The 125,176-nt window shown below is 38.4% G+C and overlaps 3 protein-coding genes across 4 annotated transcripts; all 3 read left to right on the top strand.

Moving 5' to 3' along the window:
- Positions 1-13,960: 13,960 nt before the first annotated feature.
- LOC121728017 (homeobox protein orthopedia-like) lies at positions 13,961-54,087 on the top strand. The gene is made up of 8 exons (XM_042116109.1): positions 13,961-14,342; positions 21,192-21,305; positions 21,784-21,892; positions 24,177-24,294; positions 51,419-51,584; positions 52,484-52,633; positions 52,866-52,964; positions 53,432-54,087. Exons 1-8 carry the CDS (start codon positions 14,309-14,311, stop codon positions 53,584-53,586), a joined length of 945 nt encoding a protein of 314 aa, XP_041972043.1. The 5' UTR covers positions 13,961-14,308; the 3' UTR covers positions 53,587-54,087.
- A 9,641-nt stretch (positions 54,088-63,728) lies between these two features.
- Positions 63,729-80,040, top strand: LOC121728019. The gene is made up of 18 exons (XM_042116112.1): positions 63,729-63,826; positions 64,301-64,417; positions 67,862-67,989; positions 68,300-68,472; positions 69,981-70,103; positions 70,177-70,248; positions 70,714-70,827; positions 71,374-71,529; positions 72,440-72,625; positions 72,806-72,890; positions 73,681-73,778; positions 74,160-74,277; positions 74,732-74,792; positions 75,030-75,193; positions 75,474-75,632; positions 75,905-76,002; positions 78,649-78,758; positions 79,269-80,040. The coding sequence occupies exons 1-18, from the start codon at positions 63,729-63,731 to the stop codon at positions 79,405-79,407; spliced, it is 2,199 nt and encodes a 732-aa protein (XP_041972046.1). The 3' UTR covers positions 79,408-80,040.
- Positions 80,041-80,042: 2 nt separating this feature from the next.
- LOC121728018 (kynurenine/alpha-aminoadipate aminotransferase, mitochondrial) lies at positions 80,043-89,749 on the top strand. 2 transcript variants are annotated; one of them, XM_042116111.1, is made up of 8 exons: positions 80,043-80,595; positions 81,127-81,334; positions 82,576-82,744; positions 85,492-85,678; positions 86,847-87,107; positions 87,781-87,960; positions 88,812-89,009; positions 89,391-89,749. In XM_042116111.1, the coding sequence occupies exons 2-8, from the start codon at positions 81,142-81,144 to the stop codon at positions 89,595-89,597; spliced, it is 1,395 nt and encodes a 464-aa protein (XP_041972045.1). In that variant the 5' UTR covers positions 80,043-80,595; positions 81,127-81,141; the 3' UTR covers positions 89,598-89,749. The 2 variants fall into 2 exon arrangements, with proteins under 2 accessions (XP_041972045.1, XP_041972044.1); XM_042116110.1 differs by having other exon boundaries at positions 80,043-81,334.
- The last annotated feature ends 35,427 nt before the right edge of the window (positions 89,750-125,176 follow it).

The following is a 125,176-nucleotide window of genomic DNA, read 5'->3' as shown; positions in this document are numbered from 1 at the left end:
AATAATGTATTTGAAGTATTTAATTGAATAAGGATTATTACGAGTACCGTATTGGTTGAAATCGCTTCGAAAATTAGCCACTATATTTTGAAGTTAAAAGTAAATGACAAAAAAATATGTTATTGTGGGATATATCCATAAGAGATATACTTATACGTGAGAGAGCTATGCTTCGGCACGAATGTGCCGGCTCGACTGGAGAAATACCACATTCTCACAGAAAACCGGCGTGAAACAGCGCTTACGCTGTGTTTCGCCGAGTGAGTTTACCGGAGGCCCAATCCCCTACCCTATTCCCTTACCAACCCTCCCCTATTCCCTTCCCTTCCCATCCCTGCCCTCCCCTATTACCCTATTCCCTCTTAAAAGGCCGGTAACGCACCTGCAGCTCTTCTGATGCTGCGAGTGTCCATGGGCGACGGAAGTTGCTTTCCATCAGGTGACCCGTTTGCTCGTTTGCCCCCTTATTTCATAAAAAAAATATATACCATCGCGGAGTTTAGACCTTTTCAATGTGTACAAATGCGCACCCCTGCATTGGTACTTGTACTATTATCTATTCTGTGGCATTGGTAGCGCCCACTTCGAAACGGGCGTAAATCGCAATATTTTAATTTCGCCATAACTTCTAAACCAAACGTCCAATTTTAATCATTTACAGAGCAAATATAATCTACATAAACTGTACTTAGTGATGAAATATTTATTTTGATAAGGATTATTAGCATGAGTAAAATAAATGCGTTTAAATGTAGTCTTAAGTTTAAAAAAATGGATTTTGTGCCTCACTTGACATAGATAGGTATAGTGTGTCGCGGACATTTTTGTAGATATTTATAAGATCTACATTTACTTACAACATTGTATAGTTCTATCTTTTATAGTTTAGGCAGCGTACGCAAAATAAGTAAATTTTCTGGTTGTTTCTGAAAAACTGAAATATCTTACGGAACCCTATATTTTCCAAAATAAAAAGTAGCCTATGTTACTCGTAAATAATGTAGCTTTCGAGTTGTGAAAGAATTTTTAAAATCGGTCCAGTAGTTTTTGAGCCTATTCATTACAATTAAACAAACAAACAAAGTTTACCTCTTTATAATATTAGTAAGTATAGACAAGTAAGGCTGTCTGTTTGTCCTTAAATGACGCTTAAATTGATGAACCGATGTTTGTAAGGTATGGATATACTTTGAGTTCCGAAAAAATAACTTTCATGTTAAAATGTGACCATTGGCTAATCCAGAAGAAACTTAGGTAGTTTTCAAGATGTATAATAATAGTATTATTATAGTAATAGTAATATATAACTAGTAATAGTATAATAACGTATAATTTAAAAGGTCCAAGGCGTGATGGACTTACAGTAGATTAAGAGAAAATGTAATCTTGGTACGCGAGTCGCGACAAAATGATGTAAATGAGACAAACAAAGGATATGGGCGACTGGCCCATAGACGACCCTAGATATGGTAACAAAAAAGTTCAGAAGAAACTTTACTTTTTATTTACTCTCTACTGCTAAGTACTCACATACTGTTTTGCTGCATCACGTATATAAAAACCACGGCTCGGACTTTCATCCACACATTCAGCATTGCTCGATAGTTTTACTCCAAATCGAAAGAAATTAGATATAATATTTAATTCTATCAAGCCGGCTCGATGCGAGCCTTAGAGCTGACTCAATGCGAGCCTTCGACTTGGAGTAAAACTATCGAGTGAAATGTATGTGAGCACAATGATTGTGCCAACAGGTAAACATGCAGTATGTTATCATAAATCAAAGGTGCAGTGATGACAGGGCGCAGGGCGCGGCGCGTGGCCATAGGGCGGCGGGGCGAAGCGCCAGGGCGGCACGTGGCGCTGGCTGTAATCGTCTAATATATTTGATGTGTCTGTCTGTGCGAGGCTGTCACGAATTCATTATGTCGGATGTAACTGACATGATGTTATTATCGCGACAAGTGGCCGTCACATTTAATTATACATACGCTAGTCAGCCCGGATGAGACCCGGGTGCAATTCGCAATATCAAAATATCGTTAGACCTGCCTCAAAAGTCAAAACCTTGCCTCTTTTTAGTTACTAAGAAATAGTGACTACGACTGCGACGCACGTCATGACGTCTTTACGGGTGTGGGTGTGCACGTTGCACGTATTCGCGCACATGATTTTAACAGCGTCGTTACTAGTTTTAAAAGACCTAAGCGGAAACTATTTATCTATTAATCCATCCAAAATTCACAGTACTGACTTATTTCTGGCAATCTTATCTATCGGAATTTTATATATTATAATATCAAACGCCTACGACTGTTGGTAACTGTTAAAACTCGCAAGATACGTAATCACCCTGCAGGACAGTTCTCTCAAAATTGTTAGCTCAGCGTAACGCTAAAAACAATATGTTAATATTTTTCGAGTCATCCTCAGTACGTGTAGCACAATAGGCGTGAAGGCAAACAATGATTAAGCTAAATCGAATTACAACCCCTTGTCAAACAGTACGTGCACACCCATCCCGGCGCGCGCCGGACCGCCGGCCTTCACAATTACACGGCAGGCGGTATTAAAAGCACAGTGTCACTTTTTTTTTATGAAATAAAGGGGCAAACGAGCAAACGGGTCACCTGATGGAAAGCAACTTCCGTCGCCCATGGACACTCGCAGCATCAGAAGAGCTGCAGGCGCGTTGCTGGCCTTTTAAGAGGGAATAGGGTAATAGGGGAGGGTAGGCATGGGAAGGGAATAGGGGAGAGTAGAAAAGGTAATAGGGTAGGGGATTGGGCCTCCGGTAAACTCACTCACTCAGCGAAACACAGCGCAAGCGCTGTTTCACGCCGGTTTTCTGTGAGAACGTGTCACTAAAACTAAAGTAGTATTATAAAATTAAGGTAGCTTTTTATTCAAACTAGTCGCAAATGTCCGATCACATACTGGCCGAAACCGTAGTAACCGTGATTTAAGGCGAAGCTGAAAGTTTCGTGGGACGCTATACAGTTCACCTAGGTACAGCTGATTACTGAATATTGCCACTCATGAACAACTAGAGTTACCATGTGTCTCTGAATCACCAGAAAAGCTTTATGCTGCCTAAACTGTTTGGAATTGTAATGTTATTACGAGGCAGTAGTTTATTTTTAACGGCCGGCGTCGCGCCGATTCTTGCCAAGTATCTTTCACCCACGTTAGTATACCGGATACAATATGTATGGTGGTTGTTTGACCGGGAGGTGACCGTTGTGTTGATATTGACGATTCACACAATAAATTCGCACGCAACATTATAGTATGTAGTAAGCAATGGTACTGCTGCTGGTTGGACAGAAAACTGTCAGGAAGGTTGTATAAATTATTGTAATAAGTAAAGATTTGCTACAATAAAAAATTTTCTACTTCAAAACCAACTTTCTCAAAATATAAAAGGTAAATATTTCTATTTTAGGTACATAATATGTTAAGCAATGTCATATTCTGTTGGTAATGTTATGTTAGTATCTGATTCCGTTTCTAATATCACTATTCCATATTTGTATTGTGTTACCTCTGCTTGAACTTATAAGAGCAAAATAAATAAAACGAGATTCATGTATGGTATATTTCTGAGAACTGAATAATAATTTACTATTATGACTAGAACTAAGATTAAGCATGGAAAAGTTCTCATCTTAAAATTCTTATTGATTCCTTACCAAAATATCTTTTCGAAAGTAAAAAAACAACTAAACTTTTATCAGTTCTTTTATGACCTTTAGGGTGAAGCCAAAACGAGCGAAATTTTGTGAGTCGTGAGTCGCAGAATTTCGGTCGCGTAAATTATGTTTCATACTAATCGCGACGGACAAAATCACGCTCGTGTGAATGGAGTAGAAATTTTCTATGAAACTGAATGCAACAGAATTTTTGACAACCGAAATTCTGTGACTCACGACTCACAAAATTACGCTCGTTTGGCTTCACCCTTACGAAATATTTCAAGAGAGATAATATCTGCAGCCTCAGTGCTGCTACATTAAAGATCAGCAATACCTGTCACATCGAGTGCTTCAAATGAAATCACTAATCAAGGGCTTTCCATTACACGCACGCGGGAGCCGCCAGCATAGATCTGTCGAAACTGCAGCAGACGAAATGTAATAAAACACGTTCCCACGTCGAGTCGCGTTAGAACAGACGGACAGACAAGATATTTTTTATATTAAATTGAATTCTCCTACCCTAATGTTAAGGATTTGCTATTTTATACTTTTTGTTGTAATATGGCATAGGAAAGTAAACTCTGCTACTATTGTAATAAAGAGAAAACGGTCCGGTGCAGTGAGGTCAAATTGAAACTCTCCTCTCCTCCCCCTCTAATAAACATCAATCAAGTTACTATTAATGCACCTTTGCGATACAATATTGTGGTGTGTTCCACTTGGTGCTGATGCACGATCAAATGATTAAAGGTAAGATAAGCTTTGTATAGAATTTACACTTTTGTTTTTAAATATTTTTGTTCTACTATATATTCTAATACCTTAGACACAAATTATCAGTTTTCATATTGTTCACGGGTTATTTCAGGTAAAATAAAAAAAATCTCTTGGCACTGAATAGCACATAGTTTATTTTAAAATGCTTATTTTTTAGATTTTGTACATTACATACGATCACAATAGACATAACTACACGATACATCATGACATTACTCTGTAGCCAATAGGATTACTTTATTCAATACTGATTACTGGCTTATGCCAGTACACCATATCGGTTAGTATTTGGTTATCCAAATACTAACCGATATGGTGAAACGTACGATACTTGAATTTCGCTAAGCATTGCCAGCACCAGACAGTGAATTATTGTTGGTCTTCTTATTTTTAACCGACTTCCAAAAAGGAGGAGGTTATATGTTCGGCTGTGGATATTTTTATTTTTTTATTTTTATTTGTGTAATATGTTCAACGATTACTCCGCCGTTTGTTAACCGATTTTCGAAATTTTTGTTTTGTTGTATTAGGTTTCACTCCAATTTGGTCCCATTTTCACAAAAGTGGTGACCCGATGATGTACCATGGGAACCATGAGTAATCGAGGGAACTCCTCGAAATTTATATGGAAACAAATTATGGTGATTTTGGTTTTATGAGATTAAGCATCCTAAGCTACCAAAACGCAAGATTTTGCACCGAGGTATACTATGGTTCCGAAGATACTAAGAGGACTCCGGATTCTTTATAGATACAAGTTTGGGAGTTTAGGCGCTGTTTTAAGAACTGAAAGCATATGCTACTATGCAAATTACATTCATCATCATCATCATCATTACCACGACAGGGTTACCAATGTCACAAAAATTTAACATAACAAATTCAACCTTAACTCCAGAGCGTAAGGCACACATTTGACATTACTTCTGAGAAGTAAGTTGCTTCGATAATATTTTTAAATGTAATGTACTTGTACTATTATTTATTCTGTGGTATTGTTTAAAATTATCTGCAGCTGATATTATATTTTGTATGTGTGACTGTTAACAAATTGTAATAACTAATAAGATACGTAGAATAATATGCAGGTGTGTTATTATACGTAAGTATAGTACCGTACGCGATGGTTTACTAGGTAAGTAACTAAAAAGAGTGAAATTATTATTTTTAACAAAAAATTAAAACCGACTTCCAAGGTAAAAACAATAATAACATCCATATTATATGAACTAAAAAATACTTATTAAATAATTTTTCCTATCTAATAGTGCCTTTTTCCGAATTCGGCTAAAAATCAACTATTTCTGTACTCAATCTTCATAATTTTGAAGTCGGTGCCAGTTCCAAAAGTTTCAAATATTCTGTTAGAGAACTGAAGATTCAGCTATCTGGTACCGACTTTAAAATGATGAAGATTGAGTACAGAAATATTTGAGGTTTAGCCGAATTCGGAAAAAGGCACTATTAGATAGGAAAAATTATTTAATACTTTTTAGTTCCTATAATATAGATGTTATTATTGTTTTTACCTTGGAAGTCGGTTTTAATTTTTTGTTAAAAATAATAATTATTCTGACGTTAAATTATTTTATTCCTTCTACTGACCAACGCAATATAAAGAACATACTGTTTACTATCTCCAGTCCCAAGCGGAACCCACCTCCGCCCTACGCATCACCTGTCCCCGGCACGCGGCCGATATATTAAATCGTTGCGCGGGGCGGGCGGCGGCGGGCGGCGGCGGGCGGGGAGCGGGCCGGGGAGTGATTTGATCATGATAGGTATGTAATGGTAATTGTGGAGTGGTTCTGTTATTGGACATTGTGCATTCCAAAAAGTAAGAGTATACTAAGATATTTAATACATATGTATTCTGTAAGTACGTCTTCTTATTATTCGTAGCCTTTATCTTATATCTTTAAACGAGCAATACTTGTAATTGCAAATCGTTGGAGCCGATTCCGAGATTCCAATTATATATATTTATACATAATTGGAATCTCGGAATCGGCTCCAACGATTTGCATGAAAATTTGTATATAGGGGATTTCGGGGGGGATAAATCGATCTAGCTAGGAATCATTTTTTGAAAATGTAATTTTTTTATGAAATAAGGGGGCAAACGAGCAAACGGGTCACCTGATGGAAAGCAACTTCCGTTGCCCATGGACACTCGCAGCATCAGAAGAGCTGCAGGTGCGTTGCCGGCCTTTTAAGAGAGAATAGGGTAATAGGGAAGGGTAGGGATGGGAAGGGAAGGGAATAAGGGAGGGTAGGGAAGGGAATAGGGTAGGGGATTGGGCCTCCGGTAAACTCACTCACTCGGCGAAACACAGCGCAAGCGCTGTTTCACGCCGGTTTTCTGTGAGAACGTGGTATTTCTTCGGTCAAGCCGGCCCATTCGTGCCGAAGCATGGCTCTCCCATGTATATTTTATTCGTGTTTTATCGAATACCGAGCAAAGCTCGGTCAAAATATAGCTAGTAGTAATTTTAAATCGAAGCGACAGTACACAGGGATGATTCTTTTTGTGGACATATTATACGCGTAGTTGGAAATTATGCATAATTTTTTATTTAAATACAATATTCTTAACCGAATATACGAAATGTCCAACACAAAAATTAAAATAAAATTGCCAGAACACTAACATAATAATTAAGACATTCTTCTGTAACTTGCGTGTTTGTAATCAAAAATAAAGCAATACTCCTAATCTTCTATGATATAGCGGAACTATTACTATCGCTATTTATAATGTTGCCACAATATTGTCTCACATATCGGGAAAAACGGGCGCGATTCGCCAAATTTCCTCCCCATTACCGGGAGCCGTTTTATAAATCAGTGGTAATGCACTTTGAAATATGTAACGCGCGGCCTGCTTATCGCCCGTTTGTATTCACGGGACATTCCGGGACATCGCGGGACGAAGCGGGACGAGGCGGGACACTAAAGGGATGAAACGGGACATCGCGGGATGAAGTGGGACAGAGGGACGAGGATTTGCAGCGCTGTGTTTTTTATCTCATAATACTTTGATGTATGTTATTGCGATTCGCGGACATGATGGATGGCGAAGTTTAGCAAAGACTAAAGTTGGCTTATCAAGCTTACGTCTTCCTTGGTGATCGTCATCTACTATAAAAAGATGGTAGAAGAACGACTGTTTGTTGGCAATTAACAGTGAACACGGTGAATATCTTTTCCTCATGGTCCACTGCAAACTTGATGCGAAGGATCTTTATATGGCATAAAAAACATTTATTTTATTGTAATTGTCACTTTTCATGTATATTTTTAATGATTGATGGTCGGTAAGTGGTAATTTTTATTAAAAAAAATTATATTTGCTTGGTAAGTACTTTCCACATGTGAGCCGCAATAATCGGGTGCACCTAAATCTACCGAGTTAGCCCCGGGTAAGTCCAGCGACGCAGACGGCGGCGGCGCAGGTAACCACGATGTACGGCTGCCCCGGGAGCGTCAGGTAGCTGGAGGGATGTGGACTGTGCGTATCGATATAGTTTGCTAATACTGTGTTCCATACATTTTTGGAGGTATCCCACAAATTTATCACCGTGTACGGGGGTGCTCTGTTCCCAATTCTTATTCCTTTCGTCGATCGTCCTGAGATGTTGCCTTTTTTGGTTCTTATATACTAGGAATATGAAGGTAAAATGTATTTTTTTTGCACACCAACTACTGGCCACGTATGAGAGCGTCATATAAACTTCTGGGGTGACGATAATGGCAGGTATTACACGCATCAATATTATCACAATTCCCTGATAATATTGATGTGTAATAGGCCGAATTGCAGTATCACAGTACACTTGTAAATCGCGTGATACTAGAATCATGATAATATTGATGCGTGTACCTGCCCGTGGCATCGAAAACTGTTTGCCACTTCTAGCACCAGGCAGAGCTTTTGCAATTAAAAAGGAATATTAGACGATGGACCCCTTTACCCGAATACAGCTTAGTTATAGGAAGGGCAGCGAATAGCGATGTAAGTAAATGTATGCGCGTATTGTTACTTCGGACTATAACTTTCTCATCTCATTATTATTATTTTGTTATTATTAATTTTATTTTTTAATTAATAGGAAGGTCGAAAGTTATCTTTCGACCAAGTTTCACTCAAGCTCTAAAAGTACTGGACAATGCTAACATACTTTTAACAATATACCGATATTATTAGTCACATCTCTAGCACAAGAGAAGCGAGTTTACGGGGAGTACACAAGCGATAAAACGTTTCATACAACTGCACCGGGCGCCACGGAAACTTATATTGTGCTGCGAGCTGCGAGTTACGAGTTATGACTGTTTGTAATGGGGGTAGTTGTTAACATAATAATATGTAATACCTATATAATATTTACAATAACATGCTTTCAATTTTATTATGTACAGGTGTTTTCACATACATTAAAAATCTGTACGAAAAATAGTTCATACTACACTAATATTATAAATATGAAAGTGAGTCTGTATGTCTGATACATCTTCACAAATAATCCGCTCATAGAATTTGTTACGGCTTTTACGGCGGTGTTGTGACTATAGAGATATTTTATGACAGTTTTTACCCGAAAAAGTTTACTTCTTAAGCATAATATATGCTAAGAAGTAAACTTGATAAAATTCTATATACTTATAGATAACTGGGGCGCTAAAAATATGGTCGCTTTGGAGAGTCATATTTAGGAATATCATCATATAATATATGATTAATTTTTAAAAAATCACAAAATGTTTACTCTGCTTGCAATTCATGTCTAGTAATTCGTACTAATTTGACTTTCGTCAGTTTGACTGTTTTGACGATTCGTTTCTGAATTAATTTTAGAGAAATTGCAAAGTGCGGCCATTTTAGCCCATACATGATAGAGTATGCCAAATTAAATTTAACATGTAATTTTTTCAAAAATTCCATCACCAACCTCATAAGCAGCAAATCCGACAAGTAATACACAAACAGGCGTATAATATGATAAGTGTAGCACGCTCGGTGTAGCGCAGCGCGGCCGAGCCCGAGTTAAAAACCGTGTAAGTTCATTACGGGGGAGCGCCTGCACCGCCGGGCACAAAAATCGCGCAAGCAGAAGACAGGGATGAAAAATATATTAAACAGCTCACGGCGTTCCACGTGAAGAAATACCAAAAGGACTTCTAAGCCTTCAAACTTCCAATTGTGATAATATTACGTCATATGCGGCGTATTTCTGTAGCTCCTTACATCACTTGTCCAATAGTGATAACTTCTACTCATCTAATATAGTACGAAGTTTAACACAATGGTGGATTTCTTTAAAAACCTATTTATTTCTATTTACAACTTACATTATTATGTTTATTTGCATATTAGTGAAAAAGTATGCTGCTGAAATAAGAGTAGAAATAGCTCTTTTATACCAAACATCCTTTTTCATGTTGGAAAGTAAGTTCTTTCAGTAAAATTTGCAATTTAAAATCATGTTCTTTATTGAAAGTATATGAACTGCATAAAGATAGGTCCTTCAATTCTGACCAATTTCAAGAAGCAAAAGCAAATACACGTGTTTAATAAGCTTTTTGATGACACAAGCATAGTAACACAAGAAATTGCATTTTTGCTGTGTAAGAAATTTATTATTGATTTTAGCCATAATAAATATTATGCGTATTTTTTGTACCAGCAGTGTACTCGTACGGGCGCGGTGCGGGCGCGTATTAACTTATAATAAACTACGCGGTTTCACCACAATGCGTCGTCTGTACCCCGCTTTAGACGTGCATTACCATCCTATACTGTTAGCTAAATAGAACCCTACAACAACGGGTTAGAATTCAAATTTGGGAACCCTGATCTTAAGTTTTGTAACACTGATAAATTTCATAAACGCATGCAATTAGCAACTCTATTTACAGGATACTAGAGTTTGATTCACAATAACTCTGTCTACATATAGGGTGTTTCGTAAAATGCGTATTAAAGAGATACCCCAAGGCATAACCGATATGAAGGCAGGGGTGTGGTGTTATTAAAAATCATCGTTTAGCGCCTGGCCGGTTAATGGGATATTTTTATTACGCCGGGGTTTGTTTGCATAGCGACTATCGATTCGAGGCCGGAGGGGCCACGAAACAGAGGGCCAGAGAGGCCAGGGACCAGGGGCACAAAGGGCCAGAGGTACAAATGCGAAGGGCAAGAGATCAGCTGATATCTGATAGTAATACTACCTACTACCGTGACAATAACTTTTAATTGTTAGTGTGAAACTTATATTTTGTTGTAATCTCATTAAAAATTACAAATAAGTTTTGTAGTAACAAAATATCTCACACCCTTATTGTCATGATCAGACTGACAATCAGCATAACTCCATCAGCTACAGTTTATAGGCTATAAATCTTATCTTCTCTGAACAGTAGTATTCTACTGTTTAGATAAGAAAATACTTCACGACACAACAATGAAACCCACACTTATATTAATTAATAGATTATTATTTAATACAATTTTGTCTGCAATCTCTTCCCGCTTAAACCACTAAACAGACATGAATGTAATTTAAGTTTCGCTTACAAGGCACGAAACGAATTTCGTAATATATTATGTATCTATAGGGTACTTTAGTACCGCACGTCAATGCAGGTAATATTTATACCATAAAGTTAATATACCTAGCGGAATACAGAAACAAAGGCCTGAGCAAGAGAGATGTCACTATCAGTAACACTGCGTGGTAAAAAGAGACGTGTGATATATGACAGCAGCACTCTTTTATTCACGTCCAGTCGGCACATGCCGCACGTTGACAATTTAATCTCATAGAAATCACGTTCAATCATGCTTGTGTAAGTGTATACGTACACATATTTTACACACAGATGAAACCAATTTCGGTTACGTTTGACAGCTCGAGATTGTTGCTCTATTCCGCTAGGTATATTAACTTTATGATTTATACAGTGTCTGTCAGTCTGTTTGTTACCTCTGCACGCCCAAACCGCTTAACCGATTTTGCTGAAATTTGGATAAAGATATACTTTAGGGCCTGGGAAAGGACATAGGATGATACTTGATTGATTGATGAAAAAATGCATGATTCCTGCGCGTTAAATTAATTTTGGCGCAATGGAGTTGCGGGCGTCAGCTAGTGTTAAATATTTTTAGACGTTTACCGCGACCACCGAGCAAAATGCCCCGTAGTTTGCGAAAGTCTGTGCCAAATATCATTAAATCAGTACCCAAAAGGTTTCGGAGCCTTTTCAAGTACGCAACCTTCTCCTACTAGTATTTGTGCGGAAAAACTAAATAGATGGTTAATTGAAACGACTTTGTATGATAGCCCTTATAGCATGAAGCATCTAACCGAATCTTTTACCTTACAAATACTCATCTATAACACCGTATACCTACCTGTAATATAAGCTCAAAAATTCACATAGTCGAAAAGCCGGAAAATGTACCGGCAGAACTACAAAGGGCGTGCATTAGAATTGAAACATTCCTCTCCGAGGCACCGAAGCGGGCACTCGAGGAAGGAATTTAATATAAAACTGCACCCCCCTCGCCTCACCCCGCCCTCGCCCCCCCCGCGCCGCTGCATACAATTTCATTACGCGCTTCCAAACGTTTCATGAAACTGAAGTATGTTTGTGACGTGCCTGGTTTGAGTTTGTGTTTTGTATTGGGTACTTGTTTTAGGGTTCTGTATCTAAGGGGTAACTGCGTTTACTGTCTTTATGTTATCGGGCTGCGTATAGTCGTAACAGCTAGTACAAAGTTATCGCAGACGACGTAATTCTGTTGAAATAACAAAAATACTAAGAACTTAAATTTAAATAAAGTTTAAGTGCGTAAAATATAAATATCTTTTAACAATTTCGTTCAAAAACCTTTGTGCGATACTCCGAGTCGCACATGAATGATTTTTAAATTAGGAGATGTTTGAAGTACAGCAGACTAATAACAGCCAACAGATCTAAATTGCAAACTTACAAGTTTTTCACACAGTAATTATTATTATGTTTAGGGCCTGTTTCACCACTTCCTGATAAGGCTATCCACCACTAACTCGACAGGTAGAGTATGAAGAATCTGTCAAAAAGTTGTAGATAGCCTATCCGGTACTTTATCAGGAAATGGTGAATCAGGCCCTTATTGAGTTATTCTATACTTTCACTGGGTGACTCTATGTCAGACTCACAAATATGAAAATGAGTGATGATAATAATAGTATTATATTTTTATTAATATATTTCTAGGCAACAAAATTTTCATTTTATAAAATTATTAATACTGATAATTATAATAATAAGTAATAATTGCTATAAATAATGCTAAAATATAAAACAAAGACTATATATAAAAAAACTAAATGTAAGTCAGAGGCTGCGGGCAATGTACCCAAGAGGCTGGCAGCATCACCTCGCTGTATCGCAAGGCTGATTCGTTGGCCGAGGTAAGCGCCAGCTAACTGGGATCGTTAGTTTTCTCAACCACTCTTTGGGATAACTCTCTGAACATTTTCTATTTTTATTTATTTAAAAATAGAAACACTATATTATTATCTTACGCATGATGTAGATTGAAGAAAGTTACTTACACACTTTTTATTTGGATATTCTTTTAGACTTAAACATAATAAAACAAGGAGCATTTACGATTCAAATCTTAAATGATAATATGCAGAGAACTCATGTAGAGTAAACAAAAATTAACGAGTACGCATTAAGCTAGCGATCCCGTAATATTTTCGTATAAAATCAAAAGCCTTACGAAACGGGAATCCAAGATCGAGCTGCAATTAGCATTACTTAATCCAACGGAAATAAAATGGTTCTCATTTGTTCATACTTTATTCAGCGCCGTCCGAGCCCGAGACGTTACAAGAAACAGCACTCACGCCTGAAATATTTGAGCACTCTTATTTACCGACCGCTACACCTCCCCGCTCCACTCCCGCTTCTCGCTCCGCTATCCGCTCGCCGCTCCGCTACCCGCTACACCGTGGAGCCTGTATTTGTTTTTTCCATTACAAAGGAGCGAAACGCCCCGCAGACGTCGCCCGGCCCTGAAACTCTCTGAGTGATTTCCCCGCCTCCCTATTGGTCGATAGCGTCTTGCGCGCCCAACTCGATATTCAAATACCGCGAGCGAAGGAGATAGAAACACCGGGGAGACTCCGGGCTCCGATGCGAGGGAGGGAGAAGGGCGAATCGAAACGGCTCGTTAAATATTGCAGCGACGGGAAAGCGGCGTATCAATAATACGGGCACGAATGAAATAATAGATTATTCGTTTGTTCAAATGGTCCGTAAACAAAATGTAAGCGTCCTCGACCGATGCGTGTGAGAGGACCGCTCGCTCGTAGCGGGGAGGGCGAGGAGTGCGAGAGGGACGACGGGAGGTCTGCGGGGTGGGTCGGCGGCGGCGGACCGACAACAATGTGAGCACTATCTGTTTTTGTAGCAGTCTTCGGCGGGTTCCCACATTAAGCGATCATTTAAAGGGCGTACCAATCAAATTGCAAATTTATACAAATTGATACTAAACGGGTTATATTAATTTTATGACAAAAATTAAGTGTGTAAATAAGTCGGAGCGCCGCGTAATTAACTCTAATTAGGAGTAACGAACGGTCGTCGTTTCGCGGCGGGGACGCCTGGACGCGGGTTTTTCGTTTTTCCGGTGACATTTCGGGTCAAGAATGACCCCGCGGGATCTGCGGTGTGCGTAGTGCGGGGCCAGTGTGTGTTCCCGGGCCGGGTCAGTTCCGCGCGGGGCCCGGGACGATGCCAGCATAGGGGGCGGCCAGGGTTGGCCTTTTGAGGCCATGCTCAACAACCTCACCACCACCGCTTTAGGAGGTATGGACTTTTTTTATTCATTAATCTTCTGATGTTGCGAATGTCCATGGGCGACGGTAGTTGCTTACCATCAGGTGACCCGTTTGCTCGTTTGCCCCATTATTTAATAAAAAAAAATAAAAAAATGAAGGTTTTCGATCAACAGTGACTCTACCAATCGGTATTTCGAACATCTATTAGGTTTAACAATTATTAACCGATTTCCTAAGTAAATACAATTTAATTAGGAAAGCATTTTCACAAATAGACGTACATAATAATATAATGAAATGTAGAGCAAGAATATTAAAATTGTTCATTGTGCTCTATCAAATACGACGAAAGTTCATGATTATAATATTAATAATTAGCGACCCGCCCCGGCGTCGCACGGGTATAAAATATATAGCCACTGAAAAAATGATTAAAATCGATAGCCTATGATCCTTCACGTGGTCTACTTCTTATCTGTGCCAAATAACATAAAAATTGCTCCAGTAGTTCGCGAGATAAGCCCTTTCAAATAATATCCACCGTTTTTTCCGCATTCTCCTGTTAGTCTTAGCGTGATAAAATATAGCTTAAAGCCTTTCTCAATATGGCCTATCTAACACTGAAAGAATTTTTTAAATCGGACCAGTAAGTTCCTGAGATTGGCGCGTTCAAGTTAGCCCTTTCAAATAATTTTCCCCGTTTTTTGCACATTTTCCTATATTTCTTCGCTTCTATTAGTCTTAGCGTAATAAATATAGCTTATAGCCTTCCTCGATTAATGGGCTATTTAACATTGAAAGAATCATCAAAATCCGTTGCGTAGTTTTAAAAGATTAAAGGGAACAAAGGGACATGAGGGAAAAAATAGCGACTTTGTTTTATAATAACTATAGATATTTATTATCATTGTACATTGTACAATAATATTTAAACATCTATTTAATGAGTCGAATTATAAATTTACAATAATTATGTAGATTCTCCTTAATACTGCCATACAATCTGCACGCTTCTTAATGTAAATAGTTCTTTGCTTTTATTTTTTTTATCTATGTGCACTTTAAATTGAAACATTGATTATTTGTAAATTGATTTATTAAATTAAATAAATAAAAGTTTACCCAACTACGCAAATTATATATACGTAATTTTATAATTGATAGATATTTTATAGACATTATAATTTACTTACTGAAAATCGGATCAGTGACTAGTATAGGAGCTACTGTAGAATAATACTTTAACACCATACAATAAACACTTTCATTTACAAAATTCTCGTATAGCTGTTTATCGGGTGTCAATGTCAAGAATACAAAATCTTACGTTCAGTTCAGTATCACTGATTTCCTTCATTTACCCTCAAAATATAAAAAGTAACGTAAGAATAATATAAGTACAAAAATATTATTTTTACGTTACAAAGAAATTAGTTGTACCCACGACATTTTTTAATATGAATCCATATCCATACTTAGTAAATGCAAAATTCTGTCTTTGACACATGAGTGATCAGTGACACATAATATTCGGTGTTTACGTACCTACTAGGTATTCGACTATCAAATCTAATATAACTTTTATGGACCAATAACAATAACAACGTCGTATCTTTTATCGGTGATTACCGAGAGTAAACTACGATCATTCACAATTATACTAGCTTCAATAGAACCTCTATGCCAACGTAATAAGGAGCACTCCAAGGTGAAATAAATTTTAACCATCAGTAATTAATATTGTACAGTAGAGCAAATCTGCCATATTCGAAATGTTGTTAAACTCCACTTCTTTACTGTATAGTATTAAAAAGTATTTTAAAATTGGGTTCAATTTTCATCAGGAAGGAATGAACTTAAAGCTCAATCAGATCAAAGGGATGGTTTTATAATGTGACATTGTATAATTATTAGGTAGTAGCTACAAAACCGCTACGCCTAGACTACTACGGGCATGGTTTGTAAGTAGCAAACGTTAATGTTAATTAAATAGCATGTCGTGGTAGTAATTCAGCTGCGTCCTCAAAATCAGGAAATTGACCTGAAGTTGCTACTTCAGGTCAACTTGATGACAACTGATGTGCCATAGCGCTTTACTCATGCTCTATGAGTACTTACTGTATATAATTTACACTGTGGCAGACGATAGTGACGTAGTTTATATCTACGGCGGAAGTCCCGGGTAATAAACAGTAGCGGGAACATTATAAACCCGCGCCCGTGCGGGGCACGCCGCGCCGCCGCGCCGCCGCGCCGCCGCGCCGCACGGTAGCGTTGTAAAACGACTCACTACTGGGATTGTGTTTGAATCACGATAAGACTTAACCGATTCTAAAAAAGGTGAAGATTCTTATAATCCACATATTTTTATTAATTAATTTTATTTCATTCGATGCCTATTCATACCTAGAAATCCCCCGAGAGCTTATATAATTTATATAGAAGGTTTCACTGCTTTATATATGTTCATATTGTACATTATAATAAGACATAATATATTTTAACAAAATAATTAGGTAGGTATAAACATGTTTTCAATTATTAGAACTCATAAGTTTGCTATGTTATCCTTAAGATTTTGCTACTTTACATATAACTTTCCGTTTTTACTGCAACAGTCACAACGAAGCTTCTTTTAACTACTTCAACTAAGAAAAAGAAAAGTATCTGTAAACGTGTTCATCGACACAAGCGAGCATTTCCGTTTACAACCTCCGATTCCATTAACCCCGGGTTCCGCGCTGATCCCGGTAATATCCCCGAATCCCGGTAAAACCCCGGCATACCCCACACCTTGCATTTATATCAGACATTATGTTAAATAAGGCAGTTAATTAAAAACAGTCTTCAAGTTTGTTGACAGACTTGGAAATTATTTTCTTGTAAAGTTTCATCTGAAAACCCTGGCCTTGGCAAAACAGAATAATAATTGAAAAAGTATAATATTTCATAGAATATAATAATGAATGAATGAAAAACATTATTTCAGACAAACAATATGCCCATAGTATTGTTAGTGCATTATTTACAAAAATAAAATGACAATGATAATAATAAATGCACACGGTGCTGCTCGCCAGTTCTGTTATACTTGAACTTGGCTTGACACGCTCCCGCGTGTCTAGATGTTAGTAATGACTCTCAGAATGCTGTTGCTGGATTTTCGTAGACGCTGGGAAACTAAGGCTGTTTTAGCGTATTACCGCTTGAAGACCATCGGCACGCGCAGAGGCAAGCTATACCAGACGCGCTACAGCGCCACGGTAGCTCCAGCAGCATTCTGAAAGTATAAAAGTACTAGATGACGCCCGCAATTCTGTTGCGCCAAAATCGTTTATCACGCGGGAACCGTACATTTTCCCGGGAAAAAAGTATCCTATGTCCTTGACAGATACACTTTCACATTTATAATATTAGTATGGAAGTTTGGATATGGATAATAATGAAATTATGTATTTTTTAATTGTTCTGCTTTACCTATTTCCTTTTTTGAATATTTTAAATTGTGCGCGAAAAATTACAAAAGCACTTAGTATTAAATATTAGATAATTAATTAGACAATATATTCGATTAGACTTGCGACTATTTGATCCTCCATAATTGCTTCCGTGTAGTCTCGTAAAACGTAAAATTCAGACTACCTTTTGTGTTAGTATAAAAAGTGCCTCTGTACTCACGCTTTGGACTATGGACATCTGGAATTATAATCTGTACATATAAATAAAATTGGAGTGTCTGTTTGTAATATTGAAAGAACCGTTTTTTTACTAAATGCATATGAATGTATATAGAGTACAGACACCAAAACAACATTTTTTACAATTTTTGTCTGTATGTCTGTCTGTTTGTTCCGGCTAATCTCTGAAATGGCTGGAGCGATTTTGATGGGGCTTTTTTAGGCTTGCTGATGTAGTAAGGAATAACTTAGGCTACTTTTTAACCGACTTCCGAAAAGGAGGAGGATATATTTCACTTTTTTTATTAACCTTAAAAAGGGATTTTTTAAATCTTTTTTACTATCTTTGTTATCACATTTAGCTGACGCGGACGAAGTCGCGGGCAACAGCTAGTAAAGAATATAATTCTATCGTGGATTTAAACAAACAAACAAAGAAACAAATTTGCAATATGAGAATATAATATTACAGCTGTGATAAATAATTTAAATAAGTTAAACACAATACTTTACTGTAATTGAAAATATGTAATACTTTGAGTATCAAAACAATGCAGCTTTCTTAAACTTGTTGTGACTATCAAACTTAGCTCTAAGCTATCAAACAATCACACTAGCAACAAGTGAGGCAACTGACATAAACGCGGAATGTGCAGTAAAACCGAATGGCGGCCGTAGCACTGAGATATTGACTGCTGCGTGTTCGTAACGTTAATGTCAATTGTATTGACGCTATCTTATTTTCATCAATATATTAATACGTGTGCTTAAAACGTTGGACCCCTTTTGATGAAAAATGCACAGTTATAGTTTATATGGAGAAGGAGTGCATCGAGCCAGTATTGTTTTAAAATTATGCTTTTATCATAACTTATTTTAATAAATAAAACATTACACACACTATAATACATACTACGATATTTTGAATGACAAGCCTATACACACGAATTATACTCTTTTATTTATGGTTGAAGTCTGTTGTCAAATTAAAAATGGATTGTTGTTTTTTTATTAAATCTGAAATAGTCAATAATTTAAACGGGGAGCCAAAAGAAGAAGAAGAAAGTCAATATTTTGGTAATAGAATATTAATAAGTAACTATAGAAAACGTTGAATGTAAGCGATATAGAATTTGATCAATTTTTTTCCCCGAAAGCAGGCCGTAGCAGCCTTGACTTATATTAATTATAATACAGCCTTGACTTATATATATTAATTTGATATATAAAATATATAAGACTTTAGCAAAATATTATTCAACAAATAAAATAAAAAGTTGATAGTAATGTTTGAGTAGCTGCGTAGACCGTCTACGCGCCGGCTACGGAGCTACGAACGTGCTACGAAACCGCGCTTTCACTTTGGGGGCATTTTCAAAAAAATGTGTACCCCCTGATTTTGCCTTGTCCCTTGACTTTGTTAATTTATTTTGTTGAGATAAATAACTTTTAACAGAATATATTAATTTAAGTGAAAAAAGTATATGTTTAAATACATATATAAATTGTCGTGTTGTTGTTACTTTACTAAATAAAAAACTTACGAAGGTTTTAAAGCATTGAAAACCATCAAATATACCTGTCCCCTTCCCAACTAAGATGAGATAATGATTGATTTTAAAAAATATCCAGTATTTGAAGTGATTTCTATACATAATTTAAAATCTCAAAAGTCAAATGTATCAGCTGAAAGTATCAATTATATATTTTTATATGTCATTTCTTTTAAAAATTAATTTGAATTTAAAACGAAAATTTTAGTCTTCCGGAAGATTCCGCTTTGTGACCGCTCGTTTTTGCAAAAATTCTTTTAATACTAGAAATTATTCGGCATGATCTGGCAAAACAACGTATGTTCTTCATCGATAGGTACGTCTTTTTGTTTTTACTGGCAAACTAACTAGTGAAAAGCGCGGAAATGTTGTTGAAGTGCAGGTGTTCAATTTCTTTGTTTAGGTATGTGACCAAGTTTTACTGTTATTAATCACTTTTCTTTGATTATTGTTATTGTTTACACATTGCAAAACTTGTATAGTATTTGATACCAAAAATGTATTTGTGCTAAATAAGATGGTTAATTTTTAAACAATTTAAAACAACAAGCAGGTAGCATTATGTGACCTCCGTTGGGTGACTTTTTCTACGGTCATTTTTGATATTATCAGGAAAATGCCTTAAATTCCGCGTTCTTTTTTGTTTTTTTTTTGTATAATAAACTATATTTCCTATTACATTAAAGAAAAAAATTATAGGAAAAAAAGAAAAAATTGACATAAAAATTAAAATGAAATTTTATACCCTGTACACGTTTTTCTGAAATTGCCCTTGGGCCAGGCCACAACACCGCGCTGCGGCGTCGTAACGCAACAACATCGCACAGTAACGCGATGCGATGTCGCAACGCAAAAATGTCATCAGAAATCCCGCTGTCGCGTCGCAAATTTCCGCGATGCGTTCTGCAACGTCGTAGATTTTTATGATGCGACGCCGCACCGTTGCGGCCTGGCCCTTTGCTTTTATGGAATTACTGAATATTATTACGTTATTTCATAAATTATATTACAACATAAAAGTATTTGTATAGACTGTTGTTGTCAAATCATTAAAAAAACTCCATGATTCCGTTTAAAACTTAAGAGAATAGTTTTATTTTTAGGGCTTGACTAAATAATAAGTTTCTGAAGAAAATGAGATAGTTCTTTTATTTACATAATGTGAAAAAAATGCTTTAAATAATACAATAAATACTAAAGTTACACTACACTTAAATCTAGAAAATACGTTGTTGTATATGGAATATTGTGGCGTCTCTGTCGCACATGTGAGCTTAATTTTAATTTATATTAATGATTGTTATTAAAATCTGATAATTTTGTTTGTAATCTATGACACTAAAGGCTATTTATACTTTGCGCCGTCGTATGATCGTTTTGTAGAGCAACATTATAGTTAAAGCATGAAGACATTTTTCGAATCTTCGGTACATATTTTTTGCTGGTTTAACAATTTTGATACAACTTTACTTATTTTCTATATATTATTAAATTATTCTTATTATATTATTAAAGATACCAATGAACTCCATTCAGCTCGATCTACCACTTACCAGTTACAATCTTTTTGGTAATACCCTAAGTATTACCAAAATGATTGTGACTAGTCTTATAGAACTGTAACTGCACCAGGTGTGTTGTCAGCAGGTCACAAAGAGCAGCGCTCGGAGAGCAAGCTCGATCTCAAGCCGAGTGTGGAGCAGCACCATGCGCCCGCCGCGCGCCTGCTCGCGCACTCACTCCGCCCCGACCATCTGCAGGGTACGACTCACACACACACACACACAAGCACCCATACCTGTGAAATACAAACCCATGTAGAGTACTTAATATAGGTCCTACACATAGATGAGCAAATTCTGGTGCTGCAGGTTATGATTCTACACGCATCACCCCAATCAGATCTGTTGCCCTAATCATTGCATGATGCAACATCAGCAGAAAAACGCACATGTATCATTATTTTTACCATTCAGAGAAAAATTATCAGAAGAAAAGGCACTTAGATTCGAAGGAACTCAAAACTTATAAGACGATCTAAAAACTTATGTTGGTTCCTATCCACATGTAAACAAAATATAGGTATAACGTACACAAACATCAAAACACAGGGTTATAACTCACAAAATTTCATACTTAAGTCAATCCTTTCACACAGAACCAGGGCACTTTACCTAGACCTAAAATTACTCTTACTACTGTTATGACATGATCATGATGGTGTTGGTGTTGTCGGCAGGTGGTATTCACCAGCAGCACAGCGGACACATGGCGACGGTGCCGGTCAGCATGTCCTCCTCCGCCTCAGACAGTGACAAGCCCGCCAAACAGAAGAGGCATAGGACGAGGTGAGCATTGCTTATAGAGTCAAGTATTAAAATTTAAGTATCCGATAGTGAATGACAAGATTCCTACGCTGTACGCCGAGGGCGACTAACCCAAAATTTTCAATTTTATAATTCATTGTTATACTTGAAAATAACTCCCGAATTGTTTCATTTTTTAAACATAGATACTATGTGTTAAGTAGTTGAGATTCTTGATGGCAATAACACAAGCATGTAAGGCATAAGAAATATAATAGCACAACACATACTAAGACTTACTTGTAACGACACACACTATCAGCACCATTTGTAATTGCACGCGCTATGAAATCGCCACAAATAGCATGATTATATGTTACGATTACATAACACGATGCTAACATTAACCAGCCGGATGCTCCGGGCTACTGTATGCAAATGCCTGCATATAAATAACCTGTACTTACCTTATTGAGATCTTAGAGACAACTCCAAAATGACAAAATGAGATTTAATATTTAAAGACAGGATTACAGAATGTCAGACAATAGAATGTACCTATATCAATATATGTACGATAATAAATAAATGAACATTTGTAATATGAATCATTAATGTCGCAAAGAAATTTTATGTAAACTAGAGATAATAAAAATATGTAACGATCTAATATCTAATTTAAATTAATTTTGAAACTTAAAATATCAATAATGAATTTCGCAAATAAATTTTATGAAAGGAGAGACAATAAAAATGTATGTGTAAGTAATTTAAAAAATTTAAAATCTGTATTATGAATTATGAATGTCGCAAAGAAATTTTATGTAAATGAGTGATAACAAAAATGTATAACAATATAATATGTAAATTAGAAGTAATGAAAAATTTGCAATATGAATTATGAATGTCATACAGAAATCTATGTAAATGAGAGACAATAAAAATGCTTTTAAAATGTATGTAATATAAGAAGAAATGTACAATGAAGTAAAGAAATAAATGTAAAATTAGAATATAAATCAAATATGATATGTTAATATAAAGTAAAAAAAAATTAGTAAATAAAACCTAAAAAATTAATAAAAATGTAAAAAAGTACATATATGTAAGTAATTGTCCCTTCTCCTTCAAGGGGGAACAAGAGGTCCCATAACATTAAAAAAAACAAAACATAGATACTACATTATATTGCCAAGAATTTGATCTGAGCGAAAACACGATATCTAAAAATTGTCTTGATAGAAAAAAATCACAAAGATGCATCTAATTTTCACGAATTTTTCATATATTGCCATAACCGTGCCAACCGTAATATATTAACTAAGTTAATATTTTAACACGTTGTATAAAATCATTGAGAGACTGAACTAGCGGATTTTTTAAATCCTACTAATATTATAAAGGCGAAAGTTTGGATGTATGGATGCGTGGATGTGTGGATGTATGGATGTTTGTTACTCTTTCACGCAAAAACTACTCAACGGATTTTAATGAAACTTTACCATAATATAGCTTATACATCAGAATAACACATAGGCTACAATTTTAACCGACTTTCAAAATGGGGGGAGGTGTTATGTTCGTTTTCTTATTATTATATATTCTTATTATTATATATTCAACGATTACTCCGCCGTTTGTTAACCGATTTTCAAAATGTTTCTTTTGGTATATAGAGTATCATCCCAATTTGGTATTACATTCACAAAAGTGGTGATCTGTAAGTGAATTATATCGTAATCATACCGTTTTTTTTTAATTTCTGCCTCTTTTAATGTAAAAGTCGGCCAAGTACAAGTCGGACTCGCGCACGAAGTGTTACGTACCGTTATAGAGAAAAAATAGGCCAAAAATTGTGTTTTTAGTATGGGAGCCCCCCTTAAATTTGTTTTTTATTTAAATAATAATATTTATTATTAAAGTACACATAAATCTAAGTCTTTTGTGAACATTTCAAGTGCCTACCTGTTGTCATTATTGATATCCAGCAAAAAAGGCCAAAAAAAATCACGTTTGTTGTATGGGAGCCCCCCTTGTATATTAATATTATTTTGTTTTTAGTATTTGTTGTTATTGCGGCAATAGATAGACACAATCTGTAAAAAATTCAGAAGTCTAGCTAAAGCGGTTCTTGAGATACAGCCTGGCGACATACAGACAGACAGCCAGACAGACAGACAGACAGACGGACAGACGGACAGACGGACAGTCGGACAGTCGGACAGACGGACAGACAGCGAAGTCTTTGGTAATAGGGTCCCGTTTTTACCCTTTGGGTACGGAACCTCAAAAACTAAACTTACATAATATTATGATGTGTGGTCAGGTTCACGCCGGCGCAACTGAACGAGCTGGAGCGGTGCTTCACCAAGACGCACTACCCCGACATCTTCATGCGCGAGGAGATCGCCATGCGCATCGGCCTCACCGAGAGCCGCGTGCAGGTGAGCTTTATGTACTATCAGGAGTTGATTCATAGGCTGATGGCGGACCTACTTATTTCGGTCGCTTTTTGTCAAGCCCAGCCGACTTATATTAAATTGACATAACTAGACCAAATGACGTATGTCCGTCAACTGCCTATGAATCAATTTCTTCGATGGTACTTACCACTAGTGATATCTGACTAAAACCAATGAAGAATATTGAAATCTATACTATGAATGTTTAAACTTAGTTCTATAAAACGAGCGTCGTCTGTTGTCTCGAGGTAAGTTGCTAGGCGATGCTTAGATATTACTTAAAGAAATAGAAATTTTATTGAGGTAAGTACAAAAAGTTGGAGTATGAGTGATCTATAACCGAATTCAAAGAATGTTTTAGTCACATACATCAAAAATATTTTATCAGTCGTAAACTTTACCGCCTTTTATGATAAACTCCATGGGAATAGCTCACACAAAAGGTTAATACAAACAAATAAGAGTTTATACGGAACGGCTAAAATCATAAAAACATACGCGATATAAAAAAGCGGGCCCAACAGTTCACCTTGCGGCACTCTACTTCGCACGTCCCGTACAAAAGTTGCACTGTACTGATACATTTCACGAGACCTTCTACCTGCATCCACCTTCGCTTCGTGATCACATTTTACCTCTTTTATGTGTTTTACCGTGGTTCTAGTGAATGGGTGGTCGCGTCGAAAGCATTACGATCGCCTTCGTTTTTTAAAACGAATAAAATTTTCTTGTGACGGACTTTGTTCATTGAAAAAACTTTGTAAGTTTTATACATTCGTCATTGGCAAATACCAATTGTATTTGACACAGCATATTATAATGACACAAAAATCGATTCTTACCTTGAACATTTCGCAAGTTTTACCGACAAAAATATTACTGACAATGATGATTTGCTACATCAAGTTTAATTTGCCCAAACTGAGCGACGTTTTACCCGGCCAACACAATACACAAGGTACTGTTTGAGCTGACTGTAAACGTTGGCCGAGGTCGGTGGCTGACTCAGCCGTGATAGTTTACCAAAAGCATTGCGCAACCATTGTAAAGCGATGTTGAACAATCATAATTATGTGCATTATATAACCTACCTTTAAAGATTCAACCAGGCTCGATGTCTAACTATCTAGTGTTTAATTTTTTTGTGATAATAATCTATTACTGGGTGTAAACTCTTGCAATATTATATTTTGTATTGTTGTATTCTCACTTAACTCTTCTTTTTCTTTGTTTCTCAGAATTAATTCTTAACAAATAAATAAAACATTGCAAAGTGATTTAACATTTAGCCGCATAGTATCTGGGTGTAACTTTACCGTATAAAAGTATCGATGAAGCCACAGTGAGTATCAGGTGCCAAAGAATTCGAAATATTAGCACAAGCAGTGTCATGAATGGAGATCATTAATGAATGGATAATAACAAAATTAGATGGGAGATAATCGTCGATAATAACAATGTCCACAGTGGCGTGTCCGGACCCGGCGGGGGCACGCGGGGGCGCGCGGGGCACGCAGGGCCTCATAGCTGATCCGCTAACTGGCGCTTTGTCCAATCAGTTAGTCCCCAGATAAACTATGCTTTGCGTTAGGAATTAGTCTTAATTTGTGTCGTGTGCTCGTGTTTGCATTTCGTTAGCGCGATACAGCGCCGCCTACGGTGACGCGCCTCGATTTTGGACGAAAATCGATTAGTGTTAAGTCCTTAACACTTGTAAACCGCTTAAGGTGATACTCTGCTAACTACTGACAGCTAAGCTAACATCTTTATTACTTCGGTCACTTTCAATGCGATTACCTTCGCAGGCTAGATAGTAATTTGGGGCGTCTTTGTATTTATAGACCTTTAAAATATGTAATTTATAATCACTACTAAAGCTAAAGTCCAAGATTTTTCTTTCCAATTCTTGACCGGATCTTTCATCTTGTTCTATCACTTTATCTACTTTATTAATTACATATTTTTTCCTTAAACCTATTAAAGAATACTTTACTTATATAATAATAGCTAATGCTTTACACACCGTGTGTCCGTGTGTATCGCTGTTTCTACTGTCCAGTAATTATGCGTCAAGTATCGACAGTTTACCGATCGCCGCATTATCATCTGTTTTACGACTCGCCAGCCGCTACCGCCAGTATACACATGTAAATTATAACAAAATGTTTACTAGGTGGATTTCCTTATTAGCTCTGCATAATCATTATGATTTTATGTAGTCGGATTAACTGAGGTTCATTGCATAGGAATTTTTAGTTCTGCACTAATCTTACTTTGTTTGTGACATAAACTACTTATTGTTTGTCTATTCTGTAGAGTGTAGACTGTTGAGTATGGGTCAATTCAGACCGCAACGCGACGAGGCGAGGCGCGGCGGGGCATTTTGTATGAATTTGACAGATTTCAATTGCGTGCGACGTCTTGCGAATCTGTCAAATCCATATAAATTTAGAAATGCATCTACGCGTTGCGTTGCGGTCCGAATCAACCCTTAGGGTATCTGTATGCAAAATTTCAGCGGTCTGAGGTAACAAACACACTTTCGAATAATATACTTTCTCATTTCTAAACGTATTATTCTCGTACCCCACGCAAGTAGCAAAATCTCTATATTAGTAAAGCAAACAGTTTAGTTTCTCGTGAACCACTGTTGCGTAAGGGCCGCGGTGGGGGCTGCGGGGGGGCACACCGCACACAGTACGGGGAACCGCGCCGGGGCAACTGTTGACTCCGCGCCTGTTTGTTCACAAACACCAGCGAAACGGATCACACGTATAATGGAGAGGTATTTTTAGTCTGAGGGAGTGTGTACTAGGGTTTTACGTTAGGTTTAACACACCGTGCTTAAAGTACAAGTGATGGAATGTTGCTATAAATAGAATACCTAATATTGAATATTTTGAACTAACAACTAAACAAGACGTTAGTTTCAATACCATGACACATAAAAATCTGACGTGACACGGTGCTAAATTTTTATGATAACGATTCAAAATTTAACTTGATTCTTTATACAATTATTTTTGTACTGATTTCAGCGCTGCATCGAATTTCGATTCTTGCATGTATGTTATTTATAAATTGATCTTACGAGTATAATGAAAAATATAGCAAAATAATTGATGCGTAGTTAGAATCTTTGAGTTAATAGCAAATATATACATTTAATGAAAAACTGTACGATGTACGACTCTTTTTTGTCTGGTGTATAAATAGCATAAAGTTGGAAATATAATAGGATAAATATTAGCGGATACAAACGCGTGGGCAGCACGAATAAAAAGGAATAAAAAATTAGAATCTCGCAGTGTGGCGCGAAGTGACCGGAGCCCGACGCGCAGGGCTTCGCTACCGACCTCACAGAGTTATTATAACTCAACACTGTAGACTATAATAATAGCACAGACCACAGTATACGTAATATTGAGGTACAACAGATTATTTATTATACTTAGGCTAAGGCGGTTACTTTAAGTTATCTGAAAGTTATACTTTCAGATAACTTAAAGCAGTAAAATATTGCAGTATGATAATATCCTGATTGTAATATCAGTTGTCTCTTTGGCCACTCAAATTTTGAAGGGTAGGGCTGATTCATTTTACTGCATGATATTTACACTGTGTGGTTATGAAATAGTTTTATTCATTCCTGTAGAATATTCATAGCGTTTTCGTAGCAGACCTCTACAATCAAATTTTTCCAAAGTGTTATATAAGTTAAAACTTATAACTGTGGCTCGAGTTATTTGTCTGCATGATTAATATTAAAACTAGTATTGAGTCACTTATAAGCGTCTTATCAGAATTATTTGGATACGAAAGAAATCTTTTTTTACAAAGTTAAAGAGTTAAAGTAAATTCAAAGAGTAAAAATCTCCTCCGCGTGCTCATTACGTATTCATGGTCGGCTCCACGCGGTATGAAATAAAAATAAATAAAGAATGTCGCCTCCCTCCTGTTCGCACTTTGTTTACCAAATCCTTTCATTATTAAAAAGATATACGGCTAGTGATGTCCCGTGCGCGCCGACAAAAATACCTCGATCACAGACTACCTGGAAAATGTTTCTCTATTCTATTAATCATTCAGTATTTTCGGACGTTTTTCGCCCGCGCTCGCGCACTAATTGTTTAATGGACAACGCTGACGCGTGCCCGACTTCGCTGCGATTAAAAATCTCATTGTCACTTATTTGTCATTCAACGTCAATTGACATCGTCACGGACTTTAGAATAAAAATACAAGAATACATAAGTACGTTTACAGAAACATCGACGCCGAATATGGAGTCGTTTGCAATATTAAGGATTACTCTCGGAATGTTTCTGCCATACTTTTTTCCCATAAAAATAAAGCACCCAATTTTGTGTTAAGTTACATTTACTCGAGACGTAAATGTTGATATAGAAGGTGTAAAGTCGCGGGGTCCCGGCCGGCGGGGCACGGCGGGGCACCGGCATTAGGGGCATTAGCGGCGGGGCCCGTGGGGCTCAGTATTAAGATTTATGAGACCAATAAGTAACGTTCAGCGGTCAGCTACGTGTAATGCTCGCTTATAATTTAAATTTACAACAAATATTTTCGTGAGCGTTATCCGCAAAAATTGCTACATCTTACAAACAAACGTACGTTTACGTGGGAGAGCCTTGCTTCGGCACGAATGGGCCGACTCGACCGGAGAAATACCACGGGCTCACAGAAAACCGGCGTGAATCAGCGCTTGCGCTCTGTTTCGCCGAGTGAGTGAGTTTACCGGAGGCCCAATCCACCTACCCTTTCCATTCCCTACCCTCCCCTATTCCCTTCCCTACCCTCCCCTATTCCCTCTTAAAAGCCCGGCAACGCACCTGCAGCTCTTCTGTTGCTGCTAGTGTCCAGGGGCGACGGAAGTTGCTTTCAATCAGGTGACCCGTTTGCTCGTTTGCCCCCTCATTACATAAAAATAAAAATTAAAAAAACTATTCAGATAAGTATTAATATCAGATAGTAGATACACATCAGAAAACTGTGCAAATGATAAATGACAAAACTATAATAACACTTTTACGGATAATATATTTTAACTGCAAATGGATTTTTGTGTAATTTTTGTACACTGATACTTAGAAATGCGGTCACTGCTTAAATTCTTAAATGGTGTTTTTATATAATTTAAGTTATATGCTTTTATCGTACTACTTACGATCATTTTTTATTTACTTATCAAAATCAGAAACTATTGCGTGATGAGATAATATAATGTTGGTATAAATACACACGTAATATGCTTGGTCATTACAAGTAACGATGCACAGACCACTATGCAGCCGGCCGCCGCCGCGCCTTACTAGAGCAGATGTGTATAAGATATCGATTACCGATGGCCTAAATTCTAACACCTCACTAATAGTTCGTTCACAAAACTGACTAAAAGACAATGAAATGCAACTCACAGTATAGTTTCAAATTGTGGTGTCTATATAAAGTTTTTTCTACTTTACATCAATCGCAATATTTTGTAGACAATTAAATGATTATAAAGTGATGATGCACTAGTTTTTAGCTCTTTTTAAATAATAATACTATGTAGTGTTTAATCTAATATACGTAGGACAATTTAATATACTAATTGAATATTAAGGTCGCTTGTTAAGCAATCTACAATTTTTTTGTTGTTAAATTTTGAATTTGAAAGTGGTCCAGAAAAAAACACATTTATCCTATGTAGCTCAAAATATTATTTTAATTATTAAAGGTATAACGTATACCTTATCTATGTATTAATTGATACTTGGTATAAATTAATACATGACAATATATCGCGGTCCGAGATTCTACCTTTCTTGGTTCGCTTACGGACCGTGGTCCGCCTGTTGCCTACCGCTGGCCTAAAGCATAAGTTAAAACATTTGGCTCTTTCGTTGTATCTCGCCTTGACTTAACTGCGAGAGTCAACGTTTGTTTGTCAGTCGTTAGTATCTGACAATCCTTTCTCGGCGTCCCTCAGGGGAGCTATACGAGACCTGCTCTATATTCAGCGTGAGAGAATCGATACTGGTAACAATGATTCATATATAAAAGTCAGCTGTTTGTTAACAGTAATCGAAAAGCACAGGCCCACATTCGCCAATTTGAGTTGAAGTTAACTCAGTTTTAAAACTGCTTTTTCTTTCTTGAATATAAGGAACGAGGGAAACAATATTATTCAACCCAAAATAACCTTAGAAGGTTTAGACTTTAGGCGATAGCCGATGACACGAGTTGAGGAAGGTGAACTAAGTGGTCATAATTAAACCATTTGAAATTAATTACATACTTACTATTATATGTATACCATAATGTTCACATAATATTGCTTTAATTAAAGACGTGAGTGGAAGAACAAGATAACTAACATTTTATGACATAAAGACAGTACATACTTATTTTTTCCCTATTTATAAGATAAACAAACCTTGTAGCTTACCTACGTCATCATCTGGTTTTACATACAATCCACAATTTTCCAGGCCCCTAAAGCCTTCATTTGTGCATAAAACGGTAATTTTTTAACCGTTACTTACCTGCTTCTTCCACTCATTTCTTCATTATTTATTGTTATCCTGGTTATAACCACAATCTATTCGCACATCAGTTTAGATCTTTAGGTGCTGTGATGTTAAAATAGGCAAATACTGCCAAAATATTTCCCTCCCGCTTCGGCGCAGTTCAAAATAAGGGTAAAGTTAATGCATCGCAGTGATACAACATTAATAGTGTACCACCAGCACCCCTGCTGCCGGGATTTGCTGTTGATTTACTGTCTCCATCCATTTGTCTCGCGGCTAATTTCGCGCCTAATGGCGGGGTCGGGGTTCGAATCCCAGATGACCAAACTGTCCGTTCTTAGGCCGTACTATTCATTTTGTACATCAAACATCTTTGCTTCATCTATTTGAAAATTTTGGACGGCATCATTATTTTATTATGGCATGTTCTTAAAAAATGTAGCAACAAATATTACAATTTATTGCACAACTAGGTGACGCCCACGACTTCGTTGCGCCAAGATGCGTTAATCGCGCGGGAACCGTGCATTTTTCCAGGATAAAAAGTATACTATGTTCATTCTCGGGACACAAATTTCAGCAAAATTGGTCAGCGGTTTGGGTGTTAAGAGGTAACAGACACAAAGACATACAAATTTTTGCATTTTAATATTAAGTATGGATAATGCTTTGCGCTGTAAAATTTTAAGTAATAATATTCCAACCTATTAAAAATATTAAATTTTCTCTGCTGTGTATTAGAACGACAATCTGATTACAATGGGGTTAAAGAAACAGCTTGAGTTCATTAAAGCAGTTGCGTAGCTAATCGCCCGGCGCGGGCGCGGAGTTAACACACGTAATCCCGGCCGCAGGGGGCCCCCCGCCCACAAATTAAATCCGGCCCTGTCATCACTGTCGTTACACGCACCTAATAACAGTGAATTTACTGGTATTGCAGATTTTAATATGATTGCACCGTAGGCGGTAGCCCCGGAGCTTTGAGAATTATATTATAGTGTGCTATGTGGGAAAGTCTTGGCTCCCTACTGAAAGTTACAGGACTCACACAAAAGATATTTTTATTGCATGTTTTTATGTTTTTAGAATGAGGTAGCCAATATTTTGACACTGCTTTAAGCTTGTTTGATTGAACAAAACTTCACTTATAAAAAGTAGCCTACTGTCGTAAAATGTTTTCTAGAATCAATTTATATTCTAAAATTTCAGCATAAACTATTGACATTTGACAGAACATAATAGTATATTATACTAAAATTGATAAATATAATATACATTAAGAAGCATTTTCTTATAATATTTGATAGCTACCTACCTAAAAGCCGTATCAAGCCAATAAAATAAATAAAAAATAAAATAAAAATTGTTTAATTTCTGAATAAATTTGAATCAAATATTTTCAGAATGTTGAACTACATGTTGCCTACCACCGGTTCGGGAACTAACCCGGCGAGAAGAACCGGCGTAAGAAACTCGCACGGGGCCACTTTTTAGTAAAAAAGTGGAAAATTTGTCTTTTAAAAAAATAAAATTTACAATGTAAATAACTTAATCTATACAATATAAATACACAATTGTAAGTCACATATAATAAATGTAGAAGCAGCCTTGCAAGCAGCCATCCTACTCCCAAGATGTGCTATCGTTTAGGAAATCTTTGACCGTATAGTAGGCTTTGGCACACAAACGTACTTTAATTACTTTTTTAAATTTATTAATTGATAGATTTTGAACGTTTTCCGGGATTTTATTGTAAAGGCGTATACATTGACCTTTAAAAGATTTACTTATTTTGCTAAGTCTGATCACTGGTATTTCCAGCTTGTGCCTATTTCTAGTGTTTCTACCGTGACTATCACTTTTAGTTTTAAATTTAGTTAAATTCTTTCTAACATACTGTTACGGTACATGGTATACGGACACGTGGTGCGCAAGTACATACTCGAACCTTCTAAAAAGGTCCAATGTTTGTTTACGTGTTTACCCTTTATTTGTTAGCGTGTTTGAATTTAGACCTTATGACTGAGTCCATAAGGTCTAAATTAAATTCAACTTACTGCACTTATCGCAAGGACGGCAGTTTTATTGTGGCACATGCCCGAGCCTACTAGAAATTTCCCACGGTTGTTTACTTGTTTACGTAAAATCGGGAAATTTCTGGAATTCGTCTCGCCATATAAAAAGATCCGCAGGCAGTCCCGGCAAGTCAGTTTGGTTCGAGCGATCATCAACGCGATTTCGGAGTGAACACAAGTGATCAATAGTGAGTGAACCAGTGAAACCTGCGACTTGGCTACGACTTAGGACAGTGATAGTGCTTAGTGATTGGACCTAGTGATTAGTGTTTGGACTTAGTGCTAAGTGTTGTGACCTAGTGTTTAGTGCAGTGTTAATAAAGTCTTCAAGAGAGTCACCAGGTCTTTCTCTCCAAATCTTCGAACCCTAGCACGTAACAACTGGTGTCAGAAGTGCGATTTGGAGATGCCATTGACTCCGAGAGAGGACTTCAAGGGGAGTGTCAGGACAAGGGCGCAGCGAGCTGCTGCCATTGACTCCGAGAGAGGAGTTGCGGAGGCCACACCCACTGGGGACCAAGCTCCGCCCACTGAGGGACAGGCCCCACCCACTGGCCCCGCCCACATGGCTCCGCCCACTGGCCACGCCCACCAGGCTCCGCCCACTTTGGCTGAAGCCACGCCCGCTGGCTCCGCCCACCGGGACACGCCCACTGGCCACGCCCCTCAGGCTCCGCCCACTTTGGACATGGCCACGCCCACTGGCTCCGCCCACCGGGACACGCCCACTGGCCACGCCCCTCAGGCTCCGCCCACTTTGGGCATGGCCACGCCCACTGGCTCCGCCCACCAGACCACGCCCACTCAGGCCACGCCCACTAGCTCCGCCCACCGAGCTCCGTCTGCTCAACCCCTGCCTACTGGCTCCAGCCACCATGCATCGCCCGTAGCTTCTGCGGCCCCTCAAGTGGCTCCCCAATTACAAAGCCTAATTGAGTTAATTCAGGCTCTGCAAGAATCACAAGACCGCAAGTTCGGTGCTTTGCAAGAGGCACAAGACCGCAAGCTCGGTGCTTTGCAAGAGGCACAAGACCGTAAGCTCAGCGCGTTGCAAGAGTCACAAGAGTCACATGATCGCAAGCTCGGCGCTTTGCAAGAATTACAAGAACGCAAGCTCGGCGCTTTGCAGGAGTCACAAGAGCAACAAAAGGACCTCCAAGAAAAAGCGCTTTTGGCTATAAAGGATGTTAGTGACACGGTGACTAAGCTTCGTAAAGACGTCGACGTAATGGACGAACGCGTTACCGGGTTGGGAGTGGATGTGGAAAATGTGAAAACCGGCCTCACTGAACTACAGAAAAAAGTAGTGCGCCTGGAAACCACAGGAGTCGCGACGTCTAGTGGAAATTCTGGAGTGGCACATGGGCCAAGAGTAAAAGTGCCACCATACGACGGCACTACTTCTTGGAATGCTTATCGTCAGCAATTCCAGACTGTTGCTTCTGCCAACGGATGGAATGATGAACAACGCCTGACCGCTCTCACTGTTGCGCTCAGAGGGCAAGCTTTGTCGGTCCTAGAAGCGCATACAGGAAATGGGTTTAAAGACCTGATGGAGGCACTTGAATCCAGATACGGGGAGCGACACCTGGAGCACGTGTTCCGTGCCCAACTGCGTGACAGAGTCCAACGCCCAGGAGAAGGACTACAACAATGGGCGTTGGAAATAGAAAAACTGGTCAAGAAGGCACACCCAGGAGCCGATTCCAAGATGATCGACACGAACATTGTGCAAGCATTTGTCGACGGAATCAGGGACCTAGAGGTCAGAGCTGCAGTAAGGCTACGTCACCACACCTCGCTTAAGGAAGCATTGGCGCATGCTTTAGAGGTCGAGGCTGTTCGGCGTGACATACGGCAGACATATAAGATCCGCGAGGTCTCTGAGGAAGTCAAGGAGGTTAAGGCTCCTACGAAGAGAAGTTCTGGAGCCATGTGCTACAAGTGCGGCGAGAGGGGCCATCTTCAGCTTAACTGCCCGCAGAAAGAGACCCAGATGGCAAGGATGAAAAGGCTCGAGGAACAAATGGAGGAGCTGAAGAAGCAAGGGGCTTCATCCCCTGCCCGGGAGCAGGGAAACGAATAAAAGCCAGGACTAAGGGGCGAGTGCTGGCTGACACGGAGGAAGCCCCAATAACGGTTGTCTCCCAAGCAAGCAGCGGGAATAGTCTGGTGATTCAGGGGACTATTAACGGGACGGATTGCAAAATGACTCTAGACACAGGAGCCTCTAGAACAATAGTGAACCCAAATTTGATAAAAGCCGCAAGGAGGCACAAGAGGAGAATTAACTGTCGGCTTCTTACCGCCTCCGGTCAGCCAATACCCGTCCTGGGAGAAATGTCAGTTACGATGAATGTGGGGGAGTTCTCATACCCTCATGACGTTATTGTGGCTGAGATTATGGATGATTGCATCTTGGGTTTGGATTTCATGAAGAAGCACAACTGCAGAATTAATGTCGCCGACGGAGTGTTCAAGTGTGGCGAAGAAGAAATTTTCATCCTTGGAGGCGCCTGCGGGAAAGTTGAATGTGTAAAGAAAGTCATAATACCTGGACGTGCGGAAGCTCGGGTGCTGGTGAAACTACCGCCAGCTGGAAAGAAGAAGTCAAACAGATGCGTGTTAATCGAAGACACACCTACCAAGACATCAGCGCAAAAATTGATGACGGCAAGAACCCTTGTTAGTGGAAGCAGTAACGCTGTGGTCAGAGTTTTGAATCTTGGTGATCGCGAGATCTGCTTGAACAAAGGTGACGTCATTGGAAAGTGCGAGGAAGTTGTCTGGATGAGAAAGTGTAATTCGATCACAGGCTCAGACGCAGCAAAAACCAGCAACTATGGAATAGTGACTGAGCTACTCGATGACTGCAAGAGTAATCTGACTTATTCGCAAGGCATGAAAGCTAAGAAGTTTTTACAACGCCACGCGAATATCTTCTCCAGTCAGGAAGGCGACCTTGGAAGAACGTCGATGGTTCAGCACAGGATAGATACCGGAAGCGAGAACCCAATTCGTCAACGAGCAAGACGGATACCCATTGCAAAGGAAAAAGAAGTTGAAGGCCTTTTGGAGGACATGAGAAGGAATAAGATAATTGAACCGTCTGCAAGTCCGTGGTGCTCACCGGTTGTATTAGTGAAGAAGAAAGATGGCAGCACAAGATTTTGTGTGGACTACAGACGTCTCAATGATGTCACTAAGAAGGACAGCTATCCATTACCTCGAATCGACGACACTCTGGATACCTTGAGTGGCATGAAATGGTTCTCGACCCTGGACCTGAAATCTGGATACTGGCAGGTGGAAATTCATCCAAAAGACAAGGAGAAGACAGCGTTCTCCACCGGTAAAGGTCTATGGCAGTTTAACGTCATGCCCTTTGGATTGTGCAACGCACCTGCCACATTTGAGCGACTCATGGAGTGTGTACTGGCAGGCTTAGTTGGAGAGGCTTGCTTAGTCTATTTGGACGACGTCATCATTGTTGGCCGAGACTTCGAGGACCATTTGCGAAACTTAGAACGAGTTTTCGCCAAAATAGAGGGGGCCAAGTTAAAGTTGAATCCGAAAAAGTGTCGTTTATTCAGGAGTAAGGTGAACTATCTCGGCCATGTTATCTCCAGTGATGGAATTCAGACGGACCCGGAGAAACTAGAAGCAGTCCAAAATTGGCCAACCCCTAAGAACAAAACCGAAGTGCGGGCATTTCTCGGCCTATGCTCCTACTACAGGCGTTTTGTTAAGGGATTCTCAGAGATAGCCAAGCCATTACATCGGCTGACAGAAGATAAACGACAGTTTATTTGGGACGAGACTTCCGAAGATTCTTTTCAGAAACTAAAGAAACATCTGTGTGAAACACCAATCCTGGGGTATCCACAACCTGAAGGTCAGTTTATAATCGACACGGACGCAAGCAACACGGCCATTGGAGGGGTGTTATCTCAAAAACAGGGTGAAAGAGAAGTTGTAATTGCATATTTCAGCAAATCTTTATCTAAGCCAGAGAGAAACTACTGTGTGACAAGAAGAGAACTCTTGGCTGTCGTAAAGACGCTACAACATTTCAGCAAGTATCTCATTGGCAGACACTTTTTACTGCGAACTGATCACGCAGCCTTGAAGTGGCTACTACAATTCAAGAACCCAGAAGGCCAAGTAGCTCGATGGATAGAACAACTCCAGGAGTATGACTTCAAGACGGAACACCGCAGCGGAAAGTCGCATGGGAATGCCGACGCACTCTCACGAAGGCCGTGTTCAGAAGACTGCAACCATTGTGTTAAACAGGAATCTAATGTAGTGACACTAAAGTTAACGAAAACAAGTCCTTTGGGCCCATGGGAGAATGATGCTATGAGGGAGGCTCAAGAAACAGATGACGACCTTCGGCACATCATCACATGGAAGAAACGGCGTGATGAAAAACCAATCTGGAGTGAGGTAGCACCCACTGGCGCTGTCACTAAGGCGTACTGGGCGCAATGGGACAGTCTGATTCTTCAAAACGGAATACTTTACCGGAAATGGGAGAAGACCAACGGCAGAGAGTTCCATCTTCAGATAGTTGTCCCAAGAACGAGAGTACCGGATGTTCTCCGTGAAATGCATGATGGCGTATCAGGAGGTCATCTAGGAGTAAAGAGAACGTTAACGAAAGTGCGAGAACGATTCTACTGGTTGCATTGTCGAGACGATGTACAGGATTGGTGCCGCAAATGCACTACTTGCGCTGCAGTGAAGGGACCACAGACAAGGAGCCGTGGGAGCCTGCGCTTGTATAACGTTGGCGCACCGTGGGAACGAATCGCAGTTGACGTAGCTGGGCCATTTCCTGTAACGGAATCAGGAAACAAGTATTTCATGGTTGTCATGGATTACCTCACCAAATGGCCCGAAGTGTTCGCCATACCAAACCAGGAAGCTACAACAGTTGCTTCTAAGCTAGTCGAAGAAGTAATATCTCGCTTTGGTGTGCCTCTAGAAATCCATTCCGATCAGGGCAGGAATTTCGAATCGCAGGTCTTCCAGGAAGTGTGCAGAATTTTGGGAATGCATAAAACGAGGACCACCGCGTACCATCCACAGTCTGATGGAATGGTTGAGAGATTTAACCAGACCCTTGAGAGGCATTTGGCGAAATTGGTAGATGACAAACAAAAGGACTGGGACAAGTATATACCGCTCTTCCTTCTGTCGTACCGTACCGCCGAGCATGAGAGCATAAAAGCTACCCCGGCGTATGTCAATTACGGTAGAAAACTGCGAGTATCAGTAGACCTCTTGACAGGAGGATCACCGGAAGAACCAAAGACCGTACCAGATTATGTCTGCGATTTAAGGGAAAAGATGCGCTATATACACGCCATGGTTCGGGAAAATGGGTTACAGTCAAGTGAGAACATGAAGACCAGATACGACCGGAAATCGAATACAAGCGGCTTCGAAGAAGGGTCACTGGTGTGGCTGCATAACCCAACTCGCCGAAAAGGCAAATCTCCAAAGTTGCAGACCAAGTGGGACGGCCCATACAAAGTGGTTACCCGATTGAACGATGTGACTTACAGGATTCAAAAGCAACCAAGAGGGACATTCAAAGTGGTACACATAGACCGTCTGGCGCGATACCATGGCAGTAACAATGATGCTCGGGACGAGCATCTCTAAGAGGGGAGTAGTGTTACGGTACATGGTATACGGACACGTGGTGCGCAAGTACATACTCGAACCTTCTAAAAAGGTCCAATGTTTGTTTACGTGTTTACCCTTTATTTGTTAGCGTGTTTGAATTTAGACCTTATGACTGAGTCCATAAGGTCTAAATTAAATTCAACTTACTGCACTTATCGCAAGGACGGCAGTTTTATTGTGGCACATGCCCGAGCCTACTAGAAATTTCCCACGGTTGTTTACTTGTTTACGTAAAATCGGGAAATTTCTGGAATTCGTCTCGCCATATAAAAAGATCCGCAGGCAGTCCCGGCAAGTCAGTTTGGTTCGAGCGATCATCAACGCGATTTCGGAGTGAACACAAGTGATCAATAGTGAGTGAACCAGTGAAACCTGCGACTTGGCTACGACCTAGGACAGTGATAGTGCTTAGTGATTGGACCTAGTGATTAGTGTTTGGACTTAGTGCTAAGTGTTGTGACCTAGTGTTTAGTGCAGTGTTAATAAAGTCTTCAAGAGAGTCACCAGGTCTTTCTCTCCAAATCTTCGAACCCTAGCACGTAACAATACAATACATTATCCAAAATGTATTGAGAAGCAACAGTTAGAATACCAATTTCTTTAAACTTTTCTCTCAGAGATTCAAAAGCTGACATTTTATAAATTGAGCGTATAGCTCGCTTCTGCAGCACAAAAATTGTATTGATGTCGGCAGCGTTTCCCCATAAAAGGATACCATAAGACATTCTGCTGTGAAAATAACTAAAATAAACTAGTCTTGCCGTGTCTTCATCAGAAATTTCCCTAATTTTTCTGACTGCATATGCTGCAGAACTGAGCTTACCTGCAATATGAGGACCCCACTGTAATTTACTATCTAATGTAATGCCTAAGAATATAGTGGAGTCCACCAAATTCATTTTCTCATCATTTAATAGTAAATTGGTTTGAACTTGCCTAACATTGGGCAAAGTAAATTTTAAACATTTGGTTTTCTTAGAGTTTAAAAGTAAGTTATTAACATTAAACCAATGTACTATTTTTGAGAGAGCACTATTTACCTCGTCGTAATTTGACTGCCGTCGCTTCACTTTAAAAATAAGTGAAGTGTCATCAGCAAAAAGTACTATCTCATTATCCTTAACTAGATAAGGTAAGTCATTAATGTAGATGAGAAAAAGAAATGGTCCTAAAATGGATCCCTGTGGTACACCTAATTCTATTTTGGTCCCATTGGATCTTTTACTATTAACTTCAACCCTTTGAGTCCTATTTTTGAGGTAAGAAGTCAAAAGGCTGAGTGCTGAGTCCCTTATGCCATAGTGGTGCAATTTTTTGACTAAAGTAGCATGCTCGACACAGTCAAATGCCTTAGAGAGGTCACAAAAAATACCTAAGGCATCCTGTGACTCCTCCCAAGCTTCAAATATGCTACAAAGAAGACCTATACCAGCATCCGTTGTGGAACGACCCTTAGTAAAACCGTATTGGTTATTGTGTAATAAATTATTTAAATTAAAATGTAACAGTAATTGCTGTAAAATAATTTTTTCAAATATTTTACTAAGAGTCGGTAAAATCGAAATAGGCCGGTAATTAGTCGGATCTGATTTAATTCCCGCTTTAAATAAAGGTACGACCTTACTGTGCTTCATTAAGTCAGGAAAAACACCACTCTTAATGCAGTCATTGAAAATTATTGCCAGATGAGGAGCTATGATGTCAATTATCGATTTAATAATTTTTGTAGACATGCCCCAGAGATCAGTAGTATTTTTAATATTCAACAATTTAAAGGTATCAATAATATCTCTAGGGCTAATTTCCCTAAACTTGAAATTGACATCACATTCCTTTACATTGTCTCTGAGTAGCTTTTCAGCAGCTTCTGGTGAGGAATTTAGATTTTTTGTAGTTGAGACCGGAATGTCAGCAAAAAACTTTTCAAAAACCGTCGCAACTTCGAGATTATTTGTAATCTTTTTATTTTCAAAGTATAATTCAAAATCAGTGTTACGACAGGTGACGTTTCCAGTCTCACCAGATATAACCTTCCATGTAGTTTTGATTTTATTTTTAGAATTTTTAATTTTATTTTCGATATATAGAGCCTTAGCAGCTTTACAAACTTTTCTGAAGGTTTTAGAATAATTTTTAACATATGCTTTAAATGATTCACTACTGTTGCTACACCTCTCATCATATAATTCATATAATCTTTGCCTACTTATTTTAATTCCTTTAGTTGCCCATTCAATAAATCTGGTTTTTTTATTATCGTTTCTAACTGTTTTAGAAGTAAATACTGTATTAAATTGTGTTCTTATTACCTTAAACAAATTATTAAAAGCTTCATCTGAGCTATTTGATCTACCCAATGACTGAATATTTGAATTTAATTTACTTCTAAATTGCTCAATACGTTTTGTAGTCACAGGAACAAACACAAGATTATCCTTTACGTTATTATCGCAATTGACATTAAATGATGCTAACTGTCCACAGTGATCAGAGCTTAACTTATTAATTATTTCTTTTTTATCGGGAATGAGATTTGTAAATATGTTATCAATACAAGTAGCTGTGGTCTCACAGACTCTTGTAGGTTCATGAAACAAATTGCAAAGGTTATATGATTTAAATAAAGATGTAAATCTAACAGTTGTGGAATTTAAATCCAATAAATTAATATTAAAGTCTCCACATATAATAACCCTTTTGTTAGATGCACATATTTTTGACAGTATTTGTTCCATAGTTTGTTCAAAGGTATCAAATAACCCTGAAGGAGGCCTGTATACACCCACAATAATAAGATGACTTAGCTCTATGCAAGCTACTTCAATTGTTCGTTCAATAGAGAGACTCACAATATCTTTACGTTCCTTAAATTTTAAATTATTTCTAATTAATATTAAAGAGCCGCCTCTAATGGCATTTTCTCTACTGAACGAACTAGCTATCTGGTGGTTATTGAAATTGAAAGTGAGTTCATATTGTCTGAACCAGTGTTCAGATATACAAATAATATCAATGTTAAATTCCTTTAAAAATAACTCAATTTCAAGTTCTTTACCTACCATACCTTGTAAATTTTGATGCACCAGATTAATCAAATTACATTTATTCTTACTTAATATATTTGAGTCTAACAAATTATTGGTAGGATTTTCAATACTAAATTTATTTCCGCAAGAGATGTCCTCCATTGTCTTATTATCTAATTTAAATAAATATTTGGAACATATTCCAATTCGTTAATATTATGACTAGTATAATTCTGCTCAATAGAAGCAGTAGTCTCTGAAGCCAAACACTTGGCTTGTTTAAAATCTAAAAAGTTAAATAGCAACCTGGCTATTCGTCTTTTATAAAAATTAGATGAGAAGTACTTATCTCTTGTCATGGTGGATAACTTAAAATCTAAATTATTAATGTCTACAACCTGACATTGCTTATGTGAGTCATTTAAAATGATACAATTATTATTTACAGCAGTATACATTAGGCTGTTCAGTTGATACCTAGAATAGTTTTCTTTATTATATCTCTTTGGCAACATTTGTATATAGGGAAAAGTAAACAAGATAACATTATTAATATTTTCAATAATAAATAATTTATCTAGAAATTCGGTCATTTGTTTTTTGTTTAATTTTCCCTTCCTCCCAACTAAAACTATTAATGTTGTATTCGGACAATAAGTCATAGCCAAAGCCCTGCACATTATTTCACTATAAGTAGCTCCAGGCATACAGAAATTGGAAAATGATTGTCCAATACACATCCTATTTAAATAAATACCTAAGTCCTTACCTAATTCATCACTGAACAAAGCAATTTGTGGGCATTCAGTATGTACCTTCTGCCTGGAACATATATCAGTTATACTATTCAAAACAGAATGATTTACTTTGTCTGAGGAACCGTTGACTCTCAATAAAGAGTAAACCCGTTCCTCATTATAACGAGTCACTTCAAGTAAATCATTCATCGCTGATATATGCCTCTGCGTTTCTTGTTGTGACAAAGCATATTTTCTGTTTAAATTATCCAAAGAGTCGAGAAGTATCGAAATTTCTTGCTGTAGGTTACATACATCAGCCTCATAGTTACATTTTATTTGCTCTATGTCAAAATTACACTTTAGTAAGTTATTATTCAAGAGTTTGTTTTCATTTATAACTTTTGATAAATTATTTAAACATTTTTTATTTTTCTTTGAAAGTTTACAATAATTTTTAATACACTTTTTGATTTTAATATATTTCTTTAATTTCCTCTTACTATTCAATGTACATATTGGTAAGGTATCATCACTAGTTAAATCAATTGTAGAAATGTTTTGACAAGATTTAGTGTTAGAAGCAGAGTTGCTTTTATCACAAATAAGCTCATTATATAAGATTTGGGTTTGGGTGGAATTTTGAGCATGAATTTGTTCTTCTAGTTTTAAGATGTAGTCTTCGGCATTACTCAGCTTGATTTTGAGGTTAGCCGAGGTCTTGAGAAAGTCTTCATATTCCTCTCTGCATTGGTCAAAGCCGTCAACAATATTCTGTAACTCAATGTTTTTCTTAAGAATGTCTCTTGTTGCTAAATGATCTATCATCTAGCAACAAGAGAATGCATTAGCATCTAATTGTTTTTCTATGCTAGTGTCAGAGCGCCATATGTAGTGTTGTCTGTCCGAGATATCCCGGGGAATCCCGAGGCGGGGTCCCGGGGAATCCCGCGGGACGGTTAATTGTTTTTGCATGTAGCTGTCACTCCGCGACCGCGACCGCCGCGTGCAAGTTTTGTTTCAATGTAAAGCATACACAATTTTTTGTTATTTATAATAAATAATTTCATTTGTAAAGTAGCAAGTGTAGGAATATATTCCTGTATATGTAAAATTTAAATCATTTTTAAGTTCACTACGTTATATTTATACATATAAATAAAATTGGAGTGTCTTTTTGTAATATTGAAATAACCGTTTTTCACTAAATGCATATGAATATTTAGACGGTACAGACACCAAAATAACAATTTTTAGAATTTTTGTCTGTCTGTATGTCTGTCTGTTTGTTCCGGCTAATCTCCAAATTGGCTGGACCGATTTTGACGGGACTTATATTGGCAGATAGCTGATGTAATAAGGAGGAACTTAGGCTACTTTTTAACTGACTTCCAAAAAAGAGGAGGATATTTATTACTTTTTTATGTTTTACCTATGTATTTTAGTGGTAATAGAAAAACGTGATTTATGAAAATGCCAACTGTCTAGCTAGCGCGGTTCTCGAGATACAGCCTGGAGACGGACATATTACAGACACGCAGCTGCTGTCCTTGTAATAGAGTAGAACATTTTCTGTCTTTCGCGGACGAAGTCGCGGGTAACAGCTAGTTTTAAAATATAATGCAAATACGGTTTTCGAATATATTAGGAAATAATGTAAAATAACGTAGTTTAATGGATTGCCATTATTTATTGGAATAGGTCTATTTCAATAAATCGATTAGGTTTTACAGCCCTACTTCACTTCGATTCAGAAACCGAGTCAGCGAGAAAAGTCTGCTAGAGACCTTTCTCTGCCCATGCCATATTTAATTGAAAATATAATTTAACACTAATAAATAAACCTGCAAAAAAGAAAAGTAAGGAACAAATTTTCTATATATATAAAACTCAAAGGTGACTGACTGATTGACATAGTGATCTATCAACGCACAGCCCAAACCACTGGATGGATCGGGCTGAAATTTGGCATGCAGGTAGATGTTATAACGTAGGCATCCGCTAAGAAATTCCAACCCCAAGGGGTTCAAATAGGGGATGAAAGTTTGTATATAATAATACTTCTTAACGCGGGCGAAGCCGCGGGCAAAAGCTCGTTAATAATAATATTGCAGTCTAAAAGTTCGAACAGCAATACTGAGATTCACAGGGAAGTGACGTCGAATTTTCAATTTAAAATCACAGCGTATCACGATATTACTGTTTCTGCCCGACGTCTGCACTCGGCCGGAAGAGGGGTGATGAGGGGGTAAGAGGGAGAGAGGGGTGCTCTAATGAAAAGTTTCTGAGGTATTCAATTTGAGCGGCACCGAGCGTTCGCGAAGTGTAGAGGTCGCTCGCAGCTCGCAGCTAGCTACTCGTAGTAGAGACGCGACACTTTTCCGTTCCGGGATTCCCCGTTATTATTTCGTGCGTCGTTGTCTGTGAGGAAGTAACTGTTTTACTTTATTAATTTTATTTTAATTTAAAAATAAGTGCGCAAGTTAATTGATATTAAATTTTAAACTCTAGCTTCCTTACTACACAACACTACAAACTACAGTTTTCCCGCATCTACGCGTTCTGATTTTGTACGTGTACGTGTCCTCTTGTCGAATTTTACGTGATTTTCCTACCTTAGATATAATAGGTATTTTATGCTAACATTTACATTCTGTCATCTATACTATAATCCATACTAATATTATAAATGCGAAAGTGTGTCTGTCTGTCTGTCCGTCTATCTGTCTGTTACCTCTTCACGCTCAAACCCCTGAACCGATTTTGCTGAAATTTGGCATGAAGATACTTTGAGACCCGGAAAAGGACATAAGATACTTTTTATCCCGGAAAAATGTACGGTTCCTGCGCGATAAACGAATTTTGGCGCAACGGAGTTGCGGCAACATCCAGTAATATTATAAATGCTAGTGTGTATATCGGTCTGTTACCTCACTAAACATATTTTGCTGTTTGGTTATATAATTTGAGTCTCGAAAAAGTACATAGGATACTTTTTATCCCGGAAAAATGTACGGTTCCCGCGCGATAAACTAGTTTTAGAGCAATGGAGTTACGCGCGTCATCTAGTGGCATAATATTTAAGTCTTAACTTTACATATGGTAAATACTCGTACCAATATAACATGCATACTAAACACATGAGCACAAACGTGCATTATATCGAGCACTCTTGACTAATTCTGCCCTTTGTGCTCCTCTATCTGTATGTTGTATATATCTCTATGTTCTCTACATGCATTCCAGCGTCGACATATTCCGCATATTGTTATAGGGATGTCACTCGTCACATTAATTCTATTGTCGATGTCGACATTATGTCGAAATCATTTTCGCTTAATAGAAATCAGCCGGTGACCGTATTTTACATATGATATTGGATGTACCGTAACTTCTTGGTAGAAATTCATGTTTATGTTTACACTTTTAATGCATTTGTTCCACTTTTATTAATTTATTTGACAATTATGTTTCGCATGTTTCGATAAAATCATCATTAGGTGTAGAACATACCTATTTTACATTGATTTAGTTATAATTAAATATAATAACATAACGTTTGAATATAATTTAAATGATATAAAACCATTTGTGTCAGACTTTTAGATTTCAAAAATAATTAATTAGTTTCCTTTTTAATAAAGTAATAGTATAATGTTATAATTTCAACTGTAAGTAGTCTTTCTATCTGTGAGCATAATGGCTTCGGGCGCCGGCGTAGGCGGAGTATATACAAGTACCTACAGGCTACATAGCAGGTTCACGTCCCGGAAATAAATTGAACGCAACCCGTGCTTAGGGATGGACGGTTAGACGATTATCGACACTTCACTTTAACTGGATAAATTATATTCATTACATTTTGTTTTTTTGGCAGTTAATGAAGATAAAAAAATTATAGGATATAGTAATATAATAAAGTGAAATGATTTGTTTGTTTGCTGGCATCGATAAGCACCGAAGTATCAGGATCGATACAAATTTTCGGAATATCATTGTAATCAAAATCTATTTAATCGAAAATTTCATTGTTAAAATAACAAACATTAAATGAACAAGATTAAAATTGTTGTAATATTTCATACATAGCTTTATTTTCCTTTAATGTGGGCTCTATGTTTCATAGCACTGCGTTTCTTAACCAATACGAGATTGCATGCCCGATCGGGTAAACTGTTGACCAACAAATCTGTAACACCTAAGTAACGTAGTTTGTAAGCAGTAAATATTTCTTTATCTTTGTCTTAGAAACTACACTCTGGACTAAAGTGAATTCCTAGTTTCTCGGTTACATTTATCGGGTAAAAACCAGGGATTTTAAGTTATTTTCATCGATAACATAATATACAATGTGACAACCCTAGAGCGTAGTCTACGCTTGCGCGCTATGTATCGAGCGGCGCGGCGCTGCACTATGTACTGTCATGTACAGCGATCGAGCTGCCTATACCTAGTATAATATTATAGTACAATATCATTTTACAAATATGTATGCTGCATTATTATCGTATTTCCGATATTGAATATTAAACTCTAGCTGATGTCCGTGACTTCATCCGCGTCAACAAAGATTTTTCCCTTTTTTCCGCATTTTCCAATGATTCTTCGCTTCTATTAGTGACAGCGTGATATAATTTAGCCAAAAGCCTTCCTCGATAAATGGACTATGCAACACAAAAAGGTTTTTCTATTCCAACCAGTAGTTCCTGAGATTGGCGCGTTCCAAAAAAACACATTCTTTAGCTTTTATAGATTACAAAATACTCTTACAGAGAAATTCTTCGATGTGAAAATCAGAAAGATTTTTTAAAATACAATATGCAAATAGAAAATCTACATCCGTTTACATAATTTGCGACCATTGACCTCTCTGTTGGTCGAACCAATTCTCAACTCCACATTTTTACACATCCATAGCAGCTTTGTTTCTACTATTTGGACTACCAAATAGAGAGCACTTTGTTTCTATTGAGCTTTCTCCCCCTTTTCCCCTCTTCAAGGGGGGCAAAGAGGGGAGGGGAGCGAGTGATGCGAGGTAGTAACAGTTAGCTACCGTGAGCGGTGTGTTTGTGCTGAATATTAGCGTGTGAAGGACAAGATATAGGCGGTAGCGGGTGTCGACACGTTTATAGTGTATTCAGTGTTATTACACCTCTGATATGACCTTTATATCAGTGACATACGGATTCATGAAATAGCCGAGATAATGTCTTGGCATTGATGACGTCATTACGATGCTTGCATGTACATTCCAGTGGTGCGTCAGGTTAATATAGTGTAAAGATATACATCCCGGGATGTAATGTACATGAATGTGACCGTGTTGTACTGTTATATGTTTAAAATTGTAATTTTCCATATTTTTAGTAAAAGATGGCCCCGTGCGAGTTTGTTACGCCGCGCCGGTTGTTCTCGCCGGGTTAGTTCCCGAGCCGGTGGTAGGCACCGTAGCAGACCGTAGTATCGACGTTCGGTAAAGTTTTTGTAAAAAAATTACTCCGAATAAAAATATTTTTGATTTTGATTGCAGGCGTGACAAAAAATTTGGAGGAAGTGTGCACTACACAAGTTACAAGTATTCAGCGGAAATGCCTCTATGCTGATACATACAAATATTTTGTTTAATAAATACAAAACTCGGTGGCCCGTTGCATCTTGTCACCATGCTAACCGTCCAACACGTTTTACATCTCACTAGTCACAACTATCACATGAGGTCGCGCCCGCCCCCGCCCCCGCTGCCGCCCATCACTGACGGCGGCTGCGCGCGCGCACGACGGACAAATACGGGGCGCGGCGCTAACTCGCGGCGCACGACCGCGCTAATGGCGGACCTGGTCGTGGTGCTGACTCAGGCGGGAGGTGGCTTTGATCATCAAATGTTTGACTATCGACCTCTTAAGGCCCAAATACACAGGGAGGCCGATATTTTATTATCGTTCTTGTCGGACTGATCGCAAGCCGACGCCGGACTTATTTTGTACTATCAGAGAAGTTGATTCCTGGGCAGATGGCAGACCTAAGTAATTTGGTCGCGTTAAGTAAAACCCAGCCGACCGATCACAGCTAACATTGAATTGACTTCAGCCGACCGCATGACGTAGATCCGTCAACTGCCTAGGAATCAATTTCCTCGATGGTACATTTTATGCGCCGGAAAAAATGAACAAGGAAATGTGATAGAGTCCATTCGGTTCGAGCGGTGATTCTTATGTAACTATTCGTAATTTTAGTTTAACAGAGTATATTGCTAAATTAAAATTAGGAATAGTTATGTAAGGGTGTACATTGACGAGACAATATTATTATGTATTCAATCGTAGGCCGGTCAATATATCAAATATATGTATCTAAAATATATTTACGTCCTTTTCAATGCTAGCCAGCCTCGTTTGAATTGAATCACGTTAGGAAGTCTTCCAATGCACAATATTTAAAAGAAGAAAAAGAAAAGCCGGAGATGTCAGCATTGTAAAATGATAGGTGGACGCCTATTAACACCTCCATCGTGGGTTTTGCAGACACAATAAATGTTCAATTGTTATGTGGCAGCCGGGCGGCTGCCGCTTGGGGATTGATGGGTTAAAACCTAGTATTTAACATCGACTTTTCTTATGTTGAGCACCAATATTGAAATTATAATTGTGTTATTTGAAGTTTTACTGTTCTAAATATCTCTCTCACTCTATGTTCAGTTTATTTAGGGTCAGTTCAGTTTATTATGTGTTCAGTGTATCAGTTTTTTCAGTGAGGGTCTCAATTCGTAACTGTCAATTTCAAGATGATTTAAAACAGCTATGACCAATAATTGGAAGCGTATAAAAATGTGTCTTATAACACAAGTCGTCATACTCAGTATTCATTATAAGGCGCCCTTTCTCAAATCCAATTTGGCAACTCTCAAATTAAATAAAATGAACCTCGCAATGGCGGGCGAGCCGGCTGAAAGTCGGAGAACTAATAAAGACTTAGCGGAATTGTCAAAGTTTAATTTCACTTGCAAAGGCAACGCCAAGTATTCGAGGATTTTCTATTCGCTCCTTTAATTAACGTATAGCTGTATTATATTCTGTGAGTATAGACGTATAAGAACAATTTGGTAATGAAAACTTTCTAACCTGAAAGATGGTGCACACTTGACGCAGTCTTGGGATCTGCCTTATTATCTGCCTTCCACAGTGCGTTTTTCGCGTAACTTTCTGCCGCGCACTGTAAAACTCTGGAATGAACTGTCAACAGCAGTATTTCCGGACCGATACGACCTGCAAACCTTACAGAAAAGAGCGTATTCCCTCTTAAAAGGCTGGCAACGCACCTGCAGCTCTTCTGATGTTGCGAGTGTCCATGGGCGACGGTAGTTGCTTACCATCAGGTGACCCGTTTGCTCGTTTGCCCCCTTATTTAATAAAAAAAAAGTGCCAGATAGACTATCCACAACTTATTTGACAGATTCTCCATACTCTATCTGTCAAGTTAAGTGGTGGATAGCCTATCCGGTACTCATCAGGAAGTGGTGACAGCTTACACCTTATGACAGTTGTGTCGTTCCTTACACAGTTTAGTTTATCATATTAAAGTGTGCACATCTTTATTACGAATGACGTATTACGCTATAGTTCGTCATAAGGTTTGTCTCTGACTCTCAAATCCAAAAAAGTAATAAAAAGTAAATGCCTAAATACATAATATTTTTATAGGCATTTTTGAATAATATGTGGTTAAAACTTTTTAACCTCTCTGCCTAAAGTACAACATTCAGGCTCCTAAAAGCGAACGAAATCGGGACAAGCAACTTACTTGATTCCTTATATTATGCTATCTTTAATATCATTAATATCGAGCTTAAGATAAAATTGTTATTTAATCGATGTATCAACGTTTAAAAGTGATGGCACATTATCGTGACGTTTATACGAGTGCTTAACAGCGATAGTCGTTATGCTGCTCCTGAACATAAAGTTAACTATTATCATGTCATAACCGTTTGATGGCCAGCAACTTCATGAAAGATCGTAAAATAATATTTTACGCGCCCACTAGCGAGTACGAGACCCGAAAACTGCGAAATCTTTCGCCGTTGGGAGGCGATTATCCTAAAGACCTCGATCGGGTGATGTTTGACAAATGATAGTAGATTTGGCGCAAATCGTTCGTCATCAAACTAAGAGTTATTGATTCCCGGGCAAGTCCGTAATCCCGGGATATCCCGGATCCCGCGCCCCCGGGACCGCTGGGGCTAACCCGCCGCCGCCCGTCGATTTACTAAAGTATTGCTTTTACCCCTTCCTCGTAAAACTTTTACGAAAAAACGTTTTTATAAATAAATGTTTGTGTGTTAAATATAGTTTAAAGGTATAATTGAAAAACCAATGCATCGGTAGAAAAATCTATAAAAGTTCAACTTTAAGCAAAACATTATTATTATGCGGTTTCTCATCAAACATCTAAACTCTAATTTTTTTTTAAAGTTGAACATCGCAGCCACGTGGACAGAATTAAAAATGTAGCCCGTGAAATATTGTTTACGCGTGAGCGGGGGAAGACAGCAAAATAAAAGCCTCCGCGATCTATAAATAATAGAGTTTGTCTCTGACACTTGCCAAATTAGTAGCGCGCTCTCTCTCGCACGCTTGCTGACTCGCTCGTACGTAGAGACAATAGTAGACTAGATGCAATTCCCATTGAGTTCTTATTTGTACTGTCGAACCACTGAATAAATATCTAGCGCAATGCAGGAAATAATATGATATTGATATTATGCTTTTTTATTGTTCTGATAAGCAGCCTCATTTGCATGCCGAAATCATAAATGACATAATAATAATAGACGAAATAGTTAACGCCGTAACAAAAATAATCTATTAGTGAAAAATGAAAATGCTACTGAAAATCACATTAACCAAATTGAGATACTATAAGGCTGTTAAGAGTTATGTTATATAAATATATATGTATTTAGATAGATCCTCACACAGTCACTTCCTATGTTTAATGTAAAACTGTTTCTGCCTGCAAAATTTACATCATCGTATATTTTTCCGCAGGTGTGGTTCCAGAACCGTCGCGCGAAGTGGAAGAAGCGCAAGAAGAGCACGAACGTGTTCCGGTCGCCGGGCGCGCTGCTGCCGTCGCACGGTCTGCCGCCGTTCGGTGCCGGCGACGTCTGCGGCCCCGGCGTCTTCGCCGACCGACCCTGGTCTATGCCCGCCGGTGAGTCCGGGAATATCCTGGAAATCCCGGGATTGGGACGGCTTTAGAATTTTTAAGTAAATACGAAATCTAGACTGCTCACGATACGAAGTCTGGGCATACGGACCGCATGTTGCAGTTGAGACCGACTGCAAGATGCGGTTGCTGCACGGAGATGTGATGTTTCCATACTAAATTCATATCCCCAATACACGGACCGCTCGAGCATTTCTTGAGCGGTCGGAGCAGTCGCTCTGCGGTCGAGTTTTGCCGTGCGGTCGAACAACAAAGGTTATGTAATATGGTCGACTGCATGATGTGGTCGTGTTGCAGTCGTATACGACTTCAACGCCAACACCTCTAGAGCAACTTGCGGTCCGTCTATGGACAGTGTTACTTCACGAATACGACAACTACATGTCGTTAAACTTAAGTTGCTATTTATAAGATATGATTTTATCGTTTAAGTATTTATGAGGACGTACCGAAAACAGACGGAACTACGTATTAATAGTTTGTCTGCTGTTTAATCATTTCAGCTATTAAATACCCGTCTATCGTACACGTAGAAATTCGAGCGTGGTTGTAAATGGATTTTCGTAATAAAAGAGACAATGTACTATCAAAGAAGTTGATTCCTAGACAGAAAGTGGACCTACGTAATTTGGTTGTGTTAATTTTTTATTTTTATAACGACCCATCCGACCAATCACAGTTTGAATTCACATAAGCCGACCACAATATGGCGTAGGTCCGTCACCTGCCTAGGAATAATTTTCCTCGATGGTACTAATTTTATGTGGTCCGAAGACGATCAAAGTGCGATTGCATTTTCTTGCCATCTTTAAAAAACGGTCTAAGTTCGAATTTCATGCACTTCTATTCTAGCACCAAACATTATCTAACTGTTTACCCGGCAGGTCTGGGTCAGCTGTCGCAGGGCGGGGTGGGCATGGGCGGGTTCGGCGCGGGCTCGCTGCCGCAGTTGGCCGCCGACCTCAACCCCGCGCTGCCCATCAGCTCCGTCGCCTCGCAGCCCTACCAGTCCCACTACCCGCTCAACTCGCTCGGTGAGTGTCACACACTGCTTCATTTTGCATAACCATGTTTGCGAAATAGCACCATACCGTAACTGTAATAACTTCCGTGAAATGCGGTCTGCATTGCATCCGTTCAGTCGGAGGTTTCTCTTTGGGATTGCTATCTTCTTACGAACCCGTAGTACCTACGCACAAAACTTCGTAGTACGAGAAGCTTCTACTTCTTTATATTTTTCCTAGTAACTCTAACATGGTGTTTCAGGTGACACGATGATGTCGTACTGCAACAACATGAGCGGCGTGGAGGGCTCCCCCACCCCGCCGCACGGGCCCTGCGCCGCCGCCGCCTCGCCCGCCTCCGGTTAGTAACTATTGCCTACTTCTATAGGATGGAAAGGAAATGGTAGCAACATTGGGAGAGCTATCTTCCTTGAGAGAGAATATAACATTTCTGTTAGGGAAACGCAAGGGTAGAGACTCACCCTTAAACTTGTGAATCAGTGATTCTCAAGTTTATACTGATTCTCAAGTTTATGATTCTGAATCACACTTGCATCTAGTTCTAGAAGCCTCTTGCCAATGACCTCATTGCTTTGTTCAAACCTACGCGACCAGCCGACAAAGCATTAATCTTGTTAGTACGCCCTATACTAGTTTTAGCAGGTAGGTATAACTGCACCAATCTTCAGTCGCAATACTGATATCTGAAATCCAATGATGTCTACCTCCGACAACAACCACAAAAGCCTAGCTGAGGCTTTTGTGGCCTAGCTGTGGGTTTCTCAGTAGGTATGCAGTTCCAGACGATTAAAATAATCTTAATTTCAGTGAGTGAGGGCGGGTGCGGGGGCGGCGGTGAGGGGGAGGAGGAGGCGTGGCGCGGGCACAGCATCGCCGCGCTCCGGCGCCGTGCGTCCGAGCTGTCCGCCGCCATCCCGCCCTACCTGCAGCTCAACTACGACGCCCACAGCCCCGTCTACTGACCGCACCATGTGCCATAGTGGCACAGAGCCGAGCGCCCGTGCCAGACCCCCGCGGACAGCCAGCGCCCCTAGTGACAAATATCTGCAACATATAGCGCCTCTAGTGGCAGAGCCCTGCAACTGTACACAGCCTGCGCCTCTAATGGCAAATCCCTGCAACCATAGGTAGCTGCGGCACTGGTGACAAATATCTGTGACAACGTATAGATAACGATTTTTGCAACTACAGATCGGGTGCGCACCTGCCCTCTACGACAGTAGCGGAAATTATAAATATTTAAGACATTAAATATCTGTCACAAAGTATATAAGTAGCGCGACTAGTGAGAAATATGCGATATGCAGCGCCTTTTATATACATTTGGTGACACCAACTTTTCCTCTCTAGTTTCAAGAGCAAAACGTGCTGCGATGTGCAAGATTTTGTAAACTACCCACATTTAAAGTAATTTTCTAAATTGAAATGGACGTTGAAGGCAACATTGAATCAGACAATTTCGATAATTCCCGGGTTTAAGGTCAAAGTGCAGCCGGGAACATCGGCGCCGCTACATCAGTGTTAAGTATATTACATTATTATACAATTATGTATTTTCACCGAGTCACATGTCGTAGGGTCGGTGAACATACAGACGGAAGTATCGTTAGTGAAAACTTGAGCTATAATGAAATTAAATGTATACGCGTTCGTACAATAATAAATTAGGTATAGATTTATAAGATATTTATTAAGTAACGGTAAAGAGCTATGGCGTTAGCCGATATTGGTGTATTTACTACGAGTTCTAGCCGTCTAGCGTAAGTCTTCGAACATTCCAAATCTAGGTTATTCATTTAGGTAGGACCTAGTACCCATACTTAAAAAACAAAGGATTATTGTCTCTAAGCACTCTGCAGAGGCGCAGACATATTATACCTTATTATTATAAAGTTTCAATCAAATTTTTTTAAACATTGATATTACTTTAAAAGATTTTTGTAGTAGTCACAGTTCGAATGTTAAAAATAAATATTACTATTATACTTTTGAGTTCCATTAAAATAATTTAATTTATGAAAAATTTAAGTTCCAGTGGTTTATGGTTCCTATGAGTTTTGGGCGCCAGAGAAATTCATTAGTATCTTCAGTCTCGGTTCTTTTTTATCAAATACTTATCAATCAAAAACAATGTTGATCGAATTGGGAATTTTGAACCTGTTTTCGGTGCCCAGACTGTGAAAACACTGAAATATTACTAACATAACAGAGTATACCAGTAGACAGTACCATAATAATAATTCTTAAGATTTTCAGATTGAGCCTGTAAGAAATAAAATTTTAACCTGCTTAACTAATAATAATTTATGATTTTGTTGCTATGTATGTAAAATAGATAAGTATTTTATAATGTATAAATATTATTATAAAAAAAATTACTTAAGCATTTATTTTATTCACATTTTTTACCTCAAATTTAATTTTATTAAAGTACCCACGATATATTATTATCTATCAAGTATGCCTTTATTTTTTGCGTTGTTATAGGGTTAATTTAATTATCAAAAGTAATTCAAAATAATTTTAAATCTGTGAATGTTAATAAATTAACACTAAAGTCGTCTTCATACATAAAGTATAATCCGTATAAAGTTAATGGTACTTATTTAAAAGAGCCAAATTAAAACATAGCGATATTGTCCCTGGTATTTAATATAGCATTTAAGGTGTATTAATTATAAGTATATTATGTAACCTTTTTATTTTGAGCGTGCATCTTTTAGGCATTAAATTAAAGTTTTATAGAGTCAGAGAAATTTTTAATCGAGGAACTTTTCGTTACAATAAGCTATTCTTCTTTAAATGCGGTGAATGCGCGCTCAATGTAAGATCGCGAGGTGTAAATAATGTGTGTGCTGTGCCTGTGCTTGGCGCCATAAGTATTGTAAAAATGTTGTATCAAGTAAGTAAAGGACTGAGTAAGTTCGTTCTGTATGTGTATAGCCTATGTGTAGTACAACAGCTAGTGTAAGTATTACGTACAATAAAATAGACAATGTTCTTACGAGTGTTTCATTTCATCCCATGCTTTTTGGTACTCCATCAATCAATCGTCAGAAAGTACAAAGTAAATACATAGTAAAAGGAGGGGAAGTAAGTTATCTTCATACAAAGGCACCGCGCGCGGCTTGTATGTGTGCGCCATAGTATCAATGCGTCGCCACGTACGGCACACAACAAAATCTCGGCCAGTTTTAGAGGCTTGTGGCATCATTTTGAAGTCGGTACCAGATAGCTGAATCTTCAGTTCTCTGACAGAATATTTGAAACTTTTGGAACTGGCACCGACTTCAAAATTATGAAGATTGAGTACAGAAATAGTTGAGGTTTAGCCGAATTCGGAAAAAGGCACTATTAGATAGGAGAAATTATTTAATACTTTTTAGTTCATATTATAAGGATATTATATAATATTGTTTTTACCTTGGAAGTCGGTTTTAATTTTTTGTTAAAAATAATAATTTCACTCTTTTTAGTTACCTACTAACCATCGCGTATATTTAAAGACGCTATCACAAAAATGATTACAAAAATTAGCAGGTCAGTACGAATATCGACGTTAAGGATATTAAAGTAACGTTCAATATCAGCGCGCCTTGTACAGTGGCGGTTACGACGCTCGCCGCGTACTTGATAGGGCGAAAATGTATGAAGAAATTTGAGAGCGTTTCTTATCTTTCTTATAAATGGCAATGTTATTTATTTTTATATAAAATATTTAGCCATTCGTACAGGGGACTAAATAAGCAACAATTTTTTTGTATATTTATTTTCCTTAGTTCAGTGTATTTAGCTATAATGATTAATAGTACCTAGAGGCTACAACCTAATCAAACACCATTTTTTTTAATCTTTTGCAATTATTGTAATGGTTAAAACGTATTTATGTGAAAATTTTGTATGCGGCAAAAAAAAATTATGGTGTAGACGTGGAGATGAATATATAATCTTTCATTTGAAACCAAAATATCCTCGCAGTGAAATGGTACCTGAAAATTGCTGATATTTGTGAAAAAATGTGATAGCGTCCTTAATATTCTACGTACCTTAATTCTTATTACAATTTGTTAAGAGTCACATGTGCTCACAAATATCAGGTAGATAATTTTAAACACTACATTAAAAAAAATCGAAGTGAACAGTAAACACGTGCTAGCCGCTAGGTAATTTAACAATTATTATTGTACAGTATAAACTTGCATAGGAATTCGATCTGTATAATATGTATCAAAATCGTGTGATTGTGTTTCTTATTCCTATTACGATGTAGATTAGCTATGTCCAGTGACCACACTGTGCACTTTCATCTTCAATTTTCGTCATCTTCTTTCATTCAACTTTTTTCATTCAAAAAAATCCTTTATAATTATTTTATATGCACTTTAATAATTGATAATAAAATTAAAATTAAATAAAATTTAAGAGGGCTCCCATACAAAAACACAAATTTTAGCCTTCCCATCGTGCGCGAGTCCGACTCGCACTTGGCCGATTCTTAAAAATAATACATAATATATCAGAGAAGAGTCAAAATAACAAGTAACGAGGTGTTTTGTCTTCTATTACTTTTAGCCTGGGAAAATTAATAATTCATGTAGTTTTGAAAGTTGGTACAGTTGAACTATAGAAATAGCACTAGAAGTAGTATATTCATCTGGACACCTTTAGGAACCTAATGGTGTCCAGATTTATATGTATACTTACTAAAAGTCCCCGAGGGTGAGACACGAGCCGGCGGTGGGGGAGGGGAGGAAAGGTCTCTTTTTCAAGGTTTTTGCTTGTGACTCGAAAATTATTTTTAATATCCTTTTAGTGACTTCTACATTATATTTAATTTACTAATAAATAAAAAATATGACCCTTAAAAATCGCAAAAAATGAGTGCCCCGCTAATTGACCGACTATAAAACAATTTAAGATAAAATAAAAACGTAGAGGTATAGACTCACTGTTCCTGAAGGTACTTAAATATAAATAAAATTAGATTTCTCTATTTTGAAGGACGAATCAGGGGACTACATTACGCCGATTTTCTGTATCTGTCTCTTCCTTCAAAGTTGATCCTATCTAATTTTATTCTTTCTAAATATCTTCGGAAGATTGAGTCTATGCCTCTACCTTTTTATTTTATCGTAAACATTTTTCAAATTTATTTTATGGGGTACGGGGCATTCATTTTTTGCAATTTTTAAAGGTCATATTTTTTATTGATTAGTCAATTTAGAAAAATCGAACGTAGCTTTAACAGGTCATAATATTGTATAAAAATCATTTGTCTAAACACATTGTCCAGGGAGTAAATTGGGAATACCCTTTTAATACTTACTCTGTATTTCCTAACATGGGCGTACCGAGGGGGGGGGGGCAAGGGGGGGGGGGGCAGCCCCCCCCCTGGATATGATGTTGACGTCCCTACTAAGTATATTAGCCAGTGTAGTACTAAGTGTAGTAGCCAGTTGCAACCAAAATAAAACTAGCCACTACTATACTTTTCCCAATTCTTGACTATGCTGACGTTTGCTACTGTGATCTAAACGAAAATCTTCTCTCTTCCCTTCAACGCCTTCAAAATTTGTGCATCCGTTTTATATTTGGCCTTCGCAAATTTGATCATGTGTCTGAATACCGGTCTCAGCTCAAGTGCCTTCCGATCAAGATGCGTCGAAATTCTCACGTCCTGCACTTACTTTACAATAATATCCTTTTTAATCCCTCAACTCCTGCCTACCTAAAATCAAATTTCAATTTTCTAGGTCATGGCAATCCTATTCTTCGCTCTGCAAAGAAACTTACGCTTGCCTTCCCTTCCCATGAAACTTAGTTCTATGATTCTTCTTTCACCATCTCCGCTATTCGTCTCTGGAACTCTTTACCTGATTGTATACAAAGCTCTGAATCCATAAATATCTTTAAGAAACGTGTCAAGAAACACTACTTAGACCTATTTCCTTTAATATGAAAATTTTGGTGTTAGTACTAATATTTATTAATTACTTATCATAAAATTCTTATCTCCTGTAATTTTTTCATATTTTTGCCTTATTATATCTATGTAAAGTATAAGTAGTTTATTTTATCTCATATTAAGTATTGTAAGTAATAGTTTTATACTATTGTTTTTTCAATTATTTTATATTGACGGTTGCCTGGTAGAAACCGCTTACAGCGGTAAGGCCGCCAATTTGCACATTTTTATAAATTTGTAAATTTTATTGTAATTGTATTGTCATTGTTTTATGTATCTTTTGTTGTGTTCTTCATTTTGTATGTTACCTTATGTGCAAATAAAGAATTTATAAATAAATATATTATCCAGTACTTTTATCAATAAAAATTAAAAATTAAGAAAACGAATTTTTGCCATTTGTTTGCAATACAATATTTTTACAACTAAAAATTATTAATTTTTTATTCTTTATAAACACCTAGCTTATGAAAAATCTGATTTGCCCCCCCCTGGCCCAGAACCTGGGTAATTTGCCCCCCCTAGCACCAGAACCTGGGTAATTTGCCCCCCCCCCCCCCCCTCCCTCCCGGCCCAGAACCTGGGTACGCCCATGTTTCCTAAAGTAATGATCGTACAGTAAAAATATTTAGACGTAATTTATAGGAAATATAGGAAATTAAATGTAGAAGTCTCTAAAGAGATATTCAGTATAAATAATTTTCGAGTCACAAGCGAAAACCTTGAAAAAGAGACCTTTTCCCCCCTCCCCCACCGCCGGCTCGTGTCCCACCCTCGGGACTTTCAAAACTACATGAATTATTCGGTCTGATCGACGATTTTGAAAGTAATTTTCTTAGACTATTTATTGAAATATATTTTTTTATAAAATATGATCCCCGCGCCGTGATGACACTTTTATAAAAAAATCTGTATTGTAGCGCCATCTACTATTAACTACCAGTACTTATGAAGATACTAAAAATTACTAACAGGTGGCGCAATATGAGTTGTGATATAGGAAATAGTACGTACTCCATAACATAGATGGCGTTTTATGCCATTACTCATAGTTGGAACTTTGAAACTGTTTGATCAATTATTATTCCATTGTACCGCATGATTATTCGTTGTTTAGTAGTTATGTAGTTGATACATTAGAAATAATTAGAAGTAACAAGTGTAAACGATTGTAAAATGTCCATCAAGTCACAAAAATCATTGAACGACGAGTGTTCCGAGATATTCGAGAAAAGTTATTCTGTGAAAAGTGGCTCAGTGGAAAGTTTATCCTTGTAAGTTACAAGTTTTGATAGTAACTATAGCTTGACCGGTGTAAAGTCGACCCTCGAAGCATACTCGTAGCATACTAAATGTATGCTACGAGTATGCTACGAGGGTCAACTTTACAGCGGTCAAGCTTTACCCACATGTAGGTATTGTATTGTACTCATATACTAACTGCCACACTTAGAGATATTTAATTAATTATTAAAATTCAATTTTAATACAGAGTTTCACATATAATTTTATGGAATTATGTCAAAATCTTCATTAATTAATAATTACAGTAAGACTTAAGTAAGTAATAATTAAGATTCGTCTCAGAGTGAGGCAGTAAGTACTTATACGTCTCAGAGTGAGGCAGTAAGTACTTATACGTCTCAGAGTGAGGCAGTAAGTACTTATACAAAAAGTGAGAAAAAAAATTAGGTTAATAAATACAATGCGTTAACTGTGATCCTTTCTACAATTTTCTACAATTTCAGCTCAGACGATGAAGACAGTCTGTCTACTGAGCTCCTGCAGCAGCTAACGCCGAGTGTGATGTGCAAGCTGAGGAAATACTTCAAGAAGGCCAAACCCAACGCCAATGGGATCGACAAGTACGTACCCAAGGACGTTGAAATAATAGCTATTATTTTAACGTCCTTGTACGTACCTACCTAAGCATTAATTTCAATAAAATTTTTGGCGTTTCCTGTCGCTTTCTCCGATAAAATTAAAGTACAAGTTAAAAAATGTTTGTCTTTGCCCCAATGGAGTTACATACAATAATAAGTGGACGGAAAAAAATCATTTTGGATTTAAGATGTATGGGAAATCAATAGAATAGGCAATATGGCTAAATAAAAACGTTGGTAATTACTACCTGCCGAGCAGAACCTATACTAAGCTATGGATGTGTTGCAGCCGACTGGTTTAAATAGCCGTTCAATCAAACAGCTAGCTCTTTGACTGAACAACGCCATTCAATCACACGTCTAGCTTTTAGATTGAATATTTAAGTCGCTCAAAACGTTCAATACTACAGCTGATTCAAAAGCCGCCGTCTAATTGAAGTAGTTCAGCGCGCACCGCTGCGGCGCTAGGTGCGTTTTATTTACAACTAACTGTTACCCGCGACTTCGTCCGCGTCGTCAAAATGTGATAAGTTAGATACCAAAGACAGATCTACTCTATTACAAAGACAGCAGCAGCCTGTCTGTATGTTCGTCTCAAAGCTGCATCTCAAGAACCGCGCTAGCTAGATAGCTGGCATTTTCATAAACTACGTTTTCTATTGCCACTAAAACTTCATTATAAAGAAAGTAACGTAAATATTTGAAGAAAGCTTCCATACAATCAATGCCTTTATTCACGGATTTTTATGCACTTTTCACAATTTCACTTTTAAACGTGGGAGAGCCATGCTTCGGCACGAATGGGCCGGCTCGACCGGAGAAATACCACGTTCTCACAGAAAACCGGCGTGAAACAGCGCTTGCGCTGTGTTTCGCCGAGTGAGTCAGTTTACCGGAGGCCCAATTCCCTTCCCTTTCCTCCCCTATTCCCATCCCTACCCTCCCCTATTACCCTATTCCCTCTTAAAAGGCCGGCAACGCACCTGCAGCTCTTCTGATGCTGCGAGTGTCCATGGGCGACGGAAGTTGCTTTCCATCAGGTGACCCGTTTGCTCGTTTGCCCCCTTATTTCATAAAACCGGCGTGAAACAGCGCTTGCGCTGTGTTTCGCCGAGTGAGTGAGTTTACCGGAGGCCCAATCCCCTACCCTATTCCCTTTCCTACCCTCCCCTATTCCCTTCCCTTCCCTACCATCCCCTATTACCCTATTCCCTCTTAAAAGGCCGGCAACGCACATGCAGCTCTTCTGATGCTGCGAGTGTCCATGGGCGACGGAAGTTGCTTTCCATCAGGTGACCCGTTTGCTCGTTTGCCCCCTTATTTCATAAAAAAAAAAAGTCGACATGATGATTCCTAGGGAGGTTCAGGCATATAATTTGTCAAGTTTCTAATGTCCATTTTAGTAAAAAATATTAACATTTGTCAGAGGTGTTGGGAAAAATTAAGCCATGTTTTGACGAAAACGCTGCCTAAGCCCTATGAGATGTGACATAACAAAATAATATAGGGAGGAAATATTCCCCTTTTCTAGATCTACAAAAAAACGCTCCCTATAGAATATTATTTCTTTCCTTGTAGGTGAACTTGCTATGCTTATTATAGATTTCAGAAAATTGGTTATTGTATTAATGCAGTAAATTGCACATAGAACTTACGCTGCCGTTGAACTTAGCTGGTACCGACTAAAAAAATATGAAGATTGATCAAAGACATAGTTGAGGTGTCTATGTGTGTCCCAAAAAAGATCCTGGACTCAGGAGTTCCAATCAGATCACCACTTTCGTAAGCATGGTACCAAATTCAGGTTATACCCCATACAGCAACAATTTAACAAAAGAATTTTAAAAATCAGTCAACAAACGGAGGAATAATAATAAAAGCACGCGTTTTGAAGTAAAAGACTATGAGAAATACCGTTAATAAGGTCATAATGTGACGATGCATGTCATAATTATAGTGATGATGATGATGAATAATATAATTGATACATCATATTAGGTAATATGCTTTTAGTTGTTGAAACAACACCGAAATTCCCGAACATATTATATCAGTCTATAAGTATTCAATAGTTTTAAACAGCACCTTCGGAACCAGGGTATACTTCAGTGCAAATTCCTATTTTTTGGTAGTGTATGCTTGAAGTCCTTCTGAAAAAATTCAAATCACGCTATGTTTCCATATAAATTTCAAGGAGTCCCTTCGATTTCTCATGGATTACATCATCAGATCACCACTTTTATGAATATGGTATCTAATTTGGACCATATCTTATGCAACAACAGAATAATTTTGAAAATCGGTCCACAAACGGCGGAGTAAAATACATAGGTAAAACATAAAAAAAGAAAAAATATCCTCCTCCTTTTTGGAAGTCGGTTAAAAAGTAGCCTAAGTTACTCCTTGTTACATCAGCTATCTGCCAATAAAAGTCCCGTTTAAATCGGTCCAGCCATTTCGGAGATTACCGGGAACAAACAGACAGACATACGGACAGACAAAAATTCTAAAAATTGTTATTTTGGTGTATGTACCGTCTAAATATTCATATGCATGTAGTAAAAACGGTTATTTCAATATTACAAACAGACACTCCAATTTTATTTATATGTATAGATGTATAGATATGGGCCCCCCCCCCCTCCCTCCCGGCCCAGAACCTGGGTACGCCCATGTTTCCTAAAGTAATGATCGTACAGTAAAAATATTTAGACGTAATTTATAGGAAATATAGGAAATTAAATGTAGAAGTCTCTAAAGAGATATTCAGTATAAATAATTTTCGAGTCACAAGCGAAAACCTTGAAAAAGAGACCTTTTCCCCCCTCCCCCACCGCCGGCTCGTGTCCCACCCTCGGGACTTTCAAAACTACATGAATTATTCGGTCTGATCGACGATTTTGAAAGTAATTTTCTTAGACTATTTATTGAAATATATTTTTTTATAAAATATGATCCCCGCGCCGTGATGACACTTTTATAAAAAAATCTGTATTGTAGCGCCATCTACTATTAACTACCAGTACTTATGAAGATACTAAAAATTACTAACAGGTGGCGCAATATGAGTTGTGATATAGGAAATAGTACGTACTCCATAACATAGATGGCGTTTTATGCCATTACTCATAGTTGGAACTTTGAAACTGTTTGATCAATTATTATTCCATTGTACCGCATGATTATTCGTTGTTTAGTAGTTATGTAGTTGATACATTAGAAATAATTAGAAGTAACAAGTGTAAACGATTGTAAAATGTCCATCAAGTCACAAAAATCATTGAACGACGAGTGTTCCGAGATATTCGAGAAAAGTTATTCTGTGAAAAGTGGCTCAGTGGAAAGTTTATCCTTGTAAGTTACAAGTTTTGATAGTAACTATAGCTTGACCGGTGTAAAGTCGACCCTCGAAGCATACTCGTAGCATACTAAATGTATGCTACGAGTATGCTACGAGGGTCAACTTTACAGCGGTCAAGCTTTACCCACATGTAGGTATTGTATTATACTCATATACTAACTGCCACACTTAGAGATATTTAATTAATTATTAAAATTCAATTTTAATACAGAGTTTCACATATAATTTTATGGAATTATGTCAAAATCTTCATTAATTAATAATTACAGTAAGACTTAAGTAAGTAATAATTAAGATTCGTCTCAGAGTGAGGCAGTAAGTACTTATACGTCTCAGAGTGAGGCAGTAAGTACTTATACGTCTCAGAGTGAGGCAGTAAGTACTTATACAAAAAGTGAGAAAAAAAATTAGGTTAATAAATACAATGCGTTAACTGTGATCCTTTCTACAATTTTCTACAATTTCAGCTCAGACGATGAAGACAGTCTGTCTACTGAGCTCCTGCAGCAGCTAACGCCGAGTGTGATGTGCAAGCTGAGGAAATACTTCAAGAAGGCCAAACCCAACGCCAATGGGATCGACAAGTACGTACCCAAGGACGTTGAAATAATAGCTATTATTTTAACGTCCTTGTACGTACCTACCTAAGCATTAATTTCAATAAAATTTTTGGCGTTTCCTGTCGCTTTCTCCGATAAAATTAAAGTACAAGTTAAAAAATGTTTGTCTTTGCCCCAATGGAGTTACATACAATAATAAGTGGACGGAAAAAAATCATTTTGGATTTAAGATGTATGGGAAATCAATAGAATAGGCAATATGGCTAAATAAAAACGTTGGTAATTACTACCTGCCGAGCAGAACCTATACTAAGCTATGGATGTGTTGCAGCCGACTGGTTTAAATAGCCGTTCAATCAAACAGCTAGCTCTTTGACTGAACAACGCCATTCAATCACACGTCTAGCTTTTAGATTGAATATTTAAGTCGCTCAAAACGTTCAATACTACAGCTGATTCAAAAGCCGCCGTCTAATTGAAGTAGTTCAGCGCGCACCGCTGCGGCGCTAGGTGCGTTTTATTTACAACTAACTGTTACCCGCGACTTCGTCCGCGTCGTCAAAATGTGATAAGTTAGATACCAAAGATAGATCTACTCTATTACAAAGACAGCAGCAGCCTGTCTGTATGTTCGTCTCAAAGCTGTATCTCAAGAACCGCGCTAGCTAGATAGCTGGCATTTTCATAAACTACGTTTTCTATTGCCACTAAAACTTCATTATAAAGAAAGTAACGTAAATATTTGAAGAAAGCTTCCATACAATCAATGCCTTTATTCACGGATTTTTATGCACTTTTCACAATTTCACTTTTAAACGTGGGAGAGCCATGCTTCGGCACGAATGGGCCGGCTCGACCGGAGAAATACCACGTTCTCACAGAAAACCGGCGTGAAACAGCGCTTGCGCTGTGTTTCGCCGAGTGAGTCAGTTTACCGGAGGCCCAATTCCCTTCCCTTTCCTCCCCTATTCCCATCCCTACCCTCCCCTATTACCCTATTCCCTCTTAAAAGGCCGGCAACGCACCTGCAGCTCTTCTGATGCTGCGAGTGTCCATGGGCGACGGAAGTTGCTTTCCATCAGGTGACCCGTTTGCTCGTTTGCCCCCTTATTTCATAAAACCGGCGTGAAACAGCGCTTGCGCTGTGTTTCGCCGAGTGAGTGAGTTTACCGGAGGCCCAATCCCCTACCCTATTCCCTTTCCTACCCTCCCCTATTCCCTTCCCTTCCCTACCATCCCCTATTACCCTATTCCCTCTTAAAAGGCCGGCAACGCACATGCAGCTCTTCTGATGCTGCGAGTGTCCATGGGCGACGGAAGTTGCTTTCCATCAGGTGACCCGTTTGCTCGTTTGCCCCCTTATTTCATAAAAAAAAAAAGTCGACATGATGATTCCTAGGGAGGTTCAGGCATATAATTTGTCAAGTTTCTAATGTCCATTTTAGTAAAAAATATTAACATTTGTCAGAGGTGTTGGGAAAAATTAAGCCATGTTTTGACGAAAACGCTGCCTAAGCCCTATGAGATGTGACATAACAAAATAATATAGGGAGGAAATATTCCCCTTTTCTAGATCTACAAAAAAACGCTCCCTATAGAATATTATTTCTTTCCTTGTAGGTGAACTTGCTATGCTTATTATAGATTTCAGAAAATTGGTTATTGTATTAATGCAGTAAATTGCACATAGAACTTACGCTGCCGTTGAACTTAGCTGGTACCGACTAAAAAAATATGAAGATTGATCAAAGACATAGTTGAGGTGTCTATGTGTGTCCCAAAAAAGATCCTGGACTCAGGAGTTCCAATCAGATCACCACTTTCGTAAGCATGGTACCAAATTCAGGTTATACCCCATACAGCAACAATTTAACAAAAGAATTTTAAAAATCAGTCAACAAACGGAGGAATAATAATAAAAGCACGCGTTTTGAAGTAAAAGACTATGAGAAATACCGTTAATAAGGTCATAATGTGACGATGCATGTCATAATTATAGTGATGATGATGATGAATAATATAATTGATACATCATATTAGGTAATATGCTTTTAGTTGTTGAAACAACACCGAAATTCCCGAACATATTATATCAGTCTATAAGTATTCAATAGTTTTAAACAGCACCTTCGGAACCAGGGTATACTTCAGTGCAAATTCCTATTTTTTGGTAGTGTATGCTTGAAGTCCTTCTGAAAAAATTCAAATCACGCTATGTTTCCATATAAATTTCAAGGAGTCCCTTCGATTTCTCATGGATTACATCATCAGATCACCACTTTTATGAATATGGTATCTAATTTGGACCATATCTTATGCAACAACAGAATAATTTTGAAAATCGGTCCACAAACGGCGGAGTAAAATACATAGGTAAAACATAAAAAAAGAAAAAATATCCTCCTCCTTTTTGGAAGTCGGTTAAAAAGTAGCCTAAGTTACTCCTTGTTACATCAGCTATCTGCCAATAAAAGTCCCGTTTAAATCGGTCCAGCCATTTCGGAGATTACCGGGAACAAACAGACAGACATACGGACAGACAAAAATTCTAAAAATTGTTATTTTGGTGTATGTACCGTCTAAATATTCATATGCATGTAGTAAAAACGGTTATTTCAATATTACAAACAGACACTCCAATTTTATTTATATGTATAGATGTATAGATATGGCTTCAACTAGCAGGTGTTTGTGGTTGTTTTTCGGAAAGAAAGTAGTTAATAAAAGTTACAACTGTTATTAAAGAGACAAAAATTGTGGAGGCACATACGAGTGAATCAAAATTTCAACAAATATTCGAGGAGAAATTACGGGATTATGAAATTGATGGACGGCCCCCCGTCAAAACAAAAACAAACACAATCCAGAAAGTCCAAAAGTTGGTTAGGTTAGGTTAGAACTTAGACCACAACACAGAGGGAGCCGAGCGAGCGCAGCGAGCGTGCTGCGGCAGCAGCCGGCGACCGTCGTCAAGTAAAAGGGGGGCTCGGGGGGCGCAGCCCCCCGCCAAAACATAAAACAAACACAATCCAGAAAGTCCAAAAGTAGGTTAGGTCCGGTTAGAACTGTGATTGCGTGTCACAAAACACGCCTCAGACTTTTTATTTTTACTTATTGCATTAAACTTTTGGTCACCCCTTAAACTTAATCCGAGAATAATCTTTCAATAAAATACAAAAAGTTTTCCTATTCTCCCAAATTACATATTAAGCTAATGGTCGCCCTAGTTAATTTGCCATTAAACCAGTAGGCTAAGCGTCGTCTAGCTGTAGTGTTGAACGTTGTAGTCAACAAGTCGGCTAAACGACGTATAGCCGTGTGATTGAATGGCGTTGTTCAGTCAAAGGGCTAGCTGTTTGATTGAACGGCTATTTAAACCAGTCGGCTGCGACAGATGCACCCATGTCGCTAATAATCATGCTTATAATATATAATGATATTGTGCGACGTATAATATTTATATTCCAGACGCGTGGAGGAGGCGGTGCGGGCGGCGGCGGCGGAGGAGGGTGTGGAGTTTCCGGCGGACAGTCCGCGCGGGGAGGACCTGTACATCGACCACCAGGGGTTTATAGACGCACTGCACGAGATATTCGGTATTTGCTGACGGTTTTAGTGATGACGGAGATGTTCGACAACCTCTAGAGTCTAGACAATGTGACGGTCCGATGTATGTGAATGGGGCAATTGCCAGAGTTTTGTGCGCTGTAGTTTGCTGACTCGCAATTTGATGCGCGAGCACGCCTGGGTCGTTCGGTTAACGTGATGTCATACTCATACATTTATGGGTCTGCCCTTGTGACAACTGACAATCTGCTTTCTTGTTTTTCTGTTTTGCAAAATTAAAAAGTAAAAACAATATCAAAGAAAACATCAAAACACCCTTGTCTATCTTCTATATTCCAGGCAGCGGCCACTACGCGGGTCACGCGCGGTCCCTGCTGTCGTGTCTGGACCCGCTGGGCGGCGGGCGCGTGCGGTGGTCGCGGCTGGTGGCGCGGCTCGGGGCACGCGACGCGACGCGCGACAAGTGGCAGCCCGCGCCGGATCCGACGGTCATCACGCTTAAACACTGCATGGTATATAAACTTTTTAACGTTAGTTTTGGGGGACTACAAAAGGAGAGGTTGTGACCGTGCCCAATAATTGGGACTCAAACAATGATATTATATGAAAAATTCGACTCAAATAAGTATAACCGGTAGGTTCCGGCCATCCCTGAGAATTAATCTCAATTCTCACGAAACAGACTTGTAATTGACTTTAGGATGGGGTTTTCTCTAGTGAATCTATCTAAAAGACTCCAAACGAAAGTGATTTTTTTCGCCGTATATAATATACGAGCTTTTGCCCGCGGCTTCGCTCGCGTTCATCATCATCATCATCATATCAGCCTATAGTCGTCCACTGCTGGACATAGGCCGCTCGCGTTAAGAAGTAATATTATATACAAACTTTCCTCCCGTATTTTAACCCCTTGGAGGTAGAATTGATCAAAATCCTTTCTTAGCGGATGCCTACGTCATAATATCTACCAGCATGCAAAATTTCAGCCCGATCTGTGCAGTGGTTTGGGCTGTGCGTTGATAGATCACCATGTCAGTCAGTCACCTTTGAGTTTTGTATATGTTACGCTCAAAGACCGAAAACGCTCAGTGAGCGAAAAAATGGCTCACAACGCGTTGTGGTAATAGTAAAACGGCCATGACGCGAAATTAACGTCGTGGCCCTAGTGAAAAAGGCCACGACGCGTTCTGGTAATCACAGTAATACCACAAAGCGAAATTCGTGTCGTGGCTGACGTGCTATTCGACCACAACGCGTTGTGGTAATCGAGAAAAGCCATGACGCGTTCTGAGCATTTAAAAACAGCCACGACGAGAATCCGTGTTGTGGCCCTAATGAAAACGGCCACGACGCGTACTGAAACCAGGTTAGTTACTCAGGAGTAATTTTATAGCGCCCAAGTGTGTGCGCAATAAACAAAAGCACTCTGGTTTCAATGAAACCTGGCCAGTTAAGCAGGAGTAATTTTATAGTGGGAGAGCCATGCTTCGGCACGAATGGGTCGGCTCGACCGGAGAAATACCACGTTCTCACAGAAAACCGGCGTGAAACAGCGCTAGCGCTGTGTTTCGCCGAGTGAGTGAGTTTACCGGAGGCCCAATCCCCTACCCTATTCCCTTCCCTACCCTCCCCAATTCCCTTCCCATCCCTACCCTCCCCTATTACCCTATTCCCTCTTAAAAGGCCGGCAACGCACCTGCAGCTCTTCTGATGCTGCGAGTGTCCATGGGCGACGGAAGTTGCTTTCCATCAGGTGACCCGTTTGCTCGTTTGTCCCCTTATTTCATTAAAAAAAAAAATAGTGCCCAAGTGTGTGGGCAATACACAAGAGCACTCTGGTTTTAATGAAACCAGGCCAGTTAAGCAGGAGTAATTTTATAGTGCCCAAGTGTGTGCGCAATAAACAAAAGCACTCTGTATATAGATTAATTATCAATTTATCATGTATCCAGACAAAAGTGTTTTGACTGTTTTAGCTATATATTTTTTTCTGAATATCGTAAACATTGTACATCCTCAGCGCGAGACCCTGGTGCGCCTGGTGAGCATCAGCTCGGGAGCATCGTTCTGCTACGCGGCGGTGTCGCGCGGCGGCCGCGTCGCGCTCTACTCCGCCGAGTTCGCCCTGCTGCACTCCTACGAGGTATACCTGCTCATCATCGTCATCATCATCATTATAACCATCATAATTGTTTACCTTTTACGTATATTTGCAGATCTTCTACGACAGGACCGGCGTCAAGCGCCGAGTCAAGAACTCCTGGATCACCGACGCCGTCTACATGCCAGTAAGGCAATTCTTTCATTTTATTACAAAAACCTATACTAGTTGTACAGTCTTTTTGACGTACAGTCTTTGCTCTTTGGAACAATAAAATATCGGAAATATAAAAAATTGTATTTTGCATGCCCAACGAAGCCTATGTGCTGAATCCAACGATATCTATATATATAAAAATGGATTTTAAAATGTGTTAGTCACGCTAAAACTCGAAAACGGCTGGACGGATTGGGCTGATTTTAGTCTTAAAATATTCGTAGACGTCCAGGGAAGGTTTTAAAGTAACACGAGGTTCACCGGGACAGCTAGTTGGTAATAAAATAAATGAATTAATTGAATTAAAAAAAAATTAGAAGGTAGCTGGGTCTTGGACCCTGATAAGTGGTACTTACATAATAATAAAGTGCTAAAATCATTAATGTTGATATAATATTAAGTCTGTTCTGTATTGTAATTATTTTTTATGTGTCAGGACGTGCAATGCGTGTCGTACACCGCGTCGGACCGCAGCGTGACGGTGTACGAGGCCAGCACGCCCGCGCACGCGCCGCTTCACTGCATCACTGGTCTACCTCATATACCCACGGTGGGTATTACACGCTGTGCATACCTACTATAAATAGAGCCGGTGTGTTTTAGTTATATCACCCGGCCACCGTCAGTGAAACACCGTTTTCTACTTACCGCCGCATTTTGAGTAATATAAGTTATATAGGTCTACCAGAATCTGATGGCAAAAAGTGAGAAAATAAATTGACTAGCAATACTGGGGTAACAGGAATAGAACATTTTGATCCTTTTTTTTCCTTTAGCGGCTTACTCTGTGTGTGAATCATGCAAGTATAAAAATTTATCCAATGATTAAGGATATTTTTTGAAAATCGGCCGTCAGCCATCAGATTCTGGTAGACCTGTACCTACGTAATCTTAATTGCATAAAGATGAGCGCCATACAGTGTCTGTGATTCTTTCTTAAATTAAAATTTAGTAGCCTCTAACAGCTTAAACTTCTAACTGTAAGTGCTCCCGTAAAATAATATTTTGCAGGTGACTACCCAGCAGCCTGGGGCTGGGGCTGCTGGGCCGCGACAAGTAGTGTCCAGTTATACATAACACTTGTGTATGCCCTTAGTGTCTGGCGTACCGTCCCGCCCTATCCGCCAGCGACTCGTGCTCGCTGGTGATGGGCGGGGAGCGGGGGGAGGTGGCGCGGGTCCAGTTCCGCCGCCCGCGCGCCGCCCTGCTCCCGCAGACTACCACCGACCGCATCAACATGTACTACTGGATGGTATAGTCAGCCTGTTATGTAACTAGGGTGTGGTCAGGGATAAATTGCTAAGTATAAGTCTACCAGAATCTGATGGCAATAAGTGAGAAAATAAATTGACTCTAGCAATACCGGGGTAATTGCAATAAAACATTTTGATCCTTTTTTTTGTTATAGCGGCTGATTATGTGTGTTAAACATACCATACTTCCATACTAATATTATAAATGCGAAAGTGTGTCTGTCTGTCTGTCCGTCTGTCCGTCCGTCCGTCCGTCTGTCCGTCTGTCCGTCTGTCCGTCTGTGGGGCCGTCCGTCCGTCTGTCCGTCCGTCCGTCCGTCCGTCCGTCCGTCCGTCCGTCCGTCTGTCTGTCTGTCTGTCTGTGTTACCTCTTCACGCCCAAACCACTGGACCGATTTTGCTGAAAGGCATGGATATACTAGTTTAAGTCCCGGGAAAGGACATAGGATACTTTTTATCGCGGAAAAATGTACGGTTCCCATGCGATAAACGAGTTTTGTTGCGGAAACGGAGTTGCGGGCGTCATCTAGTGCAAAATATATAAAAAAATATCCAATGCTCAAGGGTATTTTTTTAAAATCTGCTGTCATAAATTTCAGATAGTAGACCTATAATTGCGTCTACCCAATATATTTTGTGCAATCTCGTAGCAATAGAAGTTTTGGCATCAATTAATAAATGCTTTGGGTGTTGACTGTTGACTTTGACGCCTGATATGTTCTTCATCAAGCAGATAAAAGTTATGGTGATTTGAGACATTAGGCAGAATGTGTGTACGCGTAGCTTCAATTTCATTTTACAGTTACATCACAATAGACATAACTCTGGTTACATTGTGAAATACAATAATATGAATTTTCGTACCAAAAACTATAAAAGTGGGTAGATTTTTTCTGTATCTACCCGCAGGAGCTGTCCTCACCGGCGCTGTCAGCATACGTTAGCGTGAGCTCGTGGCGGGCGCACGCGCGCGCGGTGCGGCGGCTGCGGTGCGAGCGGGACGGCACGATGTTGTCCTGCTCGCACGATCCACGCGTCAGCATGCGCCTGCGCCGTAGCGCGCTTCTACCGGATTACGTGTATAGTGTGCCTAGGGTAAGAAATCATTGGAATACGTATTTAAATGTGGTCGAATAAATTCCGGCTATTATTGGATACCTTTCGAAACGAGATAGCAATTTGTACTTGTTCCGTACTACCAATATGCAGCAGGTGGTAAAGAGAGATCATTAGCATTAAGCTGGCACAACACTAATAAAAAAATTGTCTATGCAGGGTGTGACCTGTTTCCACGCGGTAATGAGTCTGCGGCTGCTGGCGACGGGCAGCCCTGACGCCGTGCGCCTGTGGGGCACCACAGGTACATCAGAATAATTATTAAGATCTGGTTAAAAACAGGACAAATAATATGAGGTATGGGGAACATCAGCGTCTTTGTTAAAGTTTGTAAAATATGTTTATTCTGCTATGTTATGTCTGTCCTTTAAACTTATAATATTAATATGCTCAATTCTCAGTCTCATCATCTCAATCATTCTGCGATGTAACCCGTGCCTTTGAACATAACTGTATAGCAGTGTCACTGTATACACTATACAAGTGACGTCCAGAGAAATTCTAGTTAAATATATTAAATTTTGCACACGACACCAATGTTTTATATATTTTCTTAAATATTATGAAAACATTGATTGTTTGTAACTATACTATCATTATAGTAAGTTCATAGAACACATTGTACTTTTAAATGTATAAGTCCACTTTATCGGAATAAATAGGGCTTACATGAATTGGCTACTGAATGGCCACAGTTTTGAATCTACTATCACACTGTTCTCGAAACGCTTCATCAGGCTTTTTCTGATGTAAGATGCATTTAGGTTAGGTTTGATTCTTATCTTTTGTGTTATGAAAACAGTAGCTATAACATCGTGCATCGTATACTCGCAGACGTTTGATCGAGGAAATAGATTCCTAGGCAGTTGACAGATCAACGTCATTTGGTAGGATCATATCAATTTAATGTTAATTGTGAATTGTGATCTTACATCTAACCCAGCCGACCAAACCAAACTACGTAGGCCCCCATCTGACTAGGAATCAACTTCTCTGATAGTACATACATCATAGCTGGTCGTTGGTTTGTGCAGGTGGTTCAGCGCACGCGGTGCTGTCGGTGTCGTCGCCGGCGCTGGACGTTGCCATCCTGCCCACACTGCAGATTGTTATCGCCTTCTGCGCTAACATGGTCAGAACTCTTACTAGTAATGTTTATGTTAACAGTTGATGCAGTAGCCGACGCCGTTGCCACTACACTCCAGCAGGCAGTATGTTTTAATCCTGTTTAGTGAGTTCAGCGGCCAATATGATAAATTGCCGTTATTAATAGGGCTGTTATTTATTTTATTTAGGCATTGGATTATTAAGACACCGAACAATATAAAAGCAAAAACATTTTTAACTTTATAAAGGCCTTGGGCCTTCTGGCCCAAAAGGACCCAGCCTGTTTGTCCGGTTTGTCGTTAGGCACTAAGCGCAAGTACTGGATTTGTTGTCTGTTCAGAACAATTACAGATAGTCAACACTTTGACTGTAGACAAACACATACATAAAATATTGTGTCTTCCAGACGTTACACATCTGGGAGCTGTACGAGGAGCGTCACCTGCAGTCATTGCGGCTGCGGTTCCCGTTCCTCGGCGCGCTCGGCAAGCGGGTCGAGTTCGGCGTCCACAGCTTGCATCCTGGTGTGTTGCCGTAGTGTATTACCCAATTGCGGCTTCGGCTAGCTTCAAATGTTCGCCAAAGCGTTATTTATAAGAAAACGAATGTCGGGAGCGATCGAACTGCATTTGAACTGTACAGAGTGTAACAAAACAAAGAGATAATTCTTCAGGGTGTGTAATTGTGTATGCGTCCCCTGTATAGAGTTCAGTATGAAAGTAGCAGCGCTGAATGAAAAACTGTTTTGACACTTTCTCGGAGGACTCAAACACACCCTGAACTATTATCACTTAGTTTGGTCATACTCTGTAGTTATTCTGAGATTTATTTATATTTTACATTTCAATAGGCAATTTAACTAAATTACAAAATATCATCTAAATAAAAACTTAAACCTTGGCATTGGCATGGCTTAAGTCACCTTTCGAGTGACTTAAGAGTCATGCCTACAGAAGACCTTTACATTGTTTGATGCAGGTCCACCGCGAGGAGAGCCAGATTCGAACCCAGAAACGGAAGACGATGAGAGATATGAAATGTGAGCATATCATATCTAGCACCTACTGTTATAATTATGTACTTAAAATATTGAGTTTCATAAAACATAATAATAATTATTATTATGCACAGCTAGATGACTCGATGATTGTTTCCTGATCTAATATCATCATCATTGATACGTTTTAAGCCTTTCGCGATAAACGAATTTAGGTGCTAAAGAAGTTGCAGACAACATCAAGTAACTTTAAACCAGACTTTGGTCCTCATCCGCCAGCTCGTTTGACGGCGGCGGTCGCAGCTCGGTCCTGGTGAGCGCGTGCGACAGCGTGGCGGTGGTGTCACTCCGCCCGCCCTCCGCGCCGCCCCGCCCCCCGCCCGCACACACTCTGCGCGCCCGCAGACCCTCATACTGGGACCTGCCGCCTGACTGTCATGATGGTTTGTCACTTCGTAGATTTACCGAGTAGTTTCATTTGAGTCATTATTATTTTCAATACTCGGTTAAATATCATGCCATCTCTGTTGTTCGTCGTATGTGTAAAAGGCAAGTCAACCTTACTTTTTGCTCAAATGGCGAATAAAACTTTTGATAGCGGATCTTGTAGAAATCCATACGAGCTACGGATTCCTCTTATCAAATATTAGAACACACAGGCGCGTGTACAACTATGAAAGTACAGTTTCGAAGTAAACCAATAAAATATGAACTTCGTTCTAGTACCACCGTGCCGCCCGGAGCCGCCCTCAGTTTACCCGACCGCTGCTGGCCAGGCGTCCCTGACTGCTCCTCCCCTGGAATCCTCCCCTGCATCCTCGGTGGAGTCTCCCACAGAGGACAAGCCGACACACGACATAGATGACTTGTTGGAGAAAGCTGGTAGGCCTATCTTGACCCCGTGATGATCAGACCTAAAATTAATTAGTATGCAAAAGTTCGAGGAGCACATTTTCGCATAAAATTGTTTACACGCAGGTAGTGTTCAGTGGTTTAAGCGTAAAGAGGTTACAGATTATTTCGCATTTACTCTATGCGAAACTATTAGCTTTACACTTATAGGATCGGCTAATCCTGATTCATGAGTATGGGCGCTTCATAATTTTCACACGATTCTCTTTTGATAACTTTACTCATCCCGGATTTGCCCGCAGGTCTGGGTGACATCCTGCGTGCGGACTTCGTGCGTGCGGCGGGGCTGCGGCACGACCTCAACGCCAAGTTGCACGACCTCGCCGCCAACATGGACAATGTCAGTACTACACTGTCACCTCTAATGAGCATCGTGAAGCTTTACAAAAATACAAAATACAAAATCTTTATTCACGAACTTAAAATACAATATAATAACAGTGTTTGAGACCCCCTTTTAAGTAAAGTTACCTCTGTTAGGGGAATCTCGCTCTGCCGAAAACAATAAATTTGGGAAGTAAGTATATTAAGTGAGGCTAGTTATATTATTGCAAAGAGAAATATAGAGTTTACTCATGGACGTATAAAAGTTTACTATTTAATTATTTTTATTTATTTATTATAATTACTAATATCAAAGCTATTTGGAAAGCAAGCGCGTTACATGTACTTCTGTAGGTGAAATGTGGGTGTGTCTGTTGTGTGTATGTGTGTTGTGGGTGTAGGTGATGTGCGTGTGTCTGTGTTGTGTGTGACGATGACGATGTAAATAAATGAGCAAAATTCATGCTGGGTAAAAACAATTTCATTTTGGATAAGGAAAACCTAACATAACCTATCAAACAGTGCTTCCGTTTCGTCGTAGCTTAAGTATAGTAGCTATTTATTTAGTGTCTGTTTCAATTTATATTTGCTTAAACCATAAATGTTCTGCTTTTTATTAATTAGGTTGTAAATGTGGGTGGATTGAGATGCATATTGTCTTGCAACAAAGCACTCGGATCTTACTGTGACTTTATCGATAGTGTTTTTATTTCTTCGATGTGTTGTTTTGCTATTACTATAATTTAATTGTTTAAGGACTTTTAGAACTGTGTGTAAGGTATATAATTTTCTGATCGTAAGCAATTTTGATTCAGTATAAAGCAGGTGAGTTGGATATCTGTATGGTTTAGAGTACATTACTTTAATGAGAGACCTTTGTGCTCTTTCCACTTCTATTAATTTACTTTTTATGGCTCCTCCCCCAAACAATTATACAGTAGCTTATAACTGATTCTGCTAGGGAAGTATAAATTTGGTTTAGTAGAGGTTTTGTAGCGGAATGTCTCAAACATTTAAATATCCAGATAAGTTTCCTAACTCTACCCGCCAGCAGTTCTATTTGTGCATGCCATGACAGTCGCTGATCAATCATTATGCCCAAGTACTTGGTTGTCTTAAATTTATTGATTTCAGGACAGGGGCATACAGGAGCATTACGATTGCATGAGTGAATTTTTACACTGTAGTTAGTGGGGGGCTGCGTGTTATTGTACTTTGTAAAAGTCATAAAGTTGGTTTTAGTAACATTGAGGGTAAGAAAATTGTTATTGAGCCATTCATGACGAAGACATCTTGCAAAAGTAAAATTAATGAATGGCTGCTAACTCTTAACTACGAAAACACAGAAAAACTGATAACTGTACCGGACTAACACACACCCACACGTAAACACACACACACACACACACACACACACACACACACACACACACACACACACTAAAGCACAACTAACCCTCACACCCTATAAGCTACACAATAACTTGTACTATTATCTATTCTGTAACAATAATAATAAGTTCACTACTCCGTGTGACTAGCTAGAAAAAACGAGCGAGATCCTGGTGTCCTGAAATACAGGCTACGCCTAGTTTAGGCACCAGTCTCCCACATAAGTTGTGATAACTTTGTAGAGTGTGTAAAACATCTTGTATTGTACCTGTGGTGAGATAAATAAACCAATTTTTTATTATTTTTATTATTATTCAGATATTAGTCTGAGCCCAGCTTCAGCCTTTTGTTTAACTTCTTCCCATGATTAGCCAGTGAAAACAATAGCAGAATTATCTGCATAGGAGAAGATTTTGGCGTTGTTGAGTTCGAGTCGGTAGAGGTCGTCAATGTAGACGAGGAACAGAGTTGGACGAAGCACGCTGTCTTGTGGAACCCCATAGCAAATATCCTCGTCCTAACTAACGAAGTCACCAATCTTTATCCTTTGCTTTCGATCTTGAAGATAGTCAGACAACACATCTAGGGGCCTTCCCCGTATACCTTTATTTTCTAGTTTTTTGATAAGAACGGGAATAGAGACGGTGTCGAATGCTTTCTTGAAATCAAGAAAAACGGCTAGGCATTTCTGTTTACGGTCTATTTGATCAACAATGTGCTTGGTTAGAGCAGCAATAGCGTCTTCAGTTGCTGAAGCTGACCATATACAAGCCACATGCCACACATTCCCAAGTTTTTTTTAATGAAATAAGGAGGCAATCGAGCAAACGGGTCACCTGATGGAAAGCAACTTCCGTCACCCATGGACACTCGCAGCATCAGAAGAGCTGCAGGTGCGTTGCCGGCCTTTTAAAAGGGAATATTAAAAAATATTAAAAGGGAATAGGGTAATAGGGGAGGGTAGGGATGGGAAGGGAAGGGAATAGGGGAGGGTAGGGAAGGGAATAGGGTAAGGGACTCAGGTAAACTCACTCACTCGGCGAAACACAGCGCCAAGCGCTGTTTCACGCTGGTTTTCTGTGAGAACGTGGTATTTCTCTAGTCGAGCCGGCCCATTTGTGCCGAAGCATGGCTCTCCCACGTATGAGCAGGCAGTTATAGTAGTAGTTATCAGACTTAATATCAGCTTGCTCCCTTTTCCTAAACGGAAGCGGCGATCTGTGGCTTGTTTCTCTCTATTATGTTATAATAATATTCGTCCGTACTACAGATGCGGTGTATGGTGAGTGCGGGCGCGCCGTTCCTGGCGCTGCGCAGCGTCCCGCTTGCACCGCTGCCCGCCCTCGACCGCCTGCGCGCACGCACCGACCGCCTCGTCAGGTGAATACTATTTAAAAGCTGTCAATGCTAGCAGGACATTTTTAATCCCTGTCCTTATAATCCAATCCTTTGATGAGACTACAATATTATGTAAAGATTGGTTCACATCTGTAGCATTTAAGTGTATCGTGTCTCCGTTGTGTAGCTTCGGCGGGTATGATGATCGCTAGTTTAGACGCAATTATACCCGCATCTAACATTCAATCCAGCGATTACGGCAGATACTTACTGAGGCTAAACCGAAAAACCACGAATGTGGCAAACAAACCTAACTTAGGGCCTGTTTCACCACTTCCTGATAAGGCTATCCACCAATTAACTTGACAGATGGTAAGTTAATAAAAAAGTATGGAGAATCTGTCAAAAAAGCTGTGAATAGCCTAGTAGGCACTTTATCAGAAAGTGGTGAAACAGGCCCTTAATATTATAGGTAGAACGTGAGTAGACTATATCAAGTGTGACGTGTGTTGTAACATGTAAGTTGTAACACCACCACAACCTTCTCTTCAGGTCGTACCCGGACAGTTCACTAGGCACGCCGCACAGCGAGCGATCCACGCCGCGGTCGCACGCTCGCTCGCCGCGCTCCCCGCGCTCCCCGCGCCCCCCGCGCTCCCCGCGCTCGCCCGCACACAACTACTTCATGTGAATATAGCAGAGACTTTATACTGACTGTCCATGTACTGACGAATAATTTTAACAGCATATGTAACATATTTTGTAAAGTTCAAAAGACTGAATTAGACATGTGAATTTGTTACGGCAATATTATGATATTGTAACGTAACACCCAGAAATTAATTAGGCTTTTGCTTCCATAGAGTTTCCTTAACATGCCGTCTTCACTGTAGTCTCTGATATAGTTGACTCTTAGTCGATGGCATAAGGCTTCCTATTCTTTCCTTTTTTACAAGTCACGTAAAATTGTACAAGCGAGATATCATAAAGTACACTAATTAATTATAATGATTACAATAAAATCGGTTTGTGATGTTCGAAATCTGGATATAACCGGTATCGGAGAATAACATCTTATCGAGTCACACTGATCAAATAATGACTGATATTCTAATTTATATAAATGCGTACTAATTGTTATTCAGTGTTAACAATGCATCTTATGTAACAGTCAATTATTATGACTTATGAGGAACAGCGTAACTTATCAGGAATTGCTATAATTCAAAATAATAATAGTCGAGTTCTAGACGATGGATGGTGCGACGATGCTCTACCATTAATTTCATAACATTTTTATTTTTTAATAATAATATGTATAAGATCGAAAGTATAGTTGAATTTTTGGTTGTATGTCCCAATTCAGGCCTATGAAGCCTTGTGACTCCTTCGCAGTAGAATTTAGAGTACTGTCCCTGATGCTACCCATGAGTCGAACGTTGTGTTTGGGGTTGGTGCTACCAATTCCCTCTGTTGTAGAGTTTTCGTAGCGATGGTCCTGAAATATCATTTCGCGTTCCTTTGCCGCATACTCCTATTACATATTATGGTTCACAACAAGTATTGTTTCACAGTTCACAGTTCACACACCCATTGCGACTCTCCATTCCCATATTGTGTAACTTGTAAACCTACTCTCATCTAACAGTTACTTTTTAATAAAAAATATTTTTATGTTACCTAATCGTTTTTGTTTCCTGGTAATTGTGACGTAGGACATCTTCAGAACCAAATATTAGTTGAGGCGCTTGAGGTGGGCTTAACTAGATAATGAGCTGAGATAACATTTTATAATGCTCTAATATGGCTCGCGAGTTACATAACTCCTGTGCTCAACGGGACGCACAACTTGTAAGACATTTCGTGTTTCAAGTTTCAAGTACTGCAATGAAACATTCAATAAACCATGAATTATTTTTAATTTACACCTGTTACTATGAAAGTCTATACCTCATCTACCAGCAACAAGTAAAATTATTCCAGTAAGTAGTAATCTAGTGGCAGAACCTGCAGTGCTAAGGACTGGCCATCCTCCTGCAGGGCCAACGTAATTGTGCGCCACTGGCCAGAGTTGTAAACCTTGGCCATAACATTATTCATTGTTATCTTTAAATTTTGTTGGCACTTGGCATATTAGCAAAAATTGTTATGAAAATCTTAAAACAATATTAACATTGAGATGTGAAGAGCTTATCTCAACATAACAGCAGTCAGTCTCAGAGCGCCGGGGGAGTCAGTCACGAGACCAAACTGACCGAGTAAAAAGTATTACGGGACAGCTGACTCTGGAAACTTTACCGCCTAGTATTATTTTGTAATTTTTTATACTCTTTTAAAATATAAATCGTCGAAAAGTTCGAGCTAAAAAATTGAAATTTAAAAAAAAGAATCAAGTGTTCCTTTTTGAAAGTCGAAGTGTACCATAATGTCGGTGCTACACAAGCTGCGCAGCCGGCAGCTGCGGCGGCTGAGTCGCTGCTACTCCAGCGAGGACATCTTCCGCTTCCACCCCGACCAGCCCGTCATCAGCGACCACCGGGTGCTGGACGAGCACGACTACCAGAGGTTCGTGAGTAGACGAGCTGCCGCCAGGGAACCCGCGCTCACACGGACTATGAGTGAGTAGATTATTATTATGTTTGTGTAAGGTATTCCTTGGCTACGGGCAATTAAATCTTGGACCTTTGGAAGGCATGCGTGGGGCCGAAGCCAACACGTAGAGGCCCGTTACACAGTTTTAATCTAAATGTTATGTGACACTGGTCGGCGACTCTCCCTGTCCGCACTATGGGAGTACGACCAAGGAGAGCCAGCGGCCAGTGTACGACTATTTATTATTATTATTATTTTACCAAAAGCTTTATTTACTGTGAATCTATCCTCACCTCCCGAGTCCCGTCATTAAATAGGTTCAGGCTACAAGGCACTTCCTCGATAAATGGGCTATCTAACACTGAAAGAATTAAGAGTCATTCGAATTACATCACTTTCTGTTTTTATTAACTTTATAATATCAGTAAAGTCATTCAGAGATAGATTAATCTACGAGACGTCCGCGGCCTCCTCTAAGTTCATCTGTTATCAGAGTTTGGCAAGTTTTTAATTGTTGTTCGCTGGATATCAGAGCTAGTAATATAATTATACTTAAAGTCAACAATATCAGATAAATTCTGCCCCGTGCGTCGACCCCACAAATTCAAGCTGCAAAAATAATTGCATGATAAAGTTAAAATGTAATTATTTAAACTAGTTAAAATATGTGTGAAATCTTGCATGTAGATGTTTCATTGGTGCCAAATATCCGGCAGATGCCTTTGTTCCACCTCTGCCACCATCGATTAAATTGATCAATATGTAAACTGACCACAAGCCAGTGTTGTTTGTGTTTAACGCTGTGTATACCAGTGGAGAAGGCTGATTACTCTTAGCAAAGCTCTAGCTTGTATAAAGTGAGGAAATAGATTACGGTACGGTTTTCAAATATTATAAGTGATAAGTAAAGCGTAAAGCAGATAATTTAAAGGGAAATAAGCTCGATGACACTGGTCTACGACTCTACGCATACCCAATTGTCGTATCCTCTATTTTTGTTAGTCTGGCCTTAGCCCCTATTGTGACATTATGCGGATTTTCTTCTTTTGATATTATCTCATTAGGTACTGTTATGCACTTTGAGGTTTTTAAAAAGTTTAGGATCAGATAATTTGCTAATTATTTAATTTACTGTAACGCTTGTGCCATAGGTACACGTATAAAATGTTATACTGTAAATACGAGAGAGGGGTGCGTCATTTTTAGTTGCAGTAGCTATACAGTATACTCTACGAGGAACTTGAAACTTTCCTTGTTCCATTTCCAGCGTCCCTGGCGTACAAGGTGGGTCGCCAGATGCTGTCGCTGGCGGAGGGGATGCCCAACGAGGGGGTGTTCCCGTTCCGGCACCTGCAGCTGACCACCACCGCTGGGGGGACACTGACCATCGACGGCGCCGAGCTCGCCACAGCGCTGCAGTATGTGCCTTCACAGGGGTGAGAGTTTAGTATTTATTCAGTCGCGGCCTTACCCAGTGCGAGGCCCCGGGTGGGAGGTCTTTGCGAGGCCCGAGGCCCTTTGTCTTACGAAAAAATACCTTGCGAGGCCCCTGCAAGAGCGAGGCCTCGGGCGATCGCCCTGTTCGCCACCCCCTAGCACCGCCACTGTCTTTCTTGTTTGTTATGGTCGCTTACAATTTCGTTTCCCTAGCTCACCAAAAATTACTGCTATCGAGCTCCTATCTCAAAATTGAAGAAACGCTATATTATTATTATATTCGTTTACTTTGAAATTTCTATTTGTTGTTTTAGCGGCGACAGACACATTAACACCTGTCTAGATATCACGTCTTAGGAAATACAGCCTTGCGTCAGGACTCAGGCCAGACGGCAAATCTGTATAACGCCGTCCCGTTTTTAGGCCTATGAGATTTGGTATGGAACATATTGTAAAGTCCAGGGAACGTATTTTTCTCAAACTATTTTTCTGACGGCTGTTGAAAATGGGCTTATAATGGCCCAGTAAGTAGTAAACGTTTATTGGTCCCATCGCCCATGTAAATTATGTTACGCTCGGCACTTCTGAAATCGCTTTCTTTAACTTTCGCGATTATTGTATGCTTAAAAACAAACAAACGTTTGTTTTTAAGCATACAATAATAGATCTTCTATAAACATTCTGCTCTCTTATGTTGGCATAATTTTCATTAGCAAAACATTAGATAAGCGAGTGCGCCTCTGAAATTGTTTACTCTCGCGGGACAATATTATGATTATGACGACCGTGAAATTTTATCAAAATACTGATCCTGCCTTGGCCGTGAAGATGTCGCATTACATAATAATGTGATAAGGGCTTTCGCTTACTTGAGACCTCCCTACAGTCTTAAACAGACTTTTGCTATACAGGATGTAACAAATCAAAGTGATATTATCACTTTGTTTTGTTAATTGTTACAAAATGAAAATGAGAACAAAAGACAGAGAGACAGATACTTAGACATACTTTCGCATTACTTTATCTTACTAATAGATATTATTGCAATGGAAACTATTAGTCAGGGTTCCCTACAACATTTTTTTTTATTTCTTAAGGGGGCGACTAAAAATTTACGATTTTATAATTCATTTTTATACTTGAATATAAGCCCCGAATTGTTTAATTTTCTAAAATTAGATACTACTTTTAGTACTACTTTTTATATTTCCAAGAATCGAACTGAGCAAAAACACGATACTTTAAAATTTTCTCGATAGAAGAAAATCACAAAGATGCATCTAATTTTAAGGAATTTTTCATTTATTGCCACAACCGTGCATTGAACTAAGTTAACATTTTAACACATTGTATACAATTCTATCATTGAGAAACCAACCTAGCGGATTTTTAAAATATTGTATATTTATCGAGTTATTGAGAAAAAAACTAATTTGGCGATGAATCCGCGTCGTTCTCGTTCACCTGGCCTATGCATATGAAAGACCTGCGTGAGTGTGAAGAGATAAAGAAGGACGATGTTTGAGTTTTTGGGTTAGTCGCCCACTTAAGTTTACGCGAGTTTTGTTGATTACAGAACTCTAAAACGGAACCCTAACCAGCTAATATTTTTTGTAAGTTATTAGTTATATAATTTAAGAGTAACATTGTCCTATAAATAGAACAATCCATATTTTAGGACCATCAAATCAAAGTTTGAAATCCTTTCTATCTCTGTTACTTTCAAGATTTTTTGCAGATAAAAATGTTGTTTGTCATGAATGAAGCTGCTACTCACAAAACATTAGCTTGAAAGTAATAAAAAAAATGTTCTAGGGAACCCTGACTATAATATACACTTTTCCACGATAAAAACTACCCTATAATATCTCATACATTCGATTTCCTTCACAATACCAATAACTTGCACGTTCACCTCACATTGTTAATCTAGCAGGTAGGCTCAGTTCTGCAGCATATGCAGTCAGAAAAATTAGGGAAATTTCTGACGAAGATACGGCACGATTAGTATATTTTAGTTATTTTCATAGTAGGATGTCATATGGAATCCTTTTATGGGGAAACGCTGCCGACATTAATACAATATTTGTGCTGCAGAAGCGAGCCATACGTTCTATTTATAAAATGTCTGCTTTAGAATCTCTGAGAGATAAATTTAAAGAAATTGGTATTCTACCTGTTGCTTCTCAATACATTTTGGATAATGTAATATATGTTAGAAAATATATAAGTAAATTTAAAGTTAAAAGTGACATTCACTCTAGGAATACTAGAAATAAGTAAAGTCAGTAAATCTTTTAAAGGTCAAGGGTTTATACGCCTTTACAACAAAATCCCAGAAAACGTTCAAAATCTTTCCATTAATAAATTTAAAAAGGTGTTAAAGAACGTTTGTGTGCCAAAGCCTATTATAAGGTCAATGATTTCATAAACGATGGCACACCTTGGGAGTAGGATGGCTTCTTGCAAGGCTACTTCTTCATTATTATAGGACTTACAATTATGTATGTGGATATTGTATATAATATTTAGTTACAAAATTGTAAACTTTATTTTAAAAGATTAATTTTTTTCTCACTTTTTTTGGTAAAAAAGTGGGCCCCGTGCGAGTTTCTTACGCCGGTTCTTCTCGCCGGGTTAGTTCCCGAACCGGTGGTAGGCATCATGTAGGACTTTTTGAAAACATTTATTTTAAATTTATTCAGAAATAAAACAATTTTGATTTTGATTTTTGATTTTGTTCCAGGCTGCCGTGCCTCCTGCAGCAGCTGCGCGAGTACCAGACGACGCTACACCGTCCCCCGCCCCTCCCCCGCGACGTGCTGGTGACGTGCGGCTCGCAGCACGGCATACACCACGTAGTCGAGCTGCTGCTGGAGCCCGGCGACCCCGTGCTCACCACGCAGTTCGCCTACACCGGCCTGCACAGCGCGGTGAGACAGACTGTTATTGGGAAAGTAATATAGCGCCATCTTTGTTTGCATGTGCAAACTATAGGACCTGAGTTAAAAGCGCCATCTTTCAAAAATTTTATAAAGACTATTTTTACTTTAAAATCAACACAGCCTCACGTTAGTAACATAGAATATCATTGGCCTCAGGTATTTTTAATGTGCCTAACAGAATAGGACACATTAAACTCCTGTCTACTACATCTCAAAACATGATTGTTTCTGATTTGTATATATAATTAAACACTATTAAAATAGAAGAAATTTGTATATTTATCGAATATATAAATTCCTTCTATTTTAATAGAATACACAGAATGGTGAACAAAAGCGAGGGAGACATGACAATTGACAAGTATGATAGACAACTGGCTTGACATTGACATTACAATTGCGTTCATAAACTATGTTCGGGAACAATGATAATATTATGTTTTTATTTGACAAGGGATGTGACTCGAAAGTCGGAACTTATTTAAAAAAGTCGTGAACTATCTTAAAATGATTTTATAGTGCCATCTATAGAAGAATTATGAAAGCTTATGACAAAGCGCCCTCTATGTTTTAAGAAATCTGGGGCACGGCAGTGCCCCCGCCAAGTCGAGCAAAAAAGCGGCACGTAAGCTGTACAAGACATTAATAACATAATATTACGGTATTAGGTTGGGTTGCACCAACTTACTTTAACTATAACAGCTGTAACTTTATCTATAATTTTAACTTTAACTACAATGCAAAATGTCAAATCTTTGGTTAAAGTTAAAAATGGACGCCATCAAGACGCCATATTTAACCATAACCATAGAGCTCGACAAGGCTATAGATGAACATGGCGAAAAAAGTAACTAACGCTGTCATCATACAAAAACGCCCTTTTGACAGTTCTTTACCAGCAGCGCCCCCGCCCACGTTCTTATAAAGCCTTGTCGGACCAGCAACGCCTTCTGTCAAATTCTGAGGTCAAAGTCAAATTAGCCTTAACTATAACCATGACTTTGACCATAACTTTAACTTAAACCACGCCTCTGGTGCAACCCACCCTTAATAGCGCTTGGATAATTATTCAAAGAAAAACACTTGCGAGAATTCTTTAAAAATGATTGTTATCATTGAAATGTGGAAACTAAATTCATATTGATATGATTTCCAGTTGCGGCCCTACCACCCCGAAATCCTGGGCATCCCGGAGGACGCGGACGGGCTGGTCCCGGCGCGGCTGGAGGAGGTGCTGCACGCCCGCGCGCGGAAGGGCCTCAAGCTGCCCAAGATGCTGTACCTCGTGCCCACCGGCAACAATCCCACGGGCACCGTGCTGCCCGAGGCCCGCCGTCGCCGGATATACGAGCTCGCTTGCCAGTACGACTTCTTGATAGTTGAGGACGACCCCTACATGTTTTTGAATTATGATGAAGTGAGTTATAATTTTGGAATACATGTTCAAGAATATAATATGATGTGGTGATAGAGATTTAAATATAAGTACCTGGATGACCGAGCTTTGCTCGGTATTATAGCAAACACTCATTGACTTCGTGTTACTTAATAACGCCATCTGCTGGTCGTTAAAACAATTAGTTGCTCACATAATAGTATTATTATTCGCCAATAGATGTCAGGAAGAGTCATATTTTTCAGTTTATCGATTATCAATAAAACACGAGTAAAAAGACATTTTCTGAAAATGATTCTACTATTATATTAATGATTGACTAAATTTCATGAAAATCGTTGGAGCCGATTCCGAGATTCCAATTATATATATATATATATATATATATATATATATATATATATATATATATATATATATATATATATACAAGAATTGCTCGTTCGTTTAAAGATATAAGATAATTGTAAAAAAAGATATTTATTTTTATAGCATATGGATATTATGTGTAGGTACTAGGTACGTTTCTTCTAGCATACTGCCTGAGTTACTTATCTGGTTTTATGATTAAAAGAGTGCCAATTTTGTTTTATTGCACATACACAGGTTATATTTTTCCAAAAAAACTTATAATTGACGCATTTTGTTACAATTTTAAACTTAACACTAATCTCATGTTCCACGACTGTTCCAGCCCGCGCCACCGTCGTTTCTGTCGCTGGACAGTGTGGGTCGCGTGATCCGGCTGGACTCACTGTCGAAGGTGGTTAGCGCGGGTCTGCGCGCGGCCTGGCTCACCGCGCCCGCGCCGCTGCTAGCCGCCGCCGAGCGCCTGCAGCAGGCTGAGCTGCTGCACCCCTGCACGCTGTCGCAGGTGAGACATGCTGCATTTTTCATTATACTACAGAAGGATTAGTGTCAGTTATTGTCAGATTGTAACCGGTGTAAACTAAAATTTGTATCCAGGCAGGTATGGTCACAATTTGACAACGTGCGGGTACGATAAGCAGTGACAAAAATTTTACTCAGTTTATTATTATCAGAGATCACATAAAGTTGTCAGTGCTAATTACGAAGATGTAACGATTCGTAACGATTCGTTATCGTAAGCTTTGCAACATGAACAAAGGTAAAGGCTGTCAAAAATGAATATTGCATAAAACAATGGAGACAAAATTCCTCCTTGCGCGACCCCAACCAATGTATAGACCCATTCAGAGCATCTGTCTGGAGTAGAAATACGCTGTTTTCGTCCTCTTAGGTATGAGTCAAACCATGAGAGTGCAGATGGCGAGACACCAATGGATTTTAGTATGGCTAACAAAATGTCGTGATCCACCGAGTTGAAGGCGGAGCTGAAGTCCAGTAAGACCAAAATCTTTAATGTCAATAATTAATATTCCTTTATGTTAGTCATCCTTTCATTTAGTGCATGTTTAATTTTATTACGTTTTCATTATTCTTTTGTTTACTATTTACAAAGTCTACAAAATTAATGCTCTATTTTTCACAATGTCTTGTAGGTCTGCTGGCAGAGATCTCTTCTAGAGATAAGCACACCATGTACTCTATTGATGTATGGTATATTTTAAGCTAGTTTTAGAAAATTGTACATAAAGAATAAAAAAAATATATTGTCTCCAGCTCTATTTAAGAAATGGCTTGTTTTGTCATGCTGTGTGTTAAGGTTATTTAAACATTTCCTAATAATTATCCCACTTGCAGACTATCATGCACCGACTGCTCTCGGACCGCCCGGCGCTGTCGTCGCAACTGCAGTCCGCGCGCGAGCTGTATGGGCGGCGGCGCGCGGCGCTCGGCGCGGCGCTGCGGCAGGCGGACCCCGCGGCCGACTGGACCGAGCCCAAGGCGGGACTGTTCTACTGGCTGAGGGTCAGGGAGCTCGACGATATCTATAATATGGTGAGTATAATATTTCTGGTTTATGTATACGAGTGGCTACATTGAAAGAAATTAAGTTCATCTAGAACCAGCCGACAAGAAAACGCAACGCGGTTTTGGATAGATAAAATATTATCAATTCAAAATCGAAGTTTGTTCACTCGTCATTACATAATTTACATTCATTTTATTTTGCAAAGGGCACTAACTAATTCCCGAATAAAAAAATCACAAAGTCGGCGTCGTACCTTCTTTGGTATAGGTAACTACTGCCACTATTTACTCAACTCTAGTTACTTTTAGAACTAAACTTCTGTGCTGTCGTAGATGTCTTGCATTGATGATTCGCATTCGACAGTCACTAGCTTAGCTCATTTATAATATAAATCTTTCTATATCTAGGTATTCAACACGGCTTTCAAGCGCGGTCTGATGGTAGTGCCCGGCCAGGCGTTTCTGTTCGACACCAACGCCCCCTGTCAGTACGTGCGATTGACCTTCAGCAAAATAAAGATGGAGGACATAGACACCGCCGCGCGCCATCTAGCGGACATCATCGAAGACGAGCAGAAGTTGAGGTTGCAAACTAGGGCGGCTAGTGAACGGTAGATGGCGCTAAATAGCTTACTAGGTTAAATTTAATTTTAAATTATTATTTTTGCCCGAATCGCGCTTTTGTGGTTATTTTTATTTAAACAATTTTACTAAGGATAAATATTTACGCTATTAAAAATGTTGTCATTTATGACGTTCCTAAATATATTTTAAATGCCAATAATAAAATATTTTAATTACAAAATTATCCTTTAAACCTTTAAACAACAAGTCTACATGTAATTTAAGACAAAAACAAGATCTGCGGATTGCACAGATGCAATAATTCATAAGTCTATTTAAAATTCAATTCTAAATAATTCACAATTTTTCCTACTCGATACTAGATGACACTGTTGGTTCAAATATTATTTTTGTACCATCAAAGCTTGAGAAGACCACAAATTGCATTTTGTATATTAAGTATATTTTAAAATCTTTATTACATTATAATTTATATTTCTAAAATAAATACTGTATTGCATAGGTTAGGTTAGGCTTCCAACTTTTTTCAATTTGAACTTGCATGGATAGAGGTACCGACTTCAAAAAAGGAGTTATCAATTCGACCCGTATGTATGTAATATTTTAAGAACTGCCCAGTTTTCGTATATTATGTTAGTCTAAGGCTGGGTTGCACGGTGCACCAGAGGCATGGTTATAGCACTTATAGCTGTTACAGTAATTATGGTCAAAATTATGGTTATCTATTATATAGTTAAGGCTAACTTAAATTTAACCTTAACTTTGACCACAGATTTGACAGAATATGTCTATTGCTGGTCTGACAAGGCTTTAAATGGACGTGGCCCGCCCATAATAACCCGCGCTGATAAAGGAGAACTGCCAAAAATGGCGTTTTGGAATGATGACAGCGTTAGTTGCTTTTTTCGTCACGTTAATTTAAAGCCTTGTCGAGCTTTATGGTCATCGTTAAAATATATGGCGTCCATTACTGAACTTAACCAAATATTTGACATTTTGCATTGTAGTTAAAGTTACAGTTATAGTTATAGTAAGTTGGTGCAACCCACCCTAAGTATATCAGCGTCTGAACAAATTTTCCGAAATCTTAAAAGTGTATGTATGTTTTTACGTTTGTGTTATACGCATTACGCAATACGCATATATCTGGAACTACAAGTCCGATTTAAGAAATCCTTTTTTGTTGCATTAGGTATTGTTCAACTTAGGGAAAGCAGAATGTTGCAAGTTTCATCAAAATCGGTTTAGTAGTTTTTGAGATAGGGAAGTTTTGATTCTCAATTACATACCATTTTGAAATAGGTTCATTTATTTCAGAGTAGATACGTTTATTTTTCTTTTAAATCAAGATTCAGAACATTAAAAAGTTGACTTTAGAACACGTCAATTACGGAAAAATGAACCTCAGAAACGGGAAATATAATATTCCGCTATCATAGCTTATTCCGACAGTCACTACAGTAGGTACTTCGGCACGGCTGAGAAGATCACCTGACAGGTCAGATATGGAGAGGCTTCCTAGTTTTACTAACAGAATACTTTTTATGTAAATATGTAATAGTAAAACGCATTAAGTGTAACAATTAAAATATGGCATAAAACAAACATAATAATATTAAAAAGTAGCTAACAATTGTTGTGATGAAGGAAGTCGCCGTCGAGATTGTCGCGGCATCCGGCGACAAGCGGCGACGTCCGGCGACTCGCGACAGTCGGATGTCATCACGTGTTGCACATGATTAGTGACGGTCACCACGCGACACGGACACTGCAGGACATTGGTTATCCATACTAATATTATAAATTCGAAAGTTTTTATGCTTGTCTGTCTGTCTGTTACCTCTTCACGCTCGAACCACTGAACCGATTTTGCTAAAATTTGGCATGGAGATATTTTGAGTCTCGAGTAAGGACATAAAATAGTTTTTATCCCGGAAAAATGTACGGTTCCCACGCGATAAACGAATTTTGGCGCAACGGAGTTGCGGGCGTAATCTAGTTTTTTTTTAAAATAAAACAGCTGGAAAACGCTAGAAAGATGGTCATTGGAAAGCTACTACTAATACCCGATGTTAGTCCCGAGTTGGGAGGATTTCATACAATCTTTTTCTTATTATATATTTTACTACATTTATATTCACAAATATTCTTAAAAGAATATTTGTGAATATAAATGTAGTAAAATATTATTTAGTGCAGTATACGGTATACGGTTTACCGGGCGTGGTTTCTTGCACCGCACTCTCTTACCCCGATAACGACTCCGCGACGCTGCCTGGGATCTACAAAAGATAGGAACGTAGTAACGAACGATTCAACACGTAGGAAAAAATGACGAAAAAATAGTTGAGAGGCAAATATTTATTAGGTCTACGAAACTGTTTTACACCAATATTATTATTTTGTTTGAAACCAAAACTCAACCTTCGGCCTCCTATGTATCGAGTGGATCATGGAGTAATTTTCTTTAGAATCTGAAACTATAAATATTATATCCTAATTGAAGTCGGGACTGTCCGCGTGTCTGCGCGCGCGTGGTCACGCGCGGACATTTCTCATTTGCACCTCATGATTCTGTATTTTTGCTGCAGTACTCACCCCGCGCTGAATTGGTCCATGACACGTTTTATGATTATTTGTTAAATAAACTGGTTATGGTGAGTGCATCATAACCAGTTTATTTATCAAATAATCATAAAACGTGTTATGAACCAATTCAGCGCGGGGTGAGTACTGCATAAATAAGTATTGTCTTTAGTGTTATAGCCCAGTGGGGCTATAACACTAAGGGCGGATTCGACCAAACTGGAGTAAAATTTTACTCGAGTATAACTGTCTCCTAATCTAAGAGTAAGCTGGTTTTGCGTTTTTCCAACTTCTAATCCAAGAATGAGGTAATTACACGGGAGTAAATAATTAAACGGGCTATTTTGGTGGAGTAAATATTAAACTGAGAATAGTTGCACAACAGGGTGCAACTGTCACGGTCGGTGTCATTGTGAACTATAATTGACATTTTATTTCATACTCTATGAGTAACTTGGTAAAATGCAAACGATTATACCCTAGAGTAAATTAAAGGAGTAAAATTATTCTCATGATAGTTATACTCGTGTAACTTCAAGTTTGGTCGAATCGGGCCTAAAGACAATACTTATTCTACAAACGATTGTTAATTTTTTTCTCTCTCTCTTCTTAAAATCTTAAAATCATCTTCGCCGAGAGATGTCGTAATCCACTCCGTCCCCTGCTATTATAAATTTGACACAATAATATTGGGATATAAAGTAACAAAAAGTATGTGAAGCGCACTGGAACCTACCATGGTACCAATACCAATGTTGAAGAACTTTACAAAACAGTTAACAGGGGACCAATATTCCCCGGGCTGACTGGAGGTACATCTTCAATAACTACTTAGTTAGCCCCGCGCCGCCCGCCCGCCCCACCGGCATAGTGTAGCTACGCACAGAGATTGTTACACCTTAGGCATTGGCAACATGTAAAATTATCACCTCCCCCGACTATTTTAATCAAATTTATTAGGTTTTACGCTTTATTTTGCACTATAAATACTTAAAAACAAAAGTATAAGTGTTAAAAACTATTGTTACTCTTCAACCCTTAGCAGTATTTGTGTAAAACTGTGTAATTTTGTAATATAAAATTCAAGTCAAGTGCACCTGTCAACGACTGGACGAATTCAAATAATTGGAGCTGGATTATTCTCAAGGACTGCTTAATCCCGGGGAGTATTGCTTTTATTTTTAAATCTTTTAGTCACTTTTTACGATAATTGTAACAATAAATCCACTCCACACCTCTCACCCCAGTGAGATACGTCCACAATCACACTTGGCTAAGTTTATTTCTCTCTTGGCTTGACAAGTCGTGGAAGCGAAGTTGTAGATAAAAACAACAAGCTCAGACAAACACAAACCCCAAATACTTTACATACATTATACAAGCAAAGAGACATCCTCAAAAAGACTCAGAATTTAAGTTTGCAAATTCTGAGTTGTACAGTTATATTCATATAAACTATTCAATTTGTCTATATAACTGTCTTCCGCACTTTGTTCTTTGTTTATTTCCTTTCTTATCATTTTGCTTAGTCTTTCCATTTGCTTTGTAACTGTACATAAATTACATTACTTACATTAAAATATTGAGGCTGGCTTTTGCTTATAAAGTAAAAGGTGACTTGCAATATTAACTACCAAAGTCGTTTAAGCCTAACATACCAAAAAACCAATTTCAGTGCTCGGGAATGGACAGCAAAATGATGACTCGCTCAGCCGTGGCCCGCCGTACTGAGGAGCAACTTCGTGTGGCCCTCGCAGAACTAAAACAATATAGGTACCAGTGCCAAATGCTGTTAAGGGAGAGAGATGATAATAAAAAAGAAATGCTATCTGTATTACAAAAGAATAAAGAGTTAAAATTAGAACTTAAAAGTTAAGCTTGGACTTTGATGACATTCAGAAACAAAACATGGAACTACAGAGCATCGTCGACGGCTTCGACCAATGCAGGGAGGAGTATGAAAACACTCTCAAGAACTCGGCTAACTTAAAAACCAAACTGAATAATGCTGAGGACTATATTTTAAAGCTTGAAGAACAAACCCATGTTCAAAGTGCCACCCAAACACAAACTTTATTTGATGAACTCATTTGTAACAAAAGTAAGTTTGATTCTAACAGAAAATCATGTAACGTTGACATTTCTACTATTGATTTGACCGGTGACGATACATTACCACTGTGTAAAATGAATAATAAGAAAAAATTAAAGAAATACATTAAAATCAGAAAGTGCATCAAACAATACTGTAAACTGTCACTGAAAAATAAAAAATGTATAAATAACTTATCAAAAATTGCTAAAGAAAACCAAAAATTGAATAATAATTTGCTAAATTGTAAAATTGACTTAGAGCAAATTAAATGTAGCTATGAGGCCGATGTATGCAACCTTCAGGCCGAAATTTCAATACTCCTCGACTCCTTGGATAATTTGAAAAAGAAATATGAATTGTCACAGCATGAAATGCAGGGGCATATATCAGCTATGAATGATCTGGTCGAAGTGACTCATTACAATGAGGACTGGGTTTACTCTCTATTGAGGGTCAACGGCTTCTCAAATAAAACAGATCTCTATGTCTTAAATAAAGTAGCAGATATATGTTCCAGTCAGAAGGTGCATACTGAATGCCCAACACACATTACTTTGTTCAGTGACGAGTTAGGTAAAGATTTGGCTGTATATTTGAATAGAATGTGTATTGGACAATCTATCTCTAATTTTTGTATGCCCGGAGCTACATACAGTGAAATTTTAAAAAGGGCCTTAACTATGAATTATTGTCCGAATAGTACATTAATAATTTTAGTTGGGAGGAAAGGAAAGGTAAATACGAAACAGATGACTGAATTTTTGGACCAGTTATTTAGTATTGAAAAATTTAAAAAAAGTTATCTTGTTTACTTTTCCTTATCCTTATATACAAATGTTGCCAAAGAGTGATAATAAAGAAAATTTTACTAGATATCAGCTGAACAGCCTTATGTATACTGCTGTAAATAATAATTGTATAATTTTGAATGACTCACATAAGGAATGTCAGGTTATAGATATCAATAATTTAGATTTTAAGGTATCCACAATGAAAAGAGATAAGTTCTTCTTATCTTATTTTTATAAACGACGTATAGCCAAGTTGCTATTTAACTTTTTATACATAAACCCAGCCAAGTTTTTGGCTTCCCCGACTACTGCTTTTATTGAGCAGAATATTAGTCATAGTGTTAACAATTTGGAATATGTTCCAAATACTTATTTAAATTAGATAATAAGACAATGGAGGACATCTCTTGCACAAATGAATTAAGTTCAAGTCTAATGTTGAAAATCCTACCAATAACTTGATAGACTCAATTAAACTGAGGAAAAATAAATGTAATTTGATTAATCTGGTGCATCAGAATTTACAAGGTATGGTAGGTAAAGAACTTGAAATTGAGTTATTTTTAAAGGAATTTAACATTGATATTATGTGTATATCTGAACATTGGTTCAGATCACATGAACTCATTTTCAATTTCAATGATCACCAGATAGCAAGTTCGTTCAGTAGAGAAAATGCCATTAGAGGAGGCTCTCTAATTTTAATCAGAAACAGTTTGAAGTTTAAGAAACGTAAGGATATCGTCAGTCTCTCTACTGAACGAATAATAGAAGTGGCTTGCATAGAGCTGAGCCATCTAATCATTGTGGGCGTATATAGGCCTCCATCAGGGTTATACGATTCTTTTGCAGTAACAATGGAACAAATTTTGTCAAAAATATGTGCATCTAACAAAAAGGTGGTGATTTTAACATTAATTTATTAGATTTAACTTCCATTACTGTTAGATTCACATCTTTATTTCAATCGTATAACCTTTACAGTTTGTTTCAGGAACCTACAAGGGTCTGTGAGACTACAGCCACTTGTATTGACAACATATTTACTAATCTTATTCCTCATAAAAAAGAAATAATTAATAAGCTAAGTTCTGATCACTGTAGACAAATAGCTTCTTTTAATATGAAATATGACAGTGACGCGAAGAAAAATCTTGTGTTTATTCCTGTGACAATGAAAAATTATTAAATCAATAATTGATATCGTAGCTCCTCATCTAGCAATGTTTTTAATGACTGCATAAAAAATGGCGTTTTTCCTGACTTGATGAAGCATAGCAAGATTGTTCCTTTATTTAAAGCCGGGACTAAATCGGATCCCACTAATTTCAGGCCTATATCGATTCTACCGACCTTTAGTAAAATATTTGAAAAAAATATTTTAAAACAATTACTAGTGCATTTTAATTAAAATAATTTGCTGCACGATAACCAATACGGATTTACTAAGGGTCGATCCACAACGGATGCTGGTATAGGACTTCTTTGTAGTATTTTTAAAGCTTGGGAGGAGTCGCAGGATGCCTTAGGTGTGTTTTGCGATCTCTCCAAAGCCTTTGATTGTGTTGAGCATGCTACATTGATCAGGAAACTGCGCCACTACGGCATAAAGGACTCTGCTCTCAGCTTTTTGACTTCTTACCTTAAAAATAGGACTCAAAGGGTTGAGGTAAATAGTAAAAGGTCCAATGGAACCAAAATAGAATTAGGTGTCCCACAGGGATCTATCCTAGGCCCTTTTCTTTTTCTCATCTATATAAATGACTTACCTTATCTAGTAAAGGATAATAATAATGAGATAGTGCTTTTTGCTGATGACACTTCACTTATTTTTAAAGTGAAGCGACAACAGACGAACTACGACGAGGTAAACAGTGCTCTCTCAAAAATAGTACATTGGTTTAATGTTAATAACTTACTTTTAAATTCTAGTAAAACTAAATGTATAAAGTTTACTTTGCCCAATGTTAGGCAAGTCCAAACCAATGTGCTATTAAATGATGAGAAGATGAATTTGGTAGATAATACTGTATTCCTAGGTATTACACTTGATAGTAAATTACAGTGGGGTCCTCACATTGCTAATCTAGCAGGTAGGCTCAGTTCTGCAGCATATGCAGTCAGAAAAATTAGAGAAATTTCTGACGAAGACACGGCACGATTAGTATATTTTAGTTATTTTCATAGTAGGATGTCATATGGAATCCTTTTATGGGGAAACGCTGCCGACATTAATACAATATTTGTGCTGCAGAAGCGAGCCATACGTTCTATTTATAAAATGTCTGCTTTAGAATCTCTGAGAGATAAATTTAAAGAAATTGGTATTCTAACTGTTGCTTCTCAATACATTTTGGATAATGTAATATATGTTAGAAAAAATATAAATAAATTTAAAGTTAAAAGTGACATTCACTGTAGAAATACTAGAAATAAGCACAAGCTGGACATGCCAGTGATCAGACTTAGTAAAGTCAGTAAATCTTTTAAAGGTCAATGTATACGCCTTTAAAAATCCCAGTAAACGTTCAAAATCTTTCCATTAATAAATTCAAAAAAGTAGTCAAAGAGCGTTTGTGTGCCAAAGCTTATTATAAGGTCAATGATTTCATAGAAGATGGCACATCTTGGGAGTAGGATGGTTCTTGCAAGGCTACTTCTACATTATTATATTATGACTTACAATTATGTATGCTGACATTGTATATAATATTAAGTTACAAAATTGTAAACTTTATTTTAAAAGAACAATTTTTCTCTCACTTTTTTGGTAAAAAGTGGAACCCGTGCGAGTTTCTTACGCCGGTTCTTTTCGCCGGGGTAGTTCCCGAACCGGTGGTAGGCATCAGGTAGACATTCTGAAAAAATTTGATTCAAATTTACTTAGAAATAAAACATTTTTTATTTTATTTATTTTTATTTAGGAAATTACCTGTAGGAACAGTATTATACTTATAGAAGCATGTTATGTTACTAACAGCAGTTAGTAACATGAAGAATCGGAAGATTCGAGAAGGTTGGTAGTAATTTAAAAAATCATAATGTTTCCTTCTAATACTTATAAGTCACTGTTGAAATGATCGATGAATTTACAACAACACGAGTCTGCCGTCTGCGATCTCCCTTAGGGAGTAAATTACGTACAACTTACATCCCATATTTTTTAGTTCTTTGATTTTACAGGTTCATATCTCTGTTTTCCAAACAAGTGTTTGAAAATATAATTCTAGGTCCAGACAGATTAGATATATTCTGCATTAAATATTATGTTACGTCTTTCATATTTTGTAAAAGAGAAACGTACTACTTTTTTATTCTAACAAAGGAGTACAGGACTTGCATTTACCTAGAATAGGCCTTAAAAATAAAGCACTCGGGCCTTAAAAGCTTGATTAACAAAAATAATGATTGGTAATTGGCGTCTCTATGGCGAGCTGCTCTACGTATACTTTCTCATTATTAGCGCAAAGAGTTGTTTTATTCCATCGCTGAGTTAGCTCACAATTTCCCATTTACGACTTTTCATCGTCGTCCTCACGGGAATACAGCCTCTTCACGAACACAATAAGACACATAATCGTTTGAACACAATCGTGTATAAAATCAGCACGTTTTCGCAGTGATAACGCGATTAATTTTGAACTCTGTGTCTATGATGTTAGAGTTTATTTTGCTGGTGACGAGGCCCAGTGTAATGAAAGGTTTCGGAGCGGCAATCGCTCAGAATTACGGAAATAAGCTCATTTAATTGGTTCGCGATTATCGCGAGCGCCGCCGCCGGGCGCAGCTTGTGCAGCTCCTACCGCTAGTGCAGCTCGCTTGTAACAGCTTTTAATTTTCTTTCTCTCATTGCCTTTTACTGTTTGATAGGTTTTGCAATGATTAGTCAATTTTGCTACGTTACTATTTTGTTTCATTCAAAATCAAAAATCAAAATCAAAAATCAAAATCAAAATTGTTTTATTTCTGAATAAATTTAAAATAAATGTTTTCAGAAAGTCCTACATGATGCCTACCACCGGTTCGGGAACTAACCCGGCGAGAAGAACCGGCGTAAGAAACTCGCACGGGGCCCACTTTTTTACCAAAAAAAGTGAGAAAAAAATTAATCTTTTAAAATAAAGTTTACAATTTTGTAACTAAATATTATATACAATATCCACATACATAATTGTAAGTCCTATAATAATGAAGAAGTAGCCTTGCAAGAAGCCATCCTACTCCCAAGATGTGCCATCGTTTATGAAATCATTGACCTTATAATAGGCTTTGGCACACAAACGTTCTTTAACTACTTTTTTAAATTTATTAATGGAAAGATTTTGAACGTTTTCTTTCATTGTTTTAAATACGATAATGCAATTAAAATGTATTTAAATATAATTAATAAGTATTGACTGTTGTGTTGAGGGTAGTTAATTCTTACAATAACAAGTGGTAAGAACTCATCTCTCGTCGCATCGTTTACAAGAACTGACTTCTGTGATATTGCTATAAAAAAGTTACACTATTTGATTAGACACGATAAATTCAAACAATTATTACCAGCAACCTCTCAATTCCTTACAAGAGATTTACTTGTAAAATGTAATAATGTCGCAATTCTTTAGCAGAACCATAATACTAATCTTCATTGTTTGTGGAGAAACCAACGACAGTCTCGTTGCGGTTGTACCCGAGTGTAAATAATGCCGAAAAGTGTGAAAACACAGATTACATTTCACGCGCCATACCACAACAGTACTTAGGATCCTAGCAGGGCATGTAACAGCAAGGTATTCGGACAGTTGTTAAAAATCATATAATTGGGGTTTGTCATTATTCTTTTACAATTAAAGACATGAGTAGATGTTGTAACATTTTACAACATATTAAGAGCAATTACTCATTTTTTCCCCTACAATTTAAACAAAACTTGTAAGTTACCTACTTCATGATCTGATTCTAGCTAATACATATATCTAGCTAGATATAATCCACAGTTTTTGATTTCAAATCTTTTTCGGTCCTAAAGCCTGCATTTATGCAGAAAAACGTCAGATTTCAAACTGTTAGTTACCACCTTATCCACTCACGTCTTTAATTCTTTTTCGATAATGTAACGAATACAAAGCTGCCATTGTTCCTGCTAGCACGCTGTTGTATCTGTTGTGTATCGGTGACAAAGCGACGTCTCCATCACAACAAACACTCTTGCGCAACAAACAACAAAAAATTGCGTCAAAATTAACACCTACTTAACACTCTACAATATAACGCAGGTAAAGAGATTCTATTATAAGGGATTAAGGTTTAAATTTAAGTTTCCGGGAGAATAAAGCTTATTTTTTGGTCGTAAAAAGTTTATTATGAGAGCAAAGCGTGCGACAATACACACTCACTCCGAATACAATACGAAGGTTGCATTGTACTGTGAGGGGCTCACTGCGTGCTGCTTATTAGTTCTGGTATTAGTAAGTGTACTTATAAAGTTTGCAATGTGATTTAAACTGCAACTTCCGCAGTTAAATTGCAAGTCCACTCGAAAAAGTAGGTGCGATGGCTAAAATTGATTCTAGGGACTATTAAAGTACCTGCTTACCAAATTCATCTTAATCATTTTAGAGGTTTGAAGAAGAGATTAAGAATCCAGGTTATGACTGTCCACAGTCACACATATTCTGTAACTACCATCGACGAAATTGATTCAGGTAGAAGACGTTCCTACGTCATTTGGTTGAGTTGTGTCAATTAAAATAATATTATGTTATCGGTGTTCAGTCGCCGGAGTTTGACAAAACGCGATCAATTTACGTAGGTCCACCATCTTCCTATCCATCAACTTCTCTGCTATTTTGTAGCAATGAATATGAATTTATAATTCAGTTGCAAGCGCAAAGGAACAAACAGTAATATTTCACGGCGTGCGCGGGGCGGGCGGGAGCGGGCGGGGGGTGCAGGGGCGGGCGGGGGAAGCGGCGGGAAATGGAAAACTTAACGCAATTACTGATATACATTCATTGTGATTAGCGACGACGTGGCGGCGCGAGACACAGGCGACAGCAAAATAGAATAATATGGCTAAATCTATACTAATATTACAAAGCGGAAGAGTTTGTTTGTATGAACGCACTAATCTCAGGATTCAGGAACTACTGGTCAGATTTGAAAAATTCTTTCAGTGTTAGATAGCCCATTTATCGAGGAAGGCTATAATAGGCTATATTTTATGACGCTAAGACTAATAAGAGCGAAGAAATAGAGGAAAATGTGGAAAAAACGGGTGAAATTATTTGAAAGAGCTTATCTCACGAACTATTGGAGCAATTTTTATGTTATTTGGCACAGATAAGAAGTAGACCACGTGGAGGATCGTTGAATTTTTTTTTGTTGTGGACTAATTTGTCTGTGAAATATCTAATTTACGCGGGTGAAGCCGCGCGGAACGTCTAGTTATGTAATAATTCTTATTTTAACATGATTTTTCTTTACAAGATGAGTTCAGAAGAACCTAAAATATGTTATCTTTTACCTACGCGTAAGACGCCATAAGATTCATGACTCTTAATGTCATCTGATCTCATATAATGGAGCCAGGCTCCTGAATTTGCAGTCTCCACGCTCTTCTCTGTGAGACGCAACGTTACAAATTCTGCATCCCAGTAAAATAGAGCCACATCACAACGTGGCTGCAACGGTAGCTCTGCTCGAAATTATTGACTAGTTAAAAAGTCTCAAATTCAGTTTCTTACTGCTACTAATATCTAGCAAACACACCACACAAGACATTCACACAAGTCGTCTGTGTCTTGGGCCGCGTGGAGGAAGCGGCGCTTTCTTCAGTTCCTCCTTATCGCCGGCTGTTCTGTCGCCGGACGTCGCGTCATTACTCACTATTATCACATTACATCGCGCTGGGAAATTGTTACTTCGCAGCTCGACTAATTAGCGACTAAATATGCTATTTGCTACATACCTGATTGTAGAGAAACTTCTAAGATTAATTTTTTTATTTAAGAATAATGATTAGAGAAAGTCGATTAGTTTTAGCGTTAGTACTTGCCCACGACGACAAATAGCGCCAAGACGTAAATGTCACCTATGTATTTTACCAGTGTGTCTAGTTTAGGCTAGTTTTAAAATTATGTAAATAAATAATAGGAATAATAATTAAATACATGTCAATTGTAGTTATTTTATTTATTTATTTCAGGAAACAAAATTGAATTACGGAAATCTCGCTGGTGGCTCCTGAACGTAATCTCTCAGGTATCAAAATCTTTAATCATTGTCGTACAACATTCACGTACACTTTTTGACCAATTTTGTTAAAAATGTTTCTCAACAAAACTCCCAGGAAGTACACAGCGGGAGTATACGGCGGATACAGATGCGATATTATTAAAAAACATCGTGTAAGGAGATTATTAACATTATTAATAAGTAATAGTGTGTGTAATGCGGTAATCCGCCGCCCGCCGCGCGCTCACCCTAATGATAGCCTAATGTCTACCGTACACCCTCCGAATACTCTATTTTTTGCAGAAATATACACGGGATTATGGCCTTTAGCTGTATGGGGTAAAGGCGATGATAGAGTGTAGTAATAAGAGCGGTGGTTTCATCGGCGGTGTTGATAGATTATGGGACATTTCACGGCTTGATGCCCGTGGAGAATATGCTGCGGATCGCACCTACAGGGGGTTGTGGTTATTACACATAATAATATACATTATACATATTATAATATTATTACAATACATATTTTTATAAAATAATACTAAAAATCTCTTATTTGAAATTGGGAATTTCTTTTGTCTATTTACCGTACCTTTTTCTAACTAAGAAATCAAGTTTAAGCATAAGTACAGCAAAATTATTAAGACAGTGGATTAGAATTAATAGTAACTGACTAAACTAAAAGGCCGTTATTAGTTAAGAATGTAGAAAATGTTATTACTTAGTAAAACAAGACCTCGATAAGATACCACAAATTATCTTACAAGATACAATTTAAAATGCGACCTTTGCATTTTAAGGTATTGCCTTACGATAATGCAATACCATATTTTTATGATTACACTGACCTAAGCTGTTGAATACAATAATAACATAACCCTCTTAATATACTGCATAATTACTGTTAATCGCGAACTAATGAGGTCTGTGTGCGTGGCAAAAACTCACCCTGTAGACGGCCCCTCTCCCCTCAGCGCCGATCCGCAACGCATTAACACCTTTTTGTTAAGTCGGATCAAGTGGCCATTGTGTAGCACAACACATCGTGCTCAGTAAACTAATAATGACCGTATACAATAAACATAATATACTTTGTGAATAGTGTTATGTACTATGTGCTCTAACGTCTAAGCCCAGTGGTCAGTAAAATGTAAATTTTGATTCTAAACATACGTAATTATGCAAATAATAATAATACTCCCCAGACCGATTTCGGTAACGGTAGGTTTCGTTGGCAATAGTATAGTTAAATAGGAGTGCCCAAAGCTGCCCAAGAGCACTGTATTTTCTTTACCTAATATGTGGTTCGGATCAAATAAATCACATGTTTGGCGATAGTTCAGGCACAAAAACAACTTTATATACCCACGAGCTTTTGCCCGCGGCTTCGCCCGCGTTAGGAAGTATTATATACAAACTTTCATCCCCTATTTTAACCCCTTGGGGGTAGAATTGATCAAAATCCTTTCTTAGCTGATGCCTACGTCATAATATCTACCTGCATGCCAAATTTCAGCCCGATCCGTCCAGTGGTTTGGGCTGTGCGTTGATAGATCACTATGTCAATTAGTCAGTCACCTTTGAGTTTTATATATGTTACGCTCAAAGACCGAAATCGCTCAATGAGCGAAAAAATGGCTCACAACGCGTTGTGGTCACAGTGAAACAGCCACGACGCGAAATTCGCGTCGTGGCTGATAATACTTTAGTGATAATACTTTAGGGTGTGTACTATATATAATAAGTGATAATACTTTAGGGTGTGTACATGTTCCTTGTAGAGAGTTCACTGTGAAAGTAGCAGTGCTGAAAGACGAAAAAAACTTTTCACTTTTGTATGGGCAACGGCCCGAGCGTCACGAGTTTCCCCATACAAAAGTGAAAAAAATTTTTGGTCTTTCGGCGCTGCTACTTTCACAGTGAACTCTCTACAAGGAACATGTTAACACCCTAAAGTATTATCACTTATTTTTGTTACACCCTGTATATAGATTAGTCAAGTAGATTTCCTGTCTAATATAATAAGCCTATAATTATAAGGCTGTTGCCAGCGTTTGATTCGAAGCCAGAAACTTTAAGGTCAAGAGTCAAGAAGGTGTATTAAATACAATTTGTTCGGAAAAATAACCTGCAACTTTTCGCTATCGTCCCACGCGAAAATCATACCATCCTCATCACCTTGATGAGTGGCAGTCTTCCACCGTGCGTTTTTCGCGTAACTTTCTGCCGCGCACTGTAAAACTCTAGAACGAACTGTCACTAGCAGTATTTCCGGACCGATACGACCTGCAAACCTTCAAGAAAAGAGCGTATTCCCTCTTAAAAAGCCAGCAACGCACCTGCAGATCTTCTGATGTTGTGAGTGTCCATGGGCGATGGTAGTTGCTTACCATCAGGTGACCCGTTTGCTCGTTAGCCCCCTTATTTAATAAAAAAAAATCCTTGACAGTCAAGTCTAATCCCCGTTATGTATGAACCTGGTAAGTGGCCGTAGGTAACGTACGATTCTTTAAAATAGAAGCAAAACATCATCCAATATAGTCGAAGGCACCAGGTAGGAGCACAGTACACTAAAATATTCTACACCTACATCCTCCGCATCCACACAATGTGAGTGTCGCACGATTTACCTCGCGTCACATGCACCGCGGGCGAGTGCGGGGGTACGGGGAGGGGGGGAGGGGGAATTCGATTGCAGGCTATTGAAAAGTTTCAAGAGGCGAAAAGCTTCGACAAACGAAGCTAAGTGAATTTCGAGCCCTCGTGAGGGACAGGCACGGAGTGTGGGCTGCGCGGGGGAAGATATTGCCAATTGTGATGGCGAAGAGCGGGGTCATTGAACAGCTGCAATGCATGATTATTGTTGGAAAAGGCAGAAGCCAAGTGAGAACTAAGAGTTTCAACTTTTTTGTGCAACAGTCAATGAGAACTATGTGAATGACGATTACCTGACATTTACCTGTAGACTGTAGTAATAAAGGTACTTAAATATAATAATTAAGGTACACTTAAATTAAACAAAGTAGTAATTACTACGTTTTTTTAGAAGTTACTTGTACTTATTGTAAAAAATACATAATTTGTATCAAAACATTTTTTACAATAACTATCTACAAAAGGTAATAAAGAGTCTGCTTCTTATGAAACCCCCGAGTCCGGGCCTGTGCAGCGGCTTGGTTCCAATTTTTATCAATCCCATTTCATTTCCCCTTACGAAAGTTTTCCTCCAATTTCGCGCGCCGCCCGCCCCCGCCCGCCGAGCAGGGACGCTCCGCAAACAAACGGGTTTCTTTATCGATAGGTACATAGATAGTATATTATTTAGAGTAAAATAAGAAACATAAATTATTTACCTCTAGTTAAAGAAATATTAATCATATTGTGTAAAAAAAATGGCAGATTTTATAATGCCTGCAATGTAACGCAATTTGCTAAAATTAAAACCGCACAACCGGAGTTAAGGTAACAGAGGCGTAGCTATAACCACATATGCCGTATCAATTATTGTACGGGGCCCCGGGCCTTGAAAACCCCCAAAGTGCATGATCAAACTTCCCATTTTTTAAACTTCCTATTTTTTATCACAACAAAAAAAACTTTCATATCACGAATTAATATTTCTTTTGATGGTACTCGTATGCATTTTTTGGGAGAACTTACCCGTCCAATAGGGCCCCTAAAGCTAGTATAATAGTTATAAAATAAAGAAATCTATTGACTTTTTACGACAGAAGTATTAAAGCTATGCAATATTTTGCTTCACTCCTTTTACATTTTATGTCTTGGTGGGATAGTTTTACTTCAATAATGTGAAAAGTGAACAAGGAATTATATTGAAAATTATGTCTGTGTGCACAAACCTCAGCTTTGCCGCTATCTAAAGTATATAGCGAAATAACTCTTGTCTGGTTGGTTTTTGAGGCAAATATTAAACGTCACCATGCTTATCGAGCATCGACCGTGCCACATCACTAGCAGAGCGGAGACGGAGGTATCGCGGCACACCCGGACAACACATTTCCTCACCTCCGCCGAGCCGAGAGAGACACTCACAGCCACTCACAGCCACCGGGGACCACCACAGGGCCCAAGTATATGGTGCCAATAAGGGCACTCCTTCGGGACTGACATTGGCCAACTTTTCTAAAGGGTCAGCAGGAACTACATTCTCGTAATGTCATCGAATGGCGTAAGAAAAATAGCGCATATTTTTCTTATATCTTTTAATGACATAAGAGAAATAATAGACATTCAATAATGCTCCGACAACGAAGTGATCCTATTTGGCTCACGTGCAGCTTGTCACAAAAGAATAGATGCCAAATATAATTTTACAATCACATAGTGAGGGTGATGTTAATCAAAATATACAAACGTTGTCGATGGAAATAGAGATCTTTGATGGAAATACAAGGCAAATACACCATTCGAACGTGATGACGTTCAGCAAATAAAGTTAAAGTAAAGTGTCTACTCTTTCTTAACTGTACTTATGAGTACGTACAAAGCATAAGTTACTTGTACTAAAAGGAATAAACTGAAAAAAAACCTTCAGATTTGGACAGAAATTTAAAAGTTTACAAATCGTAATATTCGCTAACATTGGTCTATTATTGCGGGACCTTCGTCACAACTCTTTACCTGACATAAGCCCTCTATAGTTAACCCTTCGCTGCTGTCTCGACACATTGTCGACTGAGTTCATTTAACACTTAACTGAATGCCGTCGAGTATGTCAACAAATGGTATTACAATTTAATCTTTCGTGAATTGTGATTTTATTGCAATTTTGTTTTTTGTGTGTTTATTAAGTTGTTAGAAACAAGATCAGTAACTTTGTAACAACCGAGTCTAATTTTAATAAGGACTCTTGCTCATATATTGAGTAGTTTCCGGAAAAGATGAAATACACATAATTATAATAAAAAAATGTTGAAATTATAAAGCAACATTTCAGTTGTAATTATACGTCGAATATGCGTCGTCAATTCGAAATGTCCACCATCACGTCAAAGATTATCGGGAATAGTCAGTTCCATAAACATTTTTCGCCAATGTTGCAGTAATCAAAGAAATTGCTGAGACCTATAAAAACCTTTCAAAAAATTTCTACGGTTGGGTTTGGTGCATAACTGATAAGTATAATTAGTGCATAAATGATAAGTGCAGGTGATTAGTAATCAGGAGAAAGAAATTTATTTAAGTTCGGACAGTGACTGATTACTGATTAGTGTAAGTCCTTTAATTTCTCCTAATCAATAATCACCTGCATTCACACTAATCAAAGTGAATTTAGGTCTTAAGTTAGTGCAAATAATATAATATACAACCTGTTTTAAAGCACTTCTTTATAAATAAAAACTACGAGTACTACCTACTCGTTGACCACGACATTCTATTGTAATAATAGAACTTTTTCGCGACACGGTACTCTCGTGTATCAGACGGGGCGGCGCGCGGCGCGCTCTCTGACAAAAACTTCAGTATACATTTCGCGCAACACCTTTGCGTCTGCGCAACTTCTGTACACATAAGACGTCTGTCGGTCTGTCTGTCCGGCGTATCGCATTGTCTGTGTCAACTGTTACCCAACACCGACACGATAATTGGCCAAACCACCATTGTTACTGTGACTGAATAAAACCGCGATCGTAACTCGTGATACTGAATATTCGATACTTTATTGGAATGCAATGTAATGGAGTTTTCCCGTAGAGGCCAAGGTTTATTTTAATTAGGCTCGCTATTATTTATAGTTCACACAATTTAAAACAATTCATAGTAAAAAATAATTATAAAGTTATTCAAATATAAATATCATATTCAAAATTATTTTAAAAGTTGTTGTCAAAGGTTTTTACAATCAAAGTTTCGAATTGAATTCGTAGTTTGATAAGCCACTAGCTACCGATTTAAGCTGTTATGGCAGCGCACAATAGCTCCGGTAATCGCGCACTTCAACATCACCCAATAATAATATTAGTGTAAACCGCAAACATGCGACAAAGCGCTTGGTCATTTCGGGGTTTTTGTAGCGAACTGACGGACTCGTAACCCGAGAGCGGTCAGCGCAAAAACTTCATTCACCGGCCGAGTCGGGGTCTTTGAGACCCGAGCCTGGGTTTATGCGCTATTGGGGCTATCGCACAATGTATTCGAAGGCGTTGTGTCGCACAATGCGATCATCGCACAAATACGCCGATTGTGCGACACACAATGCCTCAAACTTCGTTCTTGACTACTTCGAGTATTCGATAATGTCCTTACTTTTCGAGGATTAAACATTTTTGAATGGGAATTAGATGTGAGTAAACAAGTTGTTTCGTTTCCTGGTACTCGTTATTATTATTATTATCGACATTATTAAGGGCTAACGAAACTCGAACAATGTTCGTGATTAGGTTTTTTATTTCCAATAACCCAATATCTCCCAAAATGTAATCTCGACGAAGTAATAGAGTCGTTGATCTTATTTTAACGAGTTTAGTAACAAAATAAACATTGCGAGGGGCCCATCGACGCTTTTTAACGCGACCCCTGCCGTAATTAAAAGTAAAAAAATTCAATTTTATTCGTAAGCGCCATATTGGGACCCGCCTCGCACAAATGCCGCGCTTTTTACCCGCATGCAACCCTAACTTTTCACAGAGGCATAATATTTTCAACTCTATAACGTAGATATAAGGGCTACCCTAAACGTATTCCTAAATCTGTAGGGCTGTCAAATTGATTCTTTTTTGTTTATTGTTATTTTATTGTGTTAAGATGACGATTATTGTCAGTCACTAACGAGTGTGCGAGAGAGAGGGCGCGCGGCGTGCGAGCGGGACGGAGGTAATGCGATTTTGGGAATCAGTTGTTATCTATCATCTAATAGTGTGGGTCGGAATAGTGTTTGGGGATCCTTTCATCTGATAGAATAACAATTGAATTATTTTTTAAAGGATTATGGATATTTAACAAAATTTAATCAACTGCATCTTATAAAATATGGGTCAATAGGACAGCCTGACAAAGACACTATTATAAATTAAAATTAGTTGTCACGATAATTAATTCATTAATCTAAGTCAAAGATTTAATTTAATTTCTTCATTGCCACAACGCGTTGGAATCGAATAGCATTTCAGACAGGAACATATTATTTTCTTTATGATAATATGGTCTTTCAGTGTTTACTACAATGCGTCGTGCGCGTTTTCCTTAGAGCTATAACTCAAATTTCAACATGTGGATGTTTTGCTGTGAGCTATTTTTCCGCTTTCCTTCTTGGTTTCCCTTGCCTTGCGCACCTTCAAGACTATAATTTTCTCAATAGTATTTTTGGGGACGTCAAAACGCAAAGCGGTGCAGTTTAAATATCTGTATGTATGATCGTTTAGTGTGTAATTAGACATATGCGCGCCCGCGGCCCGCTCCGACCTGCGGCTCGCCGCGGGGCGCACAAACACAATAACTCACACAGTTTAGGGGTCCGCAGGATGTGCGTGAAATTTCGGTACAAAAGTTAGAACTAACAGTTTATTATAATATCATAGAGTTTTAGGCAAACTGACTATCAAGATATTCGTATTACAATATTTTTTTCAAAATAATATGGTAACGTAAATTAAAATCCCCGAATTTGTTGTGTTTTAGAAAAAAATCACTGAAAACTGATATTACATTACGCATTTGCTGTGGTGGTAAATGTGGCCTAAAAAGCAAAACATAGCCCGGAAACGGAAACATTAGGTACATTATTAAACCAGCTGTTCCTTATAAGCATGAGATACAAATTATAAGGACAAAGACGTTTTTAAGTTTTCGTAGTGTAAATACTTATATTATGATATCAAAAAAAAGTATAAAATCGAAAATTATGTTACGGAACCCAAAAGTTTAACTGTAAAATCTCAATTGTATCTAACATGCAATTACTGTAACTGAATGAGTCGCTGTGATACGCCGGAGGGCTGGGGAGTTAGGGGCCAGGGGGGGCTGGGGGTTTGTTGTAATTGTAATGTACTCAATTACAGCTGCACTGTATATGCGGCCACATACTGACTGATGATTTCTGGTGACGTCATTTTAACAAAAATAACAACATTCAACATTATGATTTATGATAGATAATGTTGTGGGTAAATCTGATTTATCAAACTCCATAAAACTGAACAACGAAAAAGGAGGACTTTTTTAAGAGGATTAATTATAGTGCTAACAATTTCAATGTCGATTGAGAGAAGATACGTTACTTTAGTCGTATAACATATTGAATCCGTTTGTTTCCTTATAACAGCGCAGTGGTTCTCAAAGTTAAGTCAGCTGAGTTGCACCGAAATTCGCTTATTACGAGAAAACTGCACATTTCGGGTTAGAAAGTATTATTAGATGTCCATTCCCGGGATATATTTCCGGGGTAAATCCCCACGAAATTCTTGTAGACAGACAGAATGACAAAGTATTTATATTATTCAATATACTTCGTGGCTGGGAGGTGCGGGGAGGGATGCTAGGAGGGGCGCGGGGGGGAGGAGACTCTAAGTGATGTAAAACGAGAGAAATTGCTCGCCGAATCACCGGCGTTTTTTAATAATTGTTTTATGCTCTAACAAATGAGTTTGAAATTGGATCGGGCTCCGAGCGCGCACAAAAATGGACGCCTAATGACATCAGCGCGAGCGAGATGGCTGCGCGCGGGAGCGGGACGGGGATAGCTGTTGTTTCCCGGTGTTCACTTGTTTGTTTTTGGAAAAACGTTGCAATTGATATAATGGGATGATAGTTTAGCTCTGTGTATTGTTTACTAAGCACTTGAACTTATTTCTGGTTCTGATTTGCTAAGGACATAGTAACAATAATATTATGCATCATTCAATCCACGCTGGATTGAAACCGTCAATATAAATTCGTCATTCACACATTCCGAAAAATATTCAAGATCGCGTGCTTTACACTTAATAATTATCTGAAAATATGTTTAAGTAACGAGAAGTTGTGACTATTAACATTATTTTAACAGTTTTTGTTACCTTTATCAAAATATATTTGTTATAGAGAGATATTAATGGCGACAACTTGATAAAGTGTCCATCTCAGCACCGAGGGCCGTTTATAAAGACGGTAAGTGGTCTATTTAGTGGCACCCTGCTCCGGGGGCATCTCAAGGCGCCGGCGATCGCCCCTGCCCCTCGCCCCTGGCCTGCAGGAGATTATCACCGGCTAATAACGTTTTTATTGTTTTATATCGCGCTCCGTCCTCTTTAATAAAGCTTAAACTGCGTTAAAACTCTCGTCGTCTTATAATTGTAATAACATTTCTATTGTATTATTTTATAGTCGTTAAATTATGTTACAGTGTTATCAAGAAAAACAAATTTAGATTTAATTTGATCGAAATTAAGTATAATTACAGGGATATTATGATTCAAATTAAGTATTGTCTTATTACATACTGTAGACAGATCTCGTAGAGGTGCTACGAAGTACTACGCGCTCGTAGCGGTGCTACGAGCTAAGTTTCACTTAACCTCTGTAGCTCTACCATAAGTTTAACGCTATAGTATTTATCACTCGATACTGACTACGTAAATATTTAGTTCCGCAAGTACTGCTAGAGGCGCTGTAAAATTTGCCATACTAAATATTTACGTAGTCGGTATCGAGTATCGATAAATACTCTAGCTTTAAACTCATGGTAGAGCTACTGGTTCCCCCCAAAGCGGCGGCGTCATGCAGCGGCCGCAATACAGCGATGAATGACGTCACTAAAACGTTGTCCATGTAAGCACTAAGCAATATGGCGCGGTTTCTTAGAGAACGGTAATTGACCCCGTTGTCTAGGAAACCGCGCCATTCCGCCCACATAGACAAGTTCTATTGAAGTCATTCACCGCTGCATGACGGCCGCCACACGACGGCACCGCTCTTGGAGGAAACCAGAGCTTTAGATAGCACCACACACACCGAAAATATTAGTTTTTAGCAACTTATACTATGATCTACTAATAACACTTCAGTGTCGCAACTCGCAATACGCAATTTATAAGCAAAATATAATATAATATTATTTTTATAATAAATCCTGGAAAATATCCTTCAAAGCAGTCAACTAGATTGATTGAATCACGAAAGATGTCGGATCTTCCTCGACAAAAGTAAAAGTATTGAGAAAAAACCCAGCACACCCCAAATGAGTGCTAATAAAGCAATTATGTTGAGTGGTCGCAAACGGTAGTTTGTGGTAAATATATCGGTGGCAGAGCACTCTAAATGCCATTCCTACACTTTTTCACCATACACTGATATTAACATCGCTAATAAGAGAGTATTCAACTGCTACCACTTTAGATGAACCCAAGGAATCCCACTTCTGATAAATTGGTGCATTCAATTTTACATCTTGACGCGTAGATTATAGAACTTAGGTTCCTCTGAGTAAGTGGCGTTTTAAGGTGGTTCTGTCAGGGTCGTTGGAGGTCTACCGTAGCCGGTATATTTAGAGGTATTTGCGGGTAGGCAGGTATTAATTTGGGTGCGTGTTATTATGATCCAGTGATGGATTGGCTGACTCAGCGTTTCGGTTTAAAGTTGAAACGAATTTGACGAAATATCAGCTATTAGGGCCCATTAAATATGTATTTAATAAATTACTGCCGTCGGCTCCGACAATTATTGATAAGTATTTTTATTAGAGTCATAATGCATTATTATTTTATTTTTATTTTTCAAGACTAACTTTATTAAATGTAACTGGTCTTAAAAAATAGTCAAAAAAATTAGTGAGTTATCTTATGTAATTTTAGGTAGTGAGACAGATCAGATCTCAGGAAGATACGGATTTAGTGCAACAAAATCAACAAAATTTATTAATTCCTTAAAAAGTTGACAAAGTAACTAAAAATCGACAAAATATTATCACACATCAACATCTACAAAAGAATTGGAACTACAAATTACGTACAAAAAAGCCATAATCGGCTTAAAGTCGCGGATACACCTGAAGATCTCTATCAGTACGAGCCCCATGTTTGTAGTGCTGCAGTTGTGAACTCAAAACGCGGCGCTTGCCTGTAATTTGCGGGCCGCTCGCTTGTGGATAAATGGCTTTAGATGATGGAATTCTAAGCAGGTTTTAATTATATCTAATTGTTCAGTTAGTAATTATTAGACAAACTCAGCGTAGGAGGCTAAGCTGAGCAGCTCGATGGGTCAACAATTTCAATATTGCTGACTAAGCGAATGTACACAGTTTATTGATGATTCCACTAAATAGCCAAAATATCAATGTATCGGGTATTTAGCGGAGTGCCTAAATATTCTTACATGAAAACTTTATTTATACATACTAATATAATAAATATGAAAGTGTGTCTGTCTGTCTGTCTGTTACCTCTTCACGCCGCTGCCGCATACCGTTGAACGAATTTTGCTGGGTATGGAGACTTTAAGCCCCGTGAAAGGACACAGGATACTTTTCGTCCCGGAAAAATGTACGGTTCCTGCGCGATAAACTAGTTTTGGCGCAACGGAGTTGCGAGAATTATCTCGTTATTACAAACGAGAGATCACCCAGTGGTCAAAATTAGACCTTAGTTTCAACGACATTACATAGGACTACTACATAATATATTTTGTAAAAAAAATATTGACTTTGTCATATTTATTTTTTTCAACTCTTGTCTCTGGGACTCAGCTGATCTCAGACTGGCCGTGTAAGCATTGTCTAATATAAGATTCAATAAAAAAAAAACTATAATCCATTTTCAATTTGTCACCTTGTTGTCAACATACTTCAACCACAAATATAATAAAAGTATAATTCGTATGTATAGGCTTGTCACTCAGAAATCTGTCATTTTTCCTAGTGTGTGTGTTGTAGTGTGTATAATGTTTTATTTGTTAAAAAATGTATGATTAAAGCATAAAGCTTGTCACACACAGAGCAGGTAATGTAAAGATGTATATTATAGTACGATACATCTCGATACATCTCAATACATATTTCTATAGAAATCGTCAGGAGACCACACACAGCAGCTATAATGTATATTTTTACATCTTCGTATCTTAAGATACCGAGCTATATGAAAATATATATTTACATTTTGATACATCTAAATACATCTCAATATATTTCTGTATATTACGATACATTTCTTCTCTTCATAGGGTGTTCAAAAATTTCTGTGATTATATTATTATTATATACTAGCGACCCGCCCCGGCGTCGCACGGGTATAAATATATAGCCACTGAAAAAATGGTTAAAATCGATGGCATATGATCCTTCACGTGCTCTACTTCTTATCTGTGCCAAATAACATAAAAATTGCTCCAGTAGTTCGCGAGATAAGCCCTTTCAAATAATTTCCCCCGTTTTTTCCACATTCTCCTATAAAATTAGTCTTAGCATGATAAAAAGCGTGGCCTTCCTCAATAAATGGGCTTTCTAACACTGAAAGAATTTTTCAAATCGGACCAGTAGTTCCTGAGGTTAGGGCGTTCAAGTTATAATTTTCCCCGTTTTTTTCACAATTTCCAAATTTTCCTCTATTTCTTCGCTCCTATTAGTCTTAGCGTGACAGAATATAGCCTATAGCCTTCCTCGACAAATGGGCTATCTAACACTGGAAGAATCATCAAAATCCGATGCGTAGTAGAAGTAGATTAAAGGGAACAAAGGGACATGAGCGAAAAAAGCGACTTTGTATATACATCACAATATTATAATAAAACGGTAGAAATGAAAATTCTGTGCATTATGGCGCATTTTCACTGGTCGATAGGGCCCGCATGCAGGGTGCGGGAGATCATGCAACGACCAATAGACATGCGCCATTCGTTGTCATAGACTCCCCGTATCCTGTATACCGTACAAGTTAACGACTAGTGAAAATGCGCCCTTAAAAATATTTAAAAAATAATAAGCGGGGGGTGTCACTACATCGCTATAGAAGCCAAAACTGTGGTTAGTTTTTTGTCTGTCTGTCTGTATGTTTGTTCCAGCATCACAAGAAAACTACTGATCCGATTTGAATGCGGTTTTCGCAGATATATTTGTCTTCTTCCAACTTAACCCCTCTAAGGGGACAAAAGTGGGGGTCAGATTTTGTATCAAACTTTTTTCTTTAATGGAGTTACTTCATGTTATTTATTCTTCAAGCCCAACAATAGAATACAAAAGCATTTCCTGGAATCCAAGATCGAAGATGTTTTCCAACTTAACATCTGGTGTATAAACCTCTAAGGGGATAAAAAAGGGGGTAAGATTTTGTATTAACTGATAAAGTAGAAATACTTTAAATGGCAAAACAACTTTTGCCAGGACAGCTAGGCAGCAGCTAGCTAGACAGCTAGGTAGCAGGACAGACAGAGACACACGGTGTTACCACCTCAGCACAGCACTTCACAGCAGGCACTGCAGGCAGTCTGTTCCCCAGAGCTTTAATTTTCAATCAAATATCTTCAATTCACATCGTTCTGTTATGAGCACATATTGTAACATTTTGCGCGCATCAAAATCACAATCCGAATCATCTTCTGATAAACTATCTAGTAAATCTAATATCAAGTAACTCGAAGGGTCCATAGTATTACGATTTACGATATTAAAAATTAGTGACCGACCGAACTTTCGGTTTCGGTTTCGGCCAGTTTCGGCCAAAAAATCTAGTTTCGGCCTTAGTTTCGGTTTCGGCCAAAATATAGCTGAAACCGAAACCGAAACTCATGCATCGTTCGGTAAACTTCGCAGTTAACTCGAGCTTGCTTGCCAGCGAGGCCCTAGCTCAGTTCGCCACCATCAATCATGTTTTGAGATTATGTATTCCAGATTAGTCCCAAATCAAAAATTAGCACTTCGTTTTATTTTCATTAAATTGTCTTAACTTTTTATTGAAATTATATTATTGAATTTTATTTCTACGATAAAAACAGGCTTATTTAATGTATATAACTGTTGGCAAATTACGTGTTATTTTAACAATGTTTCCCAAACAAACGATTTAGTAAATGCTACGATAAATTGATTACATTGTGTGTGAACTTTATTTACTTAAGAATTTTGTTTGACTGTGAGATTATAAGATATCTTAGGATATATCTTGTGAGATTTATCTAGTTAATTATCTCGCCTCACTCTTTTTTTTTTGGACACGCAATCTCTTAGGACTTAGACCGTTCCTACTCTGCTAGAATCTTATCTAGCCCACTTCCTCGTAAGCTTCACTCTTGCGGCCCTCAGTATATTTTTCAGGTTTAGTGGTAAAACGCCTTCTGGACAAAAAAATGTGACGTCAACTGCAAGTTTGCTTAGTCATTTCGTTTTGAACTTCGACCGCGGTCGTGTCCATGTCTCCCATAAAAATAATATACTGCAATTATTGATTTTGTTTTCAGTAGTACGTCGTTCAGTATGTCTAAAGGAGGATTTCACCAATCGTACATCTTCGTTTTATAAAACTTAGTTCTCATTAAACGCGTTCCTACGGGGATCAATAAAAAAGCAAGAAACGATATATAAACTACCCAACCGATTTTTTTCGTCTATGATTTTCGATTCGCCATGACACTACACTAGCAGGACTTTAAAGGCTTTAATGAAGTTTAATCGTGCAACATTCGCCATGACACTACACTGGCAGGACTTTAACGGCTTTAATGAAGTTTAACTTGTCAACATTTTACGTTATGATGATTTTTTTATACGCTTTTATCATCTTTGAGCCTTGTCACGTTGCAAATAGCAAGAAACGATAAATAAGCTAACCAAACGCATATCTGTGAAAACTATCAACTTAAAAATTTTTTCGCCTATGTTTTTCGATCTGTCATACACTAAACCAAAAGGACATGTGTTTTATGAAGTTAAAAACTCGAATATTGGGCGTTCAGAAGATAAAAATCGGATTTGTTGTGAATAAGACGAAACGCATCTACTATGAATCGTATAAAAAAACGGAATTTAGTACAAAAAGTTATTCGAGTCTAAGAATAATAATATTTATGGTAAGAAATGTCGCAAAAAGTAAAAAATTCAATGTGGTACTTTTTCTTTAGTTTAAAAAATTGTAATTTATGTTAAAAAATCAATAAATTTCAGTAAATAATCGTAATTTTGAATGTTTTACCACGTTTCGGTTTCGGTTTCGGCCGAAACTAAGACTAAGGCCGAAAGTTCGGTTTCGGTTTCGGCTTAAAAATCAGTTTCGGTCGGACACTATTAAAAATATAAGAACAGCCTGTATAACACCTCAGCAGCTGAAATGTGCGTCAAGCGGGGTGGCTACCATTGAAATGTAGCGAAAGATACATTTCATTACCTGTTGTGTGAATGATAGATTAATATAATGTAAAGATATACATCCCGGGGTGTAATGTGCATTAATATACATTACATGCTCTGTCTGTGACACGCATAATTTCAAAATAATCGATATCTCGATGCACTCCTTCACCATATCATAAACTATTTTTCATCAAAAGGGATACAAAGTTTTTGGCTCACGTATTAATATACGTATACAGGGTGCAATTAAACCTTCCTGCCATTTTTTTCCAGGGCTTAGGTATTAGTAGGAGAGTCAATTTAACCAAAAAAAATTGGGTATTATTTTTTTATCAATGACATATTTTATCCCATTAAGCCCGGCCGCACATTGTCCGAATTCTGATCAGAAACAGTTGAATTTCACTGGACCGCCACCCCGCACACTATCCGAAATATCCTTCCGGTGAGTTCGAGCTCACTCGGTTTAGTACAAAATGTAAGAGACAGCGCGGACGTTCAACTGTTTCTGATCAAAAATTTCGGACAATGTGCGGCCGGGCTTAAAATCGTTGCAGATCGGTCACTCGTGCAGATCGGTCACTCGAGGCGCGGGGGCACGGCACGCGCGGCCGACGCATCGTGTCCATTAATTGTAGTGTTTTTTAGGATAACTTTCGGAAGGTATTTCTCAACATTTTAGTACTGAGTGACTATAAAAAAAAATACGTGTATTTTTATTTTTAACAAAGATCAATATATCAAAATTTGGCAGTAAGGTTTAATTGCACCCTGTATAGATTTCAAAATCGGTTCAGCGGTTTGGGCGTGAAGAGGTAACAGACATACATACAGACAGACGGACCGACAGACAGACAGACACACTTTCGCATTTATAATATTAGTATGGAAGTATGGATTTCATACTCGTATAGGCCAATTTTGATACTCATTTTTCCCGCAGTAAAATGATTCTATCTTAGTAGTACAATATATTTGTGAAGTTTTTTTTCATTCAAATCATAAATAAAATTCGGCGGTGATATCCCCGCTCGCGCCTATCGGCATAAAGTTTCCATAGTACATCATACAAAATATTTTTTAATTTAAAATAATAATGGCATGATTCGATAGTACTACTATGAACAACCACTAAAATGTCACGTTGTAGAGTGGACTAGTCTATAAGACATCGTCCACTGACCACTACCCAGGTACAGTACTCTCGCGGGAGCGGTGTAAACTGAGTTATAGACGACCGCGGGGGGCGGAGGCGGCGAGCGGTGAGGGGCGGGGGGAGAGGTGTGAGCGGTCACTGCTCATTAGGCGCTTGTTCCGTCTTGTGATTGCTTGCGCGAGGTGGCGGGGTACGTGGATTTCAGCAGATAAAACGACATGGGTTTATGAGGATTGCACGGTAACAAAGGTATTAAGTTAAAGATTTGAAATTTTGTCCTGTCAGACATAATATTCATTGTCCACTCTTTTGTCCTCCCAAGAGAAAATAGCAAATTAAAATGATTGACTGACGCCAGCCAGTGCTTTTGGTCACCTTGGCTATCTGAAAGAAAATTATGACAACAACTTTCTACGACGACACGAGTCACGACATTCAGTTGAGCACCTCGATCAATTTTTAAACGCCTGACATACGTGATACCTAAGACATAGACTATACCTTAATATGGTGACTAAAGCCATCTTAATCACCTAGACTACGAATCCTAAGAACTCAGGTTTAGAGTTCCTGTTTTATCTGGTCTTTTTGCATATACTTTCACCGGTGGACACAAGTCGTCGACGGCGGTGACGGGCCGTAACTCGATTCCGCAGAGATGACCGCCCCCTCTCCCCCCGCCGCGCCCGCCTCACCCCCTCGCTCACCCGCGCTGAATAGCCGGCAAATTGCACGCGCTATTGTGTTAGCAGGTGACCAACCAACTTGAATTGGTCATCAGCTGGGAGTTACGAGCGTCTTGTGTTAGATTGTTCGTTATAATGGAGTCACAGGTTTCAATTTGCAGAAGTTAAGATATCTGATGATGTTCTCGTAAGCTCTTGTGTTTCGGTAGATTACATGTTTGTTTCTTCGACACATAAAGCTTGTTAAATGGTTAGACCACAATCATTGATTAGTGAAATTTGGTACTGTACTTTATCAAGCCTTCTTAGTGAGATATAGCTTGGCAAGTTTGAACTGATAATAAAAAATAAAAAGTAAAAATTCCAGTCGTCATATTAATAACTTTATATACTCGTACATGTTTAGCTTTATAAAAATATTTTATTGACTTCTGAACTCAGATCAACTGAATATTAAAACATAAAAACCGAATCAAATAATAACTAATAACACTCCCGGCGCTGCGGTGACCACGCTGCACCCGATATCCCGGACGAGTCTCGTTGCCCCCGACCGCCCCGCCCGCGCCCCCCGCAGCCCCCGCCAATCTGTGTCGTCTCCTATCCATCTCATTACGAGATCTCATGTTTTTCTCCGGGCAATTACCGTCTAACTCTTTGACTCGTTAATCGGTGGGTAATTGCGTCGCAACAATCGGGCGAGGGAAGGGGTAAGAGGGGGGCGGGGGACGAACGCAGAAAGGATAATAATTCTATGATCAAAGCCTGACAACTACAGGTGTGCTAGGGTGACCATCGTCGCGTTCTCCTTAGCGATGTAGGTATTCATATAATTATGCATATTTTATTGAGGTTTGAGACATTTCCAAAATTTATAAAGAAATTAAGATACATTTGATACGTTTTATTGTGTTACAGATAACTGTACTATATAATATTTTGATTTTTTTGAAAAAGTAAAACATGACAAAAAGTAGATGTTACCTGTTCTGATCTAAAAGTGTTATTAACATAAAACTAAGTTCTATAAATTCAATTATCATCCAATCCGGACTAGTTCCACAACAAGCACTCGCTTGTGGTCCCCGGTGCGCAGTCCAATATTTGTGGTCGTGCGGTAGTGCGGGCTGGGCGGCGCGAGGCGGGCGGCGGCGGGCGGGCGGGGCGGGTGGAGCGGACGGTGATGTTGTCGTATGAAATTATATTATTTAATGTTGGTCCGGTCCGTTTGTATGCGGTCAGCGTGTCCACTCTTTGCCTTTACTCGTGTAACGTAGGCCTTTGCTTTTAAAGGCCCGTTAATTAGATGTTTCGGGATGATCTGAATGTAATTTGGTCGAAAACGCAATGGTCGTAATTTAATGTGTTAAATGCGTATGCACACACACATTGGATTATAATTAACGATGTTGGTACCCATTGCAGGAAATCGTCGGTCATAATGTAGCTTTTATTAAAAAAACTATATTAAATTCCAGATTTATTAAATGTCACTAGCTAAAAATAAATAGGATGATAAAAAATTCATTGTATCACGTAATTCAAATACAAGTATTGTCTAAGCGAACACAATCACTACGTCCAAGGAAATGGGAAACGAGAGTAATCTATTGCGAATAATATTTTAATTAAAACAACGAGGCAAATCTAAATTGGAACTGGGCTCAATAATTAATTGATCCAATACGGAGCGAACAAAGTCCCCCGGCCGGCGTCAGACCGCAGGGCGGGCGGGGCGCGGGCGGGGGCGGGCGGGGGTGAAGAAACCAATCAATGTCAGTTAATTGGCGCTTTAATGCTGCCTCATTCAACAATTACAGCGCTCGCTGTCAATTGACAGGTGCGTCGGGCTGGGGCGGCGGGTTGTCGATGACCAGTACTTATTATTATCATTATATATATCTATATATTAATACGTGAGCCAAAAACTTTGTATCCCTTTTGACGAAAAATGGGAAAACGTAGGTGAATGAAATTTTGCACAATTATAGTTTATATGGTGAAGGAGTGCATCGAGCTAATATTATTTTGAAATTATGCTTTTATCATACATTTTTTGAACAAATAAAACATTACACACACTACAATACACACACTAAGAAAAATTACAGATTTTTGAGTGACAAGCCTATACATACGAATTATACTCTTTTATTTATGGTTGAAGTCTGTTGACAACAAGGTGACAAATTGAAAATGGATTATATTTTTTTTATCGAATTTATTGAATTAGACAATGCTTACACGGCCAGTCTGAGGTCAGCTGAGTCCCAGAGACAAACGTTGAAAAAATATGATAAAGTCAATATTTTTTTTTAAATATAGGTAGTAGTCTAATGTCGTTGAAACTGAGGTCGAATTTCGACCATTGGACGATCTCTAGTATTAATAATATTATCTTTTTATCACATAATATAATTGTATTATATAACGTCTTTTTATAACCCTTAGATTAATCAATTACAAAAAAAAAAATACCTGAAAGAGAAAACCACATTTAAAACTATTGCTTTACCCATTTGTATTAATTTCTATTAAAATATAATTCTCACAAAATTATTAGGTCATAACCTTTCTTTCTATTTTACATATTGTGCCAAAGAGAATACAATATGTAATGTAGTCCTGTCAAATGTCAATGTCACCTAGCTCCATAGATTCACAGATAATACACAAAAGTTATTACGCGGCAAATTCAAACGAAACGAAGTATCAGGCACTTCATTTACATAATATACAGTGTGTAACAAAAATAAGTGATAATACTTTAGGGTGTGTACGTGTTCCTTGTAGAGAGTTCACTGTGAAAGTAGTAGCTCTGAAAGACGAAATCTTTTTTTCACTTTTGTATGGGCAAGGGCCCGAGCGTCACGAGTTTCCCCATACAAAAGTGAAAAAAAATGTTGGTCTTTCAGCGCTGCTACCTTCACAGTGAACTCTCTACAAGGAACACGTACACACTCTTAATTATTATCACTTATTTTTGTTACACACTGCATAATATTATAATATAGATTTCTACATTATAGTAGTATAGTTTGGTTTGAAATCCTATTATTTTTTAACTTTGATGAAAATTAATTAATGTAACATACCCATTCAATAAAAGTTAAGCTTAGGTTTAATATTAATCTAATTAAAAGTTTGATCATAATTTGCTGCAAGACATACCGCGTATTTTATATGAGAATTTTCAAAAGCCTTTGATTCAACTGAAAATGCCTCTTGTAAGAAAATATTATATAGTCATCTGTATGATACTGCATTACAAATACTAGCGACCTGTGTTCTTGCTCATAAATGTGGACTGACACAGTTTAACGAGTATTACAACATCCGTATCAGGAGTAACACAGGGTAAGATGTTGGGTCTTACAACTTATTAGACCTATACTTTTAGTAAATACCTGTAGCGATAATAATTAAGTTTGTGTCACATTTTGATCGATATTCAACTATCGACTACAGCCATCACTACAAGCCAAATGTTATGTGGCGGTTGTTAGCCTCCCCCCCTCCCCCACTTATCCCAATCAATGTGGAACGCAAACTCGTTTAACTCGGCGTTCGCTCGCCATTAGCTCGTTATTCTGACTTAACCGGTTACGTTTGCTCTCAGACTGTTTGTGGCGAGCTGTGATTAAATATCCCCCCTCCACCCCCTGCGAGCTTCCCCCTCCCCCCGCCGAGACCCGATGCTAATGAGATTTCCGACACTTTGTACAATACATACCCACATCAATATCGTATAAGCCCGCCGATATGGAGTGACGCGCTTATAACTTAGTAAAATTTGTTTAAGTTTACACGTGGAACTCCGAAACCACTTTCGAGAGCTTTTATCTTGATTAATGTGTTGGTCAGACGTGGTGTGCAGAGATGTAAATGAACACAATAATGTGTGTTGATTTTCGATAATTTGCAGTAATTATCATCAAATAAAAGATATTATAATAAATTTTCGGTAATTATATTTTTCAAAATTCAAAGTTTCGTGGATAATGCTCGCACTTTATACTGCCTATGGATTTAAGCCAGGTTCCACAGGAACCGAGACTAAGGCTGAGTTGCACCAACTTACTTTAACTATAACATTAACCATAACAAAATGTCAAATAAACTGTCAAATACCTAGTAAAAGTCCACAATGAACGCCATATTTGACCATAACCTTAACTATAACTACGCCTCTGGTGCAACCCACCCTAAATTTTCACGACACACTATAAATAGGCCCAAAATAAAATGTTTATTTTTTCGTAATTCGATATACGCGTCGATTGGGTTTTAACTATTAATGTAGTCGAAGTGTAAGTAATATTTTTTTCACTATCAAAATGGTTGGCGACAAATTTTTAAGGAAAGTCGTAATTAAGACCAAGTGGGTGTTAAGCGATGGGGGAGGTGGGGGTGATTGCGGACAACAAAGAGTGTGAATAAATAATAAGAGACAACAGCGACGGCAGCGCAAGTTAATCATTACGTCATAAAAACGGCAAATTGATTACGTCGAGAGGGGGGGGGAGGGCGACTGCAAATTAAGAGATTTTTAACAACCGACGACCAACAACATTGACTAAATAGAGACCAGATTTTACAATAATATAGCATTCTGACATTGTTTCTAATACTTAGAATGTAAGAAAAATAGGCTTTTGGTATATTAGTCACCAGTGGGGCCGTATTGCGATACCGAATGATGACAACATTGAAGAGACGATAAATGTGTATAAAAAGTTACTGAGATTGGCAGCAGCTTATCTTTTCAATATTGTCGTTGATTGGTTAACGTGAAATAAAAGTAGTACTTAATAAAATAAAAGTAGTAAAGCCCTCAGATCAATTAGTAAAAATATTATAATACACCTATAATTGTGAAATGAATTGATATTCTACATGTTATACATCGAAGCACTGCAATTAAAAGAAATGAAAAATCGTCGCGGATGCAATCGAGTGTTGTGCGGTGCGCGGTAATGGCGGCGATTGTCATCGCGTCATTCAATTACACGTCGATATCTACAGTGACATCTGCCCGTCCAGCCCGATATACATCGCAGTGCATGCTAATATTCTCCTCGTAGATATACCTTTCATTCTACTAATGTTCTACTCGATAAGAAAATTAAATTGATTTTCCCACTAGCTCCTGCAACAAAAAAAGTATATCATACACAATCTGTAGAGTTTGAGAGATAAGAAATTAGCTTTATTTTGATACATTAAAGTCTGTCGTCTGCGCTACGTCTAATTTTAACAGATTGTAGACTGTCGTATTTTTTAAATTGAATATGATACGAGTATTTAATTATACAATCAGATACAAATTGGGCTAACTAAACTCGAGTGGTGCTGTCGATTGTCATCCGTAGTGAAGTTAGTCGTGGGTCCCACGTGCGACTTGTTGAGGTCGCGCTGTGCCGAGCCACGCCGGGCGCGGGGCCCGCGACAAAGGGACAACACAAAGCGCGCGGCAAAAAGCGGGCGCGCGCTATTGGTCGCGGCGCGTGACGTCATCGCCCCGCCCCTAGCAACGCTCGAGATGAGCGGGACGCCCGCCGCCCGTCGCCCGCTTCACACTACCGCGCCGCTAATAATTGAAAGTCATATCTGCGTTAGTTCAACATAAAGTCAACTTTGCGGTGAGTGTGCCATCCGCCGTCCGCCGTCCGCCGGCCGCGGCGCCGAGCGCCCGCGCCAGCCCGACTCGGATGGTGTTGACCCACTCCATCGTACCGAGTCGCTAATTAGTTTAACATCACTTTGGTTCATTAATTACATAATTACTGCCCGATGATGTTATTGA

This window comes from Aricia agestis, chromosome 6 (assembly GCF_905147365.1).
Source record: "Aricia agestis chromosome 6, ilAriAges1.1, whole genome shotgun sequence".
Lineage (NCBI taxonomy): Eukaryota > Metazoa > Arthropoda > Insecta > Lepidoptera > Lycaenidae > Aricia > Aricia agestis.
The sequence above is the reverse complement of the archived record's forward strand: the minus strand, read 5'-3'. Positions and strand labels throughout refer to the sequence as shown.

What these genes read in the sequence shown, in the direction of transcription:
- LOC121728017 (XM_042116109.1), top strand. Translation starts at nt 14,309, where the DNA reads ATGCTCAACAACCTCACCACCACCGCTTTAGGAG. An exon ending in CCGCCCCGACCATCTGCAGG is followed by an intron (nt 21,306 to 21,783) that starts GTACGACTCACA and finishes TGTTGTCGGCAG; the next exon opens with GTGGTATTCACCAGCAGCAC. An exon ending in CAGAAGAGGCATAGGACGAG is followed by an intron (nt 21,893 to 24,176) that starts GTGAGCATTGCT and finishes ATGTGTGGTCAG; the next exon opens with GTTCACGCCGGCGCAACTGA.
- LOC121728019 (XM_042116112.1), top strand. Translation starts at nt 63,729, where the DNA reads ATGTCCATCAAGTCACAAAAATCATTGAACGACGAGTGTTCCGAGATA. An exon ending in ACGTGTATAGTGTGCCTAGG is followed by an intron (nt 72,626 to 72,805) that starts GTAAGAAATCAT and finishes TTGTCTATGCAG; the next exon opens with GGTGTGACCTGTTTCCACGC. An exon ending in TCGCCGCCAACATGGACAAT is followed by an intron (nt 76,003 to 78,648) that starts GTCAGTACTACA and finishes TCCGTACTACAG; the next exon opens with ATGCGGTGTATGGTGAGTGC.
- LOC121728018 (XM_042116111.1), top strand. Translation starts at nt 81,142, where the DNA reads ATGTCGGTGCTACACAAGCTGCGCAGCCGGCAGCTGCGGCGGCTGAGT. An exon ending in CAGTATGTGCCTTCACAGGG is followed by an intron (nt 82,745 to 85,491) that starts GTGAGAGTTTAG and finishes ATTTTGTTCCAG; the next exon opens with GCTGCCGTGCCTCCTGCAGC. An exon ending in TCGACGATATCTATAATATG is followed by an intron (nt 89,010 to 89,390) that starts GTGAGTATAATA and finishes TTCTATATCTAG; the next exon opens with GTATTCAACACGGCTTTCAA.